General features: G+C 44.2%; 5 protein-coding genes and 2 long non-coding RNA genes across 17 annotated transcripts; 6 read left to right on the top strand and 1 right to left on the bottom strand.

Annotated features, from left to right (window-relative positions):
• Positions 1-13892: 13892 nt before the first annotated feature.
• stk35 (serine/threonine kinase 35) lies at positions 13893-25247 on the top strand. Of its 2 annotated transcripts, XM_037456937.2 has the most exons (4): positions 13893-16111; positions 16933-17768; positions 22894-23131; positions 23894-25247. In XM_037456937.2, the coding sequence occupies exons 1-2, from the start codon at positions 15562-15564 to the stop codon at positions 17694-17696; spliced, it is 1314 nt and encodes a 437-aa protein (XP_037312834.2). In that variant the 5' UTR covers positions 13893-15561; the 3' UTR covers positions 17697-17768; positions 22894-23131; positions 23894-25247. The 2 variants fall into 2 exon arrangements, with proteins under 2 accessions (XP_037312834.2, XP_037312833.2); XM_037456936.2 differs by having other exon boundaries at positions 22894-25247.
• A 632-nt stretch (positions 25248-25879) lies between these two features.
• LOC119221726 (uncharacterized) lies at positions 25880-28521 on the bottom strand. Of its 2 annotated transcripts, XR_009956649.1 has the most exons (6): positions 27886-28521; positions 27006-27080; positions 26770-26852; positions 26487-26658; positions 26117-26245; positions 25880-26010 (listed from the first exon to the last, which is right to left on the bottom strand). It is a non-coding gene; the product is annotated as an uncharacterized LOC119221726 (long non-coding RNA). The 2 variants fall into 2 exon arrangements; XR_009956648.1 differs by lacking the exon at positions 27886-28521 and having other exon boundaries at positions 27006-27518.
• Positions 28522-48970: 20449 nt separating this feature from the next.
• On the top strand, positions 48971-53354 carry LOC119206997 (uncharacterized). The gene is made up of 2 exons (XR_005118268.2): positions 48971-49797; positions 52671-53354. It is a non-coding gene; the product is annotated as an uncharacterized LOC119206997 (long non-coding RNA).
• Positions 53355-56022: 2668 nt separating this feature from the next.
• On the top strand, positions 56023-61603 carry si:dkeyp-110g5.4 (uncharacterized protein LOC561637 homolog). The gene is made up of 4 exons (XM_037457667.2): positions 56023-56360; positions 57064-57642; positions 57831-57965; positions 59634-61603. The coding sequence occupies exons 2-4, from the start codon at positions 57070-57072 to the stop codon at positions 60096-60098; spliced, it is 1173 nt and encodes a 390-aa protein (XP_037313564.1). The 5' UTR covers positions 56023-56360; positions 57064-57069; the 3' UTR covers positions 60099-61603.
• A 332-nt stretch (positions 61604-61935) lies between these two features.
• igf3 (insulin-like growth factor 3) lies at positions 61936-67549 on the top strand. Its single transcript, XM_062563049.1, has 4 exons — positions 61936-62292; positions 63094-63238; positions 65256-65434; positions 66176-67549. The coding sequence occupies exons 1-4, from the start codon at positions 62257-62259 to the stop codon at positions 66401-66403; spliced, it is 588 nt and encodes a 195-aa protein (XP_062419033.1). The 5' UTR covers positions 61936-62256; the 3' UTR covers positions 66404-67549.
• An 11257-nt stretch (positions 67550-78806) lies between these two features.
• On the top strand, positions 78807-104430 carry LOC119206998 (DENN domain-containing protein 2D-like). 8 transcript variants are annotated; one of them, XM_037457660.2, is made up of 17 exons: positions 78807-79032; positions 79318-79365; positions 83081-83147; positions 83248-83337; positions 83451-83516; positions 95318-95407; positions 96557-96729; positions 97476-97588; positions 97689-97758; positions 97857-97934; positions 98836-98976; positions 99319-99467; positions 100353-100524; positions 100612-100662; positions 100753-100834; positions 100914-101156; positions 102572-104430. In XM_037457660.2, exons 2-17 carry the CDS (start codon positions 79336-79338, stop codon positions 102637-102639), a joined length of 1683 nt encoding a protein of 560 aa, XP_037313557.1. In that variant the 5' UTR covers positions 78807-79032; positions 79318-79335; the 3' UTR covers positions 102640-104430. The 8 variants fall into 8 exon arrangements, with proteins under 8 accessions (XP_037313557.1, XP_037313555.1, XP_037313556.1 ...); XM_037457658.2 differs by lacking the exon at positions 79318-79365 and having other exon boundaries at positions 95321-95407; XM_037457659.2 differs by lacking the exon at positions 79318-79365 and having other exon boundaries at positions 96560-96729.
• Positions 104431-105878: 1448 nt separating this feature from the next.
• Positions 105879-120597, top strand: stk38a (serine/threonine kinase 38a). Of its 2 annotated transcripts, none has more exons than XM_037457666.2 (14): positions 105879-105978; positions 107382-107519; positions 108936-108987; positions 109177-109299; positions 109449-109532; positions 109626-109749; positions 109832-109986; positions 110143-110245; positions 111035-111096; positions 113059-113176; positions 113976-114099; positions 114199-114294; positions 118897-118991; positions 119078-120597. In XM_037457666.2, the coding sequence occupies exons 2-14, from the start codon at positions 107389-107391 to the stop codon at positions 119212-119214; spliced, it is 1404 nt and encodes a 467-aa protein (XP_037313563.1). In that variant the 5' UTR covers positions 105879-105978; positions 107382-107388; the 3' UTR covers positions 119215-120597. The 2 variants fall into 2 exon arrangements, with proteins under 2 accessions (XP_037313563.1, XP_037313562.1); XM_037457665.2 differs by having other exon boundaries at positions 110143-110254.
• Positions 120598-125061: the final 4464 nt, after the last annotated feature.

The following is a 125061-nucleotide window of genomic DNA, read 5'->3' as shown; positions in this document are numbered from 1 at the left end:
AACTTCTAAGAGGATTTTGCGGGCAGCTGCCCAGATTCGGTGGCAACGCCGGACCATGACATGGGGGGATGGGACGACGACCTCCTTCTCAGTCTCTTGAAACAGGGGCGGTTGGTAGCCGAAGGCGCACTGGAAGGGGGTCAGCCCCGTCGCCGCTGTGGGGAGAGAGTTGTGGGCGTATTCAACCCAGGCTAGATATTTGCTCCAGGAAGACGGGTTCTGGGATACCAGGCAATGAAGACTTGTCTCCAGTGCCTGGTTAAGGTGCTCAGCCTGTCCGTTGGCCTCTGGATGGTATCCAGATGTGAGGCTGGCAGTGGCCCCGATCAGCTTACAGAATTTGGCCCAAAATTGAGATATAAATTGGGGCCCCTGGTCTGACACCACGTCTCTAGGAAACCCATGGATGCGGAAACCATGGTTAAGCAGGGTTTCGGCAGTCTCCTTGGCCGACGGAAGTTTAGGAAGGGCAATGAAATGAACCATCTTTGAAAACCTATCCACCACTGTAAGGACAGTGGTGTTACCTTGGGAGACCGGGAGGCCGGTGACGAAAATCCAGCGAAATCTCAGCCCAGGGTCGACTGGGCTCTGGAAGTGGTTGCGGCAGACCCGAGCGTGCAGGTGCTGGAGAACCTGGCGGACATGGCAAACATGAGTGTCTTGGTCAGGGGAGAAAATCAAGATATCATCTAGGTAGACAAATACAAACTGGTTAAGAAATTCCCTAAGCACATCGTTAATCAATGCCTGAAATATTGCCGGAGCGTTGGTCAGACCAAATGGTATCACAAGGTACTCATAATGGCCGGAGGGAGTGTTAAACCCGGTCTTCCATTCGTCGCCCTCTCTAATGCGGACCAGGTGATATGCATTGCGCAAGTATAGTTTGGTGAAAATCTTTGCTTGTTGCAACTGTTCAAAGGCAGATGACATGAGGGGCATCGGGTACCTATTCTTGATTGTAATGTCATTTAATGGTCCATAGTCAATGCAGGGTCTCAGGGAACCATCCTTTTTCCCCACAAAAAAGAACCCTGCTACCGCTGGGGACGATGAGGGGCGTATAAGTCCTGCTTTCAATGAAGCCTCAATGTATTCAGTCGGGATGGTCTGTCCTAACCGCTAATGCGATTACTGCATCGAGATCCTCCGGGCAAATCAAGGGGAACTAACAAGTCTTGTATGGGTCTGAAAGTCCTGAGACGAATGCGTCGTACAACGCGGTGGCGTTCCACCCGCTGTCAGCTGATAGTGTGCGGAAGCGGATGGCATCTGAGACCGAGTCCACACCTTGCCTGATACTGTTGAGCTCCCGAGCGGTTTCTCTGCTTGATGTTGTGGGGTCAAACACCCTCCTTAGTTGATGGTGGTTATATCTGATGGTGGTCACATCTGATGGTTGTTATATCTTATGGTGATTATATCTGATTGTGGTTATATCAAATGGTTGTTATATCTGATGGTGGTCAAATCCAGGGCCACCTCTAGCCCATTGGCTTCCCTAGGTGATACTAAGATTTCCCCCCCCCACCATCTATATATTTGATAAATGTACTAAAGGCAAAATAATGGTCTCAGAACATTTTAATTTTTACTATTTTTGGAACTTTACAAACTCCAACAACAAATTAATTAGCTATCTGGCTTTATGTGCCCCTCGTTCATTCATCCTGTCTTAACATGCGCAAACAGGAGGCAAATGAAACCGTTGACGTTTGTGTAACCGCCCTACATGCATTAGCAGAGCACTGCAATTATGGGACGTTGCATGACGAGCTAATCAGAGATAGAATTGTAGTAGGACTGGCTGATGCAAGGCTCTCCGAACGCATGCAAATGGAGAAGGATTTGAATCTAGAAAAAGCCATTAACATGGCAAGACAGTCAGAGGAGATAAAAAAGCAACAAAACACACTGGGGAGTGATGCCAGTAGTGTAGTGAGGATGGATGCCGACACCGTGGACAGAGTGTTTGAGGGCAGGAGGCAACGAGAGAAGCCCAAGTTCAATAATTACAAAAGTGATGGAGCAAAGCCACACTTCAGCAGCCAGAGTAGACAGCCACATAGCTCCCAGTGCTACAAATGCGGTGGCCAACCTCACCCTAGACATGAGTGCCCTGCCAACGATGCGAAGTGTCATTCATGTGGAAGAAAAGGTCACTTTCAGCGTGTCTGTCGTGCAGGAGAAAACGTGGATGGTATTGAGACTGAGGAGGATGAATGTTTCTTCCTGGGTTCTGTGACGTCTGACAAAGCTGCATGGACCGCTAACATAGGAATAATGGACACCACAATCAGGTTCAAACTCGACACCGGAGCAGATGTCACTGTTGTGTCACAGACTGATATGAACAGCATATTTTCCGGTACACGGCAGCCTGTTCTCCAGAAAGCAGAGAGGCCATTGCTTGGGCCGGGACGGACTCCGCTGGATGTGTCAGGGTTCGCCAGACTGCAGATGAGGAGTGGAGTCAAAAAGACCATACAGAAGGTTTATGTGGTCAAAAATCTGAGCACGCCCTTACTTGGATTTCCAGCTATTACAGCCCTTGGCCTGCTCAAAAGTGTTAGATTTAGACACTCTCAGGTCGACGTACCCTAGACTGTGCAGTGGGCTAGGTGAGGTGAAACGGACATATCACATAAAACTTAAACCAAACGCTGTGCCTTTCTCACTGAAAACCCCAAGGATAATCCCCCTGCCGCAGATGGGGAAATTTAAGGAAGAGCTCCAGCGAATGGAGGAGCTGGGCGTCATCAGCCGTGTGGAGGAGCCAACGGACTGGTGTGCCGGTATGGTGGTTGTACCAAAGAAAAACAGCTCACGCCTGAGACTGTGTGTGGACTATACTGGCTTGAATGAGTTTGTACGCCGTGAAAAGTACATTCTTCCGTCTGTGGATCAGTCCCTCGGAATGCTTGCTGGAGCTAAAGTGTTCAGTAAATTGGATGCTAACATGGGGTTCTGGCAGATCCCCTTAGCCGAAGAGTCGGTCATGTACACCACATTCATAACACCCTTCGGGCGGTTCCACTTTAACCGCCTCCCCTTCGGCATCAACTCAGCACCCGAGCATTTTCAGTGCATGATGGCGGAAGTCATTGAGGGGCTAGAGGGTGTGGTCTGCCACATTGATGACTTACTAGTGTGGGGGCGGGACCAGGACGAGCACGACACTAGACTCCATGCTGTGCTGCACAGAGTGGAGAAAGCAGGCATCACCCTGTATGTGGAAAAGTGTGAACTCTCTAGGAGCGAGATGGCTTTTCTGGGTCACATCATTTTAGCCACAGGCATCCGGCCAGAGTGGGACACAGACCAGGTGATGGCTTTTAAGGAGCTGAAGGAGGCACTTGCTTCTCCTCCGGTGCTGGCCATGTATGACCCAAACAGAGACACTAAAGTATCAGCCGATGCATCGTCGTATGGCTTGGGGGGAGTTATTCTCCAGAAGGTGGACGGTGAGTGGCGTCCTGTGGCTTATGCATCGCGGTCACTCTCTCCAACTGAACAACGCTATGCACAAGTTGAAAAGGAGGCTCTGGGCCTCACATGGGCCTGTGAACGGTTTCGGGATTTCCTCCTGGGGAAGCATTTCATCCTGGAGACCGACCACAAACCTCTTCTCAGCCTACTTGGATCCCAAGCACTCGATCTTCTTCCGCCGAGAATTCAGCGCTTCAGAATGAGGCTCATGCGCTACTCATATACAATCATACATGTGCCAGGGAAGTCACTCTGGACAGCAGACACACTGTCACGCTCGCCCGTAAAGGCGAGCATGTCCCCAGACGAAAATGAATTGAAGGAGAGCACAAACATGTAAATGACCCAACAGCTCAACCTCTGTTTAACTTATCTGTTTGCTTTTCCCTCTCTACAACTTCACTGTTTTGGTTCAAACTCATTGCCCCATTCCTCATACCTGGCAAACTAAATTTGTCGGATCATTTTCAGGGTAAGATTACATAGGTCAGGTTTTTCGGTTCCACAAAGCAAGTTTGGCATAATCGCCATGGCAACACATTCATAACCATAAACCTGCTCCAGCGCAGGCTAACTAAGGTGAGGTGGAAAAGCTTTCAACTCCCCGGAGTAAATAGCACCTCCCTCTCTTAGAGATTCCATTTATGAAGGTGGGATATTAGTTAGATTAGCAAGTGTAGCCCTATGTGAAATTGGGTTGTATCCTGAAATGGTTGTATTTTATTCTTGTGTTTGTTATTGTTGTTATTAAAGTGTAATTAACGTTTGCATGTTTAAACATTGTATTAGTTGAAGGGATAGTACTCCAATCAGACGTGAGGGCGGGACGTGAGATGGAGCGGGGCCGGAAGAGGGAGAAGGACGAAAAAAAGAGGGACGAGAGGAAGAAGGGGAAACGAAGGATGATGGACAATAACAAAACAGCGTGAAGTTAGATAGTAGAGCGAATTAACGAGAGGAACGGCGAGTGACTCTCAACTATCAGAGACAGCGATATCTGCACGCGTTGCGCTGGGTTTGTTTTGTTTTGTTTATGACGGAACTCGGATATAGATCCGCGCCGATTATAGGACCGCCGCGGCAATAGCTAGTTGAGTCTGGCTTTAGCTTCGGAGATCCGGAACTGCACGAGAGAGAGATAGTATCTAACCCGGCCACTCTTTCAACCATCGGTTGTGACCAACACCGCTGTGGACGTCTGCGACTACGGCCCCAATTCCGACTCGCCAACACCGTGAGGAGGACGAGTGAGTGTTTCCTTTTCGGGGGGCACTTTGGCGGGAAGTAGACATTTTTTTGGTAGGCTCCCCGCTCTCTCCCCTGCGCAACAGGCCTGCACCGTGCATTGGACAACTGATTGGGTACACACTTTTGCTTCATTTATATTAGTTAGTTACCTGCCGGCTTAGATAAAAAAGGGTTTGACAGAGGTCTGGTGTGGTGATATGCTGATGCTAAAAGTTCGAAGCTACATTTGAAGTAAGTGACTGAACGCAGTCTAACAACCTATATGTTTGAGTGTTAGTTTATGTGTATTTGTGAATCCCATTTCGAGTAAAGGGTTAAATGTAGTCTCTTGTGTACGTGGTATGTCTTCCTAAATAATTGGTGTTATAAGGTGCTAAAATAATATGGATAACAGAGTGTAGTAACCTAGTATTAATTATATAAATTAAACAGTTAAGAATTCGGGCAGCGCACTCCTTTAACAAAGCCAGGACAGCTAGGGGGCGCTGCACGAGTTTTTTAGTTTTTCGAGATCACGAAGATCCGTTACCACATCGTGATGACTTCCTATAAGAGCGCTATCGATTCTGCCAACAAGGAATCATTTATTTGCAAGATGACCTTCTTGAGGCGTACATAGTCAATACCACACGCCGCATTGACTGTTGCACAGACTGCCCCACAGACTTAGTCTTATAGACTGTATGCATAGCCTTGCTTTATTTGCGAGTAGTACATTTTTATACTGTGTCAAAACATTGGGAAACCCGCTGCATTCTGTGCTGTTTGTTAAGTTTATTTTGCACGTATGGATGTGTTCATTACATTTCCTGGCAATGTCTGAGTAAATGCAATCAAAAAGAGCTTTTATGGAATTGCAGGTAATTGACTTATTCAATATTTCACGAAAATGCATTTCTATCACTAGTCATTACTGAGTTTATTATTACGCAGAGTGTCCCAATATATTATTAGTACACTATAGCATATCATTATTTTATAAAATGATTAAGGTGGACTCATAAGAATAGAAAAAATCACAGATATTTCTTTTCACTGTTTGAATTGAAGCGGGCATGCACGCACAATTATCCTGATTACTGAGGTCTGGTTCAGGTTTAACATCCGGATCAGTCTTGGAAGAACGCGAGATAGCCTGACTTCAATATGGCTAATAGGATATTTAGGACACTTATTTGAACCACATAAGAAGAACGGGGCCCTGGACTTCAACTTCATGACCTGTCAACCTCTGGCCCAGTGATTGACAAAAAAAGGGTGGTTCCTTCTTTGATTTTAATTAATTGCATTATAATATATAAACTGTGTTTTTATTGATGAAATAAGTACATACCTATCTATATTACTTTTCCACTCAACAGTTTTATCACATTTTGTAAAACTACTTAGCTGTCTTTCTGCGTGCCTTGCAGTATCTCTCTCTCTCTCTCTGCTTCTTTCTTGCCCTTGTTCGCTTGTAGCCTGAGCCACTCTGGAGGGGGGGTGGGGGGTTTGGACAACACATGTCATGTCCTCTTGTCGGTTTCGCTTTTGTTTTTGTTTTTTTGACACCATTGTAACTCTATTAGGGTTGGTGAAGAAGCCGCGACTCCCCTAGTGGTTGCCACTCCCAGTTTGGTTGTTATAAACAATAATGTTGCAGTGGTGTTTGTCTAGAATGTGTTATTTTAAGTGTTGATGAGCAGCTCCCTTGTTATCTTAGCCTGACCTTGCTTCCAGTCCAGAAAGCCCAACTAGACATTGATGTTTGTGCTGTGTTTCTACTGTTTGTTTCCGCAGTATTTTCAATGAATGATTAAACCTCTCCTTACACACTCGCTCTTTCTCTCTCTCTCACACACACACACACACACACACACACACACACACACACACACACACACACACACACACACACACACACACACACACACACACACACACGTTGGACCAGTTCCAGAGTGCCGATATTTTTTCGTTGACACCTAAGGATTTGCATTTATTTACAGTGAACCAGTTCTACACCAAAACATCACATATGATCTAGAGATTTCTATCATTGATTTGTTGCAGTTTACGAAGACACGTTCTTAGTACGATGTTGTCATGCTTAGAGAACTTCTTAGAAAGATGACGTAGAGACATATTAGTGGAACTAAACTCAGATAGTGGCAGAGTACGTACCACTCTAAGTAAGAACTGCTTTCACAAAGTATAGTGAGTATTTACAAAGATCCATAAAACATCTTCATGTCTTGCCAAATAAAAGGAAAAATAGCATAGAATAAGTCACAGATAAAAAGACGCTGGAGCTATCCCTTCAACCCTTCAAGTCCTGCATACACTCTTGAAACAAACATGATGTCATGGAAGCCAGACGAGGCAGCCCACACTATCTTCACACATTCACACTAAGGCTATATTGTTGAAAATAAGGACACTCATACAACTACATATATCAACATCTATTGCATGCCACAAGCACACTGTCCCCTATCCTGCTGGCTAGACACAGTTTAACAATATCTATGAAAGATCTGAAATGTTGTATTCAAGTCCATGATAGCCCACACCCCCTTATTTCATATTTCACTATTGCAAGGGAGATTCATGATCACAACCCCTCTATAATCAGTTTTCGATGTGTAGAGACCAAATGTCTAAATAGTTACATGCTCACTTTCTTGTCAAAATAAACTATCTTCACAGGACATTACGGTTTAGGTAAGAAACCACTCAGAGCAGTTGGTAGACATTTGGTTGAATGACTGGCTCAGGTGAGTAGCGAGTGACAACAGAGTCATGTGAACAGCAAGTCAAATCCGGCTGGGACCCACCGCCAGCCCCCAATCCCAAACGAAGCGAACAGGCAAACACACAGCTTGTTTGAAACCGGACCAAACAGTGTGAAAAGTATGGAAACACCCAGGTCTCCCAAACAGTTCAGAACCATCACTGTAATGGCATATATGAACTAGTGGTCGGCCATATTGTCCAATTAAATATCTGTCACTCATTTTCCCTCTCTCTCTCTCTCTCTCTCTCTCTCTCTCTCTCACTCACACACACACACACACACAAAACAACGTGCATCCCCTTGGGCTTCATAAACGCTCCCCCTTCCTGTTTGAGCAACCTTGCATTTACATTCTACAGTAACCTGGAGACCTGGACCTGGAGAACCCAAGCACACTACTCCCACATGGAGTTAGACACACACACACACACACACACACACACACACACACACACACACACACACACACACACACACACACACACACACACACACACACACACACACACACACACACTGTAGAGCCTGGTGTTATCTTATGTGTCATGATTTACAGCACAATTACACACAACCCCAGATAATAACCTTGGATTGTTTGTCTTGCGCTCAATGGCCATGAAATCATGACCATCCTCGTCGTTTTTCCCTCTTGTTCAGCCACAGAGTCCTCCTGTATGTCTAGAAACACACATCACAGCCATGACAGTGTGCGTGATCGGTAAACTCTCCTCAGGCTTTTCCATGCATCATCATCACCATCAGACACACGCTACCACAGCTCCCCGTCATCCCCCCACCCACTGCTTAGTGACGCCTTACACCTCCACCAATGAAAAAGATGTGTTATGAGACAAAAGTGAGGTGAGCGTACAAGTAACAACAACACCGCCAACCTGAGCTCTTCACTGTATCTGGTGTGAAGGTAACCATAGCAGCCGTTGAGAAAAGCTGCCATCACCACCATAAATAAACCTCCTTGATGGGTGGAGGATGATTTTATATGTTTCCGCCTCATTGAGTAGACAGACTGGTACGTTCTCCAAAAGAGGGGTAACAGACTGTTATGTTAACTAACTAATGTAATGGGAGGCGGGGAGTAGCAATGACAAAAAAACTATTGAGGTAAGGATCAATAAATGTATAGGTGGATTCATTAACAACAAATAAAAACAATAATATCAGGCATTACCTCAAAACCACCAGAAAAGTGACAGCACAAAACCCCTACACAAACGGATACATCAAGCTAATCCAAAAGCTGCAGTCTACATCGCTTCCCCAGCCTCTTATCCACCGCGGTACAAATAAGCAGATTGATTTCAGCCACGCTCACTCAGGGGTTTCAGCTGGTAGCTCTAGGCAGGATCATAAGTCACCTGAAGAGAGAAGGTCACCTGGGGAGAAAGAGAGAGAACAGGATACACACCCGTAACCCACTCCCATAAGACCAAACCACAGATTGGCCAGAACAACCCAATCAATAGAAGAAAGAAAGTATCCTTTATCAATCCCCTGGGGGAAATTATTCTCTGCATTTAACGCATCCCACACAGTGGGAGCAGTGTGGTAAAGGTGTTACGGGTTAAGTGTCTAGCTCAGGGACACTTCTCCGCAGGAGCAGCCACGATTCAAACCATCAACCCTGCGGTTGCCACCGCACGTTCTCTAGTCCATGCGTCAACCGATGTGTGTTGTTAATAAACACCCATGGTGTGTTATTGTTCGTCTAGGGGAGGCGTGGGGGACGGACACAGGACAGTGAGGTTTAGAAATGAACACATGAACTGATGGCATGTTACACAATTTATAATTATTATTGTGAGATTCTTGCTCCAATCTTAATCATTTATAACAGAAGCAGGGCCTATTTTTTTCTTCTTTTCCACCTGAGCAACTTCTCTGGGCAACTTCTCTGCAAGGATATAGTTGAAGCATATTCATTTGGCACATCCTTCTGCGCTCAGGGGTACGGATCACATAGTGTTGGACAATTTCTTTTCCACCACATAAGAACCTGAGAAACGGACAGAGAGCGCAGAACCATGCACAGGCAGCAAAACTAGCACTTTATCACGGCTTGAATTGTTGTACAACAGCTGTTTTTTCACGCTTTCTTTTCATGCAGTCCTGGGATGAAGAAAAGGCTTTCCTCGCCAAAATGGATGCATGCCGCAAACATTCTCAACATAGGGCAACAAACTTCACCACACCAGTCTTGGCCGAAGCTCCAGAAAACAACTTCTTCTTGAACATTTTTACCCAGTGACCCAGTGACCGAACACCAGCTCACTGGGTCTAAAATCGAGGCATTCTGGCTTTGTAATCGAATAGCAAAGAGAACGTAAGGCACTCTTCATTCCAGTCTTTCCCTGGGTCATAACAGTATTTCCTCAGCATGGACTTTGGAGTCTGATGCCACTGTTAAGCGCATCCTGCGACTTCGGATGGTAAGGGCTAGTGGTGAGCGGACAGCTAAAGGGGAAATAAAATGATTTATAGCTCGGTCTGTACATACACCCGGTGGAAAGGTGCAGAAGCAAAACCCATTTTGATACCCCTCACCACGTACTCCCCTCACAGGCAGACTCTGCAGTAAAAGGCAGAACACTGGAAAGGATAAAGAGAGAAAACAGGTTACACACCCATAACACAAGGCAGTGGCAATGGGCGCAGGCAGGGGAAACTGACTTTATCATGACTTGCTTCTCCACCCTCCACTCAGCTATTGGGACGGTCGTGTCAGGGATTATTCAGTGCATAGCTGAATGTCGGTGGCCCACTCAGTGTCTGATAGCAAGGCACAATTTAATGTCTTTCAGAGATCCAGCAGGCTTTCAGATGACTCAAAGCCATCCTCATCAGTATTAGAAGCTCAGAGGGACGGATGTACAAGGGGCCGGAGTGTCCGCCTTGGGACAACATAGGGTGGATGGTTGTATCATAAACACAAACTTTCCCTTAGGAGACGGCTGTACGTGTCTAAAACCACGTCAATGTTCACTTAAGTGGAACTCAATTGACTCTGAATATGAAAAATACGTAACAAACATACCTACACGTAAGAAAGACCCTTTACTTACGCCAATATGTCACTTAAATTTTGTGCTGCCTAACCAACACCAAGTTGTTTTGCTGCCTTAACTTAATTAAAAGAATTGAGTTATTCTACAATAGAGGTTGTTTTTGAGCCAAAAAATATGTATAAAATACATTATGTAACAAACAGAAACTGTATGTTTACTGTGAACACAGAAAAGATACATAGGGCGTATTAAGCAACACACTTCACATGTCAACCTGGTTCTCGTTAAATTCAGAGGCAGATTAGAATATATCATTTCAAATATAATGAGGCTAAAAGTGGTAGCTTTCATGAAGTTTAAGTTATTCTTTGTCAGAAGGTCGGGCTGGAGCAGGATGCAGGGAGGACTCAAACGCAGGGTTTCCAATGATAAAGTGCTCTTTATTGCCAAAACGAAGACAAGACGTGCTCCAACGATGAGTGACGTTAGACAATGACGCGACAAGGGACAACAGGCACACAGGGCTTAAATACACAAGGGAGGTGCAGGTGATTGGACACAGGTGGAAACACTCAGGCAATCACAGGACAAGGCAGGAAGTGAAGTTAACCCAAGACCACAAGGAACATGAAACTTCAAACTAAAACAGGAAGAGAGACCAAACCGTGACATTCTTGTTGGCAAGACAACAAAAATTCATTCACTTTTGTTGGTAGAGATTTTTGTATTATGGTTGATTCCATCCCTTCTTTCAATCAGCACACAGGCCGGCCTCTGATCCAATGTATTATTTACGCCTGGTCGTCTTGCCAACAAGAATAACATAAACTTCATGAAAGCTAGTGCTTTTGAATTAGTCACTGTGACTTTGCTGTTTTTAACTGCACCGTCGGTGCTCTAAAAACCACTTTTAGCCTCATTATATTTGAAATGATATATTCTAATCTGAGAGAGCCAGGACAGCAAAGAGTCGTGATCTCGCCGAGTGCTTTTCTTTCAGAGAGGGACCATTCATTTACTCGCATGGCTTCTCCTACCACATCTATGCCGATGACACCCAACTAATTCTCTCCTTCCCTCACTCAGACACTGAGGTGGTGGTATTGATCTCTGTGGCGCAGGTACTGATCGAAGATCTTGTCATCTCCCGCCTTGACTATTGTAACTCTCTCCTGGCAGCTCTCCCTGCTACTGCCATTCGACCTCTGTAGCTCATCTAGAAGCTCAACTGCTCAACTTTAACCTTCCTAAATTCTCCCACACTACTCCACTCCTCCTATCTCTTCACTGGTTACCAGTGGCTGCCCGCATCCAGTTCAAATCATTGGCGCTCACGTACCATGCTGTGAATGGATCGGGTCCAGTCTACTTCCAGGACATGATGAAACCCTACATCCCAACCCGCACACTCCGCTCTGCATCTGCTGAGCTGCTTGTTCCTCCCTCTCTGAAAGAAAAGCACTCAGCGAGATCACGACTCTTTGCTGTCCTGGCTCTCTGGTGACATCAGGACTGCAGAGAGCCTTTACATCTTCCGCCGCAAACTCAAGACACACCTCTTTAGACTCTACTTTGACTAAAATACTAACAAACTGTAGCACTAACAAATCGTAGCACTTAAATTGTACTTATAATGGCTCTTATCTATAGAAAGTTGTTAATCTGCTTATTTGATGAAATTGCACTTTCTTCTTTCTTGTTCATCTGAGTTTGTATCCCTATGGTTAAAATGCATTGTAAGTCGCTTTGGATAAATGCGTCAGCTAAATGACATGTAATGTAACAACAAAGCAATGAAACAAACATGATTTCATAGTTGAATGTATCCCATTAAAGTCATTAAAAGTCTTTAATAATGTATCTAATTATTCATCAAATAAGAACAAACTACTACCGAGACCGCAACAGAAATTTGCAGATACTGTCAAGCTATAAATCTACCGTCTTCCTTATTTAAAGGCAATCGCTGGTCTCTGTCTATTTGAGTTCTTCATAACAGACAGCGTGAGGCTGCAGTTGTTGAGTTTTCTAAATCCAACAGCACAGCAGCTTCCTGTCTGAGCGAAGATGTGTTTCTCACCAGGAGCTGTTGGACTGCTTGGTTGGAGTGAACCTGTGAAGTCCTGTGTTATCGGGTGCCACATGATTCTACACCTCGGATTTTGAATTGACCAGATTTACTGCAACAAGCCCAAAGACACATTTAGGACCCACAGCAGCAGGAAAATGTTTTTTTTTAGCATTTGTCCTTCACGATAAGAAGTCTAATAAGATATATTTTTCAGTATACTAAAAGCCCATTTTATTAAGCCAACCAAATTTATAACTCGAAAGATTTCAGTATCTCAACCACTAAAGAGCATATGAAGTTATAGGTTTTTTTTTTTTTTAATTTACTTTTTTGTATCAATCATACTGAACCTGACATTCCAGATTATTTCTGACACAGAATAATCTTAAAACTGTCATTTAAACTGTTTATAGAAGGTCAGACACTCAATTATCTGTCAATCAAATAAAATCTGAAGCCGGTTGGGATGGATTTCTGTTCTCTTGTTTTAGATAACTAACTGTGTTTTTTGCCTTTCCCCCGAATCGGATCCCCCTGTGTCTAGTCCCCTACACCTCCCCAGTGATTTATTCCCAGTATCCACTGCCTCTCTGCCTGTTCTTCCTATACTCTGGGACACATCCAGCGCTCTAGGTGATAAATCACCTTGGAACTTCACCTATAGTTGCTATTGACTACATCACTTTAGACATGATGGCTAGCCTTTTGGCAGAAACCATGAGTTTATTCAGTCAAATCAATATATGTTAAAACCAATAGGAGAGATGAAATCCATGCACTGAGAATTTCTTTTCCATCACAAACACATTTCTAACAGAACTAAGGCTCATAATGTTCCATCAATGTGTTTTATATCTTGTGAGTCCCTTAATAACATTGAAAACAGACAGGAACAATCCAAACAAATCTTGTACTATTTCTGTACTTGTGTTTAGGGGTTTAAAATAAACGAGTGTGAAATTAATAATCTTCCTTGATATACCTTGAGAATAAAAAAACACAAAAAACACAAAAAAGCGAATCCATCCATCAGAAACTGTAGTAGCAGTAGAGAAAACATAACCGTATCTTTTCTCAGAACAACCTTCAGTTTTTGCCTGTGCTGCATTCAGCAACCTGTATCACCTCCAGATAATAAACTCACTATAGACCTCAAAACAAAAGACACCAAGAGCATCACCATATCTCCAACCGTGCAGTATCTGCCTTCCCGTTACCATGGTAACAACGGGCATATGTGGTTGTGAGTGTTGTGAGTCAGATGCTAAAGTAAATGTCCCTGAAACTTGTGAAAGATACTTATCCGGGAGCAGAAGAGGCCAAAAAGACAGCCAGGACTGGGCTCCAACATAAAACCTCTGCAGGCAGTGTCAGAGCCACACACACATACACACATGGAGCATGAATATCCACCTCCGCTTGATGACGATCTCTCTCTGTGAACCTTTTCACGGTGCTTCAATTCATTCAGATACAGATCGGAGGATTTCAAATAAATGATACATGTATACACCCTATTCTGTGTCAAAAATACATTTGCATTATGTTGCTACTCAAACATTTTAAAATCTTATGCTAGTACTTCAATAGGTTCTTTATTGGTCTATCACAGGCCATGGTAGAGCCCAAGAATGTGGTCATCCAAATTACTCTCATTCTTCTTTTGATGCTTTCTCCGTAAGCTAACTTTAGAAGAATACATTTACATATTGTAATTCACATGATATTTTTCTCGCTCTGCCACAAGAGGTCAGGGTTGCATGCTTTTCGAGTCCTCGGGTTCACCGCTCCTATTAGCCCTTTAACAGTGGGATGCCTCACATTATGTGTATAGGTGGCGATGAATTCTCGAATCAGCTGATCTCCATTTAAAAAATGGAGAGGATTCTTTCTACGTCTCAATTTATTTATTTTTAAAATTGTGCATATCCCTAAATCGCAAACTACAAATTTGCCTCAGAGTGCAAAAAATGAAAAGCCCTTTGATGAGGATGAAGGGGAAGAAACCTTAGGGAGAACAGGAGAGGAGGATCCTGGGAATAATAAGTGTTAGAAGCAGTAGGTGTCAGCAGGGTCATGGCAAGAGGCAGGATCATGTTGTCTTTGAACCTTTAAGAACTTTATGCTTCAATAATTCACAAATTTCTTTTTGAATGGTCTATACTATTTGAAATACATTACCATTATGGTCTGTCATCGACTAGAGATCCTAATTTTTTTTGTCAAATAAATTGTTTGTTCTTACTGATGGGCAAGGGAGGGAAGGACCTCATTTACAGTCAAAAATGTAAATGCTAAAATATATACGATTATTTGATTTTGTCAAAATTCTTACAAATGTGTCGGTACCATTCTGTAGGGTATGTAGACAGATATTCACAATAAAGACGATTCCAATGTGTTAAATGGGTTCCGTTCAAATACAGGTATAGATTGTAGATTACATTAAACCATGGATGATTTTGTCCTTGCACTGAAGCTTGGTGTAAGGAGGAGGGGTCTCGTCACCAGGTATCCACGTGTCCCCACATCTCGCTGTGTAACTCATAGTAACCTGTAATTACCTTTGATTAGAATAAGAAACCAAGTCCCTGTCGTGATGGCGGGGCCGTGCCACGACCAGGGTCCTGTTTCAAAATATAAACAAAAGAAGTGCTTCCTGTTTTCTCCTCCTTCCTGTCACCAAAACAGGATCGCCTCGTGCTGTAACTTCTCCCGCGCGCCAATCACCGCGTGGCTAGAGAGGACACCACGCCCTCTGTTCTCCGGGCGCAACGTTACTTCACCAGCTGGGACATTTTGTCTTTAACGGAAAACTAGTCCCCACGTTTCGTCACCAACGGCGACAAAGCTCCACGCTGCTGAGCTGGCGTGTAACCTCCCGAACGTACGGACGTCACACTGTATTCGTTTCGAGTTTAAGTAATGAGAGATAAACACGTGCTCCCTTCATGCTTACTTTCAACAAAGAGGAAGTTATGGATATTTGCGACGGGAAGAAAAGGAGACAGGTAAGTGGCGGCGCGAGGGGCTGCAGGCAGAGCGTGGCCGTGAAGATGAAACGGGAGGTGGACAAAGTCCTCCGCTCCCTGACGGTGGAAGACAACAACCGCGCAGAGGCCATGGAAGAGGAGGAGGAGGAGGACGACTGCTTCTCCATTAGCTTCCTACCGAATGACCGCATCGACCCCGCTGCGGCTGTGCCTCCGCGCTACAGCCTGCTGCGGGAGGTCGGCCGAGGAAGCTACGGGGTGGTGTACGAGGCCCTGGCCCGCAAGACTGGAGCCAGGGTTGCGGTGAAGAGGCTCCAGTGCGACGCCCCAGAAAACGTCGAGCTGGCGCTGGCCGAGTTCTGGGCGCTGACGAGTCTGGAGAACCGGCACCAGAATGTGGTCCAGCTGGAGGAGTGCGTCCTGCAGAAGAAAGGCCTGGCGCAGAAGATGAGCCACGGGAACAAGAGGTCCAAACAATACCTGCGCCTGGTGGAGACGTCGCTCAAGGGTATGCATGAAGTCAACTCCTTTTTCCTCAGTGCAACAGCAGCAATACTATGAAATAAAGCACAGCTTAGCGTGGCCCCTACTCCAAATGCATGTCTATTGAATCACACGTGGATATCAAAAACCCTACTGCTGTATCTGTCCTTATGGCTTATTTTCCGGGGGTGACTTTGTTAGTTACACGTAAGGATCTGTCCCTTTGGCCCCTGTCTATAGATGACCTAGAGGAGCCCCAGAGAGACCCCTGTGTTTCTCATAAGTGGACACTGTGTACCACTTGGCAGCGTGCTCGTTCGGTTCCACCCACTCAACGGGGATGTTACAGTGCAATGTGGGATGGTAGGATGAAATGCTGCGGATTCATTTGAAAAAAGCTGCCCCCCCACACCTGAAAACATAAATTTCTAACAATGTTTGCAGGATTAACAACTAAAATGCAGTTGTTGCAAATGTTTTTTATTTTGCTACCTTTTTTATTTTAGTCTGTCTGACCTAGTGTCCAAAGTGTACAGCCAAGTAGTCAACATCCATAAAGAGTGAGAACTCCAGTACCAGTTTACAACTTATTTTAGGTTGCATTTGAAATCCTCAGCGCTGTTAGAAACCTATCCTCAACGTCTCAAAGCTCAGTTGGAAGATAATTAGCTTGACTAATGCTGCAGTTCAGATCTGAAAGAATAGTGTTTCGGCCTTGAAGTGTGTTTTTACACTGGTCATGCTAGTGGCATGGGACGCCATTTTGAGTTAATTACATTCCAAACAAAGGTACTAAATGTCACAATCTGAATGCTTCACAAATCCAGTCCTATCTGTCCACTGTAGGGGAGCGCATCCTCGGCCACCCAGAGGAGCCGTGCTACCTCTGGTTTGTCATGGAGTTCTGCGAGGGTGGGGACCTCAACCAGTACGTCTTGTCCCGCCGGCCCGACCCCGAGACCAACCGTAGCTTCATGCGCCAGCTAACAAGCGCTGTGGCTTTCCTGCACAAGAACAACATCGTTCACCGGGACCTGAAGCCAGACAACATTCTCATCTCACAGAAATCCGGCTCGCCCATCCTTAAAGTGGCCGACTTTGGCCTCAGTAAAGTTTGTGCGGGCCTGAACTCCAAGAACAGTGAGGAACACCCCGCGATGCGGGCGGGCGGCCGAGGCAGCAGCCAGAACAACCACCACAACAACAACAACAACATCATCATCAACATCAACAAGTTTTGGTTGTCGTCGGCATGCGGCTCGGACTTCTACATGGCCCCCGAGGTGTGGGAGGGCCACTACACAGCCAAGGCGGACATCTTTGCCCTGGGCATAATCATCTGGGCGATGGTCGAGCGGATCACTTTCATAGACGCAGAGTCCAAACGCGAGCTGCTGGGCACCTACATACGGCAGGGCACGGAGATTGTACCCGTCGGGGAGGCTCTGTTGGAGAACCCTAAGATGGTTCTCCACATACCTCAGAAGGCCAGGAGCTCCATGTCTGAGGGAGTAAAGAAACTCCTCCAAGACATGCTCGCAGTTAACCCTCAAGACCGACCAGACGCCTTCCGGCTAGAGGTGCGGATGGACCAAGTCACGTGTGTGTGACCATTTCCCCCATCCCCATCTTTTTTTTTTTTTACCCCAACCAGTTTAAGAAGGGACCCCTTTCCTTCCCAGGTGAGCATGACTTCCTTGATCACTAATCAGTCACGAATGTGCTCTTCAAAGCTGCAGTTAATAACCTTAAAAAAATTATTATTATTTAGTCAAACTGTCACTTTATCCACTACAAAAAAACAATACAGATAATTTGTAATAAATGCAAATTTTCCTACCTATTCCACCTGGCCAGAAGAAAAACACCAATCCTGGAGATGTAGTCGTCATTTACTGCCTGTGCGATCAAATTATCAAACTAGGCAACTATGATTGAATTAATCATTTGCGTTGCCTCCATGTTCCCTCAAATATTTTCAGAAGTAAGTTAGTCGTGTCACAGGGGAACACTGAAGTCGGCTGATCTTCCTCTCAACCGGCTGTAAACAGCCACCTGTGGTGTGAAGTAGCTGTTTCCCACATCTTAGACTGTGTTTTAAGAAACGTCCTGTCAATGTCAGACGGACATTTGTACAGGGCTAGTAAAATTTCATCCCCTGTTAACATCTAAGGGAAAACACTGTAGGTGATCATGTCTCTTCTAGTGTCATCAAACATGACACACAAACTCATTATCTGAGATGAGTTCTACTGCGCACAATCCTGACCGCAAAACCTGTTACCGTTGTCTCATCACTTATACGAGGAAACCGGATTAATTTGCGTGACATACAAAACCCAGCTATTGATAGGGTTCACAAGATGAGTGACGTGAGCAGAGCACACAAATGGATGGGGACCTAAAACCAGACCCAGTGCAGTCACTGTGTGAATCACAAACAAAAACTGAGTAGAGCCTCAACGTGACTAAACAACAGTAACTTTTACTTAATCCTGACCTGGCCTCATCGCCTTTCTACATTTTGGGATCAGGTGTCCCTCTTCCTCCCCACGGCGGCAGGAACTAACTTATTTAGTCTGCTGTAGTGGTCGTGTAGGAAAAGTGTCCCCATAGGATCTTTATTGTCTCACTTTGCTATCTAGAGCAGAAACTCCTTGTCCCACATCAATCAGCCGCTGAGTGGATATTCAGTGACCTGAGCGCCTCCGTCTGCTTGTTGATACTTGAACCCACCATTGACCGGGGTCCTAAGTTGCAGCTTGTTTGACAATTAGCTTTGTGCTCCTTCTCTGTTAACCTCTTCCTGTAAGACCCGCCTCCTCGCCCTGTGACTGCTCCCAGCTGCCAGCAGGGTGGACTCTGAGGGTGCTGTTGCGTGCTAATCCACAGCTGCAGTTTGGCTTTGTTCTTTCGTGACCTGATGGGTTGTCGCATGTTGAGTAACATGAGGGTGGGACAGGGAGATTAGAGGCTCTAAATACATAGAGATGAAGGGACAGTTTTGGACAGACGACATGTTACAGGGCATATTACTAAACTTAAGGGTGCCACTGACTGAGAAAGGTCACCTGACCTTTTGCTCTTTATTCAATAGTAAATAGTAAATATTGAACAGTAATTTTAAAATATGGGTTTTCTGTTTAAAAAGTACAAACCCAAGAAGCCAGCCAGAACATCTTCATTCGACAATTGGTTTTATTATGATTTCTAATCAAAAAATTTGATATAATAACTACCTCATTAGCTATTTAACACTAGCTACAAGGATATTACTATGAATCAGAGCATATATACAAAAAATGTATATGAATTATGAATGGGAAATTATTATGAAATGGGATGTTAGCATCACATTGTGTGCTCATCTATTGTGTGGCGTTCCTCTCCGTCTCCCTCAATGGTGGACAATGAGAGCGCTGCTCCTGTTTCAGGACATAAGCCTACTTTATGGTTCTGCGTTTTCAGAGAAACGCAGACACGCACACGCAAGAGCCCCTGGCATGTTTTTTTTTTAACCCCTGTGTGCGCCGACCAATTTTTCTCTACTTGCGTCAAAAGCTATTTCTGGTTTCATTGCATAATAGTGACATTTTTCACGAGCGAATGAATTCGATTGAAGAGCTTTTGATGGAAGAAATACGGAAATATGACCACTTGTACAACCCGTCATTGGTGGACTGTAAGGACACGCAGATGATCGAGGGGTCTACAAAGTTGTGGAGGAAAATATGAGACCAATGTGTCCATGTCCATGAAATAAAAAGCAGCAGTCTGCTTTTTATTTAACCCTATCGTGTTTGGGCCCACAAAAAAGAAATAAACTTCCAAACACTTCCTTCTCTAGGTCGTCTTCGCCAAATAATGTTGCTCCACCTCATGTTCTGCCGCTGAATTGCTTTGCAACGAGTTCATCGACACAATTGCGCAGTTACAGAACCATGCACCAGCCTTCATGGAGGACTTTTGGAACATTTTGTCCTCTCGCTGTCTGCCAGCTACGTGCAGCCTCTGTCTAAACCAGGCCAGGGCACCATAAGCCCCTCGTCCCACACGTGCAGTCCTCACTGTGGAATTCTTTCTCATTGTGCCGGAGGCATGGGGAGGCTTTTTACAAGTCTGGGCATTTTCAGGGTGTTGTCCCTGCACTGCACGCACTGTAATAAACACACTGATCCCTTCAAGCAGATTTAATGAACTTCTCCACTTGCACGCGTCAGCCATCTCATTTGTACTTACCCTAAAGCTAAGCAGAACATTTTAAACGGAAGACAGCAAGAGAAGATGCTGACGAAGCTCCCCTAAAGGAAATGAAGGCTGGGTATGCTGTGTTCTGCGTGGCTCAGTCAGGAGGGAGGCCACCTTGTATAAGATTTTGAGAGCGCATGTTATGAGCGCACTTGGAATCTTATGCAACCTGGTTGTAAAAGTGAGCATTCAGTGGCTGAGGAGTTTGTCAATATTTTCTTTTGGGCCCAAAGAGAGAGAACTGCCAAAACAAGTTCTAACACTGGCGCAAGTGTGAATGCATTTTTTTTTTTTTTTTAATTCTTGTTGGCCCATAAACACTAAAGCCTTCCATCAAACTATACTGTCTAGGAAACAATGTCATCCCACAGTGCTTTGGAACAACATAGATCATCATGTTTTCCGCTCCGCTGTTCCCAATCATGCTGGCTGTGTTCGACCTAATGGGCTTTAAGCTCTATACACTATGTTAATCTCCTTAGTGAGCTCACCATCCTTCAGTCTGAACATCCCAACCAACCACTGGCGCCTATTTCTCTTTTTAAATAATGTATGTAAAGAACCATGTGGTGGTTTCAATTTGTTGCAGACGTTGGCCCTCACTTACTTACGTACTATGGTTTTATGGATTCACTCCGCATCGCTGCTATAAACTAACCCTAACTTCAAGAGGAAACAAACAATCTTTTTAACCAAATATTTATCCTTGTTTGAATTCATTCAGACAATGATGACAGATTTCTTTTAATGGCTTTGACTAACTTCACTAGACAATATGTGGCTGGGTGAACTGGAATCACCACCATGACAACCGTGCTTAGGATGGCAGCAGTGCTCAGGATCGAACTCTGGGCAACCAGAGTTTTCAGAGCTGACTGTATGAGTGCAGTGCACACAAGCTGTCATTGGCTAAATCGTAACAGGACCAAATAACTGCTATTTTAATTATTTGAATGTCGCGTATATAGAACTTTTTAACATAAGCGCAATTTATTTTGACGAAGGTCTGCTCTCCCCAAGTGCCCTTATAGTTATTGAAGGAGAACCTCTATTTGCTGAGAACGCTCTATTTGTGTTGGCATCCAGGGGAACTGGGAGGCACACACCTAAACTTACTGCGTTTTAACGGGAACAGCAGCAGAGTGGAATGTGTTGCTTTGCCACACGGCCCACCCAGGGCTCGTAAAAGGACTAAACAGGCTCGTTCCAACTGGTTATTGTAGAGTAGTGAGTCCTGCACTCGTAAGAAACCAACCCCCACCACTTTCCCAAATATACCGGTTTCTGCTGGTTTTTTAACGATGTAGTCCACTTCGACTTGTGCAACAGATGATGCTGGCTGAGGAGCCAGAGGCCTCAGTCTAGTTTGAAGATGTCCACCTTGATTTCTTTGCTTGCTTATTTGTGTAGCAGTAATAGCTCCCACAGGGAAAAAGCATAAAAATGGTAGGCGGACTTCAGAAAGGGTTCAACCTGAAGACCACACACTGGTCATTACAATCTGCACATGAGACATCCTCTGTCAAAATGAGTTTTGAAAGTTCACACAGGTAGGTTCCCTCACAGCTGCTCTTGTAAAGTCAAAAGCCAGAACTGTTGAGTGCTGAGGAATTGGAACCACAGCAGTGAGTTCACACACCTTAACAGATTTTTAAAGAATAGATTTTTTCAACTCAATGAAAACCGGGTTCAACTTAAAAAAAAATAAATAGAGATTAAATAAGTGACGAGAGGCCTCTGTCAGAAAACGGATCAATAGCACTTGTATTTTAGTCTGTCGGGATACTTTTGGACTTTGGCTTTTCTTTGCTTAGTAGCACCATATTGTGAAGTTTATACTTTACTACGTTTTACTACATTTGCGTAAGCACTTTCTATGTCATCCCAGTTTCACCTTCCTATACATGCACGCTTCCTGCTAAGCTGACCCACTTGTGTTCATACCATGTGCTGTGAGGCTTATGCAACCGATGAGTAGAGCAACAAACCGCTGCTTGCACGAGCTGTGGCACGCCAGCCTGCTGGGCTATTATTAGAGCACAGAGCTGAAGCCGGACACACATCCAACGGCACAGCAGACACTCGGGGCGTCGGCTGGGGAGGCAGGGAGTCTTGGTTGTTGGCCGGTCTGGGTTGTCTTCAGGCATTAAATGTGAGGTAAATACATTGGTTATGATCTGCCACAACCGGTTTTACTAAGGATTCCATTTAACAAACTAGGTGTGTTGGGTTACTAAATGACATGCATATAATGCATGTAGGATCCAATATAAATGATCGATTTTGTGACACAAGACATTGTCTGAATGTTTGGATTTTGTTGTATGGCAGAAGTGTGCTCCTTTCCTACTTTAAAGACTGCATTACTCGCCAAGATGTTATTTACCCACATTACTGAGGATTATTTATCAAAAATGTTATTGAGTGGATATTTTATGAATGCACCGCCAGCCCTACACTAGAGACGTTACAGACAACAATGTTATCAAAACGTTAAGTTCCAGAAATGTTTTGCCCTGTGGCTTCATGCTGACCTGTTCATTATTTGCGTCCCTGCAGATTTGTTTACTGCGTGGATGTGGACTCCGATGGAAAGAAAAGTTGACAAACTGAACTGTGAAGACTCCACAATCATTTGAGCGGGAAGCAATAGATGATGAATGATTCCAAAACTCTGGGATGGGACCTGTATGCAACAAACGGACCACAGCAGTGCGTCCCTGGCACCATGCTGTGCAAAGTGGCTGTGATAGGGAGTGGCATGAGAACCATGTTTATGACATTTATATCTGCAGAGGTTTGTTCCCAACAGCAGTAACAATCTGATCTTCCTTTAACATTTGTAATGTGAAGTACTGGACTGTACCAGCACCTCGAAGTATACGCCCCGCTTTGCCAATGACGGTATGTGAATCACTAAACACCAGACGGCTACTGGTTTGCTCCGCTGCCTTGTACAACCCTGTGCCTTAGCGCCGACTCACACCAAGTGCGATTGGCAACCCGGTTTAAAAAAAAAATGCTGCCGTCGCGTTAAAACTCACACGGTGGGACGGCAAATACACTTTTTTTTTTTTTTTGCTCGCATATTTCTGTCTACAGAAAAGTTGCAATTGAACAATTGGAATATTTAGCCTTTAATGTTGTGTGAGCATGCAATCCGTCATTGGCCGACCTTTCTTCAAAATGCTCACATGAATTCAGATGGTCAGGCTGAGGCTTTAGCTAAAATTAAGAAATGGCCATCGAGGACTGTCTGTCACCTCCACGCTCGTCTTAAATGTGTTCTATAGGAATCGTGACTTTAGAAGAAGCAGGCCTGTATCGACCACACAATCCTCTGACATTAACCAAGCGAGGTCTGGCAGAATTCAGACTAGCATTAATGTTCCTGATGAATCCAAAGAGCACCTGTTTGATAAAATTGCATAAGTCTGTTAATTCAATTCTTAAAGTGAATTCTAAGTGTGACTAGGAAACAATCCTGATCATTTGGATTGGCTGATGGATGTTTTTTTTAACTTTGTACTGACTTTTTTGTTTGTTTATTTTTTTTTAGGTTGAGTGTGGTGTTTTAGAAGTGGAATACAGTGCAAGATATCAAGTCTATGGGTGGTTACAATCATATGGGTGGTTGCAATCATGAAGACATCGTGAGAAATAGGTGTTTGGCGTGATGTGAGTAGTGTTTGACGGGTTGTTCTGGCAGTATTAAGACGCCCTCTGCTGAATCTTGACTGTCTAATGAGACTCTGGGACCGTTTGTATAGTTCCCATCTAGAGGCAATCCCCAAAAAGCAGCTGCATTGTGACTCTCCTTCCTTCCCTTCTTTACTGAGCTGCTTCGAGCTGTCTGCAGTATTGTAGCAGGGAACATGTTTGGTTAGTTGCTGATCCACAGCTGAGATGAAACTTGAAGCAACTGCAATTGTCACGAAAAAATAAAATGCAAAGATTCAAATACACAGAATAATTTCAACCTAAGGGGGGGAAAAAGCAAGCAGGCAGTGGTCACTGCACACAGGAGAAGTTCTCCAATGCCCTTCACTCTGAAACCCAGACCAAAACCTTCTGCCTTCTGTTCAGCGACCTCTGCAATGGTGGTAGTAGTAGATTTACGACAGTTATGACAGTTCACGCCAACATCAAATTATTTGTGCATTTTACCTTGAGGGGCTTATATCAATCAAATCAGGACTGGGTTAGTCAAGCTGATCCAGACTTGTGAGCGGATTCATCCACCACCACAGGTGGTCCCAAGACTTCTCTAGTTCCACAACATTCAGGAGAAGGCAGACATCTCTACAGGTGACTAAATCAGCAACCTGTGGCTGTTTTATCTGCATTACAAAGATGCTCTGCAATAATGTCTGCATTCAACATCTACAACTACATGGGGGGGCAGGGGGAGCCCCTAACAGCTTAAAATGGCCGCTCTCGAAGAAGACAGTCTTTTACTACTTAAGTCAAGGCTTACGAAGACCGTATCCGCGTATTTGGACTAAACCCACACAGCTCAACAATGGAAGAAAAAGCTGTAAGGTCTTCATTCTTCATTCTGAATTTATGAATTATTTTGATCTCAAAACTGGACTACATGACCTTATAGGGATTCAATCTCGCTGCATCCATCTCTGTAACATGAGTTGAAATCGTGGGTGCTGCAGTTGTGTAATGCTAACACACCTGTTGCTTATGATAAAACACAATGTGAAGGTTTCGCTGACAGCTCATAGGGGAATGGTTGTTGGCTCTGAGAGTTTTATGGCCAACCTGCTCTCCGTACAAGTCCTAGCATTAGACCCCACGCAGACACACTATGAACTAACTTAAGATCTTTACAGCTACTTCAAAATGTCCACCTGCGATAAGTCTTTTTTTTTTTTTGCTTTCTTTCTATGAGCCATTTAATTTAGCTCTCTTAGAACTACTCGTGATTTCACTTGAAAGACCCTAAACGCTATGCAAAACATTTCACTGCCTCACCATGAAGTCTCCACATGTTTTCAAGCAATTGTCTAACATCTGGAAGTTTATTTTTTCTTTTGGTTGACATATTTCCATTGTGTACTGAAAGGTATGTTGTGGTAATTAAACTCCTTTTGTGAATGAAGCTGGCAGGAGCCATATGATGTTTTGAGAAGCATTATTCTTTGGCTGTAAATATTTGACAACTTTTCTTGGAATAAAATGATTAACTACACTGTAAATTATTTCCCCGTTAAATAACAGGAATTTACTGGCAGCAGGGTTACCATTATTTTCATGTTATTTTAACGGTTTATTCCTGTTAATGTTTTTTTACAGTGCACACCCGTAATGTTTTTTAACAGGACTTTACTGGCAGCAGGGTTACCATTATTTTCATGTTAAATCACCATTTATTTAGTTTCCTTTAAATATTGCTTTTAAAATGTATTGATTATTATTTTAGCATAGTAATGTGTACCATTGATTGTAATATACATATTTCTAGCTTGAGTTATTATAAGAATAGGCATAATACATCACATAACACTTAAGTGAAAGAAAACGAATAGTTCCATCTTCAAATTAACTTTTTTATTGTAATAGAAACACTGAAAGTTAAATACTTACAAATGTAGGCACATATAGATCGGATCAATCACAGAAAAATACACTACATTGCCCAGAACGCACCTGAACACACCTCCACTGAAAGAGAGAGAGAGAGAGAGAGAGAGACATAAATAATAGAAAGTCTGAAAAGTAAAATTTATTGGCAAATGGCAAAGAGCATGAATGTATGTATCTATCTCACCTTTTTGAAATGAAATCCCACTGGAAGTCCATCAGTCTGCGCAAGAGGCTGGCGATGTGTGAATTTACCGTTCTTTTTTTCCCCTTTGCAGCCTTTGTCCCCTTTTCTGGGTTTATACCCACAAAGCGTCTGAAAAATTATACACGGGTTGGAAATCTAGTAATTCACACAGACTAACACTACAACAAGACAACAAATGTCCATGAACTATCCTCAACATACTATCCTATGCATCTATGAATATTGTAAGTTGCACTAAAACTTTCTAAAGCAAAGTTAATTGCTAAATCCCATCACCAGACCTGCTGAAACCATGCTTGAGCCACAGCTAGGCCAGAACAAATGCAGGTGTTAACAGACAATGTCTTACCTCTGGATGAATTCAAGTGTGCACGCTGCCTCCTCTTGGTACTGTAGGTTGAAGATATAAAAACCGGAGAAAAAAGACGCCAGCCCTGTCACAAAGGTCGACTGGATCCCTTCGCCCACAATCTGGCCCTCAATGCTGAGCATCCAGCGTTGGAAGTGGTTTCCTGTTTCTCCTGAAACAGAAATGTTTTAACTGTCAAATTTCTGTTTTAGTTTTCATTTTGAATACAGAGTTTAGTTTGATACCATTTAATTCACTACATACAACACTAAAACCAACTTACCAAGAAGTATCAGACGAGGCGTTGCAGGTAAAGCTAGTGAACTCTCAAGGTCAGCTGCACTGGCATATCAAGTCCTGAGACATCTTCGGAAAAGTGAGACAGAAGAAGATGGATGACTTGATAGGACAGCTCGACATCATCATCAAGCTGACTTCCTTCATCCTTTCATTTGTCGGTTTAGTCTTGAACAACACAAGACTTATTGATAGATTATAAGACACCATTCAAATGTCCACCTGGTTCTGAGGGATACATGCAGTGAGATCTTCTTGATCAGCAGTGTGATCAGGGATAGTGCCCTGCATCTGCATCTGTAATTAAAAACAAAAACAAATGTAATGTAAAATAGACACACCCAGGGTGGGAAATTAGCACCTGCCACAAGCCAATGGCGGGTGACTTTGCCTCGCATACAAGCCACAGTGGCGGGTGGAGTGGTTTTCAGCGCTCTAGTCTGTGACACATATAGCTAATCTGAAGTACAGACTAGAGGGCTACATTGGGATTGTGTGCCGCCGGGTCCCGCGAGACCCAACGCAAATCTCGCAGGAGCGCCAGCGGGCGGTTTAAAAAAAAACACAGCGGAATCAGAACCATCCCACACCAACCGTCCCGTATTACCCGGAACATCCCGAATTATGGGCAATTTAGATTTGTCCCGACCGGGACAGCTCCAGTCCCGATTTCCAATCACAGCCTGCTAAGTCAATGACGCGCGAATAACTCCCGGTTGTTGTGAAGTTGTGGCGCATCAGACCAGTGCGCGCGGGTGCCGGGTGGCCAGAGCGGAGCATGTGAAGTTGTGCAAGCCCGGCCGCCGACGCTAGCCCCCCCCCCGCCCCCGTTGAGACCGCCCGCTAGCCCCCCGTTGAGACCGCTAGCACTAGCATTATTTATAGATTTAGATCGTATACATGAACGGACATTAAAATAAGCGCATTGTTTTGTAAGATTAATGGACAAACTATCAAAACTTTGCTAGCTTGAATCACCTCGGCTCATTAGCAGCTAGCTAAATTAAACTTCATAGTGCAAGTCCGTGGCGTTTAGTATACCTCAACATCACTGATAAATGTTAACTATGCATGACTTTAAAGAAATTCTAGTTAATCTCACCGGATTGTTGTGGTTTTCCTCGATGTAACCAGAGCGATTCTCCGACATGGAATGGCCGTGTGTCCGTTGCGTTGCAGGTTCAAATGCCTTCTTACTCGCTCTTTGCCAGAATGCAAAAAATACTGTATGAACCTGTTATTTCAGAAAGTGGCGCGAACGTGATCAGAAAGACACACACACACACACATCTACACACACAGATTTGGAGCGCAGTTAGTCAATTAAATGTTAGGTGTCTCGTTTAAAATCGGGAGGTATGATTATGGTAATAAAAGCAAGATGATTCTTTATAACATTTGCAGTACAGAAATCACGTGGTGTTCTGTCTAACCTTCATTCAGTGAATGCATACAATATTTAATTTCTTAGTATGCAACATCGACAATATTGAATTAGTCATTGTTTTGCAACTTACAAAACCATACCAGACCATCTAACTCTGGCCGCCATCTTTGAATGTTCGGTTGTGCTGTTAAATAACAAAAATGAATGTTATTTAGCAATGAGGTGTTAAATAACATACATGAGGCGTTATTTAACATGTATTCCCTAAAAATTTACAGTAAGCTGCAGTTATTACAAATAACAGGTAAATCATGTTGAAATTTGGGTGTAAATTAACGGAAACATTTAACAGTGTAGGTCTGGATTATCTATCTATCGGGGGTGGGGGGAAGTGGTGCGTGTTTATTTGTTTCAATAAGTTTAACCTTTGAAATTTCATAATTAGAGTTTCTCAATTTCTGAACATTGTTTTTAACGTTTCATTCATGATTAGCCCGCGAGCGCCACCTAGAAGGCCGCAAAAACGGTCAATTTGTACTCGTGGGCCGCACAGGGCCGTGGTGGAAATATTTTATATTTGGAGGAAAAATATAGCCGGACGCTGTCTTGCGAAAGCCAATCAGGTTTGAGATGCTCCGCTCGTCATCACCGGCGTCTTGCTGCCACAGCGTGAAGACACTTTATGAAGCTGAGGCTGAACGCCTGTCAGTCAGTTGGTGTCTAACCGAGAGACGCTGCACCGAGCCATCACTAGGTCACCAGACCGGCTGCTGGGCAGCCTGAAGCAGCGCTGGATGCGGCGCCATCCAGACGCACTTCCTGGAGGAGTCGGTGAAATTAAAGCTGTGTGCGGCGACGGATGACGTCATGAACCCGAAGACAACACAGTTTGCGGTGCCGACGTGTGTGTAATTCACACAAGTAAAGAGCAGAAATAGTGGTTATTTATTTACATGGAAGTTTTGTAACTGTCTTTTCAGAGACAAGTAACTGCGATAAGGCACGCGCATAAAGCGGGACGTGAATGAAGTGAAATAACTACAAATAGTCGGGCGAGTGAACGTGGCAAAAATGTGCTTGGCTTTTGGTGTGAACGCAGCAGAACTCCAACGAAGCATTGAAGCAGTCCAAATTACAGGGACATATGGAAACCAAAGATCCAACGCTAGAGGGAAAAATGGGCTACAGATGCACAAGAAGTCCGTCATCTCCCTGACTGGCGACTCTAAATCTGACTTCTGGCAATGACAGAAACCTTTCATCATGATGTGTTATCATGTGAAGAAGATTTGAAGAGGAACTGCTGCTTCTGTGATGCTAAAATATTGACTGAAACATTAATCAAATTGATTCCAAGACTATAAAGCTATGTTTTCATTTATATTAACTATCTGTTCCATGAATAGTTAGTGTTGTTTGTTCAGGCTTACATACAGATAAATACATGTCCTTGTGATGATCTCTGTATCAGGTTTTTGCTTTGTAAACTTTTTTATTATTTTACTTAGTCATTGAATACAAATCCAACCTAGAATGATATCAATAGTTAATCCAAGACAGTGTTAATATTCTAACGGGACCCGGGCCACTTGATACTTAAAAAGTTTGGCCCCGAGGTCAAAAAGGTTAAGAACCCCTGGTTACCCCTTGCAACAGTTGAGATTCAGGTTGTGTACGGTGCAATTCATAAACGCAAAATATCAGCAACCGCTGGAGGGAACTTCTTCAAAATTTGAACCAAATTTCACCCAAATATGAGCTAATTAGCATTGGGTGTGAACTCCCAGAACCCATTTTGGTTTACAACTAAATATAAGAATGAATGTGTTCATTTGCATGAATGTGAACTGAAGTCTTATAAAAAACTGAAGTGCAACTTGAGTAGTTGGCAGAGGGACATAACCAAGAGGCGGTGATTCTATTTCGGGACTTTACATTATCACAAATGTCAAGTGTGCTTTTGAAGAAGCAGTGGGTTACTTTTTCTCTAACTCTGTATCAGAGGATTGCCAAATAACTTTGACTTGGCTAGATGGTTAAAGCTAAATAAGATAACTTCTTCAAAATAAAAGTTTGTCATTTGTTCAAATTGTCTTTACAGTCCAACAGCAATCAAGAAAACTAAGCTAATTAAACATCTTATAGTACTGGGAGTAAATTAAACCTTGATGAATATTCATATTAGCGGTCAGAAAAAACAGATGTATCTAATTTAAAGTATTTCATTTTGGTAACTCATGTTTCGGAGGCTGCCTCCCGATGAACAAACTTAAATAGAAATGGTTTAGTGTTGGTTCAAATTACATTACATATTGTCTCCATTCCACTGTATCCTCCAGTTTTCCTGTTTCTAATGTAGCCATACAGTGGACACAAAACCAAATTTGCATTTGGGCTGATATTTGGTAGTTGACAATGACCGCAGTCTTCAGGTGTGCTAGTCACAAACTGTGACTTTGATTTATGTGGCTGGTGTGCCGTAGCAAAGTGGATATTGATTTGTTTTACATCGTCTATGTCCCGTCACTGTTTATAGGCACAGGCCCCGCGTAAAGTTTTTTTCCCCCAGTTTTGGTTAATCCCTCGGATCCCCAGAGGATTATTCCATGGGGTTTGTTTTATCAGCCCAGAAACCCCAGACAAGCTCCACTCTTTGATCACCACCAAAACTACAAACCTATACAGCGATTAGGGCTTTGATGTTTTATTATTGGTAGAAACCCAATCTTCACTTGACCATAGCAGTACGTTATGCTTTCTTACTACTATATTCTTAACATACCAGTTTAGCAAGGTGGTGAGAGAAGCTAAATGACTGTACTCTGAGAAACTCCAACAACAGTTCTCAGCAAGTGACTGCTTCGGTTTGGAGAGGCTTTTAAACACCTCACAAACTACAACTACTAAGTCGAAATCCCCTCATTCCATGAATGACCTCCGCCTGGCAGACAAGCTGAGCGACCCCCCCCCCACAGCTCCACCAACCTGCTCCAGACCATCCTCCCGCCCCCAGACCCAGTGGCGTATCCAGAACATTTTTACTGGGGTGGCCAAGATGGGACACAAAGCTAGTGTGGGGTGGCCATGGTAGACGGCGCTGTCCCCATTTAAGCAGCAATTTAACAGAACCTATATACAATCCGTTACATATACATAAACAATTGTAACAAAAACCAAACAAATCTTAACTCCAAACAAAGTATATACTATGAAGTAATGTTATGTAAACCTTTAAACTCTAATGAACAATAGAGGATTCTAATAATAGTAACAAAGTGCAATAGAGGTAGCTAGTTCTTGCTTTTGCTCATTCTGCTGCTTCAAAATGCTTCACATAGGGCCAAGACCACAAGACAAGACTTAAAGTCCAATGCAATGCCACCAGACCAAATATAACTAAAGGGTTAAGGTGCTTCTTCATAATGTAACTTGTGAGAATTGTACATAAACAGTTGTAACATAAACCAACCAAACCTTAACAACACAAAAACAAGACCATTTGACAAGTTCTGGGTTCATCCATCTTATCGGATGAATTTGCCTGTTTTGGTGATTGGTAGCAAAAGGTTTAATAAATTTGTCCATGTAAAGTGACTTTGCTCTTCTAGCCTCAATGCTGACAACACCCAGGTTGCTCAGTCTGTCATCTGTCATTGTTGTGCGCAGATGGGTCTTGATGAGTTTAAGAGCTGAGAAGCACAGACGAAAAAGCTCGTGAAAAACATCCTTATGAGGTTCAAGGAACACTGGTAGAACCAGATAAGTTCGGCATTCCACTTTGCTGTTTCCTTTGCAAAAGCCTCCTTGTCTGGTGGAGTTCATGACTGAGATCTTCAGAGTCACTTTCATAAATTTCTCCCAGGCGAAAGACTGCTTCCTCTTGAAGGAAACATCTGTCAGGGAAGCTAGGGCCACAAGGACCTGGAATCAAAAGCAGACTTGACACGAGGTAGTTAGAAGCAATTCTTGTCTTTAATCCAGGCGGAGGTTCGGTACACGGGTAATCAGGCAGAGGAGGCAGATAAATCCAAGTCGGCAGGCAAAGGGTTACGGGTGGACAGAAAAGGTTCAAAACACGGGAAGGCACACTGGAGGATATCGCTGGTAAGCTCATGGGAGACAAGAGACAAACTGGCACAGAGCCATGTGTCGGCAAGGGCTAAATACACAGGGGAATGAGACACAGGTGTAATCAATAAGGGTGGGGCTTTGTAATCACGGGGGCGGCGGCATACAGGTAGGCGGTGTCTGAAATGAGAGAGAAGGGTGATTGACAGAAGATACACAGAAATCACCTTGTGGCCAAAATCCCCAGTCTGGGTGTTACAGTACCCCCCCTCCTAAGGCCGGCACCAGACGGCCCAGGCTCATCAGGGAACTTGAGGTGGAAGTCCCTGACGAGGTTAGGCCCCAAGATGTTGCGAGCTGGCTCCCACGACCTCTCCTCTGGCCCGTATCCCTCCCAATCTACCAGATACTGGAAGCCCCGACCGCGGCGTCGGACTGCCAAGAGCCGCTTGACGGTGTAGGTTGGTCCGCCATCAATGAGTCTGGGGGGTGGTGGGGCTTTGGTGGCAGGGACCAAGTGGCTCTCCTTGGCTGGCTTTAACCGGGCTACATGAAAAGTGGGATGCACTCTCATAGGTCTAGGGAGTTTAAGCCTCATGGCCGCAGGGTTGATCACCTTAGAGATGGGGAAGGGGCCAACGAACCTTGGCGCCAACTTGCGGGACTCCACACGAATGGGCAGGTCGCGCGTAGATAACCACACTCTCTGGCCGACCCGATAGTTAGGGGCTGGGGTCCGTCGTCGATCCGCCATCCTCTTCGACCGTGCAGCGCTCTTGAGGAGGGCCTGGCGGGCTCGGTCCCAGGTGCGGCGGCAACGCCGGACCATGGCCAGCGCCGAGGGCACCCTGGACTTCCTCTCTAGGGCAGGAAACAGGGGTGGCTGATAGCCATAGGCACACTGGAACGGGGAGAGGCCCGAAGACGAAGAAGAGAGTGTGTTGTGCGCATACTCAATCCAGATGAGGTTCTTGCACCAGGAGGTTGGGTCTTTGGAAACCAAACAGCGAAGGCCCGTCTCCAGCTCCTGGTTCAGACGCTCAGTCTTCCCATTGAATTCCGGGTGATAGCCAGAAGATAGACTGACCGTTGCTCCTAAGAGGCTGCAGAACTCTTTCCAAAACTTGGACACGAACTGGGGGCCCCGATCAGACACCACATCTGCAGGGAAACCATGGAGACGAAAAACGTGAGAGAGCACCGCCTCCGCGGTTCCCTTGGCGGAGGGCAGCTTAGGCAGGGGAATGAAATGGACCATCTTAGAGAACCGGTCGACCACCGTGAGGACGGTGGTGTTGCCCTCGGACCGGGGAAGCCCTGTGACGAAATCCAGCGAGATGTTGGACCAGGGGCGATGTGGAACCGGCAGGGGGCGAAGGAGCCCGACCGGGGGGCGTCGAGGGACCTTACAGCTTGCACACACCTGGCAAGCCGACACGTACTCTCCTACCTCCCTCTCCATCGCGGGCCACCAGAACCGCTGTCTTATAACAAACATTGTCCTCCGAACTCCGGGATGGCAGGAGACTCAGTGCGCAGTGGGCCCAATGGATGACCTGCGAGCGGAGAGAAGGGGGAACAAACAGCCTGCTGGGGGGACAACCGTTAGGAACAGAGATGCTTGCGGCAGCCTGTCTCACCTTCTCCTCAATGTCCCAGGTGACGGCGCCGACTAGGCAAGACGAGGGCAGAATGCAGGAGGGTGGGTTGGGTGGGGAGACAGGGTCAAAAAGCCGGGAAAGAGAGTCTGGCTTCGCGTTCTTTGAGCCTGGGCGATAAGACAGGGAAAAGTTAAATCTATTAAAGAAAAGCGCCCACCTGGCTTGACGAGGGTTTAGTCTTTTGGCCGTCCTCAGATACTCCAGGTTTTTATGGTCTGTCCAGACCAGGAATGGGTGTTCAGCACCCTCCAGCCAGTGCCGCCACTCCTCCAGGGCTACCTTGACTGCTAGCAGTTCCCGATCCCCAATGTCGTAGTTCCTCTCAGCAGGAGAAAGGCTCCAGGAGAGGAAGGCGCAAGGATGCAGCTTGTCATCCTTCTCTGATCTTTGGGAAAGTATTGCTCCCACTCCCACGTCTGAGGCGTCAACCTCCACCACAAACTGCTGATTAGGGTTGGGGAGGATAAGTATCGGGCCGAGGTGAATGCCTTCTTGAGGTGTTTGAAGGCAGCGTCGGCGTCAGGGTTCCACTGGAACTTGACCACAGAAGATGTTAGTGCATGCAGCGGGGCAGCTACTGAACTAAAGTTCCTAATGAACCTCCTATAAAAATTGGCGAAACCCAAAAATCGTTGGACCGCCTTGCGATCGCTAGGAGTGGGCCAGCCTGTGACTGCCGCCACCTTCCCTGGCTCCATCTGCACTTTGCCCTCCGACACAATGAACCCCAGGAACGAAACGGTAGATACGTGAAACTCACATTTCTCCGCCTTCACAAATAGCTGATGGTCAAGGAGCCGCTGGAGAACCTGCCTAACATGCATCCGGTGGGTCTCTTCGTCGGGGGAGAAGATCAGAATGTCATCCAGATATACGAACACAGAAATGTTGAGCAGGTCTCGGAGGACGTCATTCGCCAGAGCCTGAAAAACAGCTGGAGCATTAGTTAGTCCGAAAGGCATCACCAGATACTCGTAATGCCCCCTGGGAGTGTTGAAAGCAGTCTTCCATTCGTCTCCCTCCCTAATCCTGACCAAATGATAGGCATTTCTTAAGTCGAGCTTAGTAAAGATCTTGGCCCCTTGTAGCAAATCGAATGCTGACGAAATAAGGGGAAGAGGGTACCTGTTCTTGACTGTGATGTTGTTTAATCCCCTGTAATCGATACAGGGGCGCAGTGTCTTGTCCTTCTTGCTGACAAAAAAAAAACCTGCACCCGCTGGGGATGATGAAGGTCTGATTAAGCCCGCCGCCAACGAGGAAGTTACGTAATCCTTCATAGCCTGTGTCTCAGGTGCAGACAGGGAATAAATTCTCCCTCTAGGAGGAGATGATCCTGGGAGCAGATCAATGGCGCAATCATACTCCCGATGTGGAGGCAGAGTAGTGGCTCGGGCCTTATTAAATACCTCCTTAAGGTCGTGGTAACATGCCGGTACCCTGGAAAGGTCCGGGTAGTCTGAGTCCAATGGCGGCAGCTGTTGCGGCGCAGATAGTGGGGTGGTTTGAGACGGTGTCGTGGAAAAGCATCGCGTCGAACACTCCCTCCTCCATGCAATCACTGTCCCTGAAGACCAGTCCATATGGGGGTTGTGTTGGGACAGCCAGGGAAAGCCCAGAATGAGGGGGTGTTGCGAGGACTGGAACACGTGGAAGCAAATAGTCTCTGTGTGGTGGTCCGGGAAGGTTAACTGCACAGGGGATGTGTGGTGAGTGACTCTACAGAGTAGGCGCCCATCGAGGGCACTAGCTTCCAGGGGCTTCGGGAGAGGATGCCTCTCTAATCCCAGTCTGCGCACCAATCCGCTGTCCATCAGGTTGGCGTCCGAACCTGAATCCACCAGCACTCTCTGACTGAGAAAGGCGGTTTGAGAGGAGATGGAAACTCTGGGAAGAACCCGAGGCGGACTTACGGACAGTGTGGTACGGCTCACCAGTGACGTCCTCCTCACTGGTGAGCCTGATCTTTTAGTGGACAGGAGGCGATGAGGTGGCCCCTCTGGCCACAGTAGATGCATCTACCGTCCCGCAGGCGACGCTGCCGCTCCTCGGGGGTCAACCTGGTCCTCCCGAGTTGCATGGGTTCCTCGGCTGGGTGGTGGAGTGCGGGGCGATCGGGAGAAGTCTGGTGTCGAGCATGTGAGTCAGTAGTGGGATCGCTGTGGAACGAGTTCCAGTTGAGACCTGTGCCATGTCTCCTAGGGGGTGGGGGAGGGGGTGAGCGGGAGGCTGGTGAGTTAAACAGGCGGCTAGGTCTCTCTCTCTTGAACTCACCTAGGCGGCTCTCTAACCTTACAGCAAGGGCGGTTAAGGCCTCAAGACTCTCGGAATCATCCCTCAATGCTAACTCCTCCCTCACTGGGTTGTTAAGTCCTCTGAGAAAAACCCCCTGGAGTGACGCATCGGACCACCCGGACCCTTGCGCTATGGTTCTGAAGTCGATTGCGAACTCTGCCACGCTGCGGGACCCCTGTCTTAGAGAGAGTAGGCGTGAAGCAACGTCTTTGCCTCTAACTGGGTGATCAAAAACTCTACGCATTTCATCTGAGAAGCACTGATATGAAGAGAGTATAGGAGACTGGCTCTCCCATATGCTGGTAGCCCAGGCCAACGCCCTCCCAGTCATGGAGCCCATCATGAAGGCAACCTTAGCTCTATCAGTGACATATCTCGAAGGCTGTTGGTCAAAGATTAATGAGCACTGCATCAAAAAAGACTTGCATGTTCCCAGGTCTCCGGCGTAGCGCTCCGGTGCAGGCACATTTGGCTCCTGGGAGCAAAAGGTGGGTCGGGCAGATTGCAAAGGAGGAGTAGCCGCCTCTGGGGCTGGGGGGGGTGGCTGCGGGGCGGCTTGACGAAGCTGCTGTCCCAGCTGATTCACCTCCGCAGAAAGAGCTCGAAGAGACTCCATCATCTCTCGGAGAAGTTGGTCGTGGTGCCCCACGAGGGCACCCTGTGAGGCGACAGCCTGACGGAGGGAATCTGGGTCCGCTGATTCCATGTTGGCCAGTTTGTACTGTCAGGGAAGCTAGGGCCACAAGGACCTGGAATCAAAAGCAGACTTGACACGAGGTAGTTAGAAGCAATTCTTTTCTTTAATCCAGGCGGAGGTTCGGTACACGGGTAATCAGGCAGAGGAGGCAGATAAATCCAAGTCGGCAGGCAAAGGGTTACGGGTGGACAGAAACGGTTCAAAACACGGGAAGGCACACTGGAGGATATCGCTGGTAAGCTCATGGGAGACAAGAGACAAACTGGCACAGAGCCATGTGTCGGCAAGGGCTAAATACACAGGGGAATGAGACACAGGTGTAATCAATAAGGGTGGGGCTTTGTAATCACGGGGGTGGCGGCATACAGATAGACGGTGTCTGAAATGAGAGAGAAGGGTGATTGACAGAAGATACACAGAAATCACCTTGTGGCCAAAATCCCCAGTCTGGGTGTTACAACATCTGCTTTTGGGGTCCAAAGCTTGTATTCCTCTCATTATTTCACAATTGTCTTTGGAGAAGCGCCTGTCTAACTCTCTAAGTATGGTGTCCACAATGGGGTAGAAGATTGTCCTCCTAAAGGAATCCTTGTCACCATCGTTACATTTGCGCTGACCCAATGTAGAGGTTATGACAGACCCACCAAGTCAGGAATTTGAATGCAATTTGCTCTGCCTCTGCCTATTTAAACGTCTAAAAATATGTGAACTGTGAAGATGAGCTAATTGATACAAACAAACACACTATATTCCAGACACTGTTAACTCTATTGAACACACATCTGCAAACAAACACCCTCAGTCTTCAGTCCAGAAAACAGCGTTTCATATGTCATGGCTGTATCCTAATAATTAAAAAAAATAAAATGCTAACGTTCAACGCTTAACTTGGTTTGCAGGCTGCTAAGCTAGCCAGCTAGTGCAGTGTAGTTTGACTTTTAGCTGCTACTTAGTGCTAGATAAAGTTTTCCTACACATTCAGAGGGAACAACAATATAACTAAACATTAAATTACCATACCTCTCAATCGACAGATTCCGGCGTTTTTATCGTCGCTGTAGTAAACTGTGACGGACCAGCGGCAGATGCAGCTCACCCATGGGTCACCTGACCTGCATGGCCAAACGTCCCCTGAACTGAAATCAGCTCTCACAGCCTCAGTACGACCGTTACTGTGTTAGTTCAAAATGTAAAACTGGCCCTAAATCAGTTGTTCAGCTGTCATCATTGATTGACAGCATTTCTCTTGTTTCTTGTGTTGCCAAACTTAACCAACTTCCTATCAGATCTGGGGTCACGGCCACCCCAGGCCACGGCCATCCCAGGCCACCCCCCAGAATCGCCATTGCCCAGACCATCAGGGGCACACGCCTCTTTATTACCCTCCTCTCCCTCACCCCCCTCACCAGCAACGACTCTCTCTATTCTGGAGAGAGACAATAACAGTCTCTTTAAAAGACAAAACCCTTGTAAAGCGGGCGGCCCGGACTCCGTCTCGTCCCTTACCCTGAAGCATTGTGCTGACCAGCTGTCTCCGGTGTTCACTGTCATCTTCAATACCTCCTTGGAGACATGCCACGCTCCAGCCTGCTTCAAAGCCTCCACCATCATCCCTGTTCCCAAGAAGCCCAGGATCACAGGGCTGAATGACTACAGGCGGGTCGCCCTGACCTCGATAGTCATTAAGTCTTTTGAACGGCTAGTCCTGTCCCCCCTCACCGACCCCTTCTGGACCCCCTGCAGTTCACCTACAGATCCAACAGGTCTGTAGACGATGCTGTCAACATGGCCCTCCACTTCATCCTCCCACGTCTGGACTCCCCAGGAACCTACGCCAGGATCCTGTTTGTGGACTTCAGCTCTGCATTCAACACAATTGTCCCGTCTCTGCTGCAGGACAAACTCTCTCAGCTCAGTGTCGTGGTGCAGCCAGAACAACCTGGAGCGCAACGCTCTGAAGACAGTGGAGATGGTTGTGTATTTCAGGAAGAACGGAGTCCCACCTTCCCCCCTCACCCTGTGTAACTCCCCCGTCACCTCTGTGGATTCCTTCCGTTTACTGGACTCCATCATCACCCAGGTTGAAGAAATTCAACCTGCCAAAGACGATGATGGTGCACTTCTACACAGCCATCATCGAGTCCATCCTCTGCTCCTCCATCACCGTGTGGTACGCTGGAGCCACAGCCAAGGACAAGGGCAGGCTGCAGCGTGTCATCCGCTCTGCAAAGAGGGTGATTGGCTGCAATCTGCCGTCTCTTCAGGACTTGTTTGCTTCCAGGACCTTGAAGCTGGCCAATAAGATTGTAGCCGACCCCTCTCACCCCGGACATAAAGTTAAACATAAACTGTGCCCCTTCCATCTGGCAGGAGGTTGAAGTACTTTTAAACTAACCCATAGCCTTAGATTACTAACCCATAGCATTATATTTTATTATCTTTTACTAACCCATAGCTTTAGATCACTAACCCATAGCATTATATTCTGTTGTATTTTTATCATATTCCTGCATTATGTTCTTGTGTCTTGTTGTCCATTGTCGAACTGTCTGCTGTCATGCACGGCGAAGTCAAATTCCTTGTATGTCTGACATATTATGGTAATAAATGTTTCCTGATTCCTGAAATTATGTTGATTGCTGACAATTTGTCTTGTCCTTGTGCCTTTCCTTGTTCTGGTTCTATAGAAGTCGATAAAAACAAATCCTGACTTATTCCCTCAGTAAACATTGTACACATGAGTTTATTGTCACAACTTTACCTTAGTTTCATATCTTCTTCAAGGCAATTAGATTTATTATACACATTAAACATATACTTTCATTTAGTTCATAACCGTAGTGCACAGGAGGTGTGTCTTGAGTTTTCGACGGAAGATGTAGAGGCTCTCAGCAGTCCTGATGTCATCAGAGAGCTCATTCCACCATCTGGGAGCCAGGATAGCAAAGAGTCACGATCTCGCCGAGTGCTTTTCTCTCAGTGATGGAGGAACAAGCAGCTTGGCAGATGCAGAGCGGAGTGTGCGGGATGTAGGGTTTCACCATGTCATGGATGTAGACTGGACCCGATCCATTCACAGCATGGTACGTGAGTACCAATGACCTGCCAGGAGAGAGTTACAGTGGTCAAGGCGGGAGATGACAAGAGCCTGAATCAGTACCTGTGCCGCCTTCTGAGTGAGAAGGGGTCGTATTCTCCTGATGTTGTAGAGCGTGTATCTACAGGATTGTGTTGTCGCTGTGATGTTGGTAGTCAGGGAGAGTTGGGAGTCAAGTGTCACGCCGAGGTTCCTAACAGTCAGAGTGGGCGTTAACATGGAATCGCCGGAGTTAACAGTCAGGTCCTCAGTGGGAGAGTTTTTTCCGGGGAACAAAAGTAGTTCGGTCTTGTCGGGGTAGATCTTCAGGTGATGAGCGGACATCCACTGGGAGATGTCAGTCAAACATGCAGAGATCCGTGCCGCCACCTGAGTGTCGGGGAAGCAGAGAATTAGTTGGGTGTCGTTGGAATAGCTGTGATAGGAAAAACCATGCAACGAATGACGGAGCCAAGAGAGTTGGTGTAGATTGAGAAGAGGAGGGGACCCAGGACAGAGCCCTGAGGAACTCCAGTAGTAAGAGGACAAGGTTCCGACACTGATCCTTTCCAAGTTACTCGGTAGGTGCGGCCGTCAAGGTAGGATGAGAGAAGAGAGAGCGCGTAACCTGTGACACCAAGTTCCTGAAGGGCTGTGTTTACTGTGTCCAATGCTGCAGAAAGGTCCAGAAGGATGAGGACGGAGGAGAGAGAGGCGGCTCTAGCAGCGTTGGAGTGGGGTTGGAAAATTCATATTTATTAGTTCATCAGCTTACGCTGCGCCTTTGAATCCTTTTTGGCAGATTGATAATGAAAACATACATCTGACTGACTGAATATCAGTTACAAAAAAAACCCTTTGGTTCTTCATTAGGGGCTGTGAAGTTGTTCAGAAGAAAACATTGCTAGGAAAAGCCACACCAAACGATTTCTTGACAAAGTACTCCATTAGGTTCTGTCCTTTCAACTGTACGCTCCACATTTTCTACTCAGCCTGGACATCTGGAGAATGAAAAATAATGCATTAAATGTGCTGTTGGATAGTGTTAATATGACAATAATGGGCTTAATGGCGACTGCCTTTCTGTTTTGGCTTCCTCTACTCATAAAGAAGTATTGATCGAACAGGGTGTAATTCACGCTAATGAAAGCATCAAGGTGTTTCAAGCAAGGCGTCATGAGTCATTTTTTGAAAAGGGACTGGGAAGTGACTGATGTAGTTTTTGTTTGATTTCATTATCAGTTCAGTGGAAATGGAAACTTTTCATAGCAGAAAGTTTCTTAACTCCAAGAAAGAAGAAATCCAGCTACTACTTTTTCATCCCGCAAAGAGAATATTTGCAGAACATTGTGGAGCACTCCATAAAGGACAGAAGTGGAGGCAGAATAATTATCTGAATGTTACTGCTGCCTTTTTTAATGACTTTCTCTCAATATGGATTGCCAAGTTAACATATTAACCAACCCTGTCATGGCTGGAAAACGCTATGGAGGTGACGGCTGGTTAGCTAGCCTGTTTGTCCATTACAAAGCTAGCTTGTCTCAAGTAAAGAACATTGCTATCACTGGATAAGAAACTGCGTATGAAAGTATGGGACATCTTCAAAGATAGCTAGAAAGCAAGCTGTCTGCTAGTTAGCTATCACACAGTTCTCTGATGCTTCACTGGCCTCCATTAGCAGACAATCTTCTAAAACTACAATACAAAACAGCCAGGATCACTGCGCCTCCTGAAGGGGGCGTGTGTGAGCACACAGGCTCGTTCTGCTATTGTTTTTCTTAAAGTATTACGGACAGACAGTCAAGTGCACTGCATCAGTCCTTGAAGAATGAAAACGTACAGTCGAAAACGGAATGACCAAAGACGACTTTCTCCCCCAGCAGACAAACAACATTGGGAACTTCACGTTTGGTTTGCCTAGCACCAAAAGTCGATGATTAAGCCAGGAGATCGACATTAATTTGTGCGCCGTCTGAAAAAATCCAGGTCTCCTTGCTGGATATCAGACCATCTCATGTATTCACATTGCTCATCCATCTGCTCGTCCATCTGAATAGTCCTCTTTCGCTTTAAGGTGCCCTCAAATCGGTTACTGCACATAACTGCACATTATAAATCAATTCAGTACACCTCGTGACTCACTCTCAACCAATCAGAACGCTTGATTTCATCTAGCCGTATTACAATTAGGCAATAAGGTTCAAGAGGCTCTACTTTATCGTCCAATATTGTAACAGTTTGGGGCTGTTGTTTGGGACCGACGTGCAGTGGAGTGCCGGCAACCAACAGTTTAGAAACACCATCCACGATATCTATGTATTTTGCTTAATTTCTTTCTGCAGGAAAACAGTTACATTCAAAGATACACACAGAAGATTTCAATTTGTCCGTTTTGGTAAAGGAGCTTAAGATGAGGGTCACAGCTGACCAACAAGCGGCAGAGCTGTAGTCTCTGGCTGACCTACTTCTTCATTGGTGCCTTTGTGCAAGGCGGCACGCATCTGACACACATGCACACACACACAGAATCTGCTGAATCATGGCTGAGGTCTGATGGACAGTTTGAAATAAACAAGAATCACGGTTGCTGCAGAAATAATGGATTTTATGGAACGTTTTTATGTTGTTCAACATCATGTTTAGACTTTCCATCTTTGTTTGATCAAAAACAGTGATATGATGATAAAATAGACAATAGAGAAGATTATTATTGTTATTAAATTATTATTAGGATTTTTTAAGTATTGAGTTATCCTTTTAAAAATAGGAAATACTATATACGATATGTAGTATTTAAAATGTTCTGCCCCTTGACCTCCCCCTTTAATGATATATGTTGCATGGCCTTTTATTCACAATGGTCAACGACAGAGAGCTCTCTCATTTCCACACTCGCTTCCATAATAATAATAATAATTTGCAGTGATGGTACGCTGTCACATATGCAACAAACGTAGATTTTATAGCTTTCACGATTATCATTTCTGACACGGATAATGTCCATAGAAAAAATATCAGCTAATGCATTTTGGAGGAAACGGTTCTTCCTCTGTATATGTCCTCAGACAGTTATGATTACCCCTCTTTTACCGACCATACGCCACCATAAACAGGTTGACTGCTATCCCAATATGTTGTTGTCATATTTCTTTATTTTTGTTACTTGGTCTTTACAGTGTGGTAAGACCAAATGAAAAAAGGGAAAATGTGCAACAACTGTTTTGGATGCATGTTTGCAAAAAAAAGACATGTATGTTTGGTTCTGGTTTGTGTCACATCACACATTATACAATTACGTTCACCTAGTTGAGAGAGCATGTTGTCATGAGTTGAGCTACAAGCCCAAATCAAAAAGCTGTGACACTTGAATACTGCTTTGTCATCTCTACATGTTGATGTCTCGGAGATTGTGAAACGCCTTTACATTAAATTCCCTCCAAACCAGCCCGTTGTGAGCTGGTCCTTTGACCTGGTTCAGTCCTTTGTATCCTTCCTACCAATGCTAACTGTGCACAGGTGGATTTCACTGATCCTAATCCACTGGCATTTAATCTGCTGTGAACAAGCAGTGGAGGCACGGTGCCTCGACAGCATGGCTATGACGCATATATGAAGTGAGCACATGGAGACAGGTCAGCCCTCTCTGCAGGTTTACTCACCTATTTAAAGGCTGCATTTCTCTTTGTGTTTCATTATGCCATAGTTTCTTTTCTGTTCTACTTCGTCTCACCACGCTGTACCTGAAAGATACAAACATTTAGGAAACATTAACTGTAACCATGTGCAGTAAAATGACACGCAAAGAGAGGAATGTCGAGATAGCGTTGTACGATTCGTACAACTTGCCTTGAGATCAGGTTACCAAAGTAGGCACTGTGTCACATATGAATTGTATAGTTTATTAGGGTTAAGTTTATTATGGTTGAGTGGTTAGTGTGACTTTGATGGGATTTTTGTATCAGTTCTGCAAAGTGAAGCCAGAAGAGTGAATCGATACAGAAGTGTCTTAAAACTTCTCTCTACTGACCATCAGAGGACGACTCTCTTGGTTGCAAAAAGAAGTCTGATGGACTACTCTTCCTTAAGTAATGTATTATACTTACATATAAGCATCATTTGTAGCCCATCATTTGTTAAAAGTATGTATTTGCACCACAAAAACAATGCTGCCACTTGAAAGTTCACATAGTCCATTTTACAGTGGTGTGTCAACGTATGTATATACGGAACACAGATCTAGTGAGGTAGTTTCAACAGGAAGTAGAGGGTTCAATCAAACACAGAACTGTCAGCCACAAGACCCCTGTTCTTGTCATAACATGTTGCTGAGGTTATTTTAAGCCCAACCATGATGTTTTTTCTTAAACTTAAACAAGTGGCTTTGTTGGCTAAAGGTGGTGCTCAATTGTTTCTATGGTGGAAGCACGTAATAGGCCGTTGTTGTCAGGTAGCGTAGCTGGTGCGGAGGGAAGGCAGGACTCAAACGTAGAGTTCACAAACAGGTGCTCTTTATTCAAACCAAGAACCGAGGAAGGTGCACCAACGACGACGGGTAACATAGACAATGACGCGACGGGGGACAACAGGCACACGGGGCTTAAATACACTAGGGAGGTGCAGGTGATTGGACACAGGTGGAAACAATCAGGCAATCACAAGACAAGGCAGGAAGTGAAGTTCACCCAGAGACACGAGAGACAAGAAAACTACAAAATAAGACAGGAAGAGGACCCAAACCGTGACAGTTGTGGTCATTTTACGTATATATTTCTGTGAGATTATGTTGGCTTCAACACTGCAATGAATATGAATGTAACCAATGATGAGTCATGCCTCATTACGACTCGGAGACCTGGCTTCATGGACATTTATGATATAATATGAAATAATATTTCCAACCATAGTCTAATCAACCATAGTTTTGTCCACATGAGTACTATAGCTGCTGTATTGGGGCCCACACACATGCCTTTCTGGGGACAGTGGTTGAGTCTTTTGACTGTCTGTGTTTTGAGCAGCTGCACACAATTAAGTAGAGTTGAGTACACAATGTCTCAGCACATTTACAGCCCTGTGTCCTCTCCCTGAGAACTGGTCGATGGATGTGAGCTCAACTCATCCATTGCACCATTTGGAGAGCAGTGCTGCCCTCTATCTGTCCGTACAGGAAGACCCAGTATGTGAGTCCTGACATTATGGCCATGAGGTACTTCTAATGAATGCACAAGATGATTAATGAAAGTTTGACACCCTAAAAAAAACTCAAATCACCAGCATAATGTACATGTGATTACTGTTTCCTCACACTATAGTACTGCATACTATTTCAAGACTCAAGTATACAAAAATGTTCTTCAGATTTTACATTTTTATCCAAACCAACTTACAATAAGTGCATTTCAACCATAGCTTCTTGATAATGATGTTTTTATTAAATACTGTTGCAGCCTCTCTTGACATGGTAAATAAAATTATTCTTTTTAGAGCTTAAAGTGTGTAAATCCTTTATCCCTTTTATATAAAGGCTGGTACTGTACTAACCTAATCAATAAGTTGTTCACCACTTTGTTTACACTCTCTGTGCAATAACTGTGAAAGGGTATACATGAGCTTTTGTCAGACCTTGTTATTGAACCATCAATACCATTATCCCGGTTAGAGACAGCCCCCAAGTGGTGTAGCATCATCAGTTACCAAGGAAACAGCACACGGGACATTCACCAACGTCTGATCGAGCAATAAGCAATTCTGAGAGATTGCATGACCTCTGACCAGGGTCAAATTCAGTCTCAGACGTTTATTCTCCTTGACTTCTTGACCACTGATGTGAAGAAGGAGTTGACGAAGCAGGGTACTTATGCAAATCTTTACAATGCAATAACTTTTACATAATAGATTTTTTGGCCACTAGTCATTTCTGTTTTTGAACGTATTGTACATCTTTTACAGTGTTCATTGGTACACATTTTTGTCGTTTTCCCCAAGGCTGTTTATTGTCCCTGATTGTCCTTGAGGAGCAACAGCTCCCAACCCTGCACTCCAAAATGTAGCCATTATTACTGTCACTGATGTGAGGGTATGCTTGGTGATGTTGCATATACAGACTGTAAAGCCTTCTGAACATAATGTTCAGATGAATGCATCTCTCTCTTTTATCTCTGTTTTTGGTACTCCCCCATTCTTGAGGACGTTGGTGTTTAAAGGTGCATAATGGTTATCCTGCACTATGTTGTTGGGAACGGCCTTACGCGGGGCACCATTTTGTTGGGCACGGTGTAGGGGTAATAAATAAAAATAAATAACGGGCACCTCCCCTAAAAGGGACTACAATCTTTCGTTAGACAATACAGTAAACACCAAAACAAAATGAACGACACATGCTAATCTAAATTATGCCCAGACTTAGCCTTACTGTGCGTTGATGGGGTTTTCTGTTGGGTTTTTTGGAGGCACGAAAGCTGTTTGTGCTCTTGTAACACGCAGGTTGTATACAAGGGGGTAGAAGAAGATTTCCTTCTTGGGAAGCTGCTTGGGCCGGAAGTGAAGACTTGGCAGCCGGACTTCTCTGGAGCAGCTAGGTTTGAGAGGCCTAAATCCTTAATCCCGTCATCGACTCAAGCCGATTTTGAAAGTTGATTTGAAGAGGCTGTCTTCAACCTCTCATCGATGCAAGTTCTTTCGGAAAATTAGATCTGAGGAGATACTGCAGTCTTAACCTTGCCCTGACCAGTCAGTTTGGAAAGAGAAGGTTCAGGAGAGGCAGTCTTTGACCTCACACTGACCTGAGGTCAGTCCAGAAAGGGATTTGAAGAGGCTTGGTTGTCTCATCCTAAAGCCTAGTTTATGCTTCTGTGTTTTCAGAGAAACGCAAAAACACGCAGACGTACGGGCCACTTGCTGCCTTTTCACCCCCTCTTGCGTGCTTGCGTGTGTCGACCAATTTTTCTAGACTTGCGTCAAAAGCTACGCAAGCTCACGCAGCCCGCAAGGCTGTGATTGGGCTGCTAACTACATATTTTCCGTAATATGACATATCTGGTTTCATAGCATAATTTCGCCATTCTTAAAATGAAGATTTTTTGTTATGGAGGAAAATACGGGACAAATATGTCCACAAAAAAAGGAGATGAAAAGCAGCAGTGGCGATGCACTAAGAACAAAAGTATTTGAACAAACCAACGACTTCCACACACAAAGATCACAAAGGGCACTCTCTAGGTCGTCAACAAAAAACGTAAATTGCTTTGCAACACGCACAAGCCTTTTTGAACCATGAATTGAAACGAGTCAAACGACACAAGACGCAGAAACATGTTCCAGCCTTGTCCAGTCAGTTTGGAAAGCTTGATTTGGAGCGATCCTCCAGCAATATGATCTGAAAACAGTCGGTGCATTCTTTTATTTCATTGATCTGGATAATTATAATATAAATTTCTTTAGAATGTTGTTAAAGTTGTTGTGATTATCGCTTGTTACAAAACTTGCTGACATGTTGTCCCCCACACAGAGATGGATATGTGAGTTTCCCATCTACTCGGCAGGTTAATCAAGCCGTGTTGAAATACTGTCTTTACCTTCCCTGGCTGGCTTACACGTGAAGTGCATGCAACTAAAAAAAGATAATGCTTTAAAGTTGTTAATTAGTTATATACATATGTAAACCACCTTTGGGATTGCATTAAGAAATAACGCAACTATAAATTATAGTCATAAGGTCATATTTTCATTCTTTGCTAATGATGGTTGGATCGTGATAATTCAACAGTTATGGGGACATTCATGAAATGAGTTTATAGGTGGTGCAGCAGCAGACATAAACCGAGCAGGAATATTTATAGAGCGCAAATCACAAGTTTGAATTGGAAAGCTCATTTTATAGGCCTGTATAAATTGGACCTGCTGGAATCCTGTGTGTATTGGCCTTCATCACCAGAGCAAATAAATATGATGACTTTTTAGGTTTGTCTAGAGAGATAGTGAACCTGTTTGATTTAGAATGTGGCTAATCGGTGCAGGACTCCCCCTGTTGGGTCTACTTCAGCCTTCTGTCAAGTCTTACAAATGTGTGACATTACACTGCTTGAATTAAATGCATATGACATAGCTATTGGTTTCAGGTATTTCATATCAGCAGTGTAATGCCACTTTTGGGATTACGTCAAAGCTTTGTTCAGTTCACATGAGACACTATCAAGCATACTTTCATTAGTACGCGTAAGAGTGTCTCAGTTTTTATGTCGTAAACGGCCCCTCATACATTCACACGGTGACTCACTGTACACTCAACAATGACATCAGCGGTGCCAACATACACCTCCCTCATGGGACGTTGCATCGTATCACATTGCCTCGCTGCAGCTGCACCACTTTCACCCGGTCCATTGAACACGTTACATCCCGGATAAGAAGACGAAGCTGCCGTTCTACAGTGTCAAACCCTAAAGTGAGCCGTCACACACCGTATCTCCAGCTGATTTTTAAGGAGCAGGATGGAGGCGGGAGGCCAGCAGCAGGACAAAAAAAGTCTGTGTGTTCGTGCTCATCAGGAAAATCCCATTTTGCTTGCATTTCATGGAATTGGAAATGACTACTCCAACTTTATGAAAAGGACATTCGCACCCACTCAATTGGCCAGGTGTGTGGAGGTGTGAGAGTGTCAGCTTTTTCACATTGCTATTTCTGTCAGCGTGTAGTAGTAGCACAGTTGAAGCTGAGGGAAGGGCAGCCATAAGATGTGCATCATCCCAGTGTCTCCGCCCTCTCCAGCAGTCTTTTTTGATCTTTTGACCCCAGGCCTGGTCAGACGACCAGTTTTCCAGTCATTCTTGTTATTCTCATTCTACAATCGGACTCCTTCTTGCAATCGGTTATCGGCCACTACTGGTCAGTTGACAGAGGGACACTTCCGTATTAACCTCATTATCATCTGGATTTGACAAACTGAGGAAATACCGCTCCCCTGTGTATTGGAATCTCTGCTCTCGTTATCCGTATCTCGTATGTTGAGTTGTTGAGTTTTCTCTGCATGTCATGAATTGTCGCTATAAAAACGCAGCAGTAAACTTGTGAAACCAGAAGCAATTTGAACTAGTTCTGTGGATTCATTGCACAGGAAGAAGTGTTCGTCTTGACATGTTTGTGGCTGCGGTATCAGATCGTGGCACGTTGAACTTGACAGGGATGAAGATCAACCCAAGACAGGTCCTTACCCCACCAACGTGTAACTTCAGCTTTCAGTACAACACGACTCAGCGCACACTCAACGCTGTTGTCAGTGGAGGACAGACTTTGAGCTGTTGAGTCACCGTCCTCGCCATCAGCTGGTCTGCTCAGGGGACGTCTAAAGTGCCCGATAAGGCCGCACTCCCACAACAGAGGCACAGTGGGAGTGAGATGATTGCAACTTAAGAGACAAACAGAGACTTTTCAAGGACAGTCGCGAGTGAGAACAAACTGAATAGAATTAAGTGAATGAAGTCAGTGATTAAGGCTGCTTTTGTTTTTATTGAAGTTGCCAGATATTATTTGAAATACTGAGATAGTGCAGCAGCTGGCACCATGGGGTGGCGCTGTGGGGTCAAGGCGGTGCACCTATAAAAGGGGAAGTGGCACTTTGCCATGAAGTGCTAGTTTCCTGTTGGGTGGCCAGGGTATGGTTGGGCCCCCAGTAGTGGTGAGAATGCTCCATTCTCTCTTGATTTGTAAATATATTTGTTTATTCTTTCATATGTACGGGTGGTAGATTTTAATGGAGTTTGCATGACAGGATCGGGAGGAGAGGCACCGATCCGGGCAAAGAGGGAATGAATGGGTGTGAGAGTTTGCAGCAGGTATGTTGGGTTTTTTAATTAAATTAAAGTATGAATTAAAGTTCGTTGTTGATAATTGTGTATCTTTGTGTTTCAGTTATTATCCCGCTACCTGTTGTCCTTTTGTTAGTTTTGTTTTTTGTTTTCAGCGGTTAGTCCGCTCCTGGTCCATTGTATTTTGTTTTTTTGCGTGTTTTAGATGTAAGAGCGGACTAACCACTTTAAGTTTTTGTTTGTTTGTTTGTTTTCTGATCACTTTCCCCACATTCCAAGGTACACTTCCTGCAGTGCTCCGGGCAAACCCTGACCTATGGTGTGAACTGAAGGGGGGGGTTTGTTGCAGTGTGTGCCGTGATTTGCCGTGGTTGGCCTTATACACAGGTGTGCTGTGCCGTGTAATGCTGTTTAACAACATTACTATGAGGAAGGGACTTGAGTAACACTCAACTCCGCCACAGCATACCAGACACAAGCGGCGTAGCTTTTCATGCTCTGAGGAACAGATAGGGCTTGTGGGACGGAAACAACAGAGGTTGAGAGTGATTCAGTGGTTCAGAGGCAGTATTCTCCTTGGCGGGACGAATATGGACTTAGGCCATATTAGACTTAGCACGAGCCCTAACAGATTCATTGGGAGTGGGACCGATCCATCAAACACATAATAACTCGTAAGAGGTCATAAAAAAGAAGATGCTACTTGAAAGTGAAGGCTCAAAGATGTAGTTTAAAGTTTAGATTTTAAAGACTCAATTGATTCACCAATTGTTTGAACATGACAGCTGATCATAACACACATTTGAGGGGTGGACGTTCCAGCTGCTTTATATCTGTTTACACCACAGACTTTCATTTCACAGCTCAGCAAACGCAAATGCACCAAACGCACCATAACGCACCATATTTCAGGTTTGTCTGAGAATTGGCATGTGGCGCTTATCGTGCATTTGAGGGGCATAGATATTTATTCTAAAAAACAGGATAGAGGACTGTAAAAACAACTTTGTAATGCAATTCACTAAGCCTACAAAATATGACTTACAACAATACTCTACACAACAGCTGAATACAATACAAAAAACACTAAAAAGTAAAAGCCGTCGTGCAGCACAGTTGACATTTCAGCGTGATTTCGTTTTGTGGGACATAAAGCATGCATTATATATTTGTTCATATGGGCACCAGGAACCCCATCCTTTTTACCATCATTCTCTTCTCCCCATCTGTGTCTGCATTTGGGTTCACTGCTCTGTTCTTCATCACAGGTATGGCCACACTACGCGTACAAGTTTGGGGTGATGTGTAATTTCGATCATAGGATGTGGGATTTAATTTGTCACACCGCGGTGAAGTTGAGTTTGTTTTGGTCCTTTTGTCTTGTGATTTCCTGTTTTACTTTGAAATAATAACTCTCCCCTCAGTTCAGGTCGCTTACCTTTCCTCATGTGTCACCAGTCTGATTCTTGATTCCTAATTGTGTCCACCTGTTGCCCTCCATGTGTACAGATAATCTGCGTCTCCCTTTGTCCTGTGCCAGTGGGCTTGTTTCTGCCTTTGTGCGTTCACTCTAGCGGCGCCATAGTTACCAAGCCTTGGAAACCAGAGAGTGATTTGGATTTCGTAAGGTTTTGTATTATAGATTTAGTTGAATGGTTAAAGATTTTGTAGTCTTTTGTGTCCTCCGTAAGGAGAGATTTTTGTTAAGTGAAGTTGCCTCCGTCGAGAGTGCATACCTGTTATTTTGATCAAGTTAAAAGCCTTTTTGTTTTCCTCCTGAGTGGAGGGACTTTTGTTTAATAATTTTTATAGCCACACTTCCTCCTAAACTATTTATCAGAAGAAGTGTGTTCATTAGGTTGATAGCTTGTATGTATTTCTCTGCCTTGGAGGGATTCAGTCTTGCCAATAAAGAGTCCTGTGTTCTGTTGGGTCGTGACATAATCATTATTGTCTTTATTAGTATTGAATTAATGTTGTATAGCCTTTAACGTCATGAGAAGTCTAACTGGGCAGGACAGTGCAGGGTGGTTCTAGGTTAAAAAGACAAATCAGGTTCCAAAACAAAGTTCAGGTTCCACAAAAAAATCAATTAATTAAACTTAAAAGTCCAAAACAAATATTATTCAGGAACCTTACAGGCCCACACCTAATGTATACTCTGCTTCTAATGTGCTCTCTGCTACCTAAGGTATGTGTACAGTGAACAGATTTCAGAGTCATGAAAACTGTCATTGCACAGAACGCTGTTTGAACAAAGACAACCCTTCAATCAGTGGACTGTAATCACGCAAAATGTTTTGTTTTTTACCAGTTGACGGCAAGAGATAAAGATAAAAATACAACACTGATAAAACCATGACCTTTTCAGGTTTCCTATTGATGCATCATATGGACCAAAACCCAATTGATGAGATAAACAAGAGCCAAGGAGAATAGAAAAAGTAATAATAATTTATAAGTCTTTTCTTGTACCCATTTATTTTACCCTTTATTTTCAAAATACATATAGAGCAATTATTTTGAAGTGCCTTCACACCAGATATTTCGGTATAATAGTTCATGTCAGGCTGGGAAAAGACATACGAGGACAGGGTTGCATGAAAGAGAGGTTGGTTTTCTTAAAACCTCTTTTTTACAAGCCCCCCCTTCACTGCTCAGGCCCCTGTGGGATGAAATAAGGGCCGTGTCCACCTGCAGTCTGAGGGCTTGTGTCTGTCAGCAGCAATGGAAACGCTCAGTGGGCTGAGACCGGCGCCTGGGGATGACAGTAAATCACCTCACCCACAGCGTCTGCACTAAACCCCACTCCTTCGTGGGCTTTGCGTGTGTGTGTGTGTGTGTGTTGGATGGTGGGGGTGTCACTCCCTTTTACTAATCGTATTCTTTAATCCAACCAGCAGATTGGTGATGTCAGAAGAAGAGGCCATATGAGCTGTGGCCACAAACACAAACAATGACTGCAGATGAACCTTTGATTGAAGTGTTCTGTTGACATCTCCCAGATTCAAGCGTTGATTCTTTTCTCCCGTTTAGGGGTGCTCTACCTGAGTAAATCAACTTTGCGTTTCACCCGTTTATTTGCTTTTTTTATAATGAAGTGTCTGTTGTTGGGAAGGAGGAACAAGATGAGTGAGAGTCCACATCAGCTTGAAAGACCCTCGAGGCAGTGAGCTTATTTCAGAAGCGGGTTCATGTTATGTGGTTTTCACATGCCATGAGGTTGAAATGGGCCTACGCTCTGCTAACATAAGCCCCACACATAAACAGGAGATGGGGACCTCCTGATTTATAATGTTACACTTGTGAAATACAAATAGTCTTATTCGAAGTGCACTAAAACTATGCACTGAACATTTCACTAGTCTAGTAACGTTAGGCAGCAATTGTTTACTATGATGCACTTTTTAACGCTCACTCAATCTGTATTACCTAATTTATCATTTTGCCTTTTGTAAATTATATTTATAGTTCCTGCTTATAGTCTACCTATATTTAAATGCACGAATCAACCTGTATAATGTGTACATACCTCAATCAATCTGCATATCCCGTATTTATATACTACAGTATGCTGACTTATACCTGTGAGATACTTATTATTATCTGTATACTTGTACCTACTACTATTGCACTTCTGGTTGGATGCTAAACTGCATTTCTTTGCTCTGTATTTTACTTAAATTGAATCTAATCTAAATCCCATCACTGAACTGTAAAGCTATTCGGTTTAATCACAAATAGCTGGATACCAGTCTAGTTGAACTAAAAAGTAAAACAAATCAACATTTCAAATAGCTTTGATTTTGTAAACTTGCTTGTGTTCGGAGCACTCAAATGTTCTACAGGACCGCAAAGAAGGCACCATGAGCCCTCCACCATCCGAGAGCCACGAGCGTCCCCTTGTGGACACTAACCCTGCTTCATTTAAATGGATGTGGGTTTGAATAACAGCCTATTTTATTTATTTAAAGTATGAGGTACTTTTCATAGAAACTATATTCATTTTGTGCTTTTATTACTTCTACTTTACAGATACAAAATAGGACAAATTACACAATAAGAAATAAATGACAGTTGAGTGTATTTTAACTTTTTTGTCAGAAATATTCAACGGTGGGACAAAGAAAGTTGACAAGATATATTATCTGGTTTTACTAAATCGAAATGCTTTTTATGAGTTTTATGAATGCATCTCTACCACTCTGGGTCCGTGATGCTGACATTCAAGACCTTTTTATGTTTTTAAAAAAAGGCCTTGAATGCGGGATTCATACCTATAGTTTCAAGGCCAACTGTATCGTCAATGTGTAAAGTTAGTGCCAGTAAATTATGGAGGACAAAAAATGTACAAATAAATAAATGTATAAATAAATAAATGCGTGGTGTATTTGCAATGTCAAGAAATGAATTAAAACGTATTATCAAGACCAGCTAACGCGGTGACGTCATCAAGTCAGCTGCTGTTCCAATTGCGGAAATGACCGTTCTCGGTTCTCCCGAAACCAGGGCCGGAACCGAAACCGGTTGAGAAATCAATACCTAAGACGGCGAGAACGGACTCGCGTTCCCGCGAGAATAGACTCGGGAGTCCTGACTCGCAGGTTCGGGAGAACAGAGAACAGACATTTCCGTAATTGGAACAGCAGCTGACTTGATGACGTCACCACGTCAGCTGGTCTTGCTAATACGTTTTAATTTAGCTTTTGACTTAAATATTTTACTATTAACAAGCTTTTGTCTCATTTTCATTTAAAATTAGAAATGGTATATTTACAATATTGAGCACCATATATATATATATATATATATATATATATATATATATATATATATATATATATATATATATATATATAATCAGTCATAAAATAATTAGCTTTATCATTTTAGGAGGAGGTTGGATACAGTAACAAAAAAAAACTATTATACTAAAATATTTTAATGCACACACACCTACCGTTTGTCTTGTTACTCAAACATCAAGAGGCTGATAATCAGTGTAGGGGTCCTCGTACAGCAAGCTGCTGACCACATATCAAAGATCTTACAGAGAACTATACAATAATTCATATGTGGATTTTTTTTATTATTTATTATTATTATAATTCAGATCTTCAGAGTTTCTTTGAAGCTGAAGTTCTGCTGCCGATTTAGAGTCTCGATGACGGTCTCCTCATGTCCTTTAATTAAAACATCGTTAGTTTTAATGCACAATGATGGACAATAAACAAGCTGCACTCTGTGGATACAGACACGTTAAAGTTACATTTAAACGTGAAGTTAGAATCTAAACTCTGTCCTCAAACAGACGTAACCGGTGAACAACATCAGTCTCTGACACCACATTAAAACTTATGAAGACTCGTTATAGTACAGTTAAATATCATGTATAACCGCTACGGAGACGTGAAAACCGCCGGAGCATTTCACAGAAGAGTCGCCGAAAACAGGCTCCTCTGTGCGGGCTGAGATGAGCTGACCGCCCGGTGCTGGAGGGTCTGACGGTCCGTTAACTACACCTCACATCTCCATCCACGGAGCAGACTGTTACGAAGGCTGAATGTTGACAAACATTTGCTTTAACAACAAAAGTTGCTTTAACAGCTAACTTCAGTCATAAAATTACATTACGTTACTTAAATAAAGTAGTATTTATAAACTTCGACATAAAGTTGTTTATTTCCCCCTGTCGTTGTTGCCTGTTGCTGAGGTGAAATGCATTCTGGGATATTTAGCTTTCACAAGAACACACGAGCCTGCTCCGATGCATGCCCGGTATAATGGGCGGGGCGAGTCACATCCGGGTATTATAACCGTTGCGGACTTTAGAATTAGAACAGTACTCGGGCTGCGACTGATGACGTTGCAAGAACGCATATTGAAAAAGGGCCAAAGAAAGGGCCCAGGGCCCACACAAGAACGCATATTGAGAACGGGCCCACTATTTGCGGTCCCGAGGCGTGTGCAATTCACACAATAAATAAATAGCATAAATAGGTTATTTTTTTCCATGGTGGATAGTGGAAACGATAACTACGAAAAAAGCCGAAGATAACTCATGTCCCCGCGAATGAGCCGAAAATTGGCTTCGCTTTCGGTATGAACGCAGCATTAGTTCCCGGAAGTGAGTTGCCCGTCGGGTGTTGGGCTTTCAGAATAACAGAAGCCAGCTGTAGAGCGGTGTTGCAATTTGATATTAGATCACATTATTCTTATTAACAATTGACCTTGATTAATGATCCTTAGTACAACTGCACTGCAATGCAATGTTTTTATTGGACAGCATGATTATTTTAACATAACTCCAATTGTGGAACAGGCCAGGATTAATGTGTAAGAACTAAAGAAATGCATTTCAGTCTTCACGTTAGAACATGGGCAATTGTCTTGATTTGTTATTGTTCCTCCAAAACTTTGCTCACTACTTTTGTCCGTGCTAAAATAAACACTGCGGATACGTTTCTGCATATGTGCCTGCCGTTTATAGTTTAGGTGAAACGTTTACACTGGAGAGAACGGCGCCGGAAGTACTTTTTTACGACGTGAAGTTAAACTGCAAAGGAATTCGGCCGGATCGAAGTATTAAGGTACGAATAACTCTATTAGGGCTGTTTGTTATTTTAGTTCGGTTGGTATTTTTACTGGAGGTCATTTGTCTTAATCTTTGAATGAATCATTTGTTGTGGAATCAGCAGCCTCCATGTTCCATGTGGTTTAAACTAACGTCGGCATAACGCCACGTTTCTAATGCCAGCGTGCGTGTTCCCGGTGTTTTGTGGTAGAAGCCCGGAGCAGAAGGGCGTCACGCACTAGAAGGCTGGCCTCGCCTCGTATGCGGTGTTAGATGGAGAGACATTACCGTTGCTTTAAACCCGGAAGCGGACCCCACATTTCCCCACCAGCACTAATGGAACCGTCAACACGCCTCAAACCAAATCCTGCCTCCGTGTTTCAAGCTCTCCTATATTGTAGTTTTGCCTTCTTTTATTGTGAACATGATTTTACCAAAGATGACCACATTGTATTAATCACAAATGACACATGATAACGTACATTGTAATAGTAATATACGAATATATAACTGAGGAAAAAGGTTCTGGTCTGTGATCAATATCCTGACAGTATTTCATAAACAATGTCAAATCCTATGCATGTATAGGGGATAATATATTTTAAAACTACTCCTTACTTAAAAAAATCAAATGAATCATCATTAAACAAATACATTTAACAACTGTTTGGCCTGAATACTAAGAAATAAAGAGCTATTCCCAAATTCTGTTTCAACAGTGAAACATGCAGAGCATGGATCTCCTTGGCAAACTGGAAATCTACATCCCAGTGGAAGCTGAGGTGAAAAGGATCCCTCTGTGGAGCTTGCCAAAGTCCATGATCAGGGGAATGGGCCTCCCCATGTCTTCCTCTAAGGGTTCTGGGAAGCTCACAGACTCTCCAGAAGGCACATGGATTTGTCCTGCAGTCATACGAAGGAAAGGCCAGAAACTTTCCTCCCACGCAGGGAACCACACGATGGAAAACCTGTCCTCGCTGCTGGCCAGAGAGTTTCGAGCTAATCCAGGGCCCCTCCAAATGAGCTTCGTCTCAGCCAACCATGCGGTGTACAAGGCGCTGAATGACGCCATGCACGAAAAGAAGGTCTTGGAGCACACACGTCATTTCTCCCCATCACCTCGGGGCAATGCGCCACAGCTGAACAAAGATGCCGTTATCCTCTACAATGGGCAAGTATACCTGTCAATTAGGAACCCAAACCAGAGCCGGAGGCCACCAGAGACACTCCAGCAAACGCTTGTTTTCCAGTCTTCCCTTCCTTCAACATCAGATTCATCAACTAAAATACTCAAGAAGGTAACAGAATTTTGTTTAGCTAATGTGTGATGCTCAGCCAGACACTAGAGGGATGTAAAACCTTCTTCGTATGTTTGTCTGCCTCATTGAACCATGCTTTTTGGAAATGGCCCTCTTCATGAAGCATGCTTTTTCTCTGTAAAGTTAAAAGAAAGATACTCATCTGAGGCTTGTCTGTCCTCCTGCAGCGCCGGTCCCCTCAGACTTGTCTTCAACCTGCAGAACCACTGAGGAAGAAACTGCCTGTGCCTCTTCCCCACACCGCCCCAAAACAGCTAAAGGATTGTCTCAGTAGACCAGATAATCACTCCACAGCAGACCAGGTGAGTGACGTGATAAGAATAATCAGGAGAGAGAACGGACTTCATTCAACAGATCAGGAGACAATACAGGGAGGTCCATAAATATTTGGACATTGACACATTTTTCCTTATTTTGGCTCTGTACACCACAACAATGAAGATGAAATGAAAAGAATGAGATGTGCTTTAAGTGCAGACTTTCCACTTTAATTTGAGGATATTTACATCCAAATCAGGGGAACAGCGCAGGAATTACAACAAATTCAAATGTGGCTACCCTGTTTTTAAGGGACCAAAAGTAATTGGACAACTGGTAGCTCAGCTGTTCCAAGGTCAGGTGTGTGTAATTCCCTCGTTATTTCATTTACAAGGAGTACATAAAAGGTCTAGAGTTCATTTCAGGTGTGGTATTTGTGTTTGGAATCTGTTGCGGTCAACTCTCAATATGAAGTCCAAAGAGCTGTCACCATCAGTGAAGCAAGCCATCGTTAGGCTGAAGAATCCAAACAAAACCATCAGAGAAAGAGCAAACACATGAGGTGTGGCCAAATCAACTGTTTGGTACATACTTAAGAAGAAAGAACACACTGGTGAGCTCAGCAACACCAAAACACCACGGAAGACCACTGTGGTAAAGGACAGAAGAATCATTGCCCTGGTGAAGAAACCAGGGTAGAGAGTTCACCACAAGATGTAAACCATTGGCGAGTCTCAGATTGGAGGACCAGATTAGAGTTTTCCAAAAAAACATCTAAAAGGGCCTGTACAGTTCTGGAAGAATACCTATGGACAGATGAGACAAATATAAATTTGTACCAGAATGATGGGAAGAGAAGAGTATGGAGAAGGAAAGGAACTGCTCATGATCCAAAGCATATCACCTCATCAGTGAAGCATGGTGGAGGTAATGTTATGGTGTGTTGCATCATTCCCAAGGAGACTTATGTATACTAGCTCAAAGGGTCTGAATCCTTATGACCATGTGATATTTTACGAAGAGTTCTGGTCAGCCCAAACTTCTTCCATTTAAGGATTATGGATTCTTTTTCTTTTTGTAACCGTGGCCAGATCTGTGCCGTGACACGATTCTGTCTCTTTGGGCAGTTCCTTCGACCTCATGATTCCCGTTTGCTCTGACATGCACTGTGAGCTGGAAGGTCTTATATAGACTGGTGTGTGCCTTTCCTAATCAAGTCCAATCAGTTTAATTAAACACAGCAGGACTCCAATAAAGGAGTAGAACCAGTGAGTTAAATTGTGTCACATCAAAGGGTCTGAATACTGATGACCATTTCTGTTTTTCTGTCAAGATGAGGTGCAGAGTGTACATTATTGAGAAATAAAATGAACGTTTTTGATTTGAGCAAATGGCTGCAATGAAAAAGTAAAAAATGTAAAGGGCTTTGAATACTTTCCATACCCACTGTCGATCATCTTCCCCTGTGTTATAGGTGTGTTTGATCTTTTAACAATACAGAATGCGGATGTACTCGGTAAATAATAGAGCCAGGTATCTGTACTTGATACCTTTTTTAAGGTCAGGGAGTAGGTAAACAATACAGACAATGTCTGTCTCCGTGGCAACAGTCCTTTGCCTCCTTGTACCTTTTTATTAGAATCCCTCAGCCGTCCGCTTCTTGGTTTGTGACGTTACTGTGAGAATGCGATACTACCCTGTCTGTCCTTTAGGAGCTGCTGAGGCCCAAGGAGAAACACACTGCACTTAAAGCAACACACGGGGAAAAGAAGAAGCCTGGGACCAACCAGGGAGGGGACGTGTCTTCAACCACGACCGCGCGTCACAGCCCTCCGGCTGGCAGCGCTCACCAAGGAGACAGGGCTGCAGAGGACACACCTGCCACAGAGAAGGAGGTGGAGGGCGACGACACCGACTGCCGTGAATGCAAGATGGTGACGGGTGACGAAGAAGCTGATTTCATACATGTGGTCAGCGCCGGTGAAGCTGACAACACAGTCGACGCTGTAGATCAAAGCGGCAGCCAGAGCGTGACACCGTGTCGGGGCGAAGCGCCAGCATCCGCCTCGCTGCAGGAGTGTGACTTTAAGCAGCTGGAGACTGAGGAGAAAATCGCTCGCATTAAGCTCAAACTGAGACAAGGCGTAGCCGCTCTCAACAACCTGCCCTCCCCATGATGGTGGATTGCTGAGAAGTTAGTGGTGCAGCAGATCATGAAACATGGATCGGCACAAAAGAATGATGCCCCCTCGTACTAATTATTATTTAGCAGATCCAGTTGTTTGGTTGAGAGCGCTGATCAACAAGGATCCAGACTATTTGCATGGAAATAGTGTTTGTGAAAACAACTCAAATCAATTTGTTGCTGTGAAATCATTTTACCAGGTTACCTCTGAACACTTAGCCAATACTCGTTTTCACTGAGCATTGCCTGAAGTTCTCCTGTTTCTATTCTAGACATTATCCGATGAAACCATTAACAACATGCTCATTGCATTTTTACTCCGTATTGGCTGATAACTGTCATCAATACAATTAAATTTCCACTGCGATGGTTAAGATCACGTATCAACAGTGCACTGCTACCCCACTAATATGCCTTAGTTCCATAAAGCTCCCATAAGAGATTTACACATGCACACCAGCATCCCGCTGCACCCAGAAGATGATTCAGCTCCATGTAACGTCTTCCAGCAGGATACCAGTGTTCATGTTACCAGGTCTTTTTAAACTAGGACTCACACTTCCCTCACATTTGCTGCATAGGACACATGCCCTGGTTTTGTGACCCACGACCTTCGCAATTGGGTTTCATCAGGTCCACGGACTGTCACTTTGACATCACCCGTTGTTGCGTGGACTGTTGCTCTGAGTTTAGCGTTTTGCCGTCACCCTCTTCTTGTTTTCTTGTTTTTTTACCTTTTACAACCAAACGCTGTATTAAACATTCTTAGACTAAAAGGTTAGAAACAAATTGTGGAACGCCTTTTTCTTTAACTTCCATTGTTGCTGTTACCATTCTGAACATTTGCTCACTAGTTAATGTTCATCTTACTGTGATCCCTGAAGTGTTGAACCCGCCATGAGTTTGATTATACATTGTGAAGACGTTAAACACTGCCTTCTCTGAAGTCTGATTCTGTTTTGCATAGAAAACGTTAATTCATTCGTACACCAGTGAGTTTTTGATCAAACTCAATTTGCAGGAAGTCAATCATTTCCTCCTGGTTGTTGCCTTATGATTCTCCTTTAAGGCTGTCCTTGTCCTCGTGGTGTTTTCCATCAAGGTCAAAGAGAATGGGTTCAGAGGGACTTAGAACACCGTTCGGTCCCCTCATTACAGAGGCTACAGAATTATGTGATGACATGTTTGGAGTACTAAAACCCAGAAATGAGTCAGCATCTTTACTCTTCAGCTTCCACAGTTGCAAAGTTAGTTAATTTTCTTTTTTGTTACAGTATGAAAACAAACTGGAGAGATCTTGAATTTGATGCTTTTATGTGTCTTAAATAATGATAAAAGATAATAATCTGGAAGTATCCTAAATGTTTGTTTGCCACTGAGAATATGTTCTGCAATTTTTTAAAATGCAATGGGAGAACCTCATGGGCTTTTGTCATAGTCATGTATACTGTGACGAAATGACGTAATAAATGCAGCACTCTATTGATGGGGGTGTGCAGCCATGAGTTTTGGACCGGCAGAATCTTCTGTCCTTTCGATAAGGATGTTCTATGATGTCCTATGCTCAAGGAGATAAGAATGGATGCAATGAAGTACCTTTTCTAAGCATTTAGAAGGTGATCTTTGCTGCCACGTAATACACCAGGTCATCCAAACAATAGAAGTTAGTTATAGTCAACATTCTAACTGCATGATGCAGATGTTGTCGCAGATGTTTACGGTCTTCATTTGCTTTTGTTTTGTCTTGTTGCATATTTCCTTAAAGCGCTCTCAGGGCCGCCTTGCGCGTATGGCGGCCCTGAGAGCGCTTTAAGGAAACACGCGTGCCATGTGGAAAGATGACCAAACAATTTTACCCATTGATAGAAATTGGCTGGACAAAATAATAGAAATACCTACCGGTATATAACTCTAAGAAAGAGAGGGAGACTTGATATTTTCTAAAAACGGTCTATCGTGTCTGTGACTGTGATGAATATCCCGTTTCATGCACAGTAGGAACACGGTGGAACAGAGACAGGGTGTTCAATCATCTGATAGGAGCTCCAGATGAGATTTGTGAGGAGTGCAGGGAGGAACCTTCCACTGTGCCCCTCCTGCTGCCTCTCTATAAGACTGCAGGTCTGCTGGAGTCTTACCAGGCTGACAGGATGGACTCCTCACGACACCCCCTCGCCATGCTGAAGGTAAGACCTTGACACATTCAGGTGCCAAAACTACTTCTCACTGTAGAGAAGACACCGGAGTCTTTATTGGTCCAAATCTGGCATTTCCCTAAAAGGAAAGAACTCTTGGAAAGATGTACAATCGATTTGAGGTATTCCAACTTTGGTAAAATGACTTATGTTGTACAGCTTTCAAATGTCTATATTGACATCTCTACGCCTAGCTTTTGGCAAATGTACTTGATTTACAAAAGTATATGATTCATAATCATAACGCAATGAACAGCTTGACAGCGGTGTGATGGCTGGATGGGGTCAAAGTCCTCACCAACCTGCTGCATTCAATGACTACAAAGGCTTGTGTTAGTTTTCAGCATTCGATGCTAAAGAATAGATTGATAGTACTCCATTATATTCATTTAGCTAACTGCTTCTTGTCAAAATCCCTAAAGTCTTATATGTGGAAATCGGTCCAGAAGTAGCAGCATGTTATCCCTCTAGAACTATTTAAACAGCCCAGAAGTCTTCCTTTGACCTAAAACAGTCTTTTAAACGCTTTATTCCAAAAGATGTATCTGTTCAGCAGGTCTCAATAATGTTTATTTGTTTTATGTGTTTTTATTGTCTACTATCAATGTGATGTTAATGTTGTTTTTATTTCATTCTTTTTGAAATGATGGAAAATGACATCACCTCACGTGTTTGGGTCGTGTCTCCCCCTTAAACATCACAAATAGTGTAGTGTCTGCCTTAGGGTCCCTGTGTGTTTGCATTGGGAGCTGGGTCACAGCTGCTATTGAAAGCTCCCCCTCTCCTCTCCAGGTCTTATGTGTTCAACTGTGCATGTTCTACTCCACCATGAGTCTAGCCGGCTGGCCTTTGTCCTCGGAGGCAGCAAGACTCCGCTGCGGCACGGATCTCCTCAGCGACCTCATATTTGTGTGTGGGGACCGTGGAATCTATTTAGGTAAGTACACCCCTGTTATCCACTTGCGTTCGCATCTGGTCTCACTTGCTATGGGATGTACAAAGACTGGAAACCCCTCAGTAAGTCAGTAGGTCCACAGCACCTCTCAACGTTGAAGCTGGCATGTTGTATGATGACGACCAGCTGAGACCTGCTTTGGATTTTCTCACATTATGTCATCCCTACTTCTATTCAACTGTCTTTTATCTTAGCATCCTCTGATTGCACGTATGAAACAAGCACTTATGCATTATGTCCCAATAAGCCTTATAGTATGGGTTTTGTGTGCTCTATAAATGTATGGAAGGAGAAAAAATATTCACAACCATAACTGAGGCTGAAATTATGAATTGATAGATTCTGTCGTATCATGACAGAATTGCACATGATTCTATTGTCTAATTTAAAAAAAGATAATAGCACAAGTGATATCAAGGCTTTTCTCCACTTTGTGGTAGCACTTACACTAACAGAGGTGTATAACAGATATGACCATGGTCATCGTGCCTAAGAGAAGACACTGCAGTAACTGGGAGCAAGTTATCAGCTCTACAATAACAGCCTGTTCATTTATTGACATAAAGACCAGCCACAACAATGCAGCCAACTGGACAGAACTTTAATGCAATGTTATATCTATTGATTGGTCTTTTATCCTGGTCCCCATTAGGATCCACTGTGTAATCCAATAGTTGTCCATCGCTAGATTACATACAGCATGTGTGACATGTAGATTGTAGATGAGCTCACCAAATTGGTCCTTCCACGTTGGACGGTATATATTGAGGCAGGTTTCAGGATTTAATAATAACCTTTTTTAAATGAAAGTATAATCTCTCATACTGCACACCGAATTGTACCCACATGACCTTTCACTTGATTACCTTTTGTTCTATTGTGACCAAGGCCACTTTACTCCTCACACTATCAGACCGGTAGCAATCCACCAAAATGGCAACGCACTCACCAGAACACTGTGCCTCAGTGTGCGATAGCTTTGTTTTTCCAACACTTGTTATCTGAGAGCAGCGCCGCGTTCACAGAAATAAAAAAGAAAAGGTGAGGCCAGTGGCAGACGGAGAAACACAATTGAGACTGAAATTTTCTCCTTCATAACCAAATATTTCAGAAATGCTAGCTAGGGCTTTGAATGCCAACTTGCTTACGCTACAATGCTCACGTTGACGCATGTTGACAAATAGTCGGCTAGGTAACGCTTCCATCTAACGGGCCCATTGCAGGTTAGGAAATGGGTGGTTATGAAACATAAGCGTAATATCTAATTTTAGAAGACGAATTGCAAGTTTCTCTCATAAATCATGATATACAGTAGTCTTATTTTGGTACTTGAGATTGTTCTTTCAATAAAATTTCCTTAAGGCTAATAAATCATTTAGTTGTTTATACTATTTCACGGTAGATACGTTCATCTTAAACAAAGGGGACGCAATGAGAAAAACACACCCATTGGACAGTCTATAACGGACAGGACTGTACCAATCAGATTCAACTATGGGAATCCTTTGTCTGGGACTCGTTTACATTTCACGCCAATTCTTCCAGTAGTTTCTGAATAGTTGGCGAAATATTTTCCATTGAACCAAAATAGTGGCAGTTCATCAGCTCTTTTTTCTGTCTGATGGTATTTTACGGCCATCCAGATGGACATGAAGTGATCTTTCATAATCATGGCTCCCAAAAGGATAAGCCAGGATGCTTTTTGAAAACATCTTAAACCATGCTTTACTGCAGCTATCCGGACCTTAAACTGTGTAGTTTCATATGTAGTAAATGCAATAATGGATTGTCATTAAATTGACTGAGCATGTCCCCTACAGGAGCACATCGAGCAAGCCCTGTTGGTCCAAATGTCTCTTCTCTAGAAAAAGGTTTCCTAAAGTGCATATTTGGGCTAGAAATACCTTAGAATACATACAGTTCGCAGCCTTTTTGAAGTCAAGAAATATCTATATACCAACAAGAATCTAATGTTTGACATTTGTCTCTCCCTCGGCAGGTAAAGGTTCGTGGTCTGGGTATGGCTCTCGGCCCAGGGGGAAAGGGATAGTGGACCAGTGCTGTCAGTCGGCTGGCTGTGAACTTCAGCTTCTGGAGATGTACTGTAAGAGCAGGCCGAAGACGACAGCTCTCCCAACCAAAACCACGGCCACCCCTACCAGCACACTGCTAGACGCGGTATGACCTCTAATGATTGAGTGTCAGTTTTAGCAGGGCTGTCAAGCGTCCTGAGTAGGGACTGGAGCTGTATTAGAGGTCATCACGTTATCTAAATCTACAAACCTGGTCCCATAATGACATGTACTGACTGGTGTTTTGATAACATCCATTTCCATCAAGGATGTCAGAAGGAAACTTCCAGATCGAAGTGCCCTATACTTGGATTACTTCTCATGTCCATCAGGGGGCTCTACTACTTCTTTGTGGATTTATTTCCTCAGCAAACATTGTTAGCATGAGTTTATGGTCTCAATCTTTAATTTATAAGTCTTTTTCAATAGAGCAGGATGTTGATTTAGTAAATTATTACTCATTATTAATGACTTATTAAGTCCAAGGAGGTAGAGGATCTCATCAGGGCCAAAGTCTGGGGTCGATTTTAACAGACACATTGAAATCCTACCCAGACCCAACCGTCATAAACACACACACTTTAAACAAAGAGAGGCCAAATGTGACAGGAGCCCGTTCATTTGTTTACAGATCTATCATAGAATAGAAAGCCATCAAATTAAAGCAACAAACAGCACAGGAAACATTTTTTCCAAATCCAAATCAACGATGACTTCAATGGGTAAAGCAAGAAAACCAACAGAATAAAGTTGGTGTGGTAAACCCTAACGTAGCCCCCTCAAAGGGCCCAGTTCACCAGCATCGTGGCCTTGAATCAACTCTGTATTCCTATCTTTTATATTGCAGACTCAGCAGTTCCAAGCAGTGTTTCAGAAAAGACTCACTGAGCACCTGGGAGCTCCCGGCAGTCCAAAGAGAGAGGCTTACCGAAAGAAAACACAGCCTTCCCTCCGACGTAAAAGCAAAGTCGCATCTTCTCGCAGGAGGAATGGAACGATGAGCACAACAGGCGGGCTTCCCTCGGCCTCTATGAGTCTCCTTCAAAGAATAGTGGCCGATGAATCTTCATTTTAGACCTCATGAGAAAGCTAAATATTAGATACGGGTTTGGAACCAGCCCAGTTCGAAAGACTGGTACTGACTCTGGGGATTACAAACTGATTTGGTGGGAAACAAAGAGTTGCCGGGTAACCTCCAGGAAGAAATCCTTGGGTGATGTTTAACCCACTGCACACATGGGCTTGTGGGAGATGGTGTTTGTAAAAGGCTGCTATGCTCCAAACAAACGGAGAGCAACTATGACGGGCTGTGGATTTTCATTAGTTTTCCTTTTTTCCTCCAAATCTTAGGCACCAATAGTATACACACATGTGGGCCTGTTCAAGGCCTTGCAGTGCAGAACCCATTTAGCAACAAAATCACCTGAATAGTGGTGGGGAAGATATTGGGGTTTGGGTTTAACCAGGCGTCTAACATTATGTAGCCAAACTTGTGTTAGTGTGACAAACGTAAGGTCCAATGAGTACTATTGAGAGGGCGTCATAAAAGTGAATGACTGAAAGCCTGCTCAATCGGACTCTACCTTGCAGAACGTTGGTGAGGTGGTGTATCCACTGTGACCAGTAGCCAGTCAAACCAGTAGTTATCATTCAAATAAATGGATTATGAGGGTTGTTGCAAGTGTTAGATAACAGCCAAATTGCTTTGGAGTGCTGTTTGTTGTCCTCCACGCTGTTCATCAGCTCATCTCCTAACTGTTTGGTCAAGTTCACCGGCTTTTTACATCCAACTGCTTGCGAAAAAGAGCTTCATGGGTGAGATCAGATGGAAATGCGTTGGCTTGGATGTTCTTCATTTTGTTTCATTTCTCACAGAGCTAAACATTACTGTGATGTTAGATAACTATATTGTTTTAATTAAGATACCTTTTATATGTATGACACATATGTGAGACCTGAAAAGTTGCAAATGAAGCGGGTTCTGGTTCTGGTATGTGAAATGTGTTATCTGGTGCTAAGCCTGTGTTCCAGCACTTTTGACTAAATTTTTGGGTTTTCATGCCAGACTTTCAGTACCAAAGAAGTTTTCGCATTGAATGGGTCTGATAGATGTCAGTTTTACTAATTTTTCCCTTTAAGGTAAAATGTATAGGTTTATTTGTGTGCTTTGTATTATTTATTTCACCACGAAAACATACAATTATAATAAATTTTAAAACCGTAAAATGCGTTGTGATGTTATGCCTTGATTTGCACGAGAACCAGCATTTGCAGTTTGATCGTGCCCTTCCTCTGGTGACGTTTCACTTAAAGCAGATGGGTACTTTAATACGGTAATATTTTGACCTCTACTTGTGCTATAACATCATTTTAGAGGTTTAAAAATAAACAAAGTCTACATTTGTAGATGTAGTTTACCACTGGTATTCAAAATCACATCTTTTCAACAGATGCTCGCTGGCCGGGGCTTTTATTTACATAGGCTGCACAGCAAGGCCGGGTCTAGACAGGCATGTATAAGGGGGCAGCCACAAATCTTGAGGGGGCATTGTGCTTAGTTTATGTGCTTAGTAGATTTAGTTTGAGGGGGCACAACATTTATTTGAGGGGGCCAGGCCCCCTCTTGCCCCTGCCTAGACCCGGCCCTGCTGCACAGCGCACCGGCCTGTATTTGGGGCAGGCTTGTATTAGGGGCAGGCCTTTATTTCTTACTTACCGATATCTTCTGTTATAGAATTGTATTATTTAGATAAAATAATGGGCATAATTACAGAAGGCTAATATCATTCATTGCATATGCGTTCAGCACTTCCTGCAACCATTTACCGATACCGGTAGAATGATACCGGTAGACCTATAGCTAATCAACTTTCTGGAGACTAACCATTTAGAAATGAATCAGTAATAAACCAAAGTGTCAGTCTTAAGTTTATCGCGTATAGCGCTTTATTTGCAGTCCTCTATGGGGCGCCGTTTGTAAAATGTTGCACGTTCTAAAATCCTGCGCAGTTTTCGTACATTTAGCGTTATCATATGAATAAAAAAAGCAGGACAATATTCACATGTCACTTTTTCAAACATTTAGAGACAAAATCATGTAAATACATGCAACAACTTTTCCAAGTACAATGTTTGGCAGTAACACAAAATTGTTAAATAATAAATGTTAAATCTAAATGTAAATGCTAAATGTAAATGTTAAATCTAAATGTAAATGTTAAATCTAAATGTAAATGTTAAATGTAAATGTAAATGTAAATGTTAAATGTAAATTTTGAATGTAAATCTAAATGTTAAATGTAAATGTTAAATCTAAATGTAAATGTTAAATCTAAATGTTAAATCTAAATGTAAATCCAAATGTAAATCTAAATGTTGAGTTTAAAGGTCAGACATGACGACTGACAATTACAATACTTACGGTAATTCATGCAGCAAGCCAAGATGGCAAGTCCGTATGAATTAGCTCTTGCTATAGAGCAGGGGTACCGCGCACCGCGGCCGTTTCCCACCCCGTCGATCGGACCATCTCGAACGGCCGCAGATGGTCCGATCAACGGGGGCCGGACCGTCCGTTTGACAGACGCGGATGCTCGGCGATGTTCCGTTCGACAGGGCGGGGGGAACGATATTTAGATTTAACATTTACATTTAGATTTAGCATTTACATTTACATTTAACATTTATTATTTAACAACTTTGTGTTACTGCCAAACATTGTACTTGGAAAAGTTGTTGCATGTATTCACATGATTTTGTCTCTAAATGTTTGAAAAAGTGACATGTGAATATTGCGGCTTTTTTTATTCATATGATAACGCTAAATGTACGAAAACTGCGCAGGATTTTAGAACGTGCAACATTTTACAAACGGTGCCCCATAGTCCTCCTCGTCGTTCTCCTCATCCTGGGCTACTTGTGTGCGTATGGAAGTAAATCTGTCCCATCGGGGGTTGAAGTAAAAAGGTGATTGAATTTCTAGCACTGAATATTTATGCATTGACATTATGTACCTGAATGTTTTTCAACATTAAAACACCGCAAAAAAATTCTACCTAAAAAAAAACTTAAAATATTCAGCCGCAAAAGAAATGACGGTTACAATATTCAACCCAAAAAATGTCAACCTTGAGACACCAACATCCGGGACACTAAGGAAGAGCAATCGATTCTAGATTCAAGATCAGGAGCGTGCGTCAAGCTAAAGGAGCGAGCACCCAAAACACCTTCGGCTTCGGATTGTAGCCATGTCCAATAATAACGGGGCTTTAACTCTTCTTTATGCCATCAGTGTGGTTTGTGTCTGTAAGATTCAGTAATAGACAGCTCACATTTGTACATTAACAGACTGTATTGGACATGAACTAAGTGGAAGTTAAACGAGAGCGTACAGCCGCTCAGAATACGCGTCTTCTTCTAGTTTTGAATTAATTGATGCTGAGATCCTTCGGCAAGCTGTTATTAGTGATTGGCGGAGTTTCGAATCCAGGAACTCGCTTGAAGAGGCACATGAGCCGCTGTATCGTAGTGGGGGGGGGGCAGCGGCAGCGGCTTTAGCAGAGCGTGCAGATGCATAAACCCGACAGGACATGCAGGAATAACCGCAGTAGCGCAGAGTGCGCAAAGTGGTCGGTGGAAGGATCCTTTTTCTGAGCGGCACAAGCCGATCTCAGTTGGGTATTAAGCGGCATTCAAAGTCCACGTAACGTTAAATGAGTCTTAATGACCATGGGTAAACTTTATTGAGGCTCTGGCACAACACAGCGACCTGCAAGTAGCGCAGAGTCTTACATAAAGGGATGTACGTCTTAATGCGAGGCTTTAGAATTTATCTCAAAGGGATACTGTATTTGCTCATAAAGTCTGAAACGAGAACCCATTTTTCAGTTCTGGTTTTTGAACTACTGGTTTGGCTACGGGTGCGTGTTTGTTTTCCCCCGGCAGGCAGGTGTTTGCCTCCGTCATTTGAGTCGTCACACATTTGCAAACATATTGTGCTGAAAATGTTCAAAAATGCATCCCATATCCATTGCAGCGATTACGATTGTATAAGTGAGCACCATGTCACTGCCACGTTTGAAGAAATACATAAAAGAACATTTATTAAAAGTCCGCCACAACCGGGATCCGAACTGTGTCACACAAATAACATTGTGCCACTAAGTAACTGCGCTACACACTCGGCCAACCGAGCCTATAGGATTTAGCTGATTTGTATAGTTATAATAAAGTTGTATATTGTCAGTGGCAAGCAAACGTTTTGGTTCAGGGTGAACATTATATGTTCTTTTATGTATTTCTTCATACGTTGACACACTGATGGCATGAAGAAGAGTTAAAGCCCCATTATTATTGGACATGGCTACAAGCCGACGCCCAAGGTGTTTTGGGTGCTCGCTCCTTTAGCTTGACGCACGCTCCGGGTCTTGAATCTAGAATCGATGAGATCATCTTCACTCCTGTCATCTTTCAGTGTCAGTCCACAAACTTTGACGGACTTTCGGATCATGTCCTTGTCCAGCTTCCCAGGCAGCGACTACCCAGTTCACGAGCAGGTGGCGGGCAGGGGCTCTCATGTTACCTTCAGCAGTATATTCTTTACTTTTACTTTTTTTTTTTAAATCTTTACCCCTGGCCTGTATTTGGAGCCCGGCCTTTATTTGTCCGTATCGACCACGCCCCCGGCTACTATCTGAAGCCCGGCCACTAATCCCGGGTCTTTATTTGAGTATTTACGGTAGTCACAATTGTGTTGTTAACAGCCCAGACAAGGACAAACACATTATTTGATTAACTAGTATTTATTAATACTAAATAACATTAACAACATAAAATAACAACATTAAAACTATAACACTTTTCCCAAACAAAAACAATACAAAAATAAAATATATTTCAGGGAAAACAAACTATGGAATTGAAAGTGGAGCAACAACAAGTTAGTTTAGAATTCTGTGTTTGTAGCCCATTTTTCAGAATGATTGGAACCTAACCAGTGGGTCGTGGTCACTCTGGTGCTCTCTGCGAGCTCACACAGACATATTCTCAACATATTGTCAGTGTTGACAAAGAAACCAAATGTAACTTAATTTCTCTGGGTAATCCAAATCACACACTTGCGTGTGATTTTGAAGTGAGACAATTCTATTGCCTCTGAACGGCTGTCATCAGGGCAATGCTAACTGCGTTTTTGAGAGACAGCATCTTTCAATACAAATCCCAGAAATTGATTGAGAGGGTTGTTGTTTCCTGTAAGAAGTTGACTCATATCCCAAGCTGGAGTCTGACAGCCCTGCCGACAAGCTGGCCAAAGCCGGCCCAGAGCTGTGATTTAGGACAGGATATTGGTTGGATTTTGGGTTAGTGGGCTGCCTCAGCTGCTTCATCAGGCAGCATCATAAAAGGGGACAGATGGTGAGTATTTTCAAATACCTGCCTTTTCCAAAGACAGAGTCCAGAGCAGGTCACATTTAAAAGCTCATGTTTAATGCATAATACACACCAGAAGTGTGGACTCGAGTCATGTGACTTGGACTCGAGTCAGACTCGAGTCATGAATTTGATGACTTCAGACTCGACTCGACAAAACGTACAAAGACTTGCAACTCGACTTGGACTTTAACATCGATGACTCGTGACTTCACTTGGACTCTAGCCTTTTGACTCGAAAATACTTGCTACTTCCCATGAAAACTGGGGGAAAACATGTTTTTCTGTTTATCTGCATCTGTCAAAAAAATGTGCGCCACCTGTATGCAGAGAGCGCGCGCTGCCTGCACGACATCCAATCACTGCAGTGCATTTTACCGTATCAACGAGACAGCTCGTTCATGCTTACAAAAATCGGGATTTTGGAACCCGGATTCAGACTCCGATGGAAATCCTCACCAACACTATGTCAACGTCGGTTTTAAAGTACTATAACACAATCACAGTCGATCCATCATTACCCTTCCCTACGTAGTCTAGGTCTGTGAGGTAGCGCACTATCACCCAGGGTTCCCCGTCCCCACTATAATAAAAGGACTTGAAATGACTCGAAACTAAAATGGTTTTGACTTAGGAATCACAAAGGTTTCATTCCATAATTCCCTGAATTGGTTGTTATCTCTTCCCTCACCTTTTTTGGTTACCCTGTTGCACTGGAGAGCATTTGTTGCTTTGTGAACTTGACAGTATTTGTGGAGAACAAAATAAAAATGAGCCAATAGTCGATCGGTAATCAAAGCTGATGTTTGTTGTCTTCCAAAAGGAAGACAACATGTTCGCTATAACCCAGTCAAGGATCAAATACTTTTCTAGTCCTCCGACCACTCAAAGCGCTTTAATGACATCATTCACACCCATTCATACACTGATCACAGGACCTACCATACACAGTGGCACCTGTCAATCAGTAACTAACATTCACACACTGTAGTCACAGCTACAAGCAATGCTGGGGTTAACTGTCTATCCCAAGGACACATTGACATGCAGGTTAGCCGGTCCTGGGATCAAACAGCCAACCCTCTGATTGGAGGACGGCCTGCTCCCCACTCACCCACAGCCACCCATATATAGAGGCTGGGTTACAGTTGACTCAAAAGCTAACTTAGCATTATGATCATTCCAAGAGGAGGTTTTTGTGGGGAAAGGTTCAATTTTTCCCAGCAACGTTGCTGTGATTATCAGTATTATAATTATGACTTATAAAACAGTAACGTTACATTACCGTACTAAATAATGTAACATTCAGAAGAGCATTGATGGTTCAGAAAAGCATGCAGCATTTCATAGAATAGAAACAAGTTGTTTAATAATAATGTGTCAAGCAGGTGACCTCACTGACACCTCTGGGTTTTATCTGATTCAAACATGACAGGCTCTCAGCCAACAAGGTGCTTCTGGCCTTTTGTCACCAGAACACAGTAACAGCTGCTCACTGTCGGCTTGATAAGGCGGGAGGGGAGAGCTTTCTCCTTGTGGCTTCCTGCGTCACCACCAGATACTGATATTTACTCCCAACTCTTCCCATGCAGAGTGATTCTAATAAACGCCCCACTCTCTCATGGCCATCTGTTGGCTGTTGTCAGGCCCAACGTTTACATTTATGACTGTTACAAATGTCCAATAATATATTCTCACAAGTTTTCTGATTTTCTGCAGGGGTGTAGCACTATTTTAGGGGCCCTTAGACTGGGAGCCCCTATTGGGTTGATTGTGTACTAATATCACCATTTTATTAACTTAGTGGTGGTTTACTGTGGCTTGGGGGCAGCATACTTGTGCTTCCAAAATGGCAACACCTGAATGTAAATTTTTTCTAAAACGACTTTCTAATTTAGCAACCGGTAAAGTTTATCTTGGCTAATTACTTACATATATTAAGATATATTAAGTAATTCATGTCATGTTCAGTGCATTAGATGAAAGTCAAATGTAAAGTAGTGAAGTGTTATTACTTCTGTTTGGTAAACCCATCAAGCTGACACCTCTGACAAACGTCAGTGGAGGTAGCAACAGAAACACTGGACCCTCACAGCCCTTTGTCCAAAGACAGTTGTCCCACGTCGCAGACACACGATTTAGTGAATAGGCTGTCCACCTGCCAACTGCAGGAGTTCACTGAGGTATTTATGTCAAGGTTGCAGGAGGATCTGAATGCTTATCTTTCTTTTCTTGCTGTCCTATCAGCAGGTTTGTATCTTCAGCAGAGCAGCTGCAAACACAAAGACGAACCTCCGGGCAAACAGCTAGCCCTGGACCACTGAAGCACCCTGGATGTGAAAGCATCAACGGCCCGTCATAGTTTTAAAACTGGAAGGTTGAGTTTCTTTTCCCTTTTTGATCCCCAGGATCGTGAGGGCCGGGTCAGACCGAGCTCTCATCATGAACACAGAGATGAATGCTTGATGTGTTTGGATGCATTAGAATCCTGGCTACAATAAGCGACAAACCACTCCAAACACAACTTTAACTGTGGTAATATTGGTAAAATAAAAATACTATAAAAATGTGTCCAGAAATTGTGCGTACAGTGGTGTACAACTTTTTCGGTCCGTTAAAAACAAATGCTATTATTGAAAATAGCACATGAAATAGCATCAGAAGATTGCCCTGATTCTAGTGGTATAGTTTTTGTTTTCAGACAAAGCCTACCGAAGTTATCCACCAAACCATTGCAGCAAAAAAAATAGAAATTTCTCCAAGCACAGCTAGTTTAATCATGCTCAGAGCAAGCCTTAGTTAGCCTTGGCTACAATAAGCATCCAAGCACTTTAAAATACAACACAAGAACAACGCGACAATTACGGTGAAATAAGTATTATTTTGCTCAGGCAAAGCATGCCGAACATCCAGTACAAACGCCATCAAGCCATGGAAGAGAAAAAATCCTAAATGGGTCTTAATCCGGGGTTTTTGCAATGAGCCCTTGTTACCCGTTAACTAGCAGACAGAACTTCATGTGAGCGCGCCAAGATTGGTTGTTAACCCTAGCCCAGGATTGTATGCAAATGAGGCGTATTCAGGCTGATTAAACGATGGTGGTGGAATGACCCAAATCATCTGAACTCGACTTATAAAAGAATCAAGAATCTGAGGCAGCCGTTGGTCTGATGTGTTGGTCTACTTCTATAGAGTAGTTGATCCTTGCTCTATCAAGTCAACTCTTTACATGTGTCCTGTCCACACACTGAGCTATCACGTAGATGTTGTTTTAGTATCTCCATATTTTATGGGATTATAGGCTTGTTTAGGACCTTTTTGAGGCGAATCTCAACATTTAATTTTTTTTTGTGTGTAATATTGATATATTGTTTTCAACAGTAACATTTAAACTGATTGTCACACATTATAGCGCAAAAAGAAATTGTACAAATAGACAAAGTATTTCCAGAGTTATTACACACCATTTTGGGAGCAGAGGCCAAAACGCTGGTCCCCATAGGGTTAACAAAATTTAAATTTAGAATACACAAAATACATTTTAATTTGAAATGTTTTTGAGATGTTTAAAGTGAATTTCGAATATTAGTGGCTGTTTCTTCCTTTAATTGCCATATCATTTGTATTCAGTAACCAAACTATATTTAAATATCTGACCTTATTAAATCCTCTGTGGTCTCTAGCTGCAGGTAACATTCATCACTACATTTCTTAGACTTGCACAACATGGATGAGTACTTCACTTTACTTATTAAGCTGTTCATCCTTTTGTTGTGTTGCACAGTGTTTGAGTGAATATGACAATGAGAGACAAGTAGATTTTGATAAGTGTTTGGGGACAATGTTAAGATTATTAAGGATGTAAACACAGTGATTATTGATAGCGACCGGAGGAGAGTGATTCATCCACAGAAACATGTGTTTTTATTCAGCATTTGTCAATCAAGTAATTTGACCTTTCTTTTATCTGCTCCTTACATAACCAATGCGTGCAGACGAAAATGAAAGGACTCTTCCTCTGAGGCTTGTCCTTACCAGAATAAGCAAGCTCTCTCAACTTGTCATAAGCCACTTGTCTTAACCCGATAATCATTCACAAAAACGCTGCCTAGAAGGCTTGATCCCATACGTCATCGCAGAGTCATGTAGTGGCAGAAAGAAATAGGAAGGGAGAAGCAAAGCAGTACATGACTGAAGAGGGAGCCAATAAGGGCTGACATGACGCTCACATAAATACATGAGGGAATATCTTCCATCACAGGTGGTGTTTCACTCTCAGAATGATGTTCTCATACCCAGAAGGTAGTGTGATACACACCATGGATAAATGCCCATTTGAATAAAGCAGTAGAACTACTTCCTCTCTCTATGTCTTAATTTACTAAAACTTAAAAAACTTTTAGGACTTTTAACTTTTAGGATGTGGCAAGACTGGTGTGGGTTTGGTATGTTAGTCACTAACGCAACATGGTTAGGTTTAGGGAAAGACATCAGCTTTGGTTAGAAATTCTTAAAATTAGGGTCAAACCATGTGTTGTTTTACCTCAGTATTTATGAGTAACATGCTAACACAGTGTGATAGTAGTACACGTAGCTATAATGTACTTCCAGATTGATCTCCAATGTTTCGTTGAACTATCCATCCACCATCCCACTTTCTCCCCTCTCTCCCGTCTGACATACTGTAGAGCTATAGTACAGCCTACAGGGGAAGCCCTCACTTGAAGTGAAACAGACAATGTCTTGGTGTATTTCCTGAAACAACTGATGCTTTCCTTTCCCCTGGTGTCGGTGGCCCCGGGGGGCCTCTCATTGAGAAGGGTAGCGCAATACACTCCAGACTGTGTGGCTCTTCTGAGTGACGTCCTCATCCAGTCTGTCCACTATCACCTCACAATGACAGGAGCCCTCCCCTCCACAGCAATGTGACATGGACATTCATGCTCCCCACAATGTCTGTGACCGTAGCAGTAATCATTCTGGAGGATTGTCCTCCTTCCAGTCTTCAGTGTTGATGCCCAAAGAGAGTTGTGGTATTGAAGATAATGTGCTATGAAACAATGCTCCAGTGTAGATGGAGGAGTTATTACATAACTCTTTAAAGGCACAAGAACTGTACGGACTAGGCAGTGTAACGTCATGTACAATAAGTAGTGCAAATCCCCAGTAGATGAGCATAAAACACCAAGCACTCAGGTTAGTCTTCCTTTTCTTTGTTTCAGTACCATGCACCTCAACCTTACGCCAAATGTAAACCAGTACAGATGTTACATCTCAATATTAAAACTCTAATAATAATCTGTGAGACTAATCTACTGGCGTCTTTACTATCACAGCATCTAACAGCGAGGTGGCATCAGGCAGGCGGTCTGGTAACATACTGAACGTTTGAGATTATATGGCTAGTGTGACCTACTTATCAGGCTTATCAGAGGAGATGATGTGTTCGTACTATCTATGACAACTTTCAAATATGTGTACAAAGTGTGCTTTTGAGTCAGTCTGGTTTTGATGTATTGAACATGGTATGGTGATATGGTAAGACTCACATTCACACAGAATGCTTCTAGTCATTGACAGTACGCTTTGTTTGAATATGTTTTCTAGTTATGTGAATTCTTGAGTATGTTATACGTTAATACAAATACAAAATTTACAAAACTAGCTTTGTAAATTACTAAACTATTGGGTTTCTTTATTAAATCTAACCATATGGCAGTACCTCCACACTATCTGAGGCCCAACAAAGGAGAACAGCTGCCCTCAGCAAGCGCTGCCTTAAGGTCCATTTAACTCAAAATTGACGCTGATTTACTAAATGAATGTAACCCCCCTATTCTCTTCTTTGTCCGGAAAGAAGCTGGCTACTTTTAAATAGAACTAGATTCCCGGGCCACACCAACACAGCGAGAAAACGACCAGACAAAATATATATGTATCAAAATAATAATTTATTTCTATTTAAGTTAGGTTTAAGATATTAAAACAACATCAAGTAAAAAGCCAGGAGACAATAAAACCCGAGGGATGATTCGATCCAGCGTAAAAACCTATTAAGGTTCAGTCCAGACTGAAATTAGATCCGGGTTTTTCTCAGCCAGGACCAGGGTTTCCAGGGCGCCACTCTGCTCCTTCATTACGCTTCTCCACAATATTGTTCCGCCGTCAGCTGCTGGATCGGGCACCTTCCGTTAGGGATTTGCGAACGTTGACCTTGGTGATTCTGGGAAACGGCTCTGGCAGGGCACAGGAGATCCAGCCAGTGACTCCGGGGGACACAGGCTCAGCCGTCCAATCCGCTGCTTCTCCATGCAGCACGTCTATCCGTCCAGCCCCCCTGGAAAGAGATCTAGCCTCCTTTTATTGGGAGAGATCTACTCAGCTGGCAAATCAGAGCTGATTAACAGGGTTCTGCAGGTGTGTCCATTTGTGTTTTAATCGTGAGAGGGAAAAAATACAGTCCACAGCTACATACAATAACGCAAAACCACAGCAACAAATAAGAAAATCACAGCAAACAATATATGGAAACCACAGCAAACAAAAAAATAACTATACAAAATAAACTAAACTCAATCACACTGCTCACTTATTTATATTATGTGACATGAACACCATGCTTTACTGAAGAAGACTGTGAACTAGAGACTGAGAGGATAGGAAAGGACATGGCCAGGGGGAAGTGAGCAGGTGGTTGAGACAAAGACAGGGCTGCGTGACAAACACACTAGAAAGTCCTTCTAAAACCAGTCAAGTCAGCTGTGCTCATAAAGGCTAATATGACAAAGTCACTTCAAGGGTTTTTAAACTAGCCCTCTAAGCTTTAAGTTTGTTGGCCTCACGATAGACAGGTTTGAAATGGATTTAAATAATTCTTCTGCCTTGTGGCTCTTTTGTGTCTGCCAAAAGCACTGTCCGGTTTGTGTGCGTACACACTAACTAGTTCCAAGAGTCTATGAAACGGTTTCACTGCACCTTACTATCCACACCCAGAGTGACAACGCTGCACTTTGGTTTTACATTAAAAGAGGAAATCCCAGCCAGAGACCGAAGTCCGTCTCCCACACATTTCGAAGTGCACTTCCTCTTGTGCTGCACTTGCTGCTTCGTCGTCACCAACAGCAGTTTAGATTGCCAGTGTTTGCCAAACATTTTGAGCTGGCACTGAACAAATGCCAAAATCAAAGTTATGACAAAGTCACAGCATTAGAACCCGATCCAATGTCATCTGCTCACCCGAGACAAATGGACCAGGAGTCACAGCCGGCGCAGGTGGTAAGTGTGCTCCTTTTATGAACCATGCTCTCAGCCTTTTCACTTCAGTTCTTACTTCACACGTTTATTGAGGTTAAAATATCGTGAATGAAGGAATTAGGAAACAGACGAAAGAAGAAACAACACAGTGACATTTAAGAATGTAGAAGAAAGAAAGTATACTTCATTCCTCCCTGTAGGGAAATAATTGTCTGCATTGAACCCATCTCACAGAGTGGGAGCAGTGTGCTGCCGTAAAGGCGAGTTTTGCTTACGGACATATTTCCTCTTATTGTCACATGTCAGGAGGAATGAAGAACTTTGATGTTAACAACTTCACTTTTACTTCCTGTGGTAAGAATTACATGACGACGGCACACCACTTTGTTATTGAGTAAAGGGTCTGTGTGTGTGTGTGTGTGTGTGTGTGTGTGTGTGTGTGTGTGTGTGTGTGTGTGTGCGCTTTTCTTCACATGAGGGTAATCTTGTGTGTCAAGAGATAAATGTCACTTGAGTATCTGCTATTGCAACTTCCTGCACACCTGTGTCTGCATGCACGTCCTTCGTGGTCTCTCCAGGCTTTGCTGCCTTTAGCAGTGGTTCATTACTTTGTGATAACTTGATCAAAATCTAGTAGTAGTAATATCTTCTTCAGCATGCTTCAAAAACAGAAATGAGTAACATTGGCCCAACACACAAAAATGTGCAGAAGTGAGATACAGTGCATTGTAAATGTAACAATAGGACACACTTTAGGGCAAACTAAGGCCGATGGGGGACTAAGGGAAGAAGGGAGAGGACCCCCTAAACGGGGGGGTTGTGTTGGGTTCTGAAGGCCGAAGGGGAGACCACCTTCCCTTTGTTCTCGTCCAGGCAGGATACGGTGAATCAAAAGTCTACTAGCTCGGGTTTTAAAAATCAAAAAGTATTTAATAACTAAACAAAGAGTAAGGCCTACAATTACAAAGTGAAATACAATGTGAATAGTGATATATTTCGCGAAATAGAGATTTCTCCGGCCAAGTCAAAAGTGACTCATCCGAGCGGCTGCAGGAAAAATCTAACTGTTCTTCTCCCGGTTCGATGATTCGAAGCTCCCGGGGGGGTTGTCCTCTGGGTGTATTTGAATGTCATTGGCTCCTTCAATGTATCTTCTCCTGGTTCAGCCTTTTCACATCAAGGTGTGAACTGCCACGTGTGACTCCCTCTCTGGCTCTTCTCTCCCTCACATTCCAATGCATTCTATTTAAACACATCTCGGCTTTATGCCTCAAAGAGTGAATATAACCTCATATACATAGTTCGTCATCTTATAACTAGTACACTTCAATTACAATACAACATATAAGATCACAGTACTTAATGGTTTATCACAGTTTATCTGGTGCAACACATTGCCTCATTCAGCTGTCTTGCATCCAATTGCCTAACTAATACCTGACAGGAGAAAAAACTCCTACAAAAACCCTCTCTTGGGGAAAGATAGGAGAAATCCATAAAGGACAGCTATTTGCTTCCGTCCCCAGGTGTTAACATTACATCATGACAGGATGTTAATGTGTACAGTATTTATACGATTTACATGACTATAAATTGTTATTGACTATAATGCATTCACTTCATTTAACATACAAATGTAATATCTACTATCTAACATCACACAAACTATAATTCTACACTAAACATTGATACATGTAACATACTTCTCACCGCTAGGGGGGAACTTCTACTTAAATTCCTAACAGTTGGTAAGAAAAGGCTTGTTTGTCTTTTTGGAATCATCAGGAGACATTGGGGTTTTAAAATGGTAGAGCCTGAGCAGGTATGAGCAAAAAACTTGGGTTGGTAGGTAGGATGGTTCCAGAGCTATTTTTTTTATCCTTGTTATGAGCTGTCAAGAGACACACAATGATAATTAGCAACAGCCATAATCTAGAACAGTGCATCAAATGTTTGAAATGAACATGGTCCCTTTGAAATGAAAAAAATAAAAACATGCTACAGCTCACCAGGAAGAGAACTGAGCTGAGCTCCTCAGCAGCGGTGTGGAGGGTTCCCACTGTGAGCCAGTGCGTGGGCACGGCACACTCCTACTCAGATCATTTACCTTTTAGTAGGAAAAGTACCAATACAGCGATACAGACAAACAAATGTCCTGCACTAAAAACACTTTTATAATATTATTATTATAATATATAATACGCTAGTAATTGAGAAGATTATCTATTTCTATTCAGTTATTTTTTATTCCTGTAGTCGCAAGCGCTGGGTAAAATCTGACAGTTAATCAGAATCCCCAGAAAAACCTTATTGATGTTGATTACACTACTGACACGGCCTTGGAGGAAGAATGAAAAATGAAACAATCGCCATCTGAAAAAGAATAAAAAAATAAAAGGACATTTATTGCCAGGTAATGTCGTAGTAATAGATCATAGAATAAAATGGCATAGTTCCTTCAATAGAAAGCAATAAACCACAGTAACAGCAATGCAATTTCGTCACAGGAGAGTATGTTCCAGATGGAGTCAGTGTAGAATTCCCAGCCCACATTGGGTAATGACATGCTACAGCAGCCAGGATATCTGTTCTGTGATGTAAAAGATAAGCCAGAGGACGGACAAGTGTGCACAGGTCTAAAAGCACTTCAACCAGCCAGAGGGCTCAAAATACACTTTGGTGGCCTGATGGGCTTATTTCAGGGCGTTATGTTAAGTGAGTTTTCATTTGTTTGTCTTCTTTTTCATGCTACAACTGCGATGCCTTAAAATGACTATTTTCCAACTCTACGCATGAAGACTTTAAAAGAGAGAAATATACTTAGTCCAATGTTGGAAGATTAGAAGAGGTTGTTATTTTGACCCTCTTTGACAGATTTTTTCTCATACCCAATTTATTAAAAACAAACACCCATCACTTCCTGTGCCACGGGATGTTTCAACAGAAAAGATTGATGACCTACTAAAAAGCAAATAATTAAGCTTGCATAAAAAGAAAAGAAAAAAAGCAAATTGCACTAATGGCAAGAGCAGAAAATTGAATTGCAGATATTACAAACTGATTTTACAAATACTTAACCTAGACTACCTTAACCCTGCATCGATGCATTCCATTTGTACTCTGGTGGTTTATTTTGCCGAGGAGTTTTCCCATAGGGCGTCATAATATCCTGTCGTTTGGGTCGGTTATAAATAGCTCCCGTGTCTTCCCAAGTATAGCCAATGATGCTCATATAAAGTTTCATGCAGTACAAACTTCCAGTTGAGTATTCAAACAAAGCAACAACAGGGGCTTAGTGCCCCTTATTTTCTGTTATGCAAAACCAAGTGGGAATGAATACAAATTAAAACACTTTCCATGAGTTTATAGACGAACGTTTTTTGCTACTTGATTTATAGGAGCACCGTAGACAGTATTCTGGAGTGCATGTCACGTCACCCATCCGTTGGCGTTTGGAAGCCTCGAGTTTGGTGATGTTCCCGTCACCATCTTTGATTATGGCTGTCGCCATATTTTACAGCCAATAAACTAAAGTCACCATATTTGAAATGTGGAGAGGAATGAGGTATACGGCACAATATGTCAATCACAGTAAGCCCTTTACCGTCTCTTTGGCTCTAAATGGACCGTCATTTACAAAATAAACATCACGCTGCATTGAAGGAGACTTGAAACTAGAGATTGAGTCCATACACTCACATTATGATGTTTAACGAGGGAATCAATATTGAGAAAAGTACATTTTCTTATAGACTTCTATACAATCAGACTTATTTATATAGGGCTAATTTATTGTCAGGAGACAAAAAAACGCCTTTTCAAAATGCCAACCAATTAGTTGAGACATGTTGGATCAGAAGGGAAAAACAGTGACCTCACAGTAGCACTAGATGAAAGGTCAAGGGGGTCACAAGAATCATTAAGAAGCAGTAGCTGTTGGAGTATAGAAACAATAATAAAGATGCTTGTCTATTTTAATAATCTTGACTAATCTTTCCTACTAGACCGCTCACTGATTATACAATTTGCTTCTTAGCTTCATTTAAATCTATCTTTTTCTTTCTCTCAGAATTCAGAGGACAATCTGTCTCCAAAAACCAGAAGGAGTTTCAGCTTCTCATCCTTCCGTCCAAAAAGTAAGACAGTGAACCACCAATGCACGGTCACAGACAATACCTCTTGATTAGCCCTTTATGCATTGATGACTCACTATTATGTGGACGTCAACCTCCACAGGAAGGAGCAATAGTTCTGAAGAGGGAGGGTTCACACGGCGGAGAGGGTTACTGACATTTTCATCAGTGCGGACTAAGACATTGAGAAAGGGTAAACAATGCACTTCAGAGGTTCTAACAACACATAACGAGAACAATCACTTTCCTTCTGAGGAATACCAACTCGTCAAACCTTGTGGTTCCGTTTTCCTTTCTAATCCTAAGAGTTGGCATCAAAAGAAGACGGAGCCCCGCAGTTGAACTTTACCGGGCGCCAGGTGAAGCAGACAGGTGAGTAGAAAGGGACACATGAGTATTGGAGCCTTAGCTTGTCAGCATACCAATTACTAGGTCATTCACCAACTAGCTGAGTTATTGAAAAGGCATTTTAAACAGAGCATGACAGGAAGCATACATGCCATGTCATCCTGCAGCTCACCATTTCACCCTCCTTTCATGTGCAAAGAGTCTGGTGCTGCTTTTTAAAGAAAGGTGTACTGTTCAAGCTCCTGTTAGGAGAGACTAGTTCTCCTGTTGCTGCTTTAAGTTATCTCAGAGCATTGCGTTAGATTACTGAAAATGTAATTTACATACAACTCATGTGCACCAGGCAAGACATTTTAAAAGAAGGATTATACGCAGGGTTCGAAATGAGAGGGGTCTGGGGGGGGGGTCCCGGACCACCGATAAGTGATTAGGGACCCCCTATAAGAATTTATTTTTAGATTTTGGGGGGTCCCCGACAAATATTTTAACATTATTGTGAAAATTATAGGTCTAGTGAAGTTTTATATTTATAACAATAATTTATTTATTTCCTAGCGCGATTGGGCAGCAATCAGGGCAGCTAATAGCATCACAGATTGTTGTTGTGGTCCTCCGGCGTAAACAGTACAGTCTATGGCGCAGACACGTATTATTGTTATTGTTGAACGTGGCAAAAACAAAGCCTCACAAAGAGTGAAATCCCTAATGAAAATGCTGTAAGTGCTTCGATTATGTTTATATCTCCATAATAATTGCTTATTATAGTAAAATATTTGGAGTTGGTGTTCCTGAATCAAAAGTTGCATTAACTAGCTTAGATACCCAATGTAACGTAATGATTAGAAGAGTGTGTTTGTCAAGTTTCTTGCTAGCTGTATGTGTATGAAGCCAAACAACCTGCCAGCTAACAGTAGCACATTCACAAACATATTGTCAGGATGGATTGCTGGTGCAGGCGAAAGGCAGGAGTCAGGTGCAGGATTCTTCCAGAAGTGCTCTTTATTAGGAACAGGTCAAACGGAACGTGCACCAACGGGAACTAACAATAGACAATGACGTGACAAAGGACAACTGGCACACAGGGCTTAAATACACAAGGGAGGTGCAGGTGATTGGACACAGGTGGAATCAATCAGGCAATCACAGGACAAGGCAGGAAGTGAAGTTAACCCAGGACCACAAGGAACATGAAACTTCAAACTAAAACAGGAAGAGAGACCAAACCGTGACAGAACCCCCCCCTCAAGGACCGAATTCCAGACGGTCCTAAAGGAGGGTGGAACCCAGAAAAACAGACAAGGGAGGGAGGGCGGGGAACCCGACAACCCCCGGCCGCCCAGGGGACTCCAAGAGTCGGCGGCACGGTGTCGGGTCCCTCCGGCCGGGACGGCGACCGGACTTCAGGGTCTCGGGGGGCCGGCCGCTACGGCGACCGGGCTTCAGGGTCTCGGGGGGCCGGCCGCTACGGCGACCGGGCTTCGTGGCGGGGGGCGCCGGGCAGTGCGGCTCCGGCGTCGTCGTGGCGGGGGGCGCCGGGCGGTGCGGCTTCGGCGTTGTCGTGGCGGGGACCGCCGGGCTCTGCGGCGGCGTCGTGGCGGGGGCCGCCGGGCTCAGCAGCGGAGTCTTGGGGCCGGAACGGGCGGAGACCGGAGTCTGGGGGCCGGAACGGGCGGAGACCGGAGTCTGGGGGCTGGAAGGGGCGGAGACTGGAGTCTGGGGGCCGGAACGGGCGGAGACGAGACTCTGGGGGCCGGAACGGGCGGAGACGAGACTCTGGGGGCCCACTCGGGCTGGGACGGGCGTCTGGGGGCCCACTCGGGCTGGGACGGGCGTCTGGGACGGTGTTGCTGCCGCCGAACGCGGAGGTCCAGGACGTGGGGATCGTACCTGGCCTGGAGGAGGGCGGCCAGCTCCAGCACTTGCTCCCCGCGTGCGCTGAGGACTGGAGGCTGGGCGCTGGCCTCCCACTGCGAGTCCCAAGCGGTGTCTGGACAGCGGCGAGGGCGTCGACCGGAACGCCGCCCGGAGCCTGCTGGTTATCCCAAATTCCTCTTTCAAATGACACCATTAGCGACAGAATAGAGGACATGAGCAAAGACATCTTGGCTCAAGTAGTTGCAGATCTGATTTCAAGCCCGGCAAAATTCAGCCTTCAACTCGACGAGACCACAGACGTTTCCAATCTAAGCCAGCTTGCTGTATTTGTGCGCTATGTGAAAGACAACGTGATAAAGGAAGATTTTTTATTTTGTAAGCCTCGACAACAACTAAGGCAGCCGATGTGAAGAAACTTGTGGATGACTTCTTCAAAGACAACAATCTTTCGTGGGATATGGTTTCTGCAGTTTGTTCGGACGGGGCTCCAGTCATGCTGGGAAGAAAGTCTGGTTTTGGTGCGCCTATGAAAGCTGATGCACCACACATCATTGTTACGCATTGTATTCTGCACAGGCATGCGTTGGCAACAAAAACCTTGCCTCCAAAACTGGCAGAAGTATTAAAAATTGTAGTGGAATGCGTGAACTATGTGCGAAATAGTGCTCTGAGGCACCGCATCTTCAGTGAGCTGTGTAAAGAAATGGGCTCTGAATTCAAGGTACTTCTGTACCATTCTAATGTTCGGTGGTTATCCCGGGGACAGGTGCTGAATCGTGTTTTTGCCGTGCGTGTGGAATTAGCCCTGTTTTTGCAAGAGCACCAACATCGTCATGCAGAGTGCTTCAAAAATTCTGAGTTCATTCTCATTTTAGCGTACATGGCGGATATCTTCGCAGCTCTCAATCATCTCAATCAACAGATGCAGGGCGGTGGAGTCAACATCATCGAAGCGGAAGAAAACCTGAAGGCTTTTCAAAAAAAGCTACCGTTATGAAAATGACGAACAGAGAACAATAACTTCGCAAACTTTCCCCTGCTGGACGACTGTGTAAGTAAGATCGAAGATGGATCTGGAGTCTGAGACATTTCTGTACCCGCGGAACTGAAGCATGAAATTGCCACGCAGTTGCAAAGTCTCTTGACGGATACTTCCCTACAAGAGAGTCATATCCAGCATGGGTGAGACAGCCGTTCACGTTTAGTGTTGAGACAACAGATGTCAATGATGAATACCTCGATGAAATCATTGAAATTCAGCAGAGGCAGGTTCAACAGCAACTCAGCTCTCAACGTTTTGGTGTCAACAAATGGTAACATACCCTGTTATTGCTAAGAAAGCTCTGGAGATTTTCATACCGTTTGTTACAACATATCTTTGCGAGCAATCCTTTTCGAGGATGCTGGGCATAAAAACGAAGAAAAGGAACAGACTTTGTTGCGAAAATGACATGAGAGTGGCACTTGCCAAGGTGAAGCCGCGCATTTCTGAACTGGTCTCTGAAAGGCAACAGCAGAAGTCACACTGATTTGCAGTAAATATTCATTATTATGTTTTTGTTTTTGTGTGAAAATCATGTTTTAATGGTTTTGTTCTTTGAACACTGATGTTGATGCACTGTTAATTTTGTGCACCAGTAAAATATATACCTATGTTTTGAATTTTATTTTTCCAGTTAAGAAGGGTTCGGTGAATGCGCATATGAAACTGGTGGGGGTCAGTACCTCCAAAAAGGTTAAGTATAAAGTATAGTAGGTCACTTTTCCACCTGAGGTTTGCTTTTGGGGACAAAGCTTACCAATACCGGGCTCTTCCGTTCGTTCGTCCTAGCCCTCTCACCCCGTATGTTTACCAAATGCATGGACGCTGCTCTGGCACCATTGCGTCTCCAGGGCATCCGCATTTTGAACTACATAGACAAATGGTTGATTCTAGCGCCATCCGAGCGGCTGGCGGCCCAACATCGAGGTGTTGTGCTTGCCCACATCAACCGTCTGGGACAGAGACTCAACGCCAGGAAAAGCGTGCTGTCCCCAGTGCGTTGGACCACCTTCCTGGGCGTTGTTTGGGATTCGACCACGATGCGGGCACATCTGTCTCCCGCTCGAGTAGTTTCGATCCTCTCTTCAATCAAGCAGGCCAAGCTAGGCCAGCCACTCACTGTGAAACAGTTCAGAGACTGTTAGGTCTCCTGGCAGCGGCATCCTACATGTTCTTTTGTGGCCTGTTACACTTGAGACCGTTGCAGTGGTGGCTCAGGGCCAAGGGGTTCTCCCCGAGGGGAAACCAGCGCCGTCTGATCAAGGTCACTCGGCGTTGCCTGCGGGCTCTGGCCATATGGGGGCAGACGCCCTGTCGAGACAGGGGGAGAGGCCCGGGGACTGGAGACTCCACCCCGAGGTGGTGGAGCTCCTGTGGAAAGGCGGTCTTACCGAGGTAGACCTGTTTGCCTTCAGAGAGACCACTCACTGTCCTCTGTGTTTTTCACCACAGCTCGAGATGCAGTGCCTACACTGCAGGCATGGCCGAGGTCATGTCTGTACGCCTTTTCCCCGGTTGCTCTGCTCCCAGGGGTTCTGGAGAAGGTCCGTCAGGACGGTGGCCTACTGCTAGTAGCCCCGCTCTGGCCAGCCCTAGTATGGTTCGCGGACCTTTTATCGCTCCTCACAGGTCCTCCGTTGGAGACTCCCATCAGGGACCTGCTGTCTCAGGCGTCGGGGTCCATTGTTCACCCTCGCCTCGAGCTATGGAAACCATCGGCGTGGCCCTCGAGGGGACCCGCCTCTTAGGAGCCGGTCTCTCGACCGAGGTCATGGAGACCATCCTCCACTACAGGGCCCCCGCCACGAGGAAGGCGTATGCCGGTATATGGAGGCTCTTTGCCACTTGGTATGGGCAACGACAGCTGGACCCAGTTGTCTGCCCTGTCGGTTCAGTACTGGAGCTCCTGCAGGAGCGTTTTGCCACAGGTTTATCCCCGTCCACCATCAAGGTATATGTGGCGGCCCTGTCGGCAACCCATGCCCCACATGGGCGTTCTCTGGGGAGACACCCACTGGTATCCCGCTTCCTTCGTGGCACCCTGAGGCTGAGGCCAGCAGCCAGCACTCGAGTTCCGTCCTGGGACTTGGCCATCGTATTAGAGGGTCTCTCCGGTGCTCCCTTCGAGCCCATGGCGGAGGTTGCAGTGAAGTATGTGGCTCTTAAGACCCTCTTCCTGCTTGCTATTTCTTCCCTCAAAAGAGTTGGAGATATGCAACCCTCTCGGTGGCCCCATCAGGCTTGGAATTTGCACCCGATATGGTGAAGGCGTTCTTACTACCTTCCCCCGGCTATATTCCTAAGGTCCTGTCCACTACGGTCGGCCCTATTGTGCTGCAGGCTTTCTGTCCTCCCCCGTTCCTGACATTGGACCAGGCAAAGCTTAACCTCCTCTGCCCAGTCAGAGCCCTAGATCTGTACGTCCGCAGGACCGCCCTGTGTAGGCTCTCCGAACAGCTGTTTGTGTGCTTCGGGCCTCCCAATACTGGCGGCCCGGTGACCGGTTATCCACTTTGTCATGTCAGGGATTTATATAAAGTGCTGTAACTTTGTTGCTCCAGAATTAGAGGGTTACCTGTTTGATTATAGCCAATCGACTTCTCCAGACACCACTACAATACTGGGACTAGCCCAAACCATGAAAAACATCCCAAGACCATTATCCCACCTTCACAATATGTCAATATAATTTTTCCTGCAGTATATAGTGTAGCAAGGTAGTCTTCAGTATTTTTTATAGTTACATTTTAGGGGACCCCCCAAGAGTCCAAAGTCATTTAGAACCCTGATTATACGTACATTTCACAAATTTCATTAATTCATAAGAGGAATATTTATGCAAAGCATTTGGTAAAAGGTATTTAATTGGTCTATGATTGCAGAAGCTAAAAGGAAAATGATATAAGCAACTCATGATAAAAATCTTTTTTTTCTAAAGGTTTTAGAAACTACCATTTCATGGTCTGAGATTAATCATAGGAATCTGGCAAAAGCGGTGCACTTTGCTTTATTGCTCTGCGTATTTCTCCATTTACAGCATGAACGAATGGGAAAATGGAAGAAAAAGTTCAGCTCTCAATAGAATCCTACAAAATTAAAAGCTATTCCGGCTTGCTCTTACTCAATGAGCTTGAGTCACGGCCTGCTGGTGGCTGCTTCGTGGTCACAGCTGCAGCATTTAAAGCTCCACACGCGAACCGCTCGGTGTCTGCCGACCCGTCGAGCTTCTCTGACGTCTCCAAGTTATTTCGACTTCCCAAATAACTAACTTGAATCAGAGTAAAAGTCGCACGCAGGCGGAGTAGCGCAAACCGCCGCAGTGGTGCTCAGCGTTGCGGAGATGCCTTCCGGGAAATCGTTGCGGATCCAACTTGAACGCAACACCGCAGAGGACACGCGCGCCGGGTGCACGCTCCGAGCAGAAGAAGCCGCTCCAGTCTGCTCAAACAAGGAGGCGATGTGTGCGCGGGAATGGAGACGCTAGAAGGCCGCCCCTGGGTTCGTGAGTTCAACGACAACAGCGGAGGAGACTGCGGTGCGTTTGCGGGGTGACGCAGATATGAGCGGAGCGGTAGTAAGGAGGAAAAAGGGACGTGTACTGACAAACTTCAGGGGCAGATGGAGTGAGTACTGCACTTTATCAAATGGGAACTCTGCGTCTGGCTTAGTCTCCGTAAAGTTTGATAGGACCTGTTCTTAAATGAAGAAGATAACATACATATTCTTACGATACTGTATATCCTTTTATCCAATAACGTGAACACCTACTGGCGCGTACCCAGCCTTTGGGAGCGTGCGATAGTCTCATCAAAGTCGATTGAATCGATTCTCGTGTCCCATTACCCCAACGATTCTGTTGTCACTGTGTGAATCAAACGTTAAACCACGACAAGTGCACCCGAGGGCCCCAGCCCAGTGGGCCCGGAACCCTCCGAGTATATGTGACGTCACCTGTTAAACGTCTGCGTGTGACGGACTGTAAGGATCGAGAAGGTGGAAATACGATGGGAAAGCACTTTGCTGCCATGTATTCCATGTACAACTGTGGGTATTTATTTGATTAAATTACATTTTTGATAAATAGCATATATATATATATATATATATATATATATATATATATATATATATATATATATATACACAGTCTTATTTTTCATCAATTATCCTTCCGATTTTTGTATAAACTTAAACTCCCGCGGACATGTTTCTTTCTGTTATTCTTAAGGTTTCAGGCTTTCTCACTGATAACCTGCGTGTTTAAAGTCACACTATTACCAATGGTCGTTGCCTTTGGGACAGTCTTTGAGATCGGGTTCATAAAGGGCTCAAAATGTCTGCGAGAGAGCCTCAAACAGTATTTGAAAGTAGGACTGAACTAGGCCTAAATTAAAGCATGACTTTTTATTCTACTAAATAACTACTTGTTATTTATTGGATTGAATCTGATAATGTGGGTCACTTAGAAGCCCAGGGAGCTGACTTGGCCATCGCACGTGTCTCTTTGGTGGAAAGGCTGGTGTAATCCGTAGAGGTCATACAGCTCTTTCACGCAGCTGAGCCCGTGTGAGGCTCCTCATGGCTGGCTACATGTTAGGCCAGGAATGTGGCTGTCGGCTGACACGAAGAAGGGTCCTACTGGTGCTACAAACTGTCTGAATTTGAGATTTTTTTTTCAATGCTGAGCTGATCACTGAGTGGATTGATCTTAGATTGTATTGGAGATCTACAGGCTGCTGCTTTTCTGAATGATAAATGGAATTTGAAAAGGTATCAGGAAGTTTTGTGTTGTGAGTGCGCCATTCCTTTTCTCATATAGAGTTTGTTGTAACATGTCCAGGAGCCTGAGGGCGCAGGGCTGCTGAACCACTCTTGTTTACACCCTCATCATAGCTGCACGAACCAGGATCAGCACGTAGAAGCTTTAGTTCGCCCTGATGTCATAGTCGATGCCAATAGTTATCTTAGATAGATTTACTATATTTGTTTGGTGGCTGATTGAGTGTGGACCTGTAAGACGCTGGGTGTGGAAACACTGGTGTTGCTATTGACACAGTGCAATCACAGAGTTTTAGTAAGGCAGACTTTAGGCTATAAACTGTTGTTGTGCGGAACCAGATTGAAGGTCAAACCTGGATGATGTCTTTATTTAGTCACCTCCATCTGTATGCATTCATCACGTACTGTACTCATTAAGCGTTACAGGTAAGTCTGTAATAAACGTGAGGTTATAATTGACAGCAAACCTGACCTTTCACACAAATGAGACTGCAGTTTGTGGTCCAGTGTCACCGGTTTCGTCATGAAGAGATTCACTCAGAATTACAGCCTCTGTTAGTGAACAACAGACTTCTCTTTACCAGCAGAGTTAAACTCGTCAAGCAGGATCTGACACAAGTGCAACCATTGTTTTTCCTCACTAGGCTCAACTGTGTGGATCCTTTTTAAGAACTGCAATATCTTGTGGTGAGACAATTTCAAATTGGCTTTTGTTTCTTTAGAAAGAAATAATTATAATAATCTATAATTTCTGCTTTATTTGCCCGTGTTTGTAGATATCCACATGTGAAGCATAAGAACATTTGGATACACTTGAGTGTCACATTATTCTGTTTGTTATGAGCTGTTTCTTCTATGGCAGTTTTCCTAACACTAGACTCTCCCCATATATTGAACCACACTATCATGATACGTGCCATATTGCCAGATTTTTGCCAATACAGCCTTAAGTTATACTTTTTTTCCAACGCCATAGAGGGAGCTGGATGTTTGTCTATGCCACTGAAAGTTTGCGTCGACAATACATGTTTTTACTGCAGTAAAGTACGTATTTGATATGAATTTGTGTCTTTAGTTAATTAGTCAATTTTTTAACAATATGAAAACAAAATTGACAATTGGTAAAATCGTGGTCGACCATTCCTCATTGTTAAAAGAAAAAAAAGAGTATACTACGTAGATCAGGGGTGGCAAACTCATTTCAGGTTCGGGCCAGATACTGCCCAGTTCGACGTGGCCCACTGACGATCGGTTTGGCTGATGGGGGGGGGTGCGCCCCGGCAGGCCTTGAGTTTGACACATGTGACGTAGATGGTCAGTTATTGTTTGATTTTCATTTATACTGTTCTGCATCTCTATGTGCATATCTCTTCATGTAACATGAGACACCTTGCCGGCTTTTATCTGGGCCAGTTCCATGCAAGGATTCCTTCTCTTCCATCCGTTCTTTCTTTCAGATGATTCGGGAAATTTGCTCTTTATTTGTATTCATTGAATTTCATACACTTGAGGTATTTACCTTTTTGCCGTGAGAAGTCAGTTTGGTGCTGGATTCTTTGAGGTTCCCCATGTATGGTTAAACATGTTAAACTAAAGAATACTTTTTTTTTTTTTCTTCAAATAGTCATTGGATGTGTATAAAAACAATGAATCAAAAACACTGATGTCCAACACTAATCATACATTATGAAGTGCATTTACCAGCTTCTCCCAAACCCTGTTTATTTCCTGTACAAGCAGATTTTCCCCACAGGACCTGAATGCAGCACAAGTATGAAAATTCTTTCCTCAGTCTGAAGTAAACAAATGATTCAGCACTGTCTGAGCTGCAGAATACACAGAGCATTAATATGGAAGACCCGTGTGGTTAATGATCGTTGCTTTAGTACATCGTGACTGCCAAACTAGATAGATAACTGCACTTGTTTTTTCCCCAAGGCATAATCTACATTACTTTTGAATATTAAAAGCTGTGGTATTAGCAGCACAGCAGACATTCAGCACTGCCCTTTAGTTACTGTTCATGTAACATCACACGTTTCAAGAATCTGAAAAGCATTTCACACTAAATTATTATGCTTGTTTTGGCAGCATTATGTAACTAGTGCAAATCAAATGGTATTATTTATATATACATACACTCATACCCATCCCAAAAAACATAGCAAAAAAAAATAATAATGAAAAAAAGGGAAGGGAAGGGGAGGACATGGGTGAGGGATTTGGCATCCGTCAGATTTCGATTTGAATCGCAGCCAGCTGATGTGATGGCTGGAGAACGTGTTTCCACTTGAGTAGTATGAGGCGTCCAGCTAGGAGTGTCGTAAAGGCCAGGATGCGTCTTTCTGTTGACGGCGAATTGACGACGTCCTGCGGCTGGGTGCCGAATAGAGCTGTAAAGGGCTCAGGGTCTAGTTTTGTGCCCAGTACTACGGTGTTTTGAAAATCTGACCCCAGAGCGTATTCAATTTTGCGCATGACCAAAACATATAGGTATGATTGGCGGGTGACAGTTTGCAGCTGTCATTCGTTTGATTTTGGCCAGATGGGCGTTTGTACACAAAAACAAAATTTTGCATTGTAGTATCCCATGTCTCACACAAATAGGAGTGGCATAGGGCCAGGGTACCAATTTCACTTTCCCAGGTCTGTCTCAAATGAGAGGTTTGATCCGGGTTAAGGGAGTCAATGAAACCATAGATAATTGAGATGCAGCGTTTTTTGCAAGGGACCTAGCAAGGAGTCAATCATAGATTCAGGGGGATGCTTGGGGATGTGAGGGAATTCTGATTGAATGAAGTGTCTAATCTTTAGAAAACGGAAGAAGTTAGATTTAGGCAAGTCAAACCTAGATCACAGTCCTGTAAAATCTGTAAAGTCTCCATTTTCATAAAAGTCCCTGATTTTACAGAAGCCTTTGTTGCGGCAGACACAAAAGGTAGGGTCTGACACTGATGATGAGAATAAGTGATTTCTAAAGACCGGAGCCAGAGTGGAGGGTTCGTTCAACCCAAAATGTTTACGGAATTGTATCCAAATTTTGAGAGAATTCGTTCCTATTGGATTTTCCGAGATCCCGTGGGTTATAAGTGGTAGTTGTGCCGTGATGAGAGATTGAAGGGAAAACTTGGAAGAGGATTGTTCCATTTGGGCCCACAGAGGCCCAAATCCATCCAGCAGCGCAGTTTCTCAATGTTGCAGGCCCAATTGTACTGGATGAAATTAGGCAATGCTAATCCACCTGCCTTTTTGGGAAGTTGTAAGATTGCTTTCTTAATGCAAGGCGGTTTATTAGACCATAGGAATGTAGAGTTAGTCTGATCTATTTTGCGAAAAATTATTTAAGCTGAACGGGCTGCTACAAAATATTATGTTGCAGTTTGACAGCAGACAGAGTGGTAAGCATTCCTGAACATCCTTCAGAAGACAAGTACAATGTCTTGAAAGCCCTTTCTGACTCTGAGCGGGCATGCCGGTTACCTTCTCTGAATGGCCTCTGCAACAGCAAGCCGCCGGAGCTAATGGGCAACATGTTCTAGGTCCAGATCCGGACTGCGGTCTGCCAGTGACCTCTGGTGTAGTGCTTTCGAAAGTGGAACTGGTACGAAGTTACCACAAAGTGTCTGCTCAATCTCTGGATATTCCCAAGACGCCGCTGATCACTCCCTTTGGGCTGTTTTGAGTTCTTCAGGATTCCGTTTGGCCTCAAAAATGCGGAACAGACAGTCCAACGTCAAATGAACACTGGCAAGGGACCTGCCTTTCCTGTTTGTCTACCTGGATGACATCCTGGTGGACAGTGTGCCAAGAGCTCTCAGTCAGCACGGGTTGATCATCAACCCACATTAATGCCAGTTTGGCAATATTGACTTTCTGGTGCCATGCATCACAAAGGTTGGGGCGGTTTTGGTGTAGCCAAAAGGAATACTTTCTTCTTGGTTTGTTTTTTGTTTCCACGGTCCTACAATATTGTTGAATTTTGTGAAAAGTATTTCCCAGTGCCAGTGTGACCTGATTCCAACCTGAGCAATTAGCCAGGTCCCTTCAGGTTCTGTGCCTTTGAACCAGCAGGGGGAGGGAAGGCTGTTGTGTGGAGGTTTCAGTACTAAGCAGCTTTGGTTTTCTGCAGCAGCCATTCAATCAGATGAAGACCAACAACAGGGGGGCCTCAAGAGGATTAGTGCCATGTGGTCCTCCTTCCGCAGGGGCAAAAGAGATAGTGAGTATTCCACCACAAAACACATTCACATTTGACAGATGTTGCACTTTCTTGTCCCCACCGATAGGTGGTACTGGGCATGTAGCTGTAGTCAGAGTACTGCTACAGACACCAGGGGATATCTATCTGTTAGCAGATGGCGTCAATAAAATACGGTGAAATTAAAACAAAACAAGTAAACTACCTAAAAAGATTGGATGAAATGTCATTACTACTTTACCAAAGCTGATCTTTTAATTGGCTACGAGCTCGACAAACTCATGTCAAAGAAACCAATTTTACAGTACTTGGCACTTATCCCCACTGCACAGCCCAAACATTTTGTAAGGCAAATCAACCAAATAATCATATAACTACTAATTTCTAGATGTGCAAGCGTGGTGGGAGATGCTCCAACAGGCGTAAAAACACACTTGACACAATGCTGCCAGCCTTAGAAAAAAAAAGTCCCTTGCTGTGGCGCTTTTATTTTCAACAAAAAGGAGGAATGCAGCAGAGAACACAAGAACGGGCTGGCAACCAGTGAATAGGACAGAGCAAGCTGGGCCGTGCAGTAGGCTGGATCCTGGTCTCCGAGCACAGCCTTGGCTCAGAGCAGTTTTCTGGGCCAACGTCTGCAACAAAGGATCAAGGATCATTAATTGGCATTACGCATCAAGTTCAGCCTGATGCTCGATTTCCTTAATCGTCACCAACCTCCCGCTTCTTTTATCCATCTGCTTTTGTCTTCAGCTCGGTCAGATAAGGTTCCATCTACTCTTTATTCCCTGTTTGTTATCCTCTATGCTTCTTGTTCAGACCACTGGCCTCTAGCATTTGTCGTTAGCGCTAAAGACCTAAAAACAAGAAAACACTAAAATGTTGGGAAATTCATCTAGCTACAATCTTCAGCATGCCCATACACTGCCATAGTAATTGTTCGTCAGGCAATCACAGGGCTAACCCCTGAGACAAACAACCATTCACTCACATCCACACACAATTAAGAGTTTCCAACACTTTTATCAACCAAACTTAATATTATATGGTTGCCTGCAGTCAATCTAAAAATGGTTGGTGATGGTGATGGCCCTATTTCACAGCCTCTCCGTTGACCCCTAAATGATTCTATCGTGGTAACCCTGGATATGTTATCCCGTTTCTGATTAGAAGACAAAGACCCTGAGACGACAGGGGCGATGGACCCCATGGTGGCCGAAAACACATCCAGGCAGCACCGCTACGTCAGTGGTCAGTACTTCTTTGAATACCTCGTGGTGGTCAGCCTAAAGACGAAAGACAGCAGCAGCTACGAACCTCAGATCACCTACCAGTTTCCAAAGGTCAGTCTAAGGGTGCAATGTAAAGTAGGTGAGCTTCACAAAGCAAACCTTGAGGGTTTAAAAGGAAACTAGTGGAAAAGGAAAGCTGTGAACTCTGATTTGCATGTGGGCATTTAAGACTGGTGGGCATTAGAGGTGGTTTAATCTTCAACAAACAAAATAAGATTATATAATAAGTTCACATCGCTCACAGACCTTGTTTTAGTAGAAACATCATTTTGCATTTAAATATAATTGATGCATACTGCTAAATTAACCAGCACCTCTGAGCAGCTAATGGTTGTTGGGGTTCTCTTAATCACCACAAGCAGAGTGCCATCAAGTCCCATTATACTGTATAAAAAGGAAGATATCTCTACAGTTCTTCCTTTGGTTGCCAAAAAATTGTAGCAGTGTGCATCATTGAAAAGAGTGGAAGACTGCAAACTGATTTAAACGTTAGAGGAAATCGAATTGCGTGACAGGTAACCAATGATGGCAGCGGCGTTAGTTACCTGTTGTAGCTTGGTACAAACATCCTCAATAATTGTCTTAGCAATAGGATAAGAACATCCTTTTATTGGTACAGAAGCAGGCAAATTCACAGGAGTACAGCAGTAAAGGTAAACATGCACAAGCAGACATAGTGCACAAAGAGCGCTACCTCTCCTTCACACACATTTAGCGTGGAAAACAAATTGAGGACTTCACACTTTGTGATTTGTGTGTTGATGAAACACCAGATGTGTGTGGTTGTTTGCTTTCAGAGAGATGGGATGGCAAGGTTTCAGAAGGAGGAGGAGGAGAAGACTCTAAAGGCGATCACTCTCTTCTGTTTCCCAGAGGGCATCAACTGGGCTCCTTTGACAGAATACCACAGGTACAACTGCTCTTCTGTCAGCTGCTTTGTCACTTTGATAACGTTGGTTCCTGTGTCCTAGTTTCAGCTAGCTATCTTCCTTCCCTTTGCTATTTTCCAGTGAGACTTTCTCCTTTGTTCTGACTGAGATTGATGGCAGCAGGAGAAACGGATACTGCAGGAGGTTACTGGTCAGTGTGTGGACTGAAGTTGTCTTCACTGTCACCATTTCAATCTCATTCTCCAGTGTTTGTTTAAAGGAGCTCTCCTTTCTTTCTCCAATCTGAAGCCTGGAGGGAAAGGAGCTCGACCACCGGAGGCTTACTGTATCATCAGTTCGCTGGCTTGTTTTGGCCTCTTCTCCAAGGTGTGCTCAACTGAATTGTGAATCCTTCACGCTGTTCCTCACTGACAAAACCTTCTTGTACTTCCATCCACCATCATAAGTTTCCAAAATACTAACTAGTAATTTGAAAAATATTGGCAACTGGATAAAGTGAATTTGTAATCAGGTTGGTGTATGGTGTTAGTGGCTTTTCCTTAAACTGCACAATCAGTTTATGGAAATGCCAGTTATGCTGTTGGTTTCATCACAAGGTTCAATACTTCTGAATAATGTGTTTTCAGAATGTAGATTGTTGCCTATTAAGAACTAGGCAGATGTCATGTTGCCAAACTAGGAGACTACTCTATCTGCTTTCTGGGTGTATAAAGAGAACTGGATGCATCATTGGATGCGGAACCTCGTTCTGTTCCCATGAATGCACATGAAGGAAAGGAAATAGGAAGAAATTACCTGAATTTTCCTGTGATGTGCATCCATGGGCCCATAGAGCAGGCGCATTAGTGCTTCCTTTAGCCTGCCTCGTTTTCATTTTCATTAATAGAGGACAGAAAGAAATTCTGGTTTTGGCTAACTTTGCATTATTGCATTTTACATTATTAAGAACTTAATGACACTGACATGGGAAAAGAAAATAACCAAACTTTGTTTCTATCTCATGACACGTGAAGCTGATCCCCTGGATGCATGGATGCTCTTATATTTCTCAGTTCACTGCAGTAATAGTTAGTGACTTGCAGCCTCAGATTAACCCAGGGAATACTCTTTGACTTGATTTTGTCCAAATGCTATTCAGAGCATTAATATAGCAGCAACCAGTCACCTAGTCTATAAAAAGTGCAATGAGACTTTACTTGTAGAACTTGAGAGGTAAAGAAGCTTGGGTTATGTTGCAATTCTTGTGTAACATATGAGGACTGAACAGATATTCGACGAGGTGGAGAAGCGCCGGCAGATCTCCATGGCCATGATCTACCCATTCATGCAGAAGCTGAGGGAGGCTCCATTCCCAGCTCCGGGGAACACTGTTGAGATTAAGAGCTTCATTCCGGAGTCAGGCACTGAGGTCAGACTTGCACTCTTCCTCCTTCTCATACATGATCAAAGGATTGTTTACAAACATAAACTTTGAGGATTTAGAGTAGCTACGGTCTATTGAAGTTTAAATCTAGTCCTGATGAGAACTATTAGGTAGATGTGTGTCCTTGTTTTGGTTTAGGAGAGCACAAAACGCACCCAATCATCCATATGCAACACAATTACATAATCAGCCTGGTGCTTTTTGTGAAAAGCTATATTTAGACTAGTGTTCTTTTTTCACATCTTAAATATCCAAATGAGTAAAAACAAACTAAAGCAGTTAAGTGATGGTTCCATATATGTGATGGTGGTGGCGACTCTCCACCAGATTATCCGTCTGACCCGGCCGTTGGATTCCTGGCTGGAGCATGTGAACTTCAACACTCTGTTTGGCTGCCTGACAGACCAGGAGGTTCTGCTGGTGTTTGCCGCCGCTGTCCTGGAGAGACGGATAGTCTTCATCGCTGATGAACTGGGGTGCGACGCACACTTGTGCCCTCACAGACCTGATGGGCTGTATTCTGCATCGCTCGTGTGTCACACGTCCTGCACAAAGCAAAACATGGCTGTATTTTAGACACCTTAAAGTATAAATCTCTCTTCACAACTGAATCTGTCAAATGCATTACACGGCCCTCTCAGTCGATGCCCCGCCACCTGCGCCACATCACGGTCAAAAGTCTGAATGTAAAAAAAAAAAAACCTTCCGAAATTAGAAAAAATGATTTTAAAATATGAATTTTATCCAAAGGAATTATAGAACGGAGTCAAACATGATTTAATTCTTTGTCCGTATTTTGAATACATTGTATTTAAAGACCAAGATTTAAACTCTCTTTTCAAATTCTCAAAACGTTTGCGCTAGATTTTGCTCCGTATGTCTCCAGCTCGGCCCCGTAGAGGCAGGCGTTTCACACGTCCTTTATCTTCAAACACTGTAACCGTGTTACTTGACACTGAGGCTGGTAAGGAGGAGATGTGTTGTAGATATGTACATTACTAATTGACTAGTGTTATACTAGTGAGTGTGAACCGGTAGCTGGTGTGTGGCAGGTTACCTCCTCTCTCCCCGAACAAGGCATCAAACCCTCAACAGCTCATGGCTCCTGTCCCCAGGCCACTTGACTCTTAACATCTGTTTGTCAACGCCAGTGTGTACATCCTTTTTGTCCATGTGTGTCTTTCTTTCTGACTGACTGATGTAATTGGACATCAAATTTGAGTTATTACAGTACAGTTATGCAACACATTCAATGTTTTAAAAGCAATAAATAGTGAAGTGACCTAATTTTCTGATTAAGTCACTTTACCAGGACAGCTGCTTGGGACACTTCTGAAGTCTGCTCCCTTGTCTCTCCACAGCACATTATCCCAAGTGATTCATGCCGTAGCAGCCCTCCTTTACCCCTTCGTCTGGCAGCACACCTTGATCCCCATTGTTCCGGAGATCCTGATCGACGTTGTGATGGCGCCCACCCCCTACCTGCTTGGAGTCCAGAAACGCTTGCTGGACCAGGTCACCGACCAGAGTGACGTGAGTATTGATGAAGAGCACAGCTAAAGCATGCTTCATGTGAAAAAAGTACAAAGCCTTACTCTGCTTTCTTTTTTTTGGTGACAGCTTCTCGTGGTTGACTTGTCTGTGGATAAAAATACCACATTTATTGCTTCAGTAAGTATGTTTCTGTAAGTAAAAACATTTTTGGTTATGAATTGTCATTTAAAAATTCTGTTTAAACATTTGTGTGATATTGCCTTCCAGATCGGTGATGAGAGTTCAATTCTGCCCCCGAAGCTTCAGGCAGAAATACTTGAGGCTTTAAGTAAAAGACAAAAACCAACAAGTGAGTGAAGTGCAACGCAACTCAAACTCCAATCAGTTCAGTAGGGACTAAAATGTTCTCTTTGTCCTTTTTGATTCAGCGGTAGAGGAGATGAATCGGGTTGTGTCTGAAGCCTTCCTGCTTTTCTTTGTGAAGACTGTGGGCCACTACGGCTCATACGTGAAGCGCCGCCGCCCCGGAGAGCAGGGCGTTTTTGAAAAGAGGAGTTTCTACAAAGCCATTGATTCAAAGACCACTCGACACTTTGTCAAGAAGTTCCTCCAGACTCAAACGTTCGACCTATTTATCCAGGAGGTGGAGCAGCAGACTGGACCGCAGCAAGGTGATGGCTAGGAACAAACCGTTTGACTCAAAAATAGATCTGGGGTTCAGGTCACCTTGACTTTCAAACATCTCTTCTCAAAACCTTGACCAATCATAAAACGGACAAGGATTCAGACTTGACTGACTAAAGCGGTAAAGGCGCAACAGCAAGGTGCGATGGAGTAGCTGTGTCCCCTATCCACCCTAAATCTTATCCCGTTTCACTGCATAGTGTATTCACTCTGCACCAGTAACACAATGGAGATCACTGCAAACCTCATAAAGGATTAACATTTATTTCTCAGTGTGCTGGTGATGCAGACTCTTTTTCCACAGTGCAGTGCAGAAAGGTAATGGAGGAGGAAAGGAATCTAGACCGTCAGTTGTAAACTATAAGTAACTTCTTTGGTAAGACATTTTTTAAGACGTTCATCTTTTCAAGTTTAATTGACATTTAGCTGGCCATGAATTTGATTTCAAGTCTACTTTCCCACTGTGACATTTTTACTGATGAATTGGTTTGACTTGACACTTCCATGTCACGTTTTTTAATTTTTTTTATTGTGTGCCATGGTTTCTGGAATGACGACTTAACTGAGGACTTTCATGTAAAGGGATTATGGGTGTGTTTGGAGCAGTGGTTTATGTCGAGCCTCCTCTTTGATGAATAAACTCTAGCATATTAGTTTTTCCTTCTAAAATGAGTACATATTACCTTACTTTTCCACTTCAGTTTAGCCATTTTATTTTCAGTAAAAAAATATACAATTAACTGAATTTCTCTGCAGACCACATATTAAGCCTACTCCTATTTAACAGCAGGATCATATTATTTTTTCCATCTTTGGTGGTGGGTTTCCAGGTGTCAGTTCAGAGGGCTTCCTACTGTCTTGGCAGTATTTTAAGACACTCCACACGCTGACCATAGTGCCTGTAAAGCACAGGCGCCGTGCCTAGTTTGGGAACCACTGGTGTCATCCATCAACATAAAAACACTACGGCAGATAGTATCTCTGTTTTCGGCTGCTCACCTTTAATCACAATAGCATTCTTTCTCCTTTACCGAATGTGATTTGTATCTAGAGCAGAATTGGACTTAAACACACAACAATTTCTGTAAAAAGCCAAACTTGAAGATTCATTGACTTGATGAAATCAACTCCGCTAGCTTGCTGTACGTAGGCTAGTTATATATAAAAGGGACAAGTGTCGTAAATTTGCTTTAGCTAAAAACACTATGATACTCACATCAGATGACTGTTAAAGTTTTATCTGTTAATTGTATCTTTCCCTATCTAAATAAACTTGATAATAATAATCTTAATATTTTATTTTACAGTCATGTTATTGAGCATCTAAATTTGAGCTTGTGTTAAAACATGTTTATTTTTTGTCTGGTGCACTGATTCAAGTTCTTGTCCTTTTGTCCTGTAGGAATATTTCACAAGAAGATCCTTGAATACCAGGAGAAGAAGAAAAAGGATAAGACAAAGAAACGCTAGGACCCTGGCTCTATATAAGGGAGTCCATAGGAAAGCATGTGAATGTTTCACTGTGTGTTTGATGTCCTTTGTTACTTTTTGGTTTGAGTCGATGTGTGATTCACTGTATGTAGCTGCTATTCTGTGAAACACTGGCAGAATGAGAGACTAGTTTCATGTGTTCGTTTTCAGCCTGTGGCCTGATGAGTAGGCAAATCATTTCATATAAAGATTAGTTTTTTTTTTTTTTAATCATACACCCGCAGTCAATGTCTTTTCGGCATGGAACCCAATGGCTGGACGCCTGTTGTGTCTTACTAACAAATAACTGCAATATTCAGCATACAGTTTCCCTTTATGGATATTGTTAATTTTATAATCAAATTTGGCTTTAACGGCCAAGTGTTGCTCTCGAATTACATACATTGGAACAGGGAAGTGGTGCATGGAGGATGCAACTTTCCCTCCAACTGACTGGTAAAACAATATGAACTATAACAAATGCAAACCAGTTAAAATGATAGGACAATATCATATGGTTCCCCCAGTATGTTGAGTTTTAATGTTTCTAGAAAATGGGGCTCAACAGAAAAGGTTTGGGAACTGAGTTGAAGTCAACAAACTATCAAATAAGAGACCTCGGGTTGAGTCTGAACTGAGCTCTTCTTCCGAAAGGCCTTGAAGAGAAACTTCAGCTGAGTTGGTGAATTGGCCCCCACAAGCTGCAGAGGAGACGCATGGGGGTGTGAGGGGCTTCTAGTGAAGGATAAATATGGAAGTAAATCTGTGCCATCGGGGGTTGAAATAAAAAGGTGATTGAATTTCTAGCACTGAATATTTATGCATCGAAATTATGTACCTGAATGTTTTTCAACATTAAAACACCGCAAAAAAATTCAACCTAAAAAAAAAACTGTTGAAATATTCAGCCGAAAAAGAAATGGAGGTTACAATATTCAACCCAAAAAATTTCAACCTTGAGACACCAACATCCCGGACACTAAGGAAGAGCAATCGATTCTAGATTCACGATCAGGACCGTGCGTCAAGCTAAAGGAGTGAGCACCCAAAACACCTTGGGCTCTGGATTGTAGCCATGTCCAATAATAATGGGGCTTCATACGTTGCCACACTGATGGCATAAAGAAGAGTTAAAGCCCCGTTATTATTGGACATGGCTACAATCCAGAGCCCAAGGTGTTTTGGGTGCTCGCTCCTTTAGCTTGACGCACGGTCCTGATCTTGAATCTAGAATCGATTGCTCTTCCTTAGTGTCCGGGATGTTGGTGTCTCAAGGTTGAAATTTTTTGGGTTGAATATTGTAACCTCCATTTCTTTTTCGGCTGAATATTTCAACAGTTTTTTTTTTAGGTTGAATTTTTTTGCGGTGTTTTAATGTTGAAAAACATTCAGGTACATCATTTCAATGCATAAATATTCAGTGCTAGATTTGATACTTGAAAACAAAAATGGAAAACCATGCAATCATCAAGAAGGCAAGGTGGGATTTTAAACAAAAGATTGCATATCAAAGAATGCCATGTGGTGTGTTCTTTGCTTTTGGAAGAGGGGAAGTAAAGGTTTGGGTGCATAACACCACCTACTGTACACAATTATAAAAAATGTAGAACATATTTCTGTAATGCACCTTCCAGTAGAATCAAATTATGTTTTTAATGGTGTGTGTGAGCAGCTGGAGGACTACATAGAATCTCATGAGAAGCAGCTCTGCCTCTGATGAGATTGATGCTACACAAACTCCCAAAGTAAGGAAACACCAGACAAACAACATTGTGAATGGTTGGTAGATAAATAACGAAACACATTATGCGGTGAAACTACTTGACTACCTGGATATGCATATCTCAATATCTCAACAATTGTCACTTTTCCAACATAGGACGCTGGTTCACACTACAATACTTTCCATGACATTTTTAGAATACTATACAGTTATACTTTTACATATTATGCAATTACTGTTTCTAAAACTGATGGTTTACATTACTCAACATATTTTACTCCTATTACTTTTTAATGTCTTTTTTTGACCAATATTACTATTTTTTTCTACATAGTATTCAATTACTTTTTAAGATTTTTAATTTGAACTACTATAATATGCTTTTATTCAACATAGAGATTAGGTTTAGTAATTCTGAACGCAACAGAAATACCAACCAGCCCCGGCCAGGGCCGGAGTGGGGCCACTTTTTCCATGGTAGTGGAAATTGGATAAATGAAGCAGCAGTTCAGCGCTTACTATCCTGTACGTTTTTTTTTTATTAATACCATGGTTCAACAAATAATGTAAAGGTTAAGTAATAATGCACTTAAGCTGAGAAGTTAACAAAACATATTCCACTATTCCAAAAGCAGAAATAACTAAACAAAGCATTTGCAACGTGTCCCACTCTTCAACAAAGAGGCATATTAAACTAATGTTTATAGTTCAACTCACAGTACAGTATACAGTTACACTGTGAACAGCATCTACAGCATGAGCAACCGCCTAAGCGGCTCAAAGTGGTCATCAGCCACTTTATAACTGTGTCATATACGGCTCTTTCTTACATTAAATAATACATTAATGTTGTTATCCTCTCTACCTGTCCATGTAGTCATGGCCTCCTCATTGCAAATTTTGGGCTCATCATTTCCGGCAGGAGACTGGCTTATCTGCTGCTCAGAAGCTACAAAGAAAATCAAGATCAAGATCAAGTTTGAGTTTTGTTATCAATATTTGCATAATATTTGCAAAGTCTATCGATCGCAATATAGTGGGTGATATAAAAAGGCTAATTCAATTTGAATTCAATTTAATATTTGGTTTGCGAAAAGTCATGGCTCTCAAGTGTCACGCACTGACAGTCACTCATTTCAGTCTCTTGTCACACACTCCCGCCACACATCTAATTTCTCATTCTAAAAAAACAAAATCGGACGTGAAGCGGCCCACCGAGAACTCTTCCGATTACCCACCCCGGGTACAACACCGGCGGCCTCCTATGGACCTCATCACCTCTAAGAACCTTTTTGTAGAACATTTAGAACAAGATATATTTAGATGCAACACAAACGTTATAGTAAAACAATAACATAGCAGGCATGACTCCACTGTATAATATATAATAATAATATTAACATTGTAGCATAACATAAGTTATCAAAAAATTCAACAAATAATAGAAATCTGAAAAATAGTGCTTGGTTTGTAATCCAATCAAATAACACACTATATGTACTTCCTTCACTGGCAGCTGGGTGGCGTGCTGGTTCAACCAGGTTTGGTGACGCAACCATCGGCAGAGGAGAGGAAGAGAGGCCGAGAGGACGGCAGATACCGCACCTTCAACCAAGGTAAGTGAACAAAGACCAACTATACTTAATACAAAGTGAAAGGTCTACAAGATAATATGTTGCACTTTTTCTTTAGTTATTTATCTTACTAAATGGATTGTGGACGAGCTATGTGCCACGATTTTCTATTTGGTGACAAAGGACCCACTCTATTTTAGTAGATAAGTAGCTAACGTTTACTAGCTAACTTTCCCTTAGCCATTGGCTTTTGGTAACTTCAAGTTGTCAAGTTTGTAAAAAATAGAAATAGTTGTTTTCTGTTAACACTTTCAAAATAAAACACAAACTAACAAAGATGGACTGAAACACGTTTGCCTGAAAAAGTGGCAGTCTTATTTTGAAGGACATATCCGCTATCATTTAAACACTAATCTGTGTGACTTGATGGAGATTGGAACTTTAATAGCTAGCTAACTAGCTAGCTGTTAGCGGATTCAAGCATTTGTTTATTAACTGTTTAAAGAAACTACGCACCCTTTAAAGTTAAATGTTTTTGAATCAGGACAACGTCAAAGAACGTTGACTTTTAAGTTGCATTGCTCCCTGTTTGTATTTAACTTTAAGGCAGCTGGTTAAGCACGTATTGCTGCGTGGCAACAGAAACTAACAACTAACAACTTTGGTAGCTAACGTTAGCTACGTGTCGTTGACAAAAAGGTCAACTTCAGCTTGGCTTCTTTAGGCTTATAACCAGACAGCCTTTCTAATCAAAACTGCAACCGAGAATGTTGGTTGTACGCTCTTATGAACTTTTTGGTATCTCATCAAGCGGTGGCTAAACATGGCATGTCAATGGATATTATGGCCGAAGTATTTAAATATGGAGAGTTAAACATTGCTTACAAAATGGAAATTCCTCCAAGTTTAGTGCACATAATAATGTGCGTTTGAATGTTTCAGGCCACATTCGCATCGGCCAGTATGATCAAGCCTAGAGGAAGTCGTCTTCAGTAAATAGCTGTTGGCTCTTTCTTTTGAATTGACTGCCCAGGTTGCAGGTGTTAATGCAGAGGGCAATTATTCCAGTGTTCGACTTTCCTTAAATCTGCATCTTTTTAAGGGCCCAACTGTAAATGTATCTCCCAGAGTGAATCTCCCATCAGTCCTTGCACAAATCTGATTTCCCCATAGTTTCTTCATAACTTCACAATGTTATCAACACAGCTCAGCAACATGCTTTCCTTCCTCTTTTTCTGGGCCAACAGTCATCTCATTTTATAGCTCCGTTTTTAGGGATCAACTCATTGTCGTATAATCTAACTTTGCTGCTGCTTCTTCCAACCTTCTATTACCCAAGCCTCCCTGTTCTTAGCTCGGTGGCAGCGTTCTAAATAGGGCATGTGTTTCCAGCAGCGTGGACTGAGTGCGGATGCATTGTGCTGTGTGTGTGTATGTCTCTCCAGGTAAAGCATGGCAATGACTGGCCCAAGCTCGTGCTCCTCCATGAGTAACCACACCAAGGAGCGGGTCACTATGGCCAAAGTGACCCTGGAGAACTTCTACAGCAACCTCATTGCCCAGCACGAGGAGAGAGAGATGAGGTAAAGTCTACACACTTCAGATCCACACATGTCATGATTCAGCACGGTGACCACACACTCCGAAATGCACACAGATTTCTGCAGCAGGGCCGAGATCCTCCTTGTGGCACTGGCAAGCAATGGCAACCGAGTGGCACCGTGTGGCACCGAGTGGCACGCAGTGGCACGTCAGTGGCAAAACAAGTCAAGCGAGTGGCAATTGCCAGTAATTCAGTGGCAAGTCCGGAGCGAGCGTCTCAGTGGCACGCTGAGTGGGCGGAGCCAAGTTTTCCTAGAAAACGGCCGTTGACGTTAATACCTTTTTATTTAATTTTATTTATTTATTTGAGACAAGTGAGCGCTCGTTTTCCAGAGCAGGGGCTCGTTTTAGCTTTGGACCAGATACTGGCCACTGCGATCTCATGTCTGCGGGTTCCGTGTGGGGGCGGGCGGGGGTCCGTGTGGAGGTTCCGCGGGGATGTGGTGGTCCTCGGCCGGGAGCGACACGGCGGGGTTGCGGGGGGCTCCGCGAGGGGGGGTTTTGGCGTGTTCCGTGTGTGTGTTTGTGGGGGGGGTGTTCCTTGGGTTACTGTGGGGTAACCCAAATAAATAAAAATAAATAAATAAAAGGTATTAACGTCAACGGCCGTTTTCTAGGAAAACTTGGCTCCGCCCACTCAGCGTACCACTGAGACGCTCGCTCCGGACTTGCCACTGAATTACTGGCAATTGCCACTCGCTTGCCTTGTTTTGCCACTGACGTGCCACTGCGTGCCACTCGGTGCCACACGGTGCCACTCGGTTGCCATTGCTTGCCAGTGCCACAAGGAGGATCTCGCTGTCTCTCGATTTCTGAGGGACACAATAGCGTAACTTCAGGCTAAACTATTCTAACCATTTCATTTCTGCGTGAAAGGGAAACAATATTCTTTTGCCAATGATTGATACTCGAATGTCTTTGTTTGCATTTCGTTCAAAGATGTGGCTTATGTCAGAATTTGGTTTAAGCAACATCACTTCCGGTTGGGACAAGTGTCATCAGTGTCCTCCTCAATGTCTCGGTGGTTTTAATGTGGAGGCTGGGGGATTTTTGTATTCTTCATTCATTTGTATTTATTTTAATCAGTCATTGATGATGGGGAAACATTTTTCAGTAAATGTTGGTTTGAGGCCCAGGAAAGCATCAGTTTTAACTCCAGACTGTCATCATATCACACAGGCTGTGATAAATGGGTCAGATTTCCAGACCTTTTAAGTCATTTGGATTCATAAATGGATGCTTTTGCATGTAGTTTGTAAATACATTGCATAATTTCGAAACCTAATAGTTATTTTTCTTGCCATTGTTTGCACTTCCATGACAAATGTGATGGGGTGGGCCGTGCATGCACGACTTTGTTGCTAGGAACTGTGATAACGGCCATATTGTGTCCTCAGGCAGCAGAAGCTGGAGAAAGTGATGGATCAGGAGGGCTTGGCAGATGAAGAGGTGAATGACAAACACATGCAGTTTTCTCTCAAGTTTTTCTCAATCCCTGTCTTTCTGTTGAAAGGAACATCTCTGAGTGTTCATGAAGCATTATATTTGGCTTAAAGCCCCCCCCTCTCCTTCTCAAAAGCTGTAATCCTTGGTGAAAACTAAATAGTGTGTTTGAAAAGGGATGTCTGTGCTTTTCAGAAACGTATCCGGCGTTCTCAGCATGCAAGGAAAGAGACTGAGTTCTTGCGTCTGAAACGGACTCGCCTGGGTCTGGAGGACTTTGAGTCCCTGAAGGTGATTGGCCGGGGAGCTTTTGGAGAGGTAAAGGCTGTTTCATTCATACATACCATCAAACACCATCAGATCACAATGTCACAAAGCAGTGAGCTAATCTGTCATTAGGAACTCACTGAAGTCTCAGGTTAAACCCAATGGCTGAGATAAATTAGCTTTGTGGCCTTTGCCTTCAGGTTCGTCTGGTGCAGAAGAAAGACACCGGACATGTGTATGCCATGAAGATCCTTCGTAAAGCCGACATGCTGGAGAAGGAGCAGGTAAGGGGAAGTAACGCACCCACACACAGGACTGCTGCTGAAGTGTGTGTGCGTGCGCCCGCCCGCCCCTCTAATTCCCCTTCTGTGGGTTAGGTTGGTCATATTCGAGCGGAGCGGGACATTCTGGTGGAGGCTGACAGCCTGTGGGTGGTCAAAATGTTCTACAGCTTCCAGGATAAGATGAACCTCTACTTAATTATGGAGTTCCTTCCTGGAGGTAGGATACACTCTACAACATGATGCTGTGGGGGGAGCAGAACCTTCTCAGGTTGACTGTTGTGTCTGCTGTTACGACGCAGGTGACATGATGACTCTGCTGATGAAGAAGGACACTTTGGCGGAGGAGGCCACTCAATTCTACATCGCTGAGACGGTGCTGGCAATCGACTCCATCCACCAGCTGGGCTTCATCCACAGAGACATCAAACCAGACAACCTGCTGCTGGACTCCAGGGTGAGTTCAATTGAAAGTTATGTCACATATGCTGAGCTTTGTTAGCCTTTATTTTATAGGGTAGCCAGCAGGAGGGCGGAGATACCAGGAACTTCCAGTGCTTCAATTCTTAACCTGAGTGTGTGTCTGATCATATTGTGTCTTTGTGTCATCCAGGGTCATGTGAAACTGTCTGACTTTGGTCTGTGCACGGGGCTGAAGAGGGCTCACCGTACCGAGTTTTACAAGAACCTGAACCACAGCCTGCCCAGTGACCTCAGTAAGCAAAGTCAGTCAACCCCCTTCATTTATTTCCATTATTAACATGCACACGTCTGTTGAATCATGCAAGTGTGTTATTTGTACACATTTGTACATACCAGAGATGCTCACGAGTCCCAAAGCTTGAAGTCGAGTCTAAAGTCTTTCGAGGACGACTCTCAAGTCGAGTCTGAAGTCACCGTGTGTGCGACTCGAGTCACACTCGAGTCAGAGTCTCAAACTCGAGTCCCCATCTCTTATCATCGTCCCTTTTACCGTAGAAAACCATACCAACAACTTTTTACACCTCCTTTACTCTTTACTTAATTTTTTTTTGTGGTTTTTCCCATAAAATGAAAATACGAAGCAGAGCCGCTAAACTGGAAGTTCGTAGATTTTCACAGTAAGAATCGACGCAACCGTCTGTAATGACAGCGGTTACCAGGGTAACAAGAGGAGAAAAGTTCATTAACGGGTATAAATAAATAATCCTGGTCTGACGGGATGTAGCAGTAGTTGACTACGCTCGCTGCTCTTGGCTCTGATATTTAAAAGTCAGTCAACCCCCTTCATTTATTTCCATTATTAACATGCACACGTCTGTTGAATCATGCAAGTGTGTTATTTGTACACATTTGTACATACCAGAGATGCTCACGAGTCCCAAAGCTTAAGGTAGAGTCTGAAGTCTTTCGAGGACGAGTATCAAGTCGAGTCCCCATCTCTGGTACATACACTATATTACCGAGTTGCTTAGCTTTCTGTGATTATATTGTGACTAAGAGGCAGCACGTCTTTTCTCAATCAGCCTTCCAGAACATGAACTCCAAGAGGAAAGCAGAGACGTGGAAGAGGAACAGGAGGCAGCTGGTAGGTCTGAAACAAGATGTAATGACGCACAAGAGCATTTCTCGAATGAATGAATGAATACAGCACTATTTACTAAGGAACAACCATTTCAGGGTTTTACTCCCGTCATAAAGCTAACAAGTTTGTCACAGAAGAAGCTATGCAATTTAAAATGGTGGTTAGCAATGGATTAGCTAACCACCATGACACACTGTCGTACTTATTTGGTATTGACTGAAATGTGTTTTGTAGTGTGAAAATGGCACTACGAGACTATTCTATTCTACTATGAGGCAGAGTTCTTGAAAAGTAAATATTGTTTGGAGGAGCTGTAATGTTTCAGAAGGGCCGCTTCTTTAGTTAAAAGTGGTGTAACGGATCTGTTCAGATGAATTCTGAACCGTAGATCAATGACTATTTCATTTTTTAATAGTTTAATCATCTTGGTGTGCTATAAAGTTGTACTGTTGATGTTCCTTTTTATAGTAACAAGTCCCTGAATTAATGTTGCACGGTGTATCGATATTGTGGTACCATTATGTTATAAACGATACCATTTAGCATATTTTTGGTATTTATATTACCTTAAAACAGCGCAATCTGAGTTCGCTCCCTGCTCCGCTCTTAGTCATGCTGCCTGCAGGCGTTGACAGGCGGGCAGAAGAGGGGCGGGTAGGAAGGACTGCCTAGTGCACGCAGCCAGTGATTGCAGAGGGTTCTCATGTGCACAAGCTCTCGCCGACCGTCCCCGACTTGTTGGGGAAAAAATGCCAAAGTGAAATGTAGTAATTTGGCTATGTTACATAGCCGGTTGCAATCATTGCTACAATGGCACCATGTAGTTTTCACTAATGGCGCGTTTCCACCGAGCGGAACGGGTCGGTACCCTTTTATTTGTGTCTCCACTGCCAAAAGTTGAGAAAAGTACCAAAAATCCGAACCGTACCGTACCACTTTTTGGGTACCCTGCCGTTGGGGTACCTGGCACAGTTGTTTGGTACTAAAGGGTGGAGCTGGACTCACTGCAGAAACGTTGATTGGTTGAAAGAGTGTCGTCATTTGCGCGTCCCGTAAGGGACAAGACAACACACGAGGCGCCATTTTTAAACACCGCAACAATGTCGCCGCGCAGCATTTACTTTAACAGCCACATATCGAGAAGCAAGAACAGGATCGGCTGTATGTCCTCCATTGTTGTTTGCGGTTAGCTTTCAGTTTTCGCGCGATCGAATGACGCCAATCTACTTTCCGTCCAATACCACGCCTATAAAGTGACGTAACCACTACTTTCTGGAATACACCACGCCTATCAAGTAAGGATACTGTTGGCGGTGGAAACGCCAACAGACCCGACCCGCACCGCACCGTACCGTTAGATCTTGCTGTAGGCTAAAACCAATATTAATGCCAGATCTGAAGCGCCCCTATCCTGGTCTGTCAGTGACGAGGGTGAAGCATTTAGGGAAGGGTCCTAACTAGGCTAAAACTATTACATCAATTATTCAACATAATTCATGTAACATTAATTATTTGTTTCAAATTTGGATACCTTCCTTTTTTTCGTTATGATGTAAAACCAGAGCCAACAGTTCTTTTGAACTTAATAAATGGAATGCAAAGTTGTATTTCACTCCTCCCCTTTTCTTTGCTGATCTGAACCATGACTCTTGATGTGTGACCCGTTGCATCCTACAAAGTAAGGTTTAACATGATCATTTTAAACAGTCATGTCATTATTAATAGATAAAGGTGAAGGGTTGGTAGTCAAAATCATTGAATATATATGCATAACCTTTTGATCCAGTTACGTATATGAAAACATTTTTAAATTGAAACTAGATGAAGTGGGCTCCGTATGCAGTTGTCCTTAATCCCTACATTTAATTTCAGATGTTGCTACATCACAGTGCACAGTCACATGACATAACTTTGTCCCCAACTGAGCTCTGTCCGGCTCATTGTCTTTCTGTTGCCCACTCTCAGGCATTCTCCACTGTAGGAACCCCCGACTACATCGCTCCAGAAGTCTTCATGCAAAATGGATACAACAAGCTGTGCGATTGGTGGAGCCTGGGTGTCATCATGTACGAGATGCTGATAGGTAACTGACTAGTTGATAGACACCACCTGATTAACCTCAGCTGATTTGATGAACTCTATATATTTTATTAAACAATTGTTCAAATGAGTTAAGATAAATTGTTTATATGCTGGGACTCTCAAGCCCAAATGTAAAGCAGAAAAGGGGTAATTCAGAATTGAAGCACTTTATTTGAACTTTTTTAAATGCAGCTTACTTTTATTTAGTTAAGAGAGCGAACATTATTTATATTTGCAGTCACACATACGTATATGTTCAATTCTTTGTTACGTGACAATAAATATTGTCAAAGGAGTTTCAGCATCATACTGAATTAATTTGTTGTGTATTGATTACATGCAAATGTTGATACTCTATTTAATCACACTAGTGATTAAATAAGAGTTGTAAAGTAGTAAAATTATGATCTTTCGAACCTTTACTTATAGAAATTTTCACTAACTGGACCTCTTCACATTTTAGTTGAAGACCCCTGCTCTAAAGCAGTGGTTCTCAACTTGTCTGGCTCCGGGACCCACCTTTACTCCTTAATGACAAGCCGCGACCCAATTCGATCGGTCAACGGGGGGGGTGCTTCCGCGTTCGCTAGCGGTGTCGACGGGGGGGGGAGGGGTGCTTCCGCGTTCTAATTGCCGCGCTGACGGAAAACATGGACGGACGAGCTGGAAAAAAGACGAAACTTTTTTTTTTTTTAATTTTCCAATGCAAAGGCCCACGACCCACTACAAACGGGTGGGTCGCGACCTACCAGTTGAGAAACACTGCTCTAAAGGATGATTGGTGTTTTTGCTGCATGCAGGTTACCCTCCGTTCTGCTCGGAGACGCCTCAGGAGACGTACAGGAAGGTGATGAACTGGAGAGAGACGCTGACCTTTCCCCCAGAAGTGCCTATATCAGAGAAGGCCAAAGACCTGATCCTGAGGTACGGACACACCTCTTTTCAGTCTCTCATTGGATGGAACTGTAACATCCCTCCATGGTTTCATGTGTGCGGCGTTAAGTGAAGACGTGTTGTGGGCAGGTTCTGCTGTGAGGAGGAGCACCGAGTCGGTGCTGCAGGTGTGGAGGAGATCAAGTCCAATCCTTTCTTTGAGGGGGTGGACTATGACCATATCAGGTGGGCGACGTCGCCACAAGTTTATTTCAAAGAACAGTTATTACAGACTTTGATATGTCATTCTAAATCCATGGTACTGGGTGGTGTGTTTGTTTGTCTGCCACTAAGTAATGTTTATGAATATGTAACTGCTTTAGTCATTGATTCACTTTATTCAAGAATGAAACCGAGCATGCTTGTTTTCAGTGTTCCCTCTCAGGGAACTCGAGCTGCGTAAAGACGCTGTGTGAACGCCCCTGCGTGACCGCGTCATGAAGCACGTGTAAAATCTAACCAATGGCGAGCTGGTACGTTATAGGCGGGGACGCCGGACCAGGGCGCTATAAGGGACCCGAAAGGGCAGGACCATTCATCTCTGTGCCTTCATCTAGTGTGGTAGTGAAGTTTTTCCACCTAGTAATGGCTAAGCGGTATTGTCCAGTGTGTCCCCCCTTGCACCCGTTTATTACGGGCAGTGACTCAGACGACACGCCTGTGTGTTGTCTCCCTGGGCGTGGAGCACGCTCAGCTAGCCCTTGAGGGGGCTAGCTGTGCAGATGGTGTGTGGCAATCTCGTCTTTCCCGTCGAGCTCTTTTCACTGAGGAGCGGCTCGATGAGGCGTGCTCCCCGCGGCTCCGGTCCAGCTTGTGCCGAGGCAGAGCGCCAGATGTCTTCAAGGTGGGGATCACAAATGGATCTCGCGGAGGATTCCGGGACGGCTGAGGCCTTTTCCCGGCCCTTCACCGCGGGATCCAGGCGCTCGTTTCCGGCGTCGGAGGCACGCTCCGCGGCTCTGAGGAGCTGGACGTGGTGAGCGTAGAGGCAGCGGAGGCTGACGCCGAGGCGACTCATTCCTCCGCTGCCGCCGAAAGAAAAGGAGATCTGCTGGAGGTCCTCACAGAGCCGCTGACAGGTTCCATATCAGCTGGCCGGCGGGTAAACAACAGCCTGCTGCTGCATGAACGGTTTCTGCCTTCCCGTAGAGTACCTCCGCGCCGGTGCTTGCCTTTCTTCCCGGACATCCACGCTGAGGTGTCGGCGTCCTAGGGAAGCCGGTCTCCGCTCGCGTTTACAACCCGCGTGCGGCTTTGCATTAGTCAGCGGCGGAGGCTAAGCGACATGGCTATGCTAGCATACCGGCCGCGGATGCGGCCCTGGCTCGGCGGCAGTGCAGGCGGCTTCCTGCCTGCATGCGATGGTGCTACCTCGTAAGAGCCCGTCGGCGCCACGTCCTCCCATCACCTGGCGCAGCAGGAGAGCGTCGCGCTGCGTGCACCCCCCCGTCGAGGCTGGGCCGTAACGCTACACGCTCAGGCGGGGCCCTCTCGTGGCCGGACTGGTCTGAGGACGGCCGCCGCGAAGAAGGCTTCGTCCAGCAGGCCATGACGCCTTAAGGGGTCAGGGCGTGGAGGGTATCCCGACCAGAGGGGCTAGGGCGTCACCGCATTTTTCAGTGCTCCCTTCTCTCCGGGAGTCGGTCCGTTGTCCCCGCCGCCGCTTCGGGGCACGATCGGGTCCAGCGAGCGCGAGCCCGAGGGCCGTTCGCCCCCTCCGAGGAGGGTTCCGGCGCTACTACACTAGCGCTTCCCTGCCAGTACGCTGTTGCAGGGCGCTGTGTCTGTAAACCCGAGACGTCCAGAAACTTCTCGGGACGTCCAGAGGGGCCGGTGCCCCTGAGAGACTTATTGGGAGAGTGGCGTGCCCGCCCCAATGTATCTCAATGGGTCCTGCGCAGAATCGACGGAGGCTACGCCACCCAGTTCAGGTGGCGGCCCCCTCGATTTCGCGGGGTACTACACACTTTTGGTAGACCCCCAGCAGGCGCGGATATCGGAGCGAGAAGTACAGACCCTGCTGCGGATGGGAGCCTCGGAACGAGTTCTCCCTCCAGACAGAGAGTCGGGCTACTACAGCCGCTACTTCACCGTTCCAAAGGAGGATGGGGGTTTGCGTCCGAAAGGGAGAAGAGATACTAGATCTCCAACGTTTGAACTGCGCTGTTGCGGAGTTGAGCTTCAAGATGCTCACTATCAGGTCCGAGGACTGGTTTGTCACGGTAGCTCTCCAGGACGCTTATTTTCCATCCTCCCACGACAGGAAGTTCCTGAGGTTCGCTTTTGGGGAGAAAGCTTACCAATATTGGGCTCTTCCGTTCGGCCTAGCCCTCTCACCCCGTACGTTACCAAATGCATGGACGCTGCTCTGGCACCATTGCTTCTCCATGGCATCCGCATTTTGAACTACATAGACGACTGGTTGATTCTTGCGCCATCCGTGCGGCTGGCGACCCAACATCAAGGTGTTGTGCTTGCCCACATCAACCGTCTGGGGCTGAGACTCAATGCCAGGAAAAGCGTGCTGTCCACAGTGCATAGGACCACCTTCCTGGGCGTTGTTTGGGATTCGACCACGATCAGTCTCCCGCTCAAGTAGTTTCGATCCTCTCTGCAGTCAAGCAGGACAAGCTAGGCCAGCCACTCACTGTGAAACAGTTTTAGAGACTGTTAGGTCTCCTGGCAGCAGCATCCTACGTGATCCTTTGCGGCCCGTTACATTTGAGACTGTTGCAGTGGTGGCTCAGGGCCAAGGGGTTCTCCCCGAGGGGAAACCAGCGCCGTCTGATCAAGGTCACTCGGCGTTTCCTGCGGGCTCTGGCCATATGGGGGGGCTGACGCCCTGTCGAGACAGGGGCCGAGGCCCGGAGACTGGACTCCACCCCGAGGTGGTGGAGCTCCTGTGGAAAGGCGGTCTTACCGAGGTAGACCTGTTTGCCTTCAGAGAGACCACTCACTGTCCTCTGTGTTTCTCCCTCGCGCATCCTGCCCCAGGGCAGCATGAGATGTGAGATGCAGGGCATGTGCAGACATGACCTCGGCCATGCCTGTACGCCTTTTCCCCGGTTGCTCTGCTCCAGGGGGGTTCTGGTGAAGGTCCGTCAGGACGGTGGCCTACTGCTTGTAGCCCCGCTCTGGCCAGCCCTAGATGGTTCGCAGACTTTTTGTCGCTCCTCGCAGGCCCTCCGTTGGAGACCCCCATCGGGGTGGACCTGCTGTCTCAGGCGTCGGGGTCCATTGTTTACCCTCGCCTCGAGCTATGGAAACTGTCGGCATGGCCCTCGAGGGGACCCGCCTCCTAGGAGCCGGTCTCTCGACCGAAGTCTTGGAGACCATCCGCCACTCCAGAGCCCCCGCCACGAGGAAGGCGTACGCCGGTAGATGGAAGCTGCTCTCCCACTTGGTGTGGGCAATGACAGCTGGACCCAGTTAACTGCCCAGTCGGTTCAGTACTGGAGTTCCTGCAGGAGCGTTTTGCCACAGGTTTATTCCCGTCCACCATCAAAGTATATGTGACGGCCCTGTCGGCAGCCCATGCCCCACTAGACAGGCGTTCTCTGGGGAGACACCCGCTGGCATCCAGCTTCCTTCGTGGTACCCTGAGGCTAAGGCCAGCAGCCAGCACTAGAGTCCCGTGGGACTTGGCCATCGTACTAGAGGGTCTCTCCGGTGCTCCCTTCGAGCCCATGGCGGAGGTTGCAGTGAAGTATGTGGCTGTTAAGACCCTCTTCCTGCTCGCTATTTCTTCCCTCAAAAGAGTTGGAGGATATGCAAGCCCTCTCGGTGGCCCCATTGTCCTTGGAATTTGCACCCGGTATGGTGAAGGCGTTCTTCTCCCTTCCCCCGGCTACATTCCTAAGGTCCCGTCCGCTATGGTCGGGCCTATTGTGCTGCAGGCTTTCTGTCCTCCCCCGTTCCTGAGAAGAAAAAGCGTCGGACCAGGCGAAGCTTAACCTCCTCTGCCCATTCAGAGCCCTAGACCTGTACGTCCGCAGGACCTCCCTGTGTAGGCTCTCCGAACAGCTGTTTGTGTGTTCCGGGCCTCCCAAACACTGAGGGCCGGTAATTAGGCAGAGGATGAGCCAGTGGGTGGTTGAGGCCATCACACTTGCTTATGAATCGGCCGGCCAGCCCACACCTTTGCTGTCCGGGCCCATTCTACTAGGGGTATGGCGGCTTCTAAAGCCCTGTTGTCGGGAAGATTATCGCTGCACGACGTTTGCATGGCGGCAGGCTGGTCCTCTCCCCACACGTTCGTGAGGTTTTACCACCTTGGCCTTAACGCTACACCTGGAGCACAGGTGCTCGTCTGAGTGTGCGTTTTTAAAACTTCACACCACTGTTACTTGCTCATATGGTGAGTGGGTTTAGGGTTCCCACAGCGTCTTTACCCAGCTCGAGTTCCCTGAGAGGGAACGTCTCGTTTACGCAGCGTCTCGTTCCCTTCAGGGAACTCGAGCTGCGTAAACGTTCTGCCATACTCCCGACCTGCCCGTGGCACTCGATTCGGCCTTTCAGAGATGAAAGGTCCTGCCCTTCGGGTCCCTTTATAGCGCCCTGGTCCGGCGTCCCCGCCTATGACGTACCAGCTCGCCATTGGTTAGATTTTACACGTGCTTCATGACGCGGTCACGCAGGGGCGGTCACGCAGGGGCGTTCCCACAGCGTCTTTACGCAGCGTCTCGTTCCCTTCAGGGAACAAAGGTTACATACGTAACCGAGAGACGTTCCACTCAGTCCAATTCTCAGTCCCCCGTATTAACTCCCAGTCTCCCTTCACTTATCCAGAGAGCGACCAGCTGCCATTCCTATCGAGATCAAGAGCATCGACGACACCTCCAACTTCGACGAGTTCCCCGACTCCGACATCCTCACACCAACAGGTACTGGGCCCGTTTCTCTCAAACACCAGGCTCACCTTCTGCCTCTTCTGTGTGATCTAATTAAATTCAACCCCTCCTCCCACCAGTCGCCCCAGTGTCCAACCAGAGCGAGGTGGACCTGAAGAACAAAGACTGGGTCTTCATCAACTACACATACAAACGCTTCGAAGGCCTGACTGCTCGGGGAGCGATACCGTCCTACATGAAGTCTGGCAAGAGATGAGCACCTCCACACGGGCTCTTAACCGACACCCCTCCAAACCCTGAAGAGAGTCGTCCAAGGAGAGGAGCACCAGCGTGTTCCCTGAGGATCCTCGGTCACACAGAACTCTGAGAATAATAATAAAAAGGGGGGCTCAGTTTCACCCGCTACTTCTCCCAGCAACTGCTGCCTTGATTTCTGCAGGTGTTCACCTTTCTACTTCCTGCTCTCACGTGAGGGCCGAAGTGGAATTAAAGTGATTCTCTCTGCTTGCCTTTCTATGTTCCCCACTGGATGCACCCCAGATACCAGCACCCTTTTACATTCCCTATCCCAATCCAGCATCTTCTCCTCTCCAACCAGGACATTGCGCCGCTCTACTTCCTTCATGTGGACTCACCAACTCGGACATGGTCACTTGTGGAAGTGAATCAGGGATTTTGTCCAAATGTGTGTCTTTATGATTGTCCTCTGAAAGTGCTACTTGTTTCTGTCCTTAACCAAAGACTGAGCTGAATGCTATTTCTGCTTGATCTCGCTGTTTCCTCCCCTAATTTTGAGTTGCATTTTGTATTCGCAGGTGTTGCTTGTTTTTAAAAGAGTGATGCATTTTGTAGACACAAGAGCCTCGTTACATTTTGTCACAGAGACCCACTGAAGTAGTGCACCTTATGTGCTGTTTTATTCAGCAGAGTCTACAGCGCATTCCGGAGTGGGTTTTGGATTGTGTTTTTTTAATTTTTTTTAATTGGAATGCACCATTTGAGTTGTAATGAACGTGATGCAGACCTTTACCGTGGGGGGGAGGGGAAGAAACTAACGAATGCAATTGTTGTAGTCCCAGCAGCTGTTGTGAGCCGTTCGAGCCACTCTGCCTCTTTTAGCAGGAAACGTCAGTGAGCCGTGAACAACTGAACTCACCACAAGGCAGCCACAGTGTGGACTCACTTTTTAAATAAAGACGCACCGGGCTAAGCATCTTCCAGTGAACACCATATCCAACATGCTGTCATTTAATATGAATGTAAATTAAGTCTTACACAATTATTCCAAAATGCTGTTTGTGTGAATGTAGCCTGGACCATTCAGTTTCTCTTTCTGTTATTATTTATCTGTATCAGAGCACATGGCGTAGAGCCATGGAAGTCCATTTCCCAAGAAACAAGGGATTTTCAGCAAATATTGATAATCCTGACAAACTTTTGATTTGATCAGCATTTACTTCATTAACTCAGATCTCCTAATTCTAATGTCTGTCGTAGGGACATTAATCAGGAATTATCTGATGTTTACAGCTTTCAAAATGGTTTCCTTGTTTTTTACACTCGCATAGTTTGAATTTTTCAGAGATCACTTTTAAAGCGACCCATTATTTTATTGATTTTTTTTTTTCTCATGTTTTTTGCAGCAATGGGCTTTCATACGCAGCGCTGAGTCAAGGTTTTACTCGTAGTCTGTTATGTAAAACATATTGTGAAGATAATGGTAATGCATTTTAGAAAAGCATGCGGCGGAGCTTGCTTCTACAGCAGGGGTCACTATTTTATGTTCTTGGAATGCTGCAGCTCGGCATGTATCTTATTTTTTTACCAATGCAGATGGGTCAGCTTAAAGCAGTCGAGACATACTTTATTGATGCTGCCACTCTGTGTGTGTGTGAGAGAGAGAGGGAGAGTGTGAGAGAGAACCGATGTGGGTGTTGTTTACGGGTGATGCTCTGACGTGTGGTTGATCGTGTCATTGAGTCAGACGTGGTCTTTTTTTGGGGGGGGGGGGTGGGTGTACATTATTTAAACCACCATTCTCTTTGTAGCGCGTGGCTGTTTTCTGCTATTTGACAATGAAATACTCTGCACTTAGTGTGTTGTGTTGTTCTTCTCAACATCTGGATGAGTTAAAAATTATATTGAGAGGTTTTGCTTTTTGCTCAGAAATATATTTAATTGTAATGAATTGAAACAAAAAAGTTCAGCCTGATTCATAGAGCACAGACACCTTTTTTATGGTTGAATCAATGTGTTCATCTGTCTTCTGCCTTATTAATATTGGATTAAATGTAAAATAATCACTCATTACATTTAAATCTTCAATCTGTCATTTCATTCCATCCGTAGAGGCCGTTGACATACATATAGAGTACTACATGCAAACGCTGCCGGTATGTAAAGAAACACACCTTAAAATCCTCTACCTTTGTAATTTAAGTTTATTGGTTTTACAAAGAAGGTTGTTAGTAACAACCAAACAGAGCCAGAGGGTGGGTTTTAGCTTGTTTGTGTTGGTTTTATTGGGGCCCATCCGCCTGCAGTGTAATCAGTATGAATAAATGTGTTCTGTAAAGGCCTCAGTTTGTTAGAGAGCATTATTGAACAACAAGCATCATGAAGACCAAATGGCTCACTAAACAGCTCAGGGATAAAGATGTAGCGAAGTATGAAGCAGGGTTAGGTTACAAAAAAATATCCCAAACTTAACATTTAAAGAAGCACCATAAAATCCATCATCAAAAAATGGAACTGCAAACCCACTGTCCACCCAAACTGACAACGCAGACAAAGAGGAAATGAATCCGTCCACAGGACAATTATTAGCCGTGTAGTCCAATAATCTGGCCAATGGAAGAGTGACAAGAAGAAAGCCGCTGTTGAAAGTAAACCATAAGGAATCCTGTTTTGCCGGAGTTCGCCACAAATCATGTGGGAGACACAGCAAACATGTGGAAGAAGGTCCTGTGGTCAGATAAAACCAAAATGGAACGTTTTGGCCTCAATGTAAAACGCTGTCAGGCTGTAGGGATGCTTCTCTTCAGCAGGTACAGGGAAAAGAGTCAGATCTCAATCCAATTGAGAATCTATGGCAGGATTTGAAAATCGCCTTTCACAGATGTCTCCATCCAATCTTGACCTCATAACCAGAGCTTGTTCTCAAAATAAAAATATAGTCCTAAATGAGAATATAGTAAAGATAAAAAACATGCAGCTCAATCCAGTTATGTTCCCATAAAAACACAGATGTGCTTCTTTCTTTGATTAATATGCGTAATTAACTTCATAAATGGGATATGCTTTTTTATCAAATGCTTTCAGCTGAGGTCAGGTCTGGAGGTCAAGTTTTGTCAAAGTGGGAGAGGGAGAAAAAGACCATATCTCACACGGACAGATATGTTCATAGTGTGTGTGTGTTTAAATCACAGTAGATGGATGCAGATCGATTAAAGCCTGTTTAATCGATCTGAATCATGTTCATGCCCTGCAGCACCTGAATGGGCTCCATCATGTTAAGAAGAGAACTCTGTGATATTATATAGCTTGGGGGCTCTGGAGTGGAGGATGGTCTCCACGACCTCGGTCAAGAGACCAGATTCTAAGAGGCGGGCCCGCTCAGGGGCCACACCCATAGTTTCCATAGCTCCGGGCGGGGGTGAACGATGGACCCCGACGCCTGCGACAGTAAGTCAGCCCTGATGGGAATCTCCATGGGAGGATCTGCGAGGAGCAATATAAGGTCCGCGAACCACACTCGGGCCGGCCAGAACGGGGCTACTAACAGTAGACTGACGCCGCCCTGATGGACCCTCTCCAGAACCCCTGGGAGAAGAGCAACCGGGGGAAAGGCGTACAGGTGTGCCCTCGGCCACCCCTGCACCATCGCATCCACCCCAAGCGGGGCGGGATGCGTGATGGAGAATCACAGAGGACAGACCACTCTAGCCAGCTTGTACTGGCCTCTAAGGGCGTTTTGGTCAGCCAACCAAACCACATCTTCAACAGCAACATTTCGTTCTTTGGTGTGCCATTTGTTCCTTATGAACAGGTTAGGCCCAGCCAATTGGCTCCACTTCGTCCAGAAGTTGTTTACCTCCGCTTAAATATGTTGAAGTCTTTTGTAGGGGCAGCCATGAAACTGGTAATCACCTGGGTCTCCCTTTGGATTGGCACGCCCTAAAAGCAGGGAATTCGTGGAGGACTCTACACAGTCTTCTCTGCTTTGAGTTCTTGCATCAATGGGTCTCTCATTTGCAAGGTTAGCTGCCATGAAGAGAAAAGTTTGGAATTCTCCCCATGTGAAAACACTAGGGCTGCAACAACGAATCGATGAAATCGAATAAAATCTATTATTAAAAGCGTTGGCAACGAATTTCATTATCGATTCGTTGTGTCGCGCGACTATTGTGTTTGAGTATTAAAAGAAAGTTGCGTGCGCCGCGCAGAGCTGAGAAAAAAAAAAGTTGAGCGCTCGCGCAGCAGAACACAAGAAAAAAAGCTCCGCCCAGCAGAGCATAGCTATGAAAAATAAATAAAGAGCAGCGCTGATGTAGAGGAAAGACCATCGGAGAGACCCGTAATACTGTTCAGAAACATGCGGAGGAAGAGAAGCCAATGCGACCTAAATCCTCCCAGGTATTTCACACTGAAATGGGGGGTGCGGGTCCTAGCGGGCAACGGGGGGGGGGGGGGGGGGGGGTGCTGCGGTTTTCTTTGCAGCGCCAGTAGTTTTACGTTCTAATCGCCGCGCTCGACTTCAAGGTGTAACCTTTATTATTGTTCGGTCTGAAACAGCGCGCCCAGTGACGGATGGTGTAGCAATATTGTTGTCCGGGTGGAAATCAGGAGAAAGGTCGGTCCGGAATATTTTCGGGAGGGGCTTTGAAATTCGGGAGGGTTGACATGTCTGATTGTAAGATATGCAAAAGCGACATGGCCTGGCACAGGAGCACCACGGCAATGATTCATGATTTTGTGCCTAATATATTTAATTTGGTGGCTGTAAAGTATACATCATGCGATGTGTGTATGTTTTTTGTGTTAGTCCATTTTATTTGCTTACTTAGGGATGTTCAAGGAGCAATCTGTTAGTGCAAAACATATTTAGAAAGTGCACACTCAGTTCTATTTTTCAATAAAGGGTTGGAAATTAATGTTTTTACATTTTTTATTTTTTTATCCGATTCATCGATTAATCGAACAAATAATCGACAGATGAATCGATAATCGTTAGTTGCAGCTCTAGAAAACACCATCTCCACCGAGATTGCTCAACGCCCGCTTCAGTACTTTAACAGCTGCCTCTGCTGCACCATTTCGATGAGGCGAGTCTGCAGGGTAGATCTTCCACGACCATTTTATACCATGCGTGGCAGCTGTGTCTTCAAGTTCAGATTTGTTAAGTCGGTTAAGGAATATGTGAAGTTTGTCCAGTGCAGGTCTGGTGCCCTCTCAGTGAAGTGAACCTTTGATAGGCTAGCAGGAATCCTTCGGATGAAATGTCACTCACCACCTCCGTGTGTATGGCTCGGGAGGCCATGCAGCAGAAGATCATGTCTGAGAACTCTGTACCTTCTTGCGCTGCGAGGAAGTGCATCTTCATGTTCTTCAACTGTCAGAACAGCTTGCTTTGGTGATTTTACTTCCCGCTTTGACGATTTAGGGGCTCGGCACATCTTCAGCCACTGCTTGGCAGCTAGACGAACCCAGGCAATGACTCACCAGTTTGGACAGGCTACTGAATCTTTTTACCTCCACAAGATCTTTAACCCAGCCAGTGGGCTTCCTTCTTAGAAGTGTTGGGTTAGCCAAAGGTATTTCCTCTTCAGTTTGACTCTTTGGACTTTGCTGAGTGCCTTGTAGGTCGTTTGACTGAATCCTTGCTTGAGCTCTTGTTAATGCACCTGAGAATGCCTTCCTCTGGAGCTTGTTTACACTCTCCCTGGCCTGAGCTGCAACCTCTCCAGCTGATTTTATAGGCCACTTCTCCACTGAACTCTTCTTCTATTTGCAAAGAAGGTTTTGTATTGATAACTGACTCTTAGAATGGCTCCCCAGACCGTTTGACTGCCAATTAGATGAAACCATCTCTCGATCTTCATTC

This window comes from Pungitius pungitius, chromosome 1 (assembly GCF_949316345.1).
Source record: "Pungitius pungitius chromosome 1, fPunPun2.1, whole genome shotgun sequence".
Lineage (NCBI taxonomy): Eukaryota > Metazoa > Chordata > Actinopteri > Perciformes > Gasterosteidae > Pungitius > Pungitius pungitius.
The sequence above is the reverse complement of the archived record's forward strand: the minus strand, read 5'-3'. Positions and strand labels throughout refer to the sequence as shown.

Bases quoted from the DNA above. Each gene is read 5' to 3' on its own strand.
- stk35 (XM_037456937.2), top strand. From the start codon at position 15,562: ATGCTTACTTTCAACAAAGAGGAAGTTATGGATATTTGCGACGGGAAG. The intron at 16,112-16,932 runs GTATGCATGAAG...TGTCCACTGTAG, and splicing joins GGTGGAGACGTCGCTCAAGG to GGGAGCGCATCCTCGGCCAC.
- si:dkeyp-110g5.4 (XM_037457667.2), top strand. From the start codon at position 57,070: ATGCAGAGCATGGATCTCCTTGGCAAACTGGAAATCTACATCCCAGTG. The intron at 57,643-57,830 runs GTAACAGAATTT...GTCCTCCTGCAG, and splicing joins CAACTAAAATACTCAAGAAG to CGCCGGTCCCCTCAGACTTG. The intron at 57,966-59,633 runs GTGAGTGACGTG...TCTGTCCTTTAG, and splicing joins ATCACTCCACAGCAGACCAG to GAGCTGCTGAGGCCCAAGGA.
- igf3 (XM_062563049.1), top strand. From the start codon at position 62,257: ATGGACTCCTCACGACACCCCCTCGCCATGCTGAAG. The intron at 62,293-63,093 runs GTAAGACCTTGA...TCTCCTCTCCAG, and splicing joins ACCCCCTCGCCATGCTGAAG to GTCTTATGTGTTCAACTGTG. The intron at 65,435-66,175 runs GTATGACCTCTA...TTTATATTGCAG, and splicing joins CCAGCACACTGCTAGACGCG to ACTCAGCAGTTCCAAGCAGT.
- LOC119206998 (XM_037457657.2), top strand. From the start codon at position 78,979: ATGTCATCTGCTCACCCGAGACAAATGGACCAGGAGTCACAGCCGGCG. The intron at 79,033-83,080 runs GTAAGTGTGCTC...TCTTTCTCTCAG, and splicing joins AGTCACAGCCGGCGCAGGTG to AATTCAGAGGACAATCTGTC. The intron at 83,338-83,450 runs GTAAACAATGCA...TCTAATCCTAAG, and splicing joins GACTAAGACATTGAGAAAGG to AGTTGGCATCAAAAGAAGAC.
- stk38a (XM_037457665.2), top strand. From the start codon at position 107,389: ATGGCAATGACTGGCCCAAGCTCGTGCTCCTCCATGAGTAACCACACC. The intron at 109,300-109,448 runs GTAAAGGCTGTT...CTTTGCCTTCAG, and splicing joins GCCGGGGAGCTTTTGGAGAG to GTTCGTCTGGTGCAGAAGAA. The intron at 111,097-113,058 runs GTAGGTCTGAAA...GCCCACTCTCAG, and splicing joins AGAGGAACAGGAGGCAGCTG to GCATTCTCCACTGTAGGAAC.